The sequence below is a fragment of the Halichoerus grypus genome, chromosome 2 (genome assembly GCF_964656455.1).
Source record: "Halichoerus grypus chromosome 2, mHalGry1.hap1.1, whole genome shotgun sequence".
Lineage (NCBI taxonomy): Eukaryota > Metazoa > Chordata > Mammalia > Carnivora > Phocidae > Halichoerus > Halichoerus grypus.
The window spans coordinates 4,928,088-5,030,885 of NC_135713.1; the positions used below are offsets into that span (position 1 = coordinate 4,928,088).

The window sequence follows — 102,798 nt, forward strand, 5'->3', positions numbered from 1 at the left end:
AGCCCGCTGTCCTCCGGAAGGCACCAGATACACGGCTGGTTGTTGGCTGGCATCTGGGAACTGGGATTTTGGGAGTGTCCTCCGACCTAACTGATAAGGAGGGTTCACTGTGCCTGACCTGTTTATGCAAACAATACACTGAACACCTGCTTCCCTTGTGGAGATCTGGGACTTCGGATGGGCCTGTGTGACCTGGGTGCTGAGTGCCCTGTAAGCTCCCCGGGCAGACAACACTCACACACGCTGCCCCATCTTGCCAAATGAACCAGGTGCATGCTACGCACCTCCCCCAGGAGAGGGCTCTTGCAACCTCGAGCCTGGTTTCCTCCGGAAGTCACCCCGTGCGCCTTTCCCTCTGAGTCTGCAATCCTTCCCTGTAATCAATCAGGGCTGTGAGTCCAACGACAATCTGAATCCTCCTAGGGAACCATCGAATTTAGGGATGGTCTTGGGACTCCTGACTCCGCGAGAGAGTTGTATCAGGACAGAGAATTCACCATCTCTGGAACCTTATCTTAGAATATCTCTGCCTTGGGAGCCGCTCCTGAGAAGTGCTCTGAGGCTAGACTTGCATTTACCGTAATTATCAATGAATGCTTCCTCTAAGCCTCAGCCTAAAACCCCAGTGCCCACCTGAAACCCCGGATGCAAGCCACTGTCCTCGGTGCATCCCACACAGTCACGAGCTCAGTTCCCAGCACACCCCACCATGATGCCCATTTCACAGATGAGGAAATGGAGGCCCAGTGATGTCAAGAAACATGCCCAGGGTCACGCAGTTGGTGACCCACTGCATTTACTGATGTGAAACATGAACCACAGGTCACGGACGGCCGTCAAGAATTCTGCCCTCTGGACTCACATGTGCATGCACACTCCTGTATCACTTACATTCATTTTTTGAATGAGTCCAACGTTCAAACTCTCCATCATAACCTTGGCCTCGGCCCACCTAGATGCCCTCCCAAGGCAACCAGTCCTGCCCACCTCCTCTGTAGCCTCCCTCAGTTAGCTTGTGCACTTCCAAAAGTACGTGTTCCTCCCTGTTTGCACAAATGGCAGTGGGGTAAACACACTTCGCTGCACCTTGCCTTTCTCGCTTCCATTTCTGGGTGATCCCTAGGTTCTAGTCCACCAGGAGCTCATTTAGCTCACCAGAGCTCCTCGCGGTGGACCAGGGTCCTTCTGGTTTTCTGCCATTGTACTGGGTCAAGGTGATGTGCATTTGTCATTCTTTCTAGGAAATTTATTTTATTCGTCTCAATAGGTGTTTCAACGTTCAAAGGGCACGGAGGGTCTTAAGTGAAAAATGTGTCTCCCTTCTAGCCCACCTGCAACAAGCACCGTCTCCTGACCCACGGGTCCACTCCAGAGGTGGCCCAGGCACACACGAGCGTGTCCGTCTACGGACGAGAACCTTCTTCAGTCGGATCTGCCATTTGCAATGCCTTCTTTCTGGAGAAGCCCCTTGCCAAAATGTTGATTAAAACTGGAAGAAAAGCTTTCGGTGTAATTGTTCATGTTAGCAACACCCTCTTTTTTGGTTTGTAAGCGGTCTCATCAGGCTTTGTTTAGCTCATTTTTCAGCAACAGGGATTTTTGAAAACTTTTCTGCCACCTGTCTATGCTTCCTCCTGGCTGCGTGTCCCTGTTTGCTTTGGTCCCTGTCTTCGATGCTAACAGCTGTTGTCAGATGTCGCTAATCCTGGTGGCGGTCTGCTCCCGATTAAGCGCAAGGCCACACGGCATATGGGATGGGAAGCAGTGTGTTGGGGCATCCTGTCCTTTCCGAGGGGGATGTGACAGGCTCTAACTTGAGAGATGCAATAGTGAGGCCACGATCTTTAAGTCTTTTCTCTAGAACTGGGCAGGTTCCAGAAAAGCGTCCTCCGACGGTCTCCAGGAGACCAAGGTCTGGCTGCCCCACACATTCCGGGAGGCGAGGGAAGGGAGGTGCGCACACAGCCACTGTCCCCCCTGCCCTCCACTGTGCCCAGCACCCCCAGGAGAGAACCACCTGCTTCGTGAACCCAGCCAGGTCTGAGACTTCAGAATTCTGTGGGGCACGAGGACTGCTCCTCAGCCATTCCCACGGCGGGACGGGGCTTGGCTCTCTTCTCTGACGGCCCTTCCGTTTGCTCGTCAGCTTCCAGAGCCGGGCAGTGTCTGCACCCCCTGCCCTGTCTTTGTTAAAATGTTGTTACTGTAGCGTTACTCGGGTTTGGGAGGCAGTGGAATTGTAGGTGTGGATTCGATTCCCATCTCAACCCAGGAGGACCCTAATTAAGTCTCTGCTTTGATAACAGTTCAAGTTTCCATCTGACGAAAACAAAAAGCTTATTAGAGATTTTAAATAGCCTTAATCAAAAAAAAGGAAAAAATAGACACACTTAAACATGACCTTTGTCCTTCTGTAGGTTCATTCATTTCTGGCAATTTTGAAAAGCTGCTAAAATCTTCAAAGTAGATCACGACGAAGTGGCTGTTGTGCTCGTCCACGGAAGGGGACGCATCTGAGCCATGCTGCTCTGGTTGGTCAAGACATTTTTAAAAATTGGGCTCCTGGCTTTGTCACTTACTCTGTGACGGATTATTGACTTTCATATCTGTAAGCAGGGTGGGTAACAGCCCTCCCTCCGCCTCTATGAGGTTGTTGGATTAAATGAGTCACAGGTCAGTCATCAACCGATGGTCTCAGGCCTCCATATTCACCAGCCTTTACCCTCTCTCTCAACGGGTCTGGGCCCTTGAAATGCGTCCGGCCAGCTCGCACACGGGCGCTCTGGCTGCAGGAGCCCCGGGCACACACGGCAGGAAGCGGGCCTCCGGCTGCTTGGCCCTGGTGCTGCATCCCCGGGCTGCTCACGGCCCGTAGCTTCCTCAGTGCAGGGCAGCCGGCCGCCGTCCCGAGAACCACCCCGCTCTCCTAGCCCCGCGCCTCTGTTGAAAGCATTTCCCCAGTAGCCTAGGGGGCAGATTTCTAGCAAGTTCCGCTGATCCAGAACGGCAGCAACTTCTCCGCTATCCAGCCCTCCCACCAAACCCCAGGCAGAGAGGTGCTGTTAGCTGAGCACAATGGCAGTTCCTCCTGGCATTCCTATATTCCTCGGCATCCTGTTTTTACCAGCCAACCCCTCACCACTCCAGCCCCATTAGTTAGCGATGCTATTAAGTCTTCCCTGTGCAAGTGATTGTGTGGTTTCTCCACAAAGCAAATCACTTACACTGCGTTTGCGGGGCCAGGCATCGTCCTGTCAGACGGCTGTTACTGCCTAGGCCTCGTTTGCTTATGTGTCAAACTGGGAAGAGGTCTGTCCAAACACAAGGGTGCTCTCTGTCCAAAGGAGGCAGTGTGGACATAGCGGTTTTCAACCTTGACTGTCACGCAGCATTTGGTCCTGACAATCTAACCATGCCTGTGGCTTAGGACGGCACTTAAGAATGTTTCCAAAGCACCTCAACTAGACAAATGTTAGCCCTCTTACTGCAAAGAAGACAGCAATGGTCATAATTTGTCGTTACAGCGTCACATTGTTAGATGAGCTAGCTATTCAAACCAACGGTCCCTCGGTCCCTCGACCTGGCCACACAGCAGAACGATGTAGGGTTTAGAGTCCATGCCAGCCACATGCAACAGAATCTCTACGAAGTAGGGCCAGAGATCTCCATTGTAAAGAAGGTCTGGAGGAGAAACTGCAAGAGAACGCAGATTCCCCTTCCCTTTAGTTGGTGCTGAACGTCATGCTGGCCCTGACCAGGGACGGTCTCCAGGGAAGCAGCGGGAAGGATGGTCAAGTGTGGCCCTGACAGAACAGCTGGGTGCGGGAGGGTCTGGATCTGTGTTCCAGAGCCAGCCAAAGCAGGGGATTAGAACATGCAAAGGCCGAACAAATACGTAAATGCAGTGGGGAAAATCAGGGCCATGTGATACAGAGGGGGGTGATCCACACAGATGGAGCGCGGGCTGGGGTCAGACGGATTGCTGTGACGGGCTTTAAACAACCAGCAACTTGTTTAAACGACAAACTCACATGCACATGTTTCTATGCACGCTGTGTGTGTTCACAGAGACGTTTAATTCCCAGTTCTGTCTGGTCTGTGAGAAGTGACACCTCGTAGCAACGAACACACCTAATTCCAGGCCTCCGTTTCCAAGCACCGTGCTCCATTAAAGGGAGCCGGGGCTGCAAGTATTTCAGCTGGGGTACTGATAAAACGCAGCTGTCAACCACTGTGCCCGTTAGGGGACGGGGACACGCAGGCTCGCCATGCCACACTCTCCTGACGACGCTGAGACTGGCCGTGAGGGTGAGCCGGGTCACCAGGCCCCAGGACCCTGCCTGACACACAGCAGGGGCTTCCTAAGTGATGAAGGAAGGCGGCCCCACGGCACCTGCCTCATGAGCATCCCCTCCAGGTCCCCTAACAACAGTGCCCGAGGGAGCCCCGCTAGGGCTGCAGACGCTTCTCACCTTGACAAACCGAGCCCGCACCCCCCACCCCGACCCTCCCGGCAGTGGAGGTGTGAACGCTGCCCTCTATGGAACAAGAGGGGAGCCCACAGGAAAAGCTTCACGTCCTGTTGCGTCAAACTACTCCCTCGAGAGCAAACTTCGCATTAAAATTCCTTTCACAAGCTGAACGTTTCCATTTACCCAAAAATAAGTTTGTTCCTTCCACCTCACCGAGAGTAAAAACAACTCATACACACATACACGTCATCACTAATAATTTATTTCAATGTTCCAAGGATCCCAACCCCATTTAAAACCTAGACTTGCAAAACACTCCACTCAATAAAAAGACCTAAAACCTTCACAATGAATATCACGAGACTGCGTACTCTGAGAAAAAAGAGTTTATTATTTTACCTTTTGCTACAAAGGCACAGAAGTCATCTGAGACCTCAGATGTTAACCCACCATACATTAATGTCGCACTGCTAATGCGCAACTTGATACAATTATTAAAATTTACAGGATGGTTTTCCAATGACCCATGATGAGTTATAGATTCTTTCTATAAATAATAATTAAAAGAAACACCGGACCATAAGACCAACATAGGCACAACAAAGGCGACCTGAAAATTCCTGCAAGGGCAGTTTTGTTTCCTGGGAGGAGTAAGACTAATGGTGACAGTCTACCGTGGGCCACAGGCACAATGGACCCAGTTTTGCCAAAGAAACAGTAAAATGAGCAACTTCTAACAAAGCTAAAAAATAAATGAAAGCAGTACTGAGATCATTCACGACTGTTCTATGATTCCATCCGTCTCCAGTCTTCAAAAACCTGTACTTACAGGTCAGAAGTTCCGGACCTGGCCTTGAACACCGAGGCGGAGGCCCCTGCAGGCTGCCCATGCGGACAGTGCCAGGGACTCCTCACCGGGGCAGGATGGCTTCCGCCGGGGCAGGGTCCGAGGGACCCGAGGCGGCGTGCGTGCTGGCGTCCGCGCTGGCGTCCGCGCTGGCGTCCGGCTCCGCTCTGTGCTGCGCACTCACCTCGTCCTCCGGCGGCCCAGAGCTGCCTGCGTCCTCCTGAGCCAGAACAGTCCCTTCCTTCTTCTTTTCTGCCAACACCTCCAGCCCCATCATCCTGAGATAATGAAGCCGTTCGTTCTTGGGCACAAAAGTCCGAATGGAGGCCTTTCCCCGCCATCCACATAACACAATGGGACACTGAAGGGTGTCTGGTTTCCTACAAAAAAGTGGTTGTGTGTGAGTATCGTGTGTCCTCCTAATTGCACTGAAGGATTAAAAGGCAACCTTTCTGAAAACATGCCCAAAGCACTGGAGCATTTTTGTCTGTGATCTTACGGATGGTTTTCTCCAAGGAAGATCAGCTCCTGCTTCAAGTCCTAAATATTCTCAACATGCTCATGTTGGCCAGTTTTTCTTTCTAAAAGCTCCTAATGGCATAACCCCCACATCCAGAATTCACACACACTTCCAACGTTAGAATTCCCCAGTACTTCCATCTTCTCAAAGGTGAAGACCTACCCGCGAGGCCTCAGGTCTGCAGAGCCGGGCTGGGAGCCAGACGGCCCTTGCTGCCGACACTCCGTGCTTCCCCTACTTTGGGCTGGGTGACCCCAACTCCTCTCGGTTACCCACATGATAGGACGGGCCCCCAGCACACTCTGCTCGCCCGTTTCCAGCATGCAGTGTTATCGGGGCCCAAAGCACCCCCGCTTCCCCGAGTCTGCTCCATCCTGCCGCACAGACGTGCCCACCTGCTCGCCAGGCGGCTTCAAGTCCCCCTTCCTTGGCTGAGATGCCAGTTACCGTGTGACTCACGTGCCCCTTCCCGAGTACCATGCAAATCATCGTTTCCCTTCAGGTGTGACTCTGCTCTAGTATTTCGGCTCCTAGAGCCCCGTTCCATCAACCCTACGTCCTGCTCTACGCGATGCCAGGCATCAGGGTCGCAGGCAGAGGAAGGAACTAACACAGGAGGGTTCTGATGAGATTTAAAAAAAACACACACAGCAGAAGAGAAGGGGCTGAACCACCGAGAGACATAAACCACGACAAAAAGAGAGGGAAACTCCTCAGTACCTTTGCATACCTCCCCGGGGAAAGTCTGGACGATACACTGAGAAAACACGATGACAGGAGAAGACAAGAGGCCCCGACGCCCACCCCGTGCTGTCTTTCCACCTAGGGGCTCCGGCAGCTGCCTCACGCGCGCCGGCTCACAGACCTGGGGCGAGTGAGTGGGAGAGCACACGGTATCCGCGCCTTTCCAACCCATTTCCGGGTCCCTGTCCAAGCGCTTCTGCGACACCGCCCCTTGCTCCCGGAAACCCACAGCCTGTTTTCCTTTCCTTGGGTTTTCCACGAGCACAGAAGCCGGCCGAAGTGTCGCCCACGTAGACCTTCTCTGAGCCGGCCGCGCGCCCCGCAGATCCCCGCTCGCTGTCGCGTACCGCAGACGCCTGGCAAGCGTGGTCTGCGCCGGCTGCCACAGCTCGGTGTGCGCGTGGGGCACCGCCGTCTCCCCCTGCTCCTCCCTGCGTCTTCTCTCCTGCCTCGCGCCCCCCCAGCTGATCCCACCTCACGGGCCCGGACCCCGACACTGGCACGAGCGCCTGCAAAGCCCGGCTCCCACCTACACGGCCCTTCGGAGCTCCGGCATCAGGCCCGCGGCTGGCGCAGCACTGACACGCTCGAGAGCCCCGAAGATCCACACCTGGAATGACCTCTCCCCTTAACTCCCCAAACTTCCATGCAGCGGCCTGGCCGCCTCCTGCTGTCTATTCCAGCATTTTCAAATTCAGTATGTCCGTTCTCCCCCCGCTTTCCCATTCCTGGAGGACACCTGCGCAACTCAACCCGGAAGCCGACCCTGGGCACTCCTGCACCTTCGCCACCCACAGCCCACCTCGTGTGCGCGACGTCCTATACGCAGCCCCGCCGCACCCCACGTGCACCGCTCTTGCCAACCCTTGGGCCCAGGCACCTGCCCCAGCCCCAGCTGCCCCCCTCTTGCCCTGCACCCGCCTCCCACCGCACACTCAGGCCCACGCCCAGGCTACTGTCTTCACGGCAGATGGAGGCGGTGGAGACCACGCAGGGGGACTTGGGCCTGCCCTCCTCTGCCAGCTCCACGCAGGCTGCCTTCTAGCTCATCCCTTCCTCAGGGCTGGTGCTTCTCCACTTCCTTCTCACCAGAGTCTGGCCAAATACCACCTCCCAGAGAACTGTCCGCGGCTCCACCTAAGCTCTCCCCCAAATCCCTCTCCAGCCCTGTGCTGTTTTCTTTCCTCCCCTTGGAAGTGGTATTTTACTTTAGAAAGAGGCGCCTGTGACACGTGAAACCAGACCTGGGTACAAATCCCGACCAGCTCCCTAGCTCTTCAGCCGCTCTGGCCAGCGCTGACCCTCAGGGCCTACTCTCCGCAGACTCCTGAGGGCTGCGTGGGTACTTATGAGCACCCCAGGACAGCGGTCACGCAGGAGCAAACCCTCACCCCTGCCTTAGAACCCTGCCGCCTGACGCCTGCGAAACACGGAACCCACAGACCCGGGGTGAACCCACGGTAGAGACGGAAAGACACTCTCTCAACTTTCAACCTTTACTTCATTCTGTTTAAGACAAAAATCAGACTAGATTTCTCAGGCACAGAGAAGCAGTACTGCACGTTTTATTCTCTAAATGAAAATTTTGGCCTGAGCTGAATGTTCTGTAAGAGAGTATTCTAGTGATGATATATAATTATATATATATAACATATATATTAGTATATAATACATAATTACGTGTAATTATGTATACAATAATAATATTTGTTCTAAAATTTCTACAACACTGTCTTCACTAGAATGCTCATCAGAGGCTCCCACGACCATCCACAGTCCCCCCACTGGCAGGAGCACCCACACTTACGTAGGGTCTGGCTCGTACTTCAGGACGATGCTCCCCTTGGCTGGAAGAGAAACAGAAATGTGTTGGCGAAGCTGTTTGTGTGTCCAGCATTGCGGAGAGAGGGCAGCAAATAATCCGCACTCTTGGTCCTCAGGATCTCCATGGAGAAAAGAGGACTTTCTTTCTAAAAACACAGAGCCACTAGCAAGCCGAGCACCAAGCAGACCAGGCAATGTGGCAGGGGACTGCATCAGACCAGTAGGGTTTAGATGAAAATACTCAGAAAGTCTCTCTCAGCAGCAGGGAGCCCACAATTAACTACTGGTTAATTCTCAAAATTCAAGATTAAACAAATAATTGCTCCAACTTCCAGAAACAGTATGAAACACATAAAAAATGTCAAAAATTATACCCCAACCATCTAAATATGAGATTAGGACAAAGAAGAAAACAAATGCAAATGGTCCCTTTGTCCTTTAAAATAATCTCTACTTTAGATGCAGCTCCTGCCGGAGACACCAGGAGAGATTCCACACAGCATGTTTTGTATCTTTCAGTTTCGGACATAAAACATACAACCACAGAACTGCAGTAACTTGATTTGAGCAGTTTTTGGGCCAGCTGAGCCAGAAACAGTGAACAAAGTTATAAAAAATCAACAAGAATGAAAAGAAAAACAAAATTAGAATTCTTGGTGGAATTATTTTTGTTCTTAGATGAAAATATCACTAGAATAATTCTGAAGTGGAAGCTTATAAAACGTGAAAACACCGCGACCGAGTACCTCCTCTGCGGGGCCGGCCAGGCCGCGGGAGAACCCGGCAATGCCTGCCGCCTGCTCTAACCTGGCTGACGGGCTGCCAAGCAAACGCGGGAGCCCATGCTGGTTAGCACCCTGCGACTCAGGACGGGACGCACACAAGCCCGAGCACTGTGCCCTCGTCCCCGCGGGGCCCTGCCAGGCCGCGGGCACTCGGGGCTCTGGCTCGCGGGACGGCCAGGGCCCAACACCTGCAGACACCTGTGGGCTGGTGGGCGGCACAGGCCCCCACGTGGCCTGGGGAAGCAGGGCGACCTGAGGGATGCCTCTGGCCCTGGGTATGCTGAGATGTGCCTCTGTCCCCACAAAGCCCTCTGGAGGCTGACGAGAAGCAGTAGAGAGCAAGGCACGACAGATGAAAATCTAAGACTGAGAAAGCTCTAACAAGCTTGCACACCCATGTCTTCGTTGTCTTTACGAGGACAAGTCACGCCTCTATGCAAGTCCAACTGCTTACCCAAGTCCTTGGCTTGGCTGTAGGTCTCACTGCTAAGTTTTCTAAAAAATGGATTTTCCTGGGTTAATAAAATTTTAACATCTTCTATTGATACAGTGATAATTCTTGAATTAATAAACGGATACAGCGTGTATATTCCCTGTGGGAGTAAAGAGAGGCCACCATCATGAATGAGGACAATCACCCGCTGTCCCCGAGGCCTTTCCACACGCGTCCCCAGCCCCCACCTCCCCGCGTGGCACCCACGCCCGTGGGCTGACCACCGGCTGCTACCAAGTCTATGCCCCAAATTACCTCCTGTGCCAACCGGAAAGCACAATCAAACTCTTCACCACTGTTATTCCGACACCACACTTTTATCCCAGTGTTTATAACCTGCAAGTGAGACAGTGAGATGACACACACGTATAAATAAAAGCTGAATATTCAATGAAAATAACCCCTTGTGCCCCAAGGAGGCAGAGCTGCGAGCAGGGAAGGGAAGAAGAAAAGGAAGAGCTTACAAGTCTGACTAAGTCGGGGTTCTCATAGCCTCACTGATGCCCTCGGAGGAGGCTGGTCTAGTGTGGCTGCTGTGGACTACCGATCAGCACAGCAGACATGACACCGGGAAAGCCGGCGCCCGAGCCCACCTCCACCCCAGCTAGAGCAGAGGCCCCTGGGGCCCCGGCTGTGCGCGCACCTTCATCCGCTCGCTGTTGTTCACCAGCACATTCCTCAGCTCCTTGGAGACCATGTAGAGCTGCCTTTTCTTCCCTTCCGTAGTCCTAGTCAACAAATTCATCTTCGGGAACGAAGGATCCAACGCATAAAACTTCCTACGAACGAGACAGAGCTGCTTACGAGTTCGGTTCAAACGCGACAGGTGCCTCCAGCACGGTCTCTCTCCCGACAGAGCTCGGGTTCTCATCTGCGGCTCAGGGCACTCGCGCCCTGCCGCGCTCGCCCAACGTCCACACTTGATGGAGGTCACCGCAAACAACTAGAGCAGGGACCTTCACTGACAAGCACACCTTCCCTCTCCCACTGCTGCTCCAGAGACCTGGCAACAGCCCACAGAAAAAGGTCACGAGCCACAGGGCAGCACAAGTGCTCACCGCGGTGACTGGATACTGAGACTTAACTAAGCAGGAAGAGATGAACCAGAGCCCGTTATCCTAAGCACCTTTCCCCTCTGTTCCACCCAGAAGTTTCCAGTTGGGGTCCCCAACCTCCCACCCAGACCCAGTCTCCATGTCCCACACAGGACCTGGGCAGGCGACCATGGATCTGGAAGCTTCGCCGGGGGACTGACATTCAGGGCCGCAGTCCAGTCCCCCCGCCCCCCCGCCCCCATCCCAGCCACTTCACAGTCTCTGGTCGCTCACCGTACACTCTCTGAAGTGTCACCCAACTCTACCAAGCCGATACGAGGGAAAAAGGTGTTATACAGAACTAAATAAAAATATATAGCCAAATGTGACCAGTTACACATTTATAACAAGAATTTAGTAGGTTCAACTAATCCTTACTGGATAGGTGGAAATAATGGATCATCTTCAGGAATAAACACAAACGGATCTTCTTTAAATCCAAACAACTTCATTTTCTTAGATGGAGGAGGACTGAGGAGGGAATCGGGACAAGAAACATGCACTGTAATCAGTCCTAAGGTGACAGGCTAGCAGTGCACTCCCCCTGCCTGCTGGCCCTCCTCCTCAGCCCTGCGTGGCCCCGGGCTCTCCGCACGCACGCGACCCCCGGCCACACACAGTGGCACCCACCTGCTGCAGGACGGCCCCGCGCCCCTGCAAGCTAAGGGGCTGGAAGACACGAGGGTGCAGACAGGACCCCTTCTCTTACCCACACACTCCGTCCTTCTTACTTCCGCTGTTCTCTACATTCTCGGGTCTTTCCATTATGTCTGTGTCGTCCATCCCACTGATGATGGGTTTACTCTCCAGCTCAGCGGGGTCCGCAGCTGCTCCTTCCGTGGGGTATGCAGGGCTGGACCGCACAGGCTCTCTGGGCTCCACCGGCTCGCCCTGCAGCTTCAACAGGGGACAAGTGCGTCTACACTCCAAGGCAACCCACTTTACACTGCCGCAAAAAAATGAACACTCACAACACAAAACCCATCGTATATCTCTAAGGCATTTCACATTCAGAGGCAACAGAATGCTTTGGAAGTATCTTCACTCTACTTGCTGTTATACACAGAAGTCGTGGGCACGCTTTCCCCCCTAGTCCCACAAAGAGCACGTGCAGGCTATTTCCCAGTACAGGCCGAAGACGCAGCCAGCTCATCCGCATTCAGAGACGCTACTGGGCACCTGCCACGTGGCACGCTCAAGGGCAAAAACGGGCCAAACACGATCCCGGAGCAGCAGACAGGGCCAGGACACACATGTCAGTAAGTGCAGCCTGGGAAGGTCAGTGCCACCGCCCCGGACACACGGTGCCCGGGTGCAGGCCCAGGGCACCCCACGGAGCACAGAAGCAACTGTAGAACAACGAACGAACTTCGGAACTGGGGCCACAGTATCTGGCTTAAAAAATGAGCACAACGGTTCACTTACAGAAACTGCTTAATATGCATTTTAAACAAAATACTATATAAAAAGTTATTTAAAACGACACGTCCTAACAAGTCACAGGATTGATGAAATTAGAGGACACGTGGCCTCAGAAAAGTGGAACACACTCTCCAAGCTGACAAAGCTCTAAAGCAGACGAGCTGCTGGGACTCCATGCAATGCAACACCACCTCCCAGAAAAGAGCTTTTACTTAAAGGTAAAAGACAAAAGAGACAAAACGGTCACCCACACACCGTGCCCCAGTGGCGATGGCCTGGGCCCTGCCCCTCCAGCTCCTGAAAATGCTGATCCTCGCCCCTCCCCGCCCGGCTCCAGGGCCCCTTCCCCACCAGGCTGCTTCTGCGCTCTCTCTGTCGAAGACCAGCAGCTCGGCCTCCCCGGCTGGAATGCCAGCTCTGTGCTTACAGATCCCCTCCCTTCCACATCGGGGCGTCCTGAAGACAGGGAATCTACCTGGGCCGTGCGCCAGGTGTGCTTTCTCACTGCCGCCGCGTGACCAGCGCAAGGACGAGGAAGCTCAGACTGTAAATTCACACGGCTTTAAAAACTCAGTATGAAAGCACGGAAAATAACTCATTAAGAACTTCTTATATGATTACAACAAAAGAAAATTTTAAGTATACCGGAATGAATAAAATACTAAAATTTCGTTTTTCCTTGCACTTTTAGTTATCTTTATTTTTTAAAGATTTATTTATCTGAGATAGCACGAGCGTGCAGGAGCAGTAGGGACAGGGAGAAGCAGACCCCCCACTGAGCAGGGAGCCCAACATGGGGCTCGATCCCAGGACCCCAAGATCATGACCTGAGCCGAAGGCAGACCAACTGAGTCACCCAGGCGCCCCTGTGTGCACTTTTAAAAAAGTGGCTGCAAGACCGTGGAAGGTACACATGTAGCTGGCACTCCATGTCGATGACAGCGCTGCTCGGAGTTCCTGACCCAGGAGTCCAGGGCCAAGGAGAGTCCAGACACTCTCCAACCTCCCACAACCAGCACAGCGCCTGCCCGGACATGCCGGTTCCACTCCTGGGCCGGCGGTGGGGCCAGACACGCAAACGTTCATGCGGGTTAGCCATACCCCAGGACCACTCTCCTTTCTGCCTCTGCAAAGCCTAAGCATTCTTGTCCTCCTTTGTAAGCGTTCATCTGAAAGAAATACTGACTTTCAGACTGTGACCCCAGCCATGTTCTGACATTATGGAAAGGCTGAGGTATGAACTAGCGAGATAAATGTCATGTTGATAAAAGAGGAGGGCAGCAGACGTTTCATGGAAAGACTTGAAAGGCTGCCCTCCTACTCACCCTCCCTGCTTCAGGGCCTCCTACAACAACCCATTAGAATGGCTCGGGCCTTCTCTGTCTCCTTTTCGGCCAGGCCTGGACAAAGTCTCTGTCACTGTCCCCCACGGGAAGACAGGCTGGCCTGAGGCTGGCAGAGTTCTGTCATCTGCAATGGGCTCAACTGAACCAACCCCCAGGGACCAGAGCACAGAAGCCAGCTTGGGGGGCTCTAACTCTGAGCCACAGAGCAGTCATTATGTCTTTCAATTTTTATTAAATAACTGAATTTAAGATGCAGAAGGAATGTAATCCCCCAAGTATGCCTTTTTCATGGATCTATCCTTTAAGACATTGCTGCTTTCTTGGAAAACTCAAAATTTAAATGAATCCCTACCCCCACCACACACATGCTCATGCTCAGCTGCTCTCCACACCCAAAAACTGTTCCACTGACCACCGTCAGTGTCCTCCCGGAATGCACAGAAAGCTTACATGATATGCCACATGCTTACCTTTGGTGGACGTTTATTCCAGGGCATTGAAGACTTTTTCACTAATACTGCCACAAAGAACCCTCCAGTATTTTGATGATGTGGTAATATCCTAAGACTGGAAGGAAAAAAAAACCCCACAATGCACACTTTTTAACTGATTAAAAATATATTCTTTTAGTATTAAGACAAAAACTGCAAAGATGACCTGTGACAGAAAAGTTGTGTCTTCTGGTCAGTATTCCCGCAACCCGCACTCACGAGACGGCCGCGTGGGCTGCGTACACAGTTGAGGTAGTATGCGAAGTTCGAGCGTTTGGGCCCTCACGGCTGGCTGTACTTAGGGATGCTCAATGCCAACAGCTAACAGGAAATGCAAGCTTCTTTCTTGCTGGCACGTTCACACCCTGAGTCGACCACACGCATGGCCCAGGCCTTGCGGGAATGCCGGAGGGCCCCAACTCCCCACCTTCCCAAACCTCTGCAAGCCTTACAAACTCACCAACGCTCTAGATGCATCGCCTGTAACTTCTCGGGGTCCTTTGGTGGGAACATAGTGGGCCGGATCTGGGTATGTCTGCTGTGAGGAACATCTTCCCACTCCGTAAACCACTGTCCGTCTTTCGTCATTACCTGCAAAAGGAGAGAGACGGCAGGACTCCAAATCACAGCACTACCTAATAATACGGAGATCACAGGGTGCTAATGTAAATGCGCTCAAACATGATAAACGGCAACTCTCATCGCTCTCCAAAGCTGAGACTGTGTGGGAAGAGAAAAATGAGACGATCTTGTATTTCATCAAACAGAACAATCATTTTGTAAAAGAGCATTTTCCATGTAGGTTTTTTTTTATTTTGTTTTGTTTTCTTTTTTAACAAGCCTCAGGTAGTTTCTGGTTTAAAACTGAAAAGTAAATTGTTTCATATTGGAAACGAAGCTTGAATCCCAGCCAGTAATAAAAATACAGCAGAGCTACACTTATGGGGATGAGAATACACAACGCTGATTTCTAACTGCAGAATAAAGGCAGGGAAACTTCCCCATTGCCAGAAGAAAATATTTGTAGAACTGTACCATTTGTCATTCAATAGAATTTGAAAATTAACTCTAAAACAAATCTGACTGCACAACCAAAAGTAATATTTATGTGGCTGCTTTAATTTAAAACGTTCACGACTCTGACAAGCCGAGCAAGTTGTACCTGCTCTTAGGAGCCAGAGTCCTCCCAGAAAGATTACCTTCCAGTGTGTAATTCCAGGCATCCACTTTAGTCCTGGCAACTCAGAAGAGACATCAGCAAGCTCCAAAGCACCTACATACAAAGATAGTAATAATAATAATAATAATTTTCCACGTTATGCCTCATGAAAAAAACCAGATGCGAAAGATCACATTCCGTGTGGTTTTATTTCTACGGAATGTCCAGGGAGAGCAATTCCACAGGGACGGAAAGCAGCGCCTCGGCTCCGGGGGCGGGGGCGGCACAGGCAGGGAGCGCACACAGGCCCTCAGAGCACTCCGTGGGGGGGTCAGAACCGGCCGAAGCCTGGCCTGTGGGGATGGCTGTGCACAGACACCCACTGAAGGTCACTAGTCGTACCCTTAAAACGAGGGACACTGGTGGCACGTGAGTTACTGCCAGAAGCTGCGGAGACACGCGGCAGGTGCAGAGTCCCACGGAGTGCCCGACGTGAGCCCCGTGGCAGCCCCCCGCAATCACACCACGAGGCTAGGACTCTGAGCATTCGACCCACTCCTGGCTTCTAGACACACACCAGCTAGAGGACGTGGGTCTTCATGCCTTTACTTCTAGTAAACAACCCAGAACCAAAAAGTAACATTTAAAGTGAACCGTGAAAATTTGTAAACATTCTGTTCCAGGCCCAAGTTAGTTTTCGAAACTTGTGCAGCAGGGCAACAGCCCAGCTTTAAAAACAGGTGTGCACAGTAACAAGCTCAAAGGAAGCTGTAAGATGGGGCCACGATGGGAACCCTCTCAAACATACCTCCAGCCACAGATCACGGATACAGACTGGACAGCCTCACAGAAGAGGAAAATCCAACAAAGCTCCACAGAAGCTATGAAACGCTCAGACGATTATAAAAATAAAACAAAAGAGTCCTCAAGGCAGAGGTGTCCTCGTAAGAAATCTCTGACGAAAACATTGTGCTGACTTGTACTATTCTATCTGAATATTCTTACTTCTAAAAGCAAACACTAAATAACAGAGCAGGTTTGCAGGAATTAGCTTTGTCCCGCACACGCTGCCCAGGCAGGGCTCAACAGTGACCCCTGCCCCCGTGGGGGTCAGGAGAGCCGACGCTGGTCCAGTGTGTGCAGACTGAATGCTTATCAGCCGCTCTGCCTACAGCCAGGTCTGAGCTCCTTCGGGTGGGGACTTCACTCCTCCCAGATCCTCAGTCACTGTCAAGTGCAAGGCTCAGCAAAGAACCACTCTTCCACGAAGCCATGCCTACACACACGACGCCTGACAGACGATGGAGACGGAGACTACACTGCGGCCTGAAACCACCACATGCAAAAAGATGGCTGTCACAGCAAACCCAGAGTGGAACCCTGCCTGCCCAGTAAGAAAAAATGACGCAGCAAAGGACACCTGCGGTTACAGTCACCACTCAATGTCATCAGTCCTTCTCTTCATAAGCCTTTGAAATGAAGTCCCACCACAAACATGGAGACTATGACCCTACAAAGAACACCATTCAGAAATCACACCCTTACACAGGCCAACTTAAGCAGAGCCAAACAAAATCACAACATACTAAGTTCCGATCTCAAGGACTCCAAAGGCGAGAACAACTAGAGGGCAAACTACACGGCACAGGTCAGTCAGCCACTGCAAACAAGGTAACTGGAAGCCGAGACAGCTGTGGGTACTTGTCTCGGTATTTATGTTCCAACTTCCTTCAAACACGTGCGTAGCAAATGTGGACACATTCTATTCTGGAATCCTAGTCTGAAATCCCTCATTATTGGCTTTAAGGAGACTATGAAGGGAAAAATTAACATATCAGTAAAAACTTTAAGAAGAGATATTTTACATCAAACCATTATGGAAACTATCGTTTAAAAACATTTCATACCACCTGTCAGTTTCTCGTATAGAACAGTGTGCTAAGACCTCACGCCCATTAGAATGGCTACAATCAAGAAAGCAGAAAGTAACGAGAGCCGAGCCGGCAAGGCTGTGGAGAAGTGGGAACCCTTGTGCTCTGTCGGTGCGAATGTAAAACGGTGCAGCTGCTGTGGAAAACAGCATGGGGGAACCCCAAAAATGAAACAGAATCATATCATCCGGCAATTCCACACGATATACACCCCAAAACCTGAAAGCAGCATCCTAAAGAGCTATCTGTGCATCCATGTCGTCTCAGCACCAGTCGTAAGGACTGAAACAGCGAGCACCTCAAGTGTCCACGGACAGACGAGTGGGGAGACAGAATGTGGCGCATGCACACAGTGGGGCATCCTGAGCCTTCAGGGCTGAAGGAGGGAGATCCAGACACCAGCTACAACACGGAACACGGAGGAACCTTGAGGACAGTGCGCTAAGTGGAATAAGCCAGTCAACAAAAAGACAAGTATGATCTGATTCCACCCGTGAGATCCCTAGAGTGATCAAACTCAGAGACAGCAAAGAGGATAATGGGGTGGGAAAATGGGGAGTTGTGTAATGGGTCCATAATTTCAGCTTTGCAAGATAAAGAGCTCTAGAGATTGGCTACAGAACAACATGAGTGTTCTTAGCACTATCAAAACACACATTTAAAAATAGTTAAAACGACGGTAAACTTCAAGTTACAAGTGTTTTCCACAACTAAGATTTTTTCAAAAAACCTCTGTGATAAGGACTGGCCTAATTTTTCAAACTTAAGAGATAACAAATAGGTAATCGTCATAATTCATTAAATATGACAAAATCATTACATAAGCATGTTTGTAAGTAAGGGTAGCTTGCTTCAGGGTTTATAGGCTAATCATACTAGCAAATGCCCGAAAAGGTCTATGTGAATATATACTATGGCAATCAACAACGTTTTTGAAAATCTCATACAAAGATTTTCAATCTTTTGTCCTGCACACTTACCTTCACTTTTTTCCAGCAAAGATGCTATGACTGCTTCATCTTCAATGGGGTTTAGTGAACACGTAGAATACACCATCCTACCGCCTTCCACCAGCTGCTCAGCACCGCGTGTTGCGATCCGCAGCTGTAAGCTAAGGGTTGGATACTAGGTCACCGTGAGACCAAACCTATCCATGCAGCACACACAGCACCCATTATACCACATGTTTATTACACGTTTTTATGACAGACTTATAACAATATACAAAATAAACAATTCCCACAAAAAGAACTCTTTAAGATTCTAAACAAAGTTACAGTAAACCCATGAGGTGTTCCGTATCAAAAAAGCATCTCGATATATAAACAATGCATTTACTATTCTGTTAGCCCTTCCCGACAAGCAAAGCACAAAGCTGATTAGTGACTGAAGTCAATACATTATGTGAGTCTCATCATTAAAAAGCCTCCATATCTGTACATACATTTAACTTTTCTTTCTATGAACAACTTATGTCCCTTTGTACATTCTAATCCTAGTATCTATTTCACAAGAAAACAGAAAGTATTTAACAGAGGGCGCCTGGGTGGCTCAGTCGTTAAGTGTCTGCCTTCGGCTCAGGTCATGATCCCGGGGTCCTGGGATCGAGCCCCACATCGGGCTCCCTGCTCCGCGGGAAGCCTGCTTCTCCCTCTCCCACTCCCCCTGCTTGTGTTCCCTCTCTCGCTGTGTCTCTCACTGTCAAATAAATAAATAAAATCTTTAAAAAAAAAAAGTATTTAACAGAGAAACAAAATCTCCTGCTGGAGTTATTTACAGTGAATATTCATTAGTACACTGTAGACTACCCACAATTCTGTAATTAAGAATGCAGAATTCTAATGTTAAATGAAAAAAAGAATCCATAGCCCTGAAGATCATACCCTCAAGACTGGTATGCACAGAAAAACACTACAGCGCACTGGACATTACAGAAGTTATCTTTGAGTTACAAGATCTTCTCTTTCTTCTATTTTTAAGAATTTTCCAAATTGTCTTTAAAGACAGTAAGTATTTGAGATCAAAATGTTAAAATAATTCAACACAAAAAAACAGAAAACAGAACGAAGATGAGTGAGACAGTAAAAGGCAAGTGGTCATTTCAAGGAAAACAGGTCTTGAGATGTTACAGGAAATTGTCATAAAAGGCACTTTTGATAAATGTGTACCTGAAATGTATACATACAGTCTTCAGTTTACTACTCTGAAGAGATTCTGAAAACAACTACTTCTGATACGGACCCAAACTCTCTCAACAGTGACCATTAACAAGTCCAGCTCCAGATGCTGTCCCCAAATGCAGCGATAGCCCTCCCCTGCTCTGTGTGGGACAGCCCACCGGATACAGCCCTACTCACCCATGCAGCTGCAAGCTATTTAAGGTCGTCCACTTCTTCCAGACATCAATGTTTTTTCTCATAGTGCCATCTCCACTAGAAAGGAAAATATTTAAGAACTTAAAAACTCTGACCAGGTAGACCAATTAGAGTTTAACCATTATGTCATATCCAAGCTAATTACAAAATGGGTATTTTTATTATTATACACACCAATTAGAACACCATCTAAATTCTCACAAATTACCATCAACTTTCTATTTCTGCTCTAGGGACACTAATGACATTAAAACTTTTAAATTATACTTTAATTTTCAATTAGATGAGGAAATAACAGAATTGAACAGATAACCTCATTCAAGACTTCTAGATGTATCAATTTGCTTCCATTTGAGACAAATACTAGCAATACTAATTTTCAGACCTAAGACAGAACTGTGAAGACATTTGGATCCTGCTACTTAACAACTCGGTTAATCAATAGTGGCATTTTAATCAGATTTACGTGAGTAATGGTAAACTTATACTCATAAGGGATTTTCCACAGCAAATTCAATTAAGCCAATTTAACTTCTTTATCAAGATTTTTCTATGCATCAGTTAAACATTTTTGATTTTCTACTTCTACTTAATGGAAACTTATTTCCATGTAAATTTTATAATACAGACTTGATCAATTTATCTTTCTGTCCACATCTGACGTTAACTATCCATTTTTTTCTGGACCAGCTGGCTTTCTGTAGTTTCATCCCCCTCGGTGGTCTAGTTAACTGTCTTGAGGGGAAGGGTCTCCAGGAGAATGAAAATGCCCCATCAGACGTAACGGCTTTCAAACCACCACTTGCTGGTACATTGCTGGCTGAACATTCACCATAGTATTTAGGATTTCCTCAGCTTACAACGCGGTGCTCAGAAGGTCCCTGCATTCTCCAAGATGACACAAGAAGTGAGTTACAGGTTTCTGGTCAAAAGAGCACAGGAATGGGAAAACATCTGAGCTAAAGGAAAATCAGACAGCTGTGGCTCATGACCCATTTTAAGTTTTATTTCACAAGGCGTTCTTGCGAGAATTTTGAAGTGCCATCCTATCCATACTACCGACTGGCAGCTCTCACAATGAGTTCTGTCACAAGCAGGCGGTCTGCTGTGGTTTAAACGCGATGGAACGTGGTAGCGGGCGTCTCACGGAAGCACCGCATTCCATGCTAACAGAGTTCTGTGGTGATCTCTGCACTCCCAGCTCGACAAACTCGTGTGCTCACAAGGTGACCATGGCCTACGTCACTGCCTCTGGGAACTTAAGACAGATCTTTAGTTTTCTCCTTTTCTTTCTGGAAAAAGTCAGTTATTCCATAAAAACTCACCCATGCAGCTGCCCTTCCCCTGCTCTGTGTGGGACAGCCCACCGGATACAGCCCGACTCATAAAATTATCCATAAAACTCTCTTACAGGTAAACGCTAACAATCTAATACTTACACATAAAATTTGAAGAAATGTATGTGTACAAATACAGGCACAGTGAGTTTCTCAAAGGTCTGAACTCCTAAATCGCACCGTGCTGAGTAACAGAAGACTTGTCAAGAAAACCCAGTGTGATTCCGTATCCCTCCAGAATGAGGCAGAATCAGGAAAGGGAGGAACAATCATTCCTAACGATCATTTCCTGGATCGACAACAGAGCTTATGATGCTACTACCCCCTCAGGGATCTCCTCTGCCCCTGTGAGGACTACAGAACCGTTCCATCTTGTGTCTCTTCTTTCCGTACCCTCGTTCTGCTGTGCTGGGTGGCACTGAAATTCTGAGTGTCTGTCGTCTAATTTAGGGTCACAGGGTCTGTGTCTTCATACCAGCTGCCACGAGAACGTGTACAACTCCGTGTGTATTTGTGTGCAAATTCACATCAGTCTATATTTAATTTGATTTCCTTAGTGGATTTTAGGCTTTTTGGTTTCTTAATAACATAAATACCTGCAAGGGACGTCACATAAGATGCGATCGTAGAAGAGAATCTCTTTCCTCCCATTCACATCTATTTTGAGTCTAGGTATGCTGGACGCATCGTGGTTGACCACCATGATGCAGGGGCTGCTCAGCCTTTTGGCCTGATGAACGAGCAGATAGCAACGCTTGTTGTCCACATCATTCGCGATGACGAACCCCTCTGAGAACATAAAGTTATAGCGTCAGGTGAAATGCAACATAAGTAGAATAATTTTCTGAAATACATATGCTCCTGGTTGGCAGACTTCAAGAACCAGCAATCCACCAAACTTTAAGACCCAAGCATAAGATTTGCCAGAATAAGCTAAGTAGTCCAAAAAGATGGCTCAGGGGGCGCCTGGGTGGCTCAGTCGTTAAGCGTCTGCCTTCGGCTCAGGTCATGATCCCAGGGTCCTGGGATCGAGCCCCGCATCAGGCTCCCTGCTCGGCGGGAAGCCTGCTTCTCCCTCTCCCATTCCCCCTGCTTGTGTTCCCTCTCTCGCTGTGTCTCTCTCTGTCAAATAAATAAATAAAATCTTTAAAAAAAAAAGATGGCTCAGCATAGATTTTTATGATCATATAAAATTCTAAAACTGCAAGATCTATTTATTCAACTATTGAACAATTACTCACTTTGTAACAATTATTATGCCAAAAACATCTTTTCTATTACTTTTAATAACAATTAAAACAAAGAGAGCGGAGAGAGAAAGGGGTAGGAGACAACAGTATCCCCTGACAAGCGTTTAAAATACTGCACATGTATGCTGGGCCTCCATTCTCGACCCCGTGAATCAGGTTTCTGGGGTGGGGCCCAGGCTCCTCCTGAAGGCTGCCTGGGCGATTCTGGTCTGACCCCCTGGCTAAAACCCGGGTGCAGCCTCTTCTCATTTCCGGTTCCACCACCGGCAAAAAGGCACATACGCCTAAAAACATTTTATAGTCAAGATCGCTCTTAAGAAAATATGAAATGCAAAACACTGATAATAAAGAGGCTCTTTACCACTAATTTGGAAAAAATAATTAAAAACAAAAGAATAAAGAAGCCTTTTAAACAAAGTTATTTGTCACAGAAAAAAAACCACTTAGAACAAAAAAAGCTAAACAAGCATGCCCATTAGAACAGAAGGAGAGCAGGTGGCTTGAACAAAAGAAGGGGAAATAGAAGCAGATAAAACGTTTGAAGAGTAACACCACCACAGACAGGCGTCTTCAGAGAACCCCCAGAAAGGAGCACCAGTGACAGCGGATCACAGCCATGGTCTGAGCCCTCTGCAAGCTCGGAACACCCCCAAGTCCAGGATGCAACGTCCAGCACTGTCGCCTACCGCAGGGGGATGTGAAGCTGGCGGGCCTGACAGCAGCTCTTCCCGACACTCTACTGCCGCTCCCGTGGGCAGTGAGACACCACAAAACCAACCAACACAAAGACCCAACATGACAATGATACTACTGAAGATCCAAACTGAAATCGACCTACTATGGCTTAATATAGAAACACCATTTACTTTCACAGAAGACACACGTAATTCTAGAATGAAGCCACCCTCCCACCCCGATGTACAAACACGGTGGTTTGGGAACCAGTCACAGTGGCACGCGCAATGTCCAGTTCTACTTTCAGGGACAGAAACCCATCTGCTTGTCACAGAAGGCTTAAAGACCCAACCCACAAGCAGTGTTCCCATCTCTTCCTCATCTACACCCAGCCCAGTGGCACTCCGACCCCCCACAGAGCAGTCTAATCATACCTGGGAAAGGGACATTCATGTCGGCATGTAACATTTCAATTAACTGTGTGGTCTTTGATCCAGGCGCTGCACACATATCTAAGATCTGTTAAAAAGCAAGAAATGTTTGAGGTTTTATTTTAAGAATTCAAACATTCGACACTTAATTTAAAACAATTTTATGAGTCATTCTAATATTTTGATTTCTAAGACTTAAATACATTTCTTTACAGAAGAAATCTACAACGTGATATATTTAACTTCCAGGGATCTCAGGAGAAAGATACTCTCTCCACAAGAACAGAACGACCCTACAGACCAGTGGAAGCGCTCAATTCAGGGGAGGATGAGCAAGGACAGTAACTGTAAGCAGCCTGCTAAGGGACAGAACTCCCAGGCCTCAAACAGCCCAGCCACTTGCTGACCCCCAAACCCTGAGCTAGTTGCTTCTATTTTTCTTTGCCTCCTTTCCTTCATGTGGAAAAACAGGGACAGGGACAGCATCTACCCTCACGGGGATGTGTGGATAACCAAATGAATTAATGTATGAGAAGAGCACAAAGCAATGCTTGGCATGTAACAAGTTCTCAGGATGTGTTCATCACGATTTTCAATCTGACTGAGTCAGTCAAGACCGATGACGATAATCTGTGCAGTAAACACATTAGTGAGCAAACTTTAAAAGAGTAGAAACACAGTCATGGGTTGTAAAATTTAAGTAAGACAAAAATGCAAAAAAGAACCTAAAATAAAACACAGCATTCTCCATCAAAAGCATAAAAAAAAAAAAAGCAAACCCAAGAATTATATTAAAAAAAAAGGTGTCAACAAAGCCACTTTCTGTTTAATACACAGTACCTTATGGTGAGGGTGAGCATTGAGTAACAGTGGTGGAATCATGCTCACGGCTTCTTGACGACTGATATTTCCCTTAGAAAGTAAAATTTTAAAAAATCAGGAACAATATTTAAAAAGGCAGAAATTTTCAGTATTAGGCATTATTTCATATGCAACAGAAAAAGACCACATAATCCTCATATGTGCAATAAAACAGTTAATACTATCACACAGAACATTACATAAACAGGACAGGTTTTTATCCTAGTGGGTAAACGGCTGCTACCTAAAAGGCTAAGGAAGAATAACCATTAATGGCAAAACTTACTGTTAGAATATTAGAAATGCAGGTATAATCCTGGATTTTACAAAAGAAAGGGAAGTTTAAGCTTATGCTGCCCAGCTCGCCCTCTTGAGAAAGAGCGGAAGCTGGATGAGCAGCTCAGAGGTGGACACGGGCACCGCCATACCCTTGGCAGCAGGGAGCGGTCTGTGCTCGAGCCCCGAGCACAGGACAGAGAGCCACTCGCAGCAACTTGTCCCTCTCAGCTAAAACTGCAACTTCTATTTCAGACCTACCTGTTTGTAGGAAGAGCCCACGTCTGCTCTGTCCTCCCGAGAACTGCCCCTCAAGAAGATGAAGAGCCCAGCCAGCGCTCCCACATTCCACCATCCCCACTCAGCCACCAGCCCTCTAGGTCTTGGCCGGTGGGCAGGGCGTCTGTTAACACACACGCCTGTTCAGACACATGTTCTTGATGGGCTCCAGCACTGGCCTCTATCACTGATCTAGTTCACCCGCCCTAAGACTGGATGCCTTAGAAATCATCGTTTAAAGAGCAAGAGGCCGTCAGCTGCCGGGAGACCTCTGCCCCATGACAACCTGGCTCTCCTGAACCTGAACAGCCATCCGGGCAGCCGCCACTCACCTCACACCTGTGTGTCTGTCCAAACCGGACACAGACCCACAGCCAAACCTGCGGATGTTCACCTCGTGGGTTTCTGGCCAGCAAGGAGTCTGTGGAGACTATCTGAATCTCCATCGACTCACCAGGCACACTGATTCCAGGCTCCAGGTTAAACGTACGATCCTGATAAGCCTGCCTCCTGCGTTCATCCAAGTTTTCTATCAAAGCATCTGAGCCGTACGGGGACAGGGTCCCTGACTAGACAAGCCGGCCGTCAGTCACTTCCTTTCCACGCATGTTCTGAAGGGGCTCTGAATACCCCAAAGAGCATCTCACCCTACCAACGCCTGATCAAAAACCTGTACTGGTTCCCTGCAATCCAGGCTACCAACACTCACCTCCCATCTCCTCCACCTAAACGCGGCTCTCCAGTCTGCCCAACAACGGGGAACTCGCTCACCACAAACCCTCTGCTCTGCTGAAATTCAAACCTGAACTGTTCTCTTAGTTTACCTTCACCTGACCTTACATCTGGATGGAAAGTGCAGCCAGAGAACCCCTTCTTGTACTGACCCAAGGATAGAATCAGGAATGGGGCAGCACCTAGCTCTGTTTCTCCCTTATGGGATTGGGGGAGAGGGTGGAAAGCCCCGGTAAGCAGGAGGCCAGTTTACCAGATCACCTAAACGGACAGAGCGCCACTGTGGCAGGAGAGAACGGGGCAGGGCCAAGGGCCTCAAGGGGAGATGTGTGGGAACCACAGGGAGCCTACAAGCCCGCTCAGGAGCTCAGGATGAAAAGAAATGCACACCATCTAGGCAAACACAAAGGTTTCCTTGGCTAGAAAAAGGAGACTAGAGAATAGGAAGGGGGAACTCGAATTTTAAATGACAGAGTGACAATTCCAAAACACCGAAAAGTTCAACAGCGAAACACGCAGGTACCTGGTTTAACTGCGTAAGGCAGGAGGGAACGGCTACTCAGAGAGCAGTTGTGAGGCTAAAGCTGAGAAGTTCAGGGACCGAACCGAACCGAAGAATTCAGGATTGCAAAGAAGGTGAAAACAAGGTGTCGTGGGAGAACCAAAGTTGTCAAAATCAGATTTTGTTGGTTTTTTGTGGCAAAGGTGGAGCAGAGACAGGAGCCCGGAAAGAACAGACACAACAAAGTGGGAGCAGATGGAGTGGCCCATCTCCCAAGCGATGCCTCCCTGCGCAGTGCGCTGCTTGGCCCAGCGCCATGGCCGGCCAGACCCAGGAGGAGCAAGGAAACGATACATCAGGGGGACAACTGTGGCTGAGACCCTCCCCGAGTTCCACAACTGGACGGGCCAAAGAAGAGAGCAGCTGTACAATTGCACTACTGGGTATTTACCCCAAAGATACAAATGTAGGGATCCGAAGGGGTACATGCACCCCGATGTTTATAGCAACAATGTCCACAATAGCCAAACAGTGGAAAGAGCCAAGACGTCCATCAACAGATGAATGGATAAAGAAGATGTGGTATGTATATACAATGGGATATTATGCAGCCATCAAAAGGAATGAGAGCTTGCCATTTGCAACAATGTGGATGGAAGTGGAGGGTATTATGCTGAGCAAAATAAGTCAATCAGAGAAAGACATGTATCATATGACCTCACTGATATGAGGAATTCTTAATCTCAGGAAACAAACTGAGGGTTGCTGGAGTGGTGGGGGGTGGGAGGGATGGCGTGGCTGGATGATGGACACTGGGGAGGGTATGTGCTATGGTGAGCACTGTGAATTATGCAAGACTGTTGAATCACAGACCTGTACCTCTGAAACAAATAATACATTATACGTTTAAAAAAAGAAGAAGACAGCAGGAGGGGAAGAAAGAAGGGGGGGAAATCGGAGGGGGAGACGAACCATGAGAGACTATGGACTCTGAGAAACAAACTGAGGGTTCTAGAGGGGAGGGGGGTGGGAGGATGGGTTAGCCTGGTGATGGGTATTGAGGAGGGCACGTTCTGCATGGAGCACTGGGTGTTATGCACAAACAATGAATCATGGAACACTGTATCTAAAACTAATGATGTAATGTATGGTGATTAACATAACAATAAAAAATTTTTAAAAAAAAAGACGAGAGCAGCTTTAGGAGTCCTCAGAAATTAAAGGTGACAAGCACACTTTTCCATACGCCATATCTACCTCGTCGCTCCCAGTGACACGTGTGGACAAAATATAACCAAGATACTCATGCACATTTCAAGCTTCAAGGGAACCAACAAATCTAAAGAAATCTACTCACAGATTCGGTTTCGCTAACCAGAAACTGGTGAAACTTTTCCAATTGTGGAGACTTTCTCAAGATTTTTCGACTTAAATTTGTGTGCCAGGCAAGTTCTTCAGGATACCTGACCAAAAAGAAAATAAAGCATCCACGGATTATATATATTAAAGTGCTCTCTTAACAACTTCCTGCTTTTACAGATCATACACTAACTAGACACCCAATTCTGCTCTACTTCCTCACATCCATGATCCTCTTCATACAGTCGGCCAAGACTGCATGATGTCTAACTGTATCATAAACCAGGCAGAAACAGGAGAGCCGGGTGGCTTGAAGAGATATATATATATGACATTACCATAAAATTGCAATGATGAATGTTCAAGAACAGATGAGAAAATGGAGACTCCTCCGCTCTTCACCATGTATGCTAACAATGGTACAGAGACTATTAGGAAAAAAGTCAGTTAAGCATCTGACTCTTGATTTCAGCTCAGGTCATGATCTCAGGGTCCTGGGATCAAGCCCCAAGTTGGGCTCTGCGCTCAGAGGGAAGTCTGCTTGAGATTCTCCCTCTCCCTCCACCCCTCCCCACATTCTCTCTCTCTCAAATAAATCTTAAAGAAAAAAAGATATAACAAATTAAAGAAATGCAGATCACACAGTTGAAGAACTATCAAAATGTTTGATATTTAATTGTAATCTTTTTAATGATATCTTTCACGTCTAAAACAAAACAGCCCAATAATGTATTGAAATACTTTACACACCAAAAAACCCTGGGATCACTGCTGCATTGACCTGCACTCCTAGGCTGTTACTTGTATAGACCGAAGAATGAAGAAGCATCTCCTGCCATTTCTGTATTTAAACTTTCTAAAACAATGACATCACCAATTAGGAACAGGTCTCTTTAAATGTGGCTCACACAGATCACTGGGCCCCAAGGCTCCAGCTGGCGCACTGCTATGACCCAGGCCACTCCCCCAACCCAGCGCCAAGCTATGCACTACTTGGTACTCAGTGATAAGTCTCACTGCAGTTTTAGTACTTATTACTCAGTATTTCCAAGCGTCACATTGTAGCTAAGGTGACAGCCATGAAATTGAAACCAGAACACTTGCAAAACAATGTATTTGACTGCTTTGAAACAAAATGATTAGCTGAAACAAACTCAGGCCTTGAAATTTTAAGACACTACTCGACTATCATGCTATTATGAGATATATCTGGGAAGTACTTTCTCCCAAATAATGAAGATAAAACTGGCTGAATCTGTTCATGGCCACCCTCCCGCTATCCCAGCACTTTGTCTCTATTCCCTATGTCTGGAACCTTCAATATTTAACCTGCTTCAAAAATCTAAAACCAAAACACAACCATACTTATCAGGCCATTAAAAAAGAATTTAGTTTTAAATATTCCCTTTGGCCTCCTTAGAGGTGAAATGGTAGGAATACACTCAGATTTGCCTTCACCTGCAGTATTTGGCAAAATCTGCTGTTTCAGTGCAACCTTTGCAAGACTGGGGAGCCAGACACCTACTTTAACGAAATTTCTTACAACCCTGAACTGTAATGCAATGACTTTTATGAAATTTCTTGCAACCCTGAACTGTATGTGATCAATTACAGTGAATCATGCAAGTTATCACCTTGCCAGATCACCAAAACATCATGAAGTTGAATGTCACATGCATTCAATCAACCATGAATTGTTCAATCTAGCTATTAATCATTAATAGCTGAGTTTTCATTTTCAAATAAAAATAAAGCAGATAAAATCTGAGCAAATATTTCCTTATGTACCTTTCAGACTGAATTTCCATTTAAAAAATATAATTTTACTAGGATGAAAATTCCATGGCAAGTAATTAAGATTGTGAAAGCTATTAATCTTTTGAAAAAAATACTTAAGAACTTTAAAATCATTAAATACAAAAACTGACCGTTAAAATGAAAAAGTATGCATCTTATACAGTTTTAGGAACCATTTTTTTTTGGACCAACAAATGTTTACTAAAATCTTTGTAACTTTTAACATCAAATAAGATAAGATATCTTAAAGAACTAAATTTAATTTTTAGTTACATAATTCGAATGTAGCTCCTGAGTCTTTAAAGTCCTACTTGGAAACTTGTCATGTCTTCTGAGGATGAATTAAAAGCATCACTGTCATCTTTATACCCAAAAATTCTTACAGGAAAAAAATCTCTATTAAAATATACATTTATGACAAGTCATCTTCAATCCGTATGTTAAAAAGAACATAAACAGAGGGGCGCCTGGGTGGCTCAGTCGTTAAGCGTCTGCCTTCAGCTCAGGTCATGATCCCAGGGTCCTGGGATCGAGCCCCGCATCGGGCTCCCTGCTCCGCGGGAAGCCTGCTTCTCCCTCTCCCACTCCCCCTGCTTGTGTTCCCTCTCTCACTATGTCTCTCTCTGTCAAATAAATAAATAAAATCTTTAAAAAAAAAAAAAAAGAACATAAACAGAATGACAATAAGGTATACTCTCAACAACCAATTGTCAAAACGAGGCTTTTATAAGAATGCTTTGGGATAATGCCTTAGAGTTCTGAGTCCACTAAAAGGAAAAAAAAGAAACCTGCCCAAACTATGAGTCCCACACTTAATAGCCCTTCTAGAAAACATGGTTCCCAAAAACACTTTCCTAAATTTAATTCCACTATGTACCAAAAGCTTAAAATATTATACAATTTATTTCTATTTTTTGAAGAACATAGAAAACCACCTGAAATTTTGGTAAGTTTCTGCTTTGCTTGCTTACCAAGAGACTTATGGGTAGCCCACAACTGACCAGCAAATTTGCTTGTACAATAGAACTTGTTATTCAACTGTCACTGATAATAGAAAAGCTGAGTGTTAGGAACCCAAATCACACAGTATGTTGTTCACACCCTTTAGTTGGTGTTCTCAGAAGATTTCAGCAAAGAGCAATGTGAGGAGAATCACCAGTAATTACGAGAGAGTGATTCCTGTTCGTTCTTCAACCAGAGAACCCACAGATGTTGGAGAACTGCCTATTCTCAGATGTTGGAGAATTGCATATTCATGGACCCCTTGCAGCTGTTCAACAATCAAGATGGAAAAGCACCTGTTAAATATTATAAGGGCTAACAAAAGTTGAACTGCAGTTTGCAGAGAACAATAAAAATAGCAAGCGTAATTCTCATGTATCTGTTGGAACCTGCAGAAGAAAATGCCCACAATGACCCATCCATAGGCACCTCTTTCCTACAGGAGCATGCTTTTCAGCTCCTCCTACTGACCTGTCAGACTTCCTCATCTGAAAAGCTGCATTTCTAAACACAAGGTTTAAGGAACAAAGGTTTTCCGGTAACTATATGAAGCAGCCAATATGCAAAGACAATTAGAAATGTGCACAAAGGCAACCTTAAACCCACTTCTTTTGAAAAGTATCAGATGGTCCCTGCTTCAAACAACAGTACCATCAGTCAAATCTCCAAACCAAGGCACTGGTTAAGTGTATAACGTAGCTACTAGGAGAGGGGAAGAAGCTCGTGGATGTGAAGGCTAGCTCACTCAGCAATGTCATAGGTCCAGCAGCTAGAAAATCATTTTCCTTTTTTAATGACTTCAGTACAGTGGGCATGCAATCAGTAACCACCTGAGTCCTTTCCCTGTATCAGAACGTGCAAGCTTTTAAAATTTGACTATCACAAATCTGTGATATGGCCACTGAAAATCCGTATGACTGATGGAAGAAAGAAAAGCAAGCAAATCTATAACCCAGGATTAATGAAAAAACGTGATCTTGGTTTGTGACCACTGAAGGGCATCCAAAAAGGAGAGAAAATATCATACACGTGAATAACCAAAATCTCAAAAGTTGTCAGAAAGTGCGGGTTAAATTCACCTTTTTATAGCGATCATTTAAAATCATTGTGCTGTGAGAACTCTCAATGCCTCAAAGTTGATAATCTGAATGTGGAACTATTAACAGTTTACTTTAATGATTTTTATGTTTATAAATTAACCCAGGGCTTGGCGCCTCTATGGTTTGTGCTTGAGTATCCCAGGCATTTGACAAGACACATGGGACTGCCTTCACTGGAATGAAACTTGAACTGGGCCATGAGAAGCAAATAACCCAGGACAAGTAGTGAAAGGGTTAGCATGACGGGCAAAAGTCTACTCGAGCACTGTGGAAATACAGAATCTGGGGCACCTGGGTGGCTCGCTTAAGTGTCTGACTCTTGGTTTCGGCTCAGGTCATGATCTTGGGTTGTGAGATTGAGCCTTGCGTAGGGCTCCCTGCTGAGTGCAGAGTCTGCTTCAGATTCTTTCCCCCTCTCTCTTCTTCCCTCTCTCTGTTCCTTGTGTGCAATCTCTCTCTCTAAAATAAAATCTTAAAAAAAAAAAAAAGAAAAGAAATACAGAATCAGCTGGAGCAGTCTGTGGCAACCTTTGTCAGGTCGAATCTGTCCTTTTGCTGAAGGTAGGAGAGCCACGCGACAACAGTTTCAACGTGAGGAAACAAGGGGTTTAAATGGAAATGGGTAGAAGTGGTACCATCGCAGAAAGAAACAGGTTGATCAACTTGCAAAAATTAACTGAACCAAATAACTCTTACCCGCAAATCGTTCATTAAAAGCTGCACACTAGTGTAAAGTAAAGTAATATGGGTAAAAAGCACTGGGTAAAAGCACACAAGAATGTCTGTAAAGTACATTCAGATTCTCTCAGCTAGTAGAAAACATGTTGCCAAAAAACATGCCGTCAGCTGACAAAGATTAAAATCCAAAAAAAACCTCCATCAGGTTGAAGACTTGTTTTACCTACCAGCTCAGGGGCTGTGGAACTTCAACTTTCTGACCATCCACCTCCAGGTCTTCCAATTCCTTGAAATACTTGTTCTTTAAGCAATGGAGAATCTCCTTTGCGTGGCTATTAAAAAATAAGTAAGTTTTGATCCGATCTGAAAGGCTAATATACATTTTATCTTCTGTGAACCTAAGGTGACAAGTGTCTTAAAACTAAAACCACCTCTGCGCTGAAAGCAGACCTTTCACCATGCCTTTCTACCCTATCCCTTCAAAGTTTAAACAACTCTCATTTATTTCATCACTAAAGGATAAGCTAAAAGGACTCCTACAGCATTCCTTCCGCCCTACATATTCCTAGGGTTCATATTTACTTGCAACTCATCTCGGAAAGATGGAACCACAGAGATTTAAAAAGACAAGAGAACCGGAGTTTCGCACAAACTGTGTAATATCATAAATTCTCACGTGTTCCAAAGGGGAGGCATCCTCAGCTCCCGAATGCCCAGGCGTCCTTTTCTCAGACTGCATTTTCGTGACTTCTAGCCTCCCGAACTGCAACACCTCCCGGCCTATTCCGTTTGACCCGTGCTCCCTCCTCGATGCGTGCAGACGCTGGAATCCACAGCGCCGGTAAGCAGCAGCTCTCCAGCCCCGCAACACTCGCCGGGGGCCTGGCGGGGCGAGGGGGGCACCTCATCCTGAACTGACCCCAACTCCAGGAAATCAAGGCTCCGCAAGGTCCCTTACCTTTTGTAGCCAGTAATTCGCAAAGTGGCCGGAAGGGGCTCCCTGAGCGCTTCCATGAACAGGTCCCACTCGCCCTCCGGCACGATCTTGAGTTCCTGATAGTAGTGCTCGAAGAGCTTGTTCTCCTTGACGATCTCGGGGTACCCGCCTTCCCAGCCCTGAGGAACGAGAGACGCGTCTACCCAGGGCCGGAGAAGCCTCCCCGCTCCGTCCCGCAGGCCGCGGCCGCCGGAAGACGGACGGGGCCCCTGCCGGCCCGCGCCCCGGGTCCTACCGCCTCTTGACGCTTGCCGCCGCCCTCGGCGCCGTTCTCCGCGCGCGTCGGCCGCTGCTGCTGCTGCTGCTGGAGCCGCCGGCCCCGCGCCCGCCGCCCCATGGCCCACGCGGCCGCGCACGCCGCCCGCACAGCTCCCGCCACCGTCGGCCGCGCGGACTTCCGGGCTGGCACGCAAGGCCCCCGGGCTCCGCGCCTGCGCCGCTCCCGGGCCCGCGGGCGCTGCGAGGAAGACGCCCAAAGCCCCGCAACCCGTGCTCCCGCAGAGCAGCGAGCGACGGGAAGCACTGGCAGCCCTGAGCAAGAAGGGAACCCCAGGAGAGCAGCCCCGAGGTAGCCCGCGCGGGCTCAGGCAGCTCCGCGGACAGCCCGCGGTCGCGCGTGCGCAGAGCGGCGGGGGCGGGGCTCCGGCCGCGGGGGTGGGGCCTGCCCGCCTCCCGCCGCGCCGTACCGCGTCCAGTCCAACCAGCGGGACCGGTGCGCCCGCGCCTCCGGCGCTGCGGGAGGGGAGGGGTGCGGCTCAGGGGCCCGGCGTCAGCAGCGGGCGCTGGCCTCAGCTAACCGCACCCCCCGCCCCTCACCAGCGCCGCCACCGCCCTATAAGTGGCCCGCCGCGGTCGCAGGGCCATGGGGCTCATCAGCGCTCTCCCACCATGGAGCCGGTCGAGAGGTTCCAGCTGGACGCGCTTGCCTACCTGCAGTGCGTCCTGGGCCTCCTGGGCTCCGTGGCGCTCAGGCGGATGGACTCGGTCTACGGGCGCTACGCGTCGCCGGGCCCCGCCTTTCGGGTGCCAGCGCGGGCCGCCTGGGCGCTGCAGGAGCTGCCCTCGCTGGCCGTGCCGCTGTGGGTGTGCGCCGGCACGGCGGCCGAGCGCCTCCGCCGCGCGCCCAACCGCATCCTCCTGGCCATGTTCCTCGTCCACTACGCACAACGGTAACGGCCGGCCGCCTCGCGCCTCCCCGCGCACCCCTGCCCCCCGCACCCTTCCTGCGACCGCCGCGGCGCCCTCGCCTCGCACCTCTGGCTCCCTCTCCAGGGTCCTCTCCTCACCAGTCCCCGTCCCTTCCTTCCTCCCCCTGCTCCCATGCCTACTCCCTGCAGCCTCTTTTTCCCTGACCTTCCCAGCTGCACCACTCTGCACATCCTCCCTCGCGCCCTGTCTCTGCTGACCCCTCCCTGGTGTCCTCTCCCAGCGCCTGGCTCCCTCAGTCCATGCTGTTCTCGCCCAATACCTGGCACTTTCCCCTTCCTCCCCTGGTGCGGACAGTTTGGCTTAGGAGAGTCTGGGGAAGTGGGGGGAGAGGGTGGGTGGGAGAGGGTTAGAGAGGGCTGGAAAGATAGTCATAGAGAAGTTAAGTGTATAACGTAGCTACTAGGAGAGGGGAGGAAGCTTGAGGATGTGAAGGCTAGCTCACTCAGCAGTGTCATAGGTCCAGCAGCTAGAAAATCATTTTCCTTTTTTAATGACTTCAGTACAGTGGGCATGCAATCACTAACCACCTGAGTCCTTTCCCTGTATCAGAACGTGCAAGCTTTTAAAATTTGACTAAAATGTCTGATAAAAAAAACCGCTATGCAATTTTTCTTCGGCTTAAAATTGTGGATTTATCCTTGTATCCCAGAAATGTGTTTTCCAATGGTGACATCTGCTTTTGAGCTCAGCTGAATACAGAGTTTAGCATTTGGCCATTCAGACTCTACTCAAAATGTGTATGCTATGCACATCTGTGATATGGCCACTGAAAATCCATATGACTGATGGAGGAAAGAAAAGCAAGCAAATCTATAACCCAGGATTAATGAAAAAACGTGATCTTGGTTTGTGACCACTGAAGGGCATCCAAAAAGGAGAGAAAATATCATACACGTGAATAACCAGAATCTCAAAAGTTGTCAGAAAGTGTGGGTTAAATTCACCTTTTTATAGCGATCATTTAAAATCATTGTGTTGTGAGAACTCTCAATGCCTCAAAGTTGATAATCTGAAATGTGGAACTATTAATAGTTTACTTTAATGATTTTTATGTTTATAAATTAACCCAGGGCTTGGCGCCTCTATGGTTTGTGCTTGAGTATCCCAGGCATTTGACAAGACACATGGGACTGCCTTCACTGGAATGAAACTTGAACTGGGCCATGAGAAGCAAATAACCCAGGACAAGTAGTGAAAGGGTTAGCATGAGGGGCAAAAGTCTACTCGAGCATTGGGGATACTGGAAATACAGAATCTGGGGCACCTGGGTGGCTCGCTTAAGTGTCTGACGCTTGGTTTCGACTCAGGTCATGATCTTGGGTTGTGAGATTGAGCCTTGCGTAGGGCTCCCTGCTGAGTGCAGAGTCTGTTTCAGATTCTTTCCCCCTCTCTCTTCCTTCCCCTCTGCTCCTTGTGCTCTTTCTCTCTTTCTAAAATAAAATCTTATAAAATAAAATACAGAATCAGCTATGGTATGCAGGCACTTTAAACAGGCACAAACGTTCAACAAAGGTTTTCCAAGTCCTGTATTCCTGACTCTTTAAGATTATTCCAGTGAGCAAAATTATTGTCAGGCTGCTAGGGTTTTGTTGTTGTTTTTTGTTATGTGTTCAAGCCTTACTGCAATCTGAATGTCAGTAGAGTTGTCATGTCCATGTACATTTCTCCATAAATGTGCTAGAACCTGTGTCTCTCTGTTTCTCTAATGGCCAAAAGTGAGCTCTGGAGTCAGACTGCTAGGTGTCATCCCAGCCACATACTAGGGACATGGGATAAGTTACTAAGCTGCTCTGCAGCACATTTCCCCGTCAGTGGAATGGGCACAGTGATGGCACCAGCCCATGGGTTTAGCATGCATTTAAATAAAGACAAATCCAGGGATTCCTGGGTGGCTCAGTTGGTTAAGTGTCTGCTTTTGGCTCAGGTCATGATCCCAGAGTCCTGGGATCGAGTCCCGCCTCAGCCTCCTTGCTCAGCGGGCAGCCTGCTTCTCCCTCTGCTGTGCTGTTCTCCCTGCTTTGTGCGTGCTCTCTCTCTCTCTGACAAGTAAATAAATAAAATCTTAAAAAAGAAATAAAGACAACTCCATAAAATGCTTGCACAGTGCTGGCAAATCCAAATGCTCAATAGGCGATTAATAAGACCATTCCATATCGTGCAGACGGCACAGCCACGTGTGTACCCTGCGGGGTGTTCACGCGCACTGCTGCCAGTCTCAGGTGCTAGTAAGAACCTTCTGAAGACGGGGCGTTGGAAATGTGGAAAGGGAACAATTTGCAGAGTTGTGAAAGCCTGAGCGGAGCCTTCTAACTTAAAACATTCTGTTTCATTGTATCCCGCCGGGCCAGTCACCTGTGGAGTGCCAGAACTTGACCCTTCATTTGGGGGAGGCCACTGAGACACAGAATTCAGGTTTTACCCAAGGTCATTGGACAAGGGGTGGTTGGGACTTATCCCCTGATTCCAAGAGCAGTGGCTTTAGAACCGTACTCCAGGGGATTTGCTAGGTCAGGTGTAGCTTTTCAGCCTGCTGGGCTATTCTGTTTCAGGTTGTACATGTGACAGCACATATTGCCTGTGTGGTTTGGGGACATTTACGTTTTCCAAATAGAAAAGATAAACATTTTCCATCCTACCCAAGTAGCTAATTTATTAAACAGTCACTGAGCACTTGTAAGGGAACAGAAGCTCAAACAGCATGTAGCACTTGCTGTAAACCATCCAGCCAACCCAGTGAATATTTATGCAGCCCTACCATTTATCGAGGGTCCTGCAGATGACACAGGACTGAGGGAGATGGGGGGCTATATTAGGACAAGCCTGAGTCGGGCTGGTGGCGGGACAGACTCACACCAGGGGACATGCTGGGGAGATGCTGACGTGGTGCCTTGTAGAACCAGGACATGTCTGCAGGGGCTCTTTGCTGAGCTTCCAGGTTACCTGGGAGTGAGGCAGGGCCCTGCCCTAGGGGAGTTCTAGCTGCCTGAAGTAGTGGTGAGGACCAAAGTCAGGTGGGGGGGGGGGGGCTTGCCACAGTCAATGGGAAGGCGGGGTTTGCTTACAGAAGAGGGGGAAGCTGTGTCTTTATGTGTTCATTCTGCACACATTTCTGAAGATTAATTTACATAACTGGTCCTGTACTCATTACTGGGGATATAGGGACAAGACAGTGAGCCTGGGTGGCACGGTCAGTTAAGCATCTAACTTTTGGTTTCAGCTCAGGTCGTGATCCTCAGGGTTGTGGGGCTGAGCCCCGCATCAGGCTCTGTGCTCAGCTCAGAGTCCGCTTGAGTTTCTCTCTCTCCCTCTGCCCCTCCCCACTGCGTTCTGTCTCTCTGAAGTAAATAAATAAAAATCTTTAAAAAATAAAAAAAAGATACTCCCTTTAAGGAGTGCAGGAATGCAAGACAGAAAAATCTATAGGATCTTTTCAGAAGAAGAGTTGGAGAAAGAAGGGAAGGCCGTCCTGGCCAGGAAGAGGGGATAGCTATGGGAAAGAATATCCCAGGGCCCTGGGCGGCTCCCCCTTGGGTGGCGAAGGACATTTGTAGGGACGTTTGCAAGCCATGACAAACAACATAGTCTTCCCACAGCCCTTGATGGTTACAATATTTGCCTGAATCCTGTCTGCACTGAGGTGTCTCATGCTGATCACAGGGCTTCTGAGTTCTGGAGGGCTCGGGGGGTGTCTTCTCACGCCATCCTTGGTTTTGCTGTGCGTGGAGCAGCGTCTGCCCCCCCCCCCCACAGACGAGTGCACACTAGCCGTGGGCAGTGGCTTCCTGTGGTCCCCCACATCAGTGCAGAGCGGCTCTGCATGTGTCACAGGCCCTCCTGATGGGCCCCTAAACTGCAGTCGGACCTCCTGTTCTGCTGCTTCCTCTCCTGCCAAGCAGGTTTTTTTCAGTATTCACTGAGCTCAGGCTGCCTTTGCTCATGAATTTTCTCTTGCCACTCGGTGAGTTAGCAAATGAGTCACTGGGCTTATTCGCTCGCTTGTCCATTTAACAATTGTTATGAAGTCCCACTTGAGCACATGGCGCCAATTACCACCGAGGCCCCAGGGACCACCTTTACCGTGAAGCAGAGGGAGAGTGCTGAATGCAGACTTTCACATGCCCACCAGGCCTCCTCTTCCTAACACCCTCCCCAAGGTTGGTGCTCAGCCAGTTCTCTGAGCTTGCAGGATCTCAATTCTGTTGTTACCCCGATGGTGATCCTCAAAGAATCATACCTGCCTGGATTCATCTTTTCTCCTGGTGGCCCTGTGGGGAGAACCTGGCCCTTGCCTCACTTTTAAATGTGCCATATGGCACGTTTAATATTAAAACACGTCAGGGAACGGAGAAGCTGAAGGATACACTGAACCCTTGGCCCTTGCCTTGTGGATTCAAATAATTTGAAAAAAACAAATAAACTTTTATTCAAAAGTAGAATGACAGGTAGTGAAATATTCATTGCATTCGTAACCTTGCCTTAAAAGCACACAGAGCTTATCTAAGTGTGTGGCTTTATAGGAATCTGTGCTTTTGTTGCAAAAGAGCAGTTCAGAAGGGAAAAAGAAGTAACAGGAACTGATCTGTAGATTTCAAAGATGTCAAATTGTTGAGAAAAAGTAATATAGTTATTAAAATTATAACAACCACTTTCAGTTTTAAACATTTAAAAATGATTAAATCTACTGTTAGAATAGCTGGCAAATCACCAAATTGGATGTTTCATTGTACCTGGGACACAATGTCCGATTGCTTTTGAGAGTCAAATCATTTGTTGAATGAATACATAGTTTCTCATTGCAAAATAACTGCATGTTATTATTCCAGTTTGTTGGGAGAACATGTGGGAAGGGGACATGGCCTTGGAACTGCCACTTATGAGTCTCTACCACCAGGCTCCTCTGAGCCTCCAGGTCCTGATTTGTTACATAGGTTAATAGTAACAGTTGTGAAGTGTTAAAAAAAAAAAAAAAAAAGGCATTTTGTATAGGACTAGGAATTATTAGACACTTTGCATCAGGAACTGTGAGAAACACTTCCACTCTCCCCAAGCTTGTAAACTCACCCACGCAGGAGACAGACAGCATGCTGCCTGGCCATCGAAGGTCCACAGAGATTCAGGTTCTGAAAGCTCCCAGTTCAACCCCTCATCAAACGTGTCCTCTGTCCTGGTTGACTCACAACCACAGAGATGTGCAAGTTTCCATGGGTAATAACAACTTGATGAAAAAGTAAGTACTGTTTCTTTACGTGGAACAGAAGGGGAAAAATGGTATATTGTAACATGATAGAAAACAAAGTGTCAAATTCAATCCCACACTCCATCTGATGAGGTAGAAAACAGAATCTCTTTGTAGCTCTTTGTAGCTCCCTGGGATCTGACAGTTTTATGTCCCTTAGCTCATTATCGGAACAGAGTATAGATTTATATAACACATTACCTAAATAAGGTACTTTTAAGTGCAAGCTCTTCACGGTTTATCTTACAGATGATTTCCACATTAAGGGATTTTCAACTTCCGACTTCATACATTTTCTCAAAGAGGGGTAATACCAGTTTCCCACAGTTCCTATGTGGAAGGGTGCTTGTCAGTGCAGATGAGACACTACTTGAGAAAGGCTTTTGAACTGAGATGGCCTGGGCCCCCGATCACCGGGGCGGGGCAAGTGCTGTGTGGGTCCAGCAGCCATGTCTACCTTCCTCACGGAGCCTGGTGTCACGTCTTGAAGTAAATCCTTCACCATGATAAGCAGCCTGGGGTCCACTGCAATCCTCGGTTGCCCTTGTCCCTCTAGTGTCGAGATGAAGGCTCAGATAAAAGTCATGCCCAGAAGCCCCCCTGCCCCATTTTGGTCCCTAATTGGCCCAATTCAAAGGAAACCCTTTCCAACAACTGTTGCATGGACTTCCAAGGAAAAGAAGTAAAGCCGAAGGGTATAACCTAAAAGGAGAAAAACAATCCCCAAAATAGCAAGAGGGAGCAGAGTGCTCCCCTCTGGGAGGTGCGTTGCATCCGGCCATCTAGCTTGCTGAAGACCCCAGAGCCAGGAGTGCTTGGTTCATGTCAGTGCACTCAGCCTGTGGGAAGGGGAGGCTGGGCGAGGAGATGTTAGCTCCCCCCTCAGGGTCTGAAGGCATAGGTGGCATTGAGCCAGCTCGTTCTCCCGACCCCTGATTTTATGGCCAGGCCAATGGACGTCAGGGGCATTGCTGTCCCTTCAAGGGTAGAGATAAGAGAGGAACAGAAGAGATCTGCATCAACCTTTCTAAAGCCCTGTTTCCAGTCCTTGCTGTGCTTCTGACATTCATATGAGACCAGAGAGAAGTGAATCTTGTCCCAGGTCCTCTAGGCATGTCTTTTCCAAGCTCCCCCAGGGCACACCCTGGAGCCGATCACTGTGACTCTCTGTCCTATTGCGTAACTGAGGACTGAGATGCACAGACCCCATCTCGCAGACCAGGTGGACCCCAAACCAAAGAGGCTGCCTGCAATCTAGGTACTGGGGCCTTGAGCAAGAGCATTCACTAAGAAAGTCACAATGAGGTTTCCAGAGTGTAACTCCTGTTTTAATCTAGGTCAAGGGTCAAAACTTTTTGGAAAGGGCCATATAGTGCTTTTTTTAAGCTTTGTGGACCAAGGGACAAAATTAGGGATGTTGTGAAAGAGATATTTCAAAAGATTTCTATTGAGAAAATTCTCAGTAGAAATATATAACAAGAAGAGTAGAATTCTTTATTTGGTGGGGATAGCATTCACTTAATTGGGCTTCAGAGTTAGCATTCCCCATGATCAACATCCATGGCAAGTGTTCACCCCTTAATGCTGATTGATGGGCAATGAGATTTTCTCTTTTTTAAAAAATTTTTATAAGATTTTATTTATTTGAGAGAGAGAACACAAGCAGGGGGGAGGGAGGGGCAGAGGGAGGAGAAGCAGACTCTCCCGCTGAGCAGGGAGCCCGATGTGGGGCTGATTCCGCATGACCTGAGCTGAAGCCTGAGCCACCCAGGAACCTCGAGATTTTCTCTTTGAAAATGCCTTTTCACATGCATTGGTACTGCCAAATTTTGATTTCAGTCCACAAGTTTCTGATTGTAATTTAACATGTCCATTGCTTGGAATACATTTATGGAATTCTATTCCATTCTTCTGTTGATATTTGTCCTTTAGCATGTCACTACAATGTAGATGAATGTCTTCTGGTTGGCAGGTGGCAGTTCCTCAATTACAGTTAAATAGGTTTTGAAATCTTCAAAAACCACTGGTGGAACTCTACCTGGGGCTTAGAAATCATATCCGTTGCAAATTTATGTGAGAATCCACCTCTTGCGGTACAGACGTTTGCAGTGGGCCTGCATCCGGGATGCCAGCTCACTGTCCCAACTCTGCTAAGGTGTGAACCGTGCTTCCACAATGCAGAGAGAAATGGCTGAGATCCCCTGTTCTTTTTGAGGTGCTTCTCGACACTGGTTTCCAGGCAAACAACTAACCTCACTGATGACATTGTGGCCAGACGCATGTTTCCATGCAACTAGTGCTTTGCCCTAAACCCATATGAAGTCTGCTTCGGGGGAGCTGGCCTGAGCAAGATGAGAACCTTGAAGCCTGCCTTTGATGGCAAGAAAGTCCTTCGCAGGACCTGAGTGAGCATGTCACAAGAGAATGCCTTGAGGACACGTAGCCAGCGTCATGCTATCAGGCTGTTACTACTGCTGCTAAGAATCTGTTCTATTTTCGCCCTGGAGTGGACGGTCGGAATAGAAACAAATAATCAGGTTTTATGTTTTCCCCGTTTTAAGATATAACTTACATAGGATGAAATTCACTCATTTTACGTCTGTGGTTTGGTCAGTTTTGATGATCGCATACAGCACGTAATCATCAGCACAATAAGATGCAGAGCAGTTGCATCCCCTGAATTGTCCCTGGGCCTCTGTGCAGCTAACTAGTCCCTTCCCCCGACTCTAGTTGCGCCTTTTCTAGAACTTCACAAGTCACTTCAATTTCTTTCATTCATAGAGGACTATTCGAGTTGTCGATTTCTTCTGGGGTCAGTTTTGGTCAGCTGTGTCATTGAAGGATTTTGTTTGTGTTGTCCAGATGGTCACATTTATTGGCGTGAAGTTGTAGATGGTTGTTCCTTACTATCCCCTTAAGGTCCCTAGGCTATGTAGTGATAGCCCTCTCTCAGCATATTACATACTGATTTTACAGAGGAAGTTCAGAGTACAATATTGTGTCCTTTTTCCTTCATAAGGTCCGCTTTCTTGTCCGTCTATTTTCTCTCCCTAAACTTTCACTAGTGTGGTGGAATAGAAAAATGTGACCCTTGAGCTACCTGGGTGCATACCGAAGCTTAACCCCTCGCTAGCTCTGTGACCGTGAGTTGACAGCATACCCACTCTGAGTCCATCCCGTGCTCTGTCCTGCGTGTGTCACGGCGTTTCCTGTGTGGGCGTCTCCAGGTGCCACGAGTGGGGTGGAGAAGGCTCGGCCAGTACGGGCACCGTGCTGATGGATGGCGTGATGGTGTCCTCCACGTCGTGTTGCTCAGACGAGAGCGACGGAGGATAATGCAAATGTTGAGAGCCTCTTGAAGCTTTTAGTTTGCTCTCCATATGTCTGTCTCACATTCAATATGATTAGAATCCTGAGTTTGTGCACTATGGTGAACATTACTGAACATTACTGAAACATGGTTAATTCTTTAGAAATTCTGCTTTGAACAGCATATATCAGTCTGAGCATTACTGAGAATGACTTCTACACAAGGAAGCAAGATTAAAAACCCAAGACTTGAAATAGAATTGCAGAAATGAGATTCCTTATCATTGGTCTGTTTTATTTAAATGTGTTTCTGTTTCATGTTTCCTAAGGTCCTTGATTTTCCCATTTCTGATCCGAGGAGGAAAGCCCATGCCCTTGTATACATTTGTATTGGCCTTCATGTTCTGTATCTATAATGGCTACTTGCAAAGCAGATACTTGAGCCAGTATGCTGTGTATGCCGACGACTGGGTCACGGATCCCCGATTTCTAGTAGGTAAGTGTCCCCCCAGGGATGCACTCCGTTGTTCTCATCAGAACTTGGGTTTTCATGATCCCGCAGTTCCTGGTTAGAAAACCCACGCTCCTCGAGAGAGAGAGGGGTCTGTGATGGTCCATGACCTAGTGGCGGGGAGGCTGAGTGCGGAGGGAGAGGCAGGTGGCCCCAGCAGCAGCAGATGATGCAGGTGCCCAGCACCATGGCCAACTTGGCACAGAAAGCATAAATACCTGTTCCTAACGCAGACCTAAAAATAGCAACAGGCTCCAGCAGAGTGAGCAGCAGATGAAGACTGAGGAGCTCCGTCACTAACTGGCCGTGTAATCTAAGATGGTCATTAAGCCTCCCACAGTTCCTTCCAGAATATGAGAAAAAGTCCGACTGAGTCACCTTCCAACAAGGCAGTCAGGGTTTCCTGATTATGCTAACTTGAATAAGCTTTTAGGTGTGTGAAGTTTCTGATTTTTTAAAATCTTTATCATTTTTGAGTTCTAATTAAAGCCTTGTAAGCTCTGAGTAAAAATGAAAATAAAACATCAGCAGTCAAAAATACATGCCAGAGTTAAAAAATGCATCCCCTTGAGGCTCTTGTTGATGAGGAAGTTTTCTTGTAAGTTTCAGAGAGTCCCGCAGCTCTTGGCTTTAGCGCCCTGACGTGGCCTCCCGTTTGGCCTGGCATCTCTCTGTGGGTGGGCGTGTGACCATGAGAGCCTAACGCTGGAGGAGTGCTCTGTTGTTGACGAGGCATGTTCACGTTTCTCGGTCATCTGTTTCCATGTATTAAAATTCTCTTCCCAGGGCCATGTGCTCACGTGTCATAGCAGGGCGCCGTGGCAGCGGGGTACGTGCGCCCACAGCCACCAGGTGGGGGATGGGTGAGAGGGTCCCAAGGGCCTCGGCAGCTCCCCCAAGCCCACGCCTCCACCAGACGCCAGACCCAAGTGATTTTGTTGGGGCAGGGCCTACAAATACCTTCTTGACTTACCCGCTTTTTGACTACCTGATTTTCTTCCACCCCAGCCAGCAGGAGGAGAAAGCAGGCTGCGGGGGCCCTGCGGAGAAGGCCTCGTTCTCTGCCAGGAGCCCCGCATGAGCTTTCTGCCCCCCCAAGTTCCTGAGAGGACAGAAATTAGGGACCTTTCACAGGAGCAAGGGAGACCGATGGCTAAACACCTGGCCCAAGGTCTGCACTGAGGAAATAGCAGAACCGCAGTGCTGGTGCCCCGAGAGCAGGTGGCCAGGGGCAAGGGGAAGGGGATTGTTAACTCAAGGATGTAGGCTTTGCATGTTCATTTGAGTTCCCGCCACAAATCATTTCTATGATGAATTGTTTGGATACGTTTGATGAACAACAACAAAGAGTCCTTTGTGAATTTAATGTGAAAGTGAATTTAAATGGGATTAGAAGTAGGTCTGCTGATAAACCACTTCACCTGCACATGTCTTTGAAGCTGTTCTAACATTAAAGACACTACTAAATTGTATACTGACCTCTCAGCTTCTCTACAAGTGAGCAGGAGGAATCAAAAATGAAAAAAAAAAATGCCAACAGGGAAACAAACTAGGTTACTTTTCTGTTATGCTTATTACATAAAGTTTATAGTTTTTGTACGGAAATAAACATGAAATAACATGAATAATTAATTGCATTTATGCTACTTACCATGAAGAGCTAAGCAAGTAGTAATAATAATATCCTAACAAAAAGTTTTCCAGAGCAGTAAGAGTGGTTAATCTAAAAGATTTTAACTTTAAGATCCCCCAAAACAGGATTAAATGATTAGCTGAGATGAGCACAAATACCAGTTTTCTTACCAATCGGGACAATAAAGGGAGCTTGTCTCCTAGAAGAGAAATAAGGAAAAAATGGTATTTTGAGAATATGATTCTTTCTGGAACCTCACATTGGGGGCCAAATCACCTAGAGGCGACATACCACAATGCACAAAAAGGTCTCAAATCAACTATACATTTATGGATCTAATAAGTGACTTATAAAATATTACAAGCTTTGGCGGGAACCATTTAGAAAGAAAACTGCCTACAGTGGTGAAATCAGAAGGAAGAAGCCTTGAAACCCTTGCTGCGGGCCAGAATGCATCATCTCCTATCCCTGTCGTAGCTGGAAGAGGAGTCCATGCCGCTGGGGGACTGAGGAGACAGGGATGATAGTGTTACTCCACTTGGACGTTTCCTTGATCCTGAATCGAGTGCCACCAATCAGCACTGTCGGACCCTCCCAGTTTTCTAATACCACAGGATGATCAAATTAACTCTTTTTATCAAATCAAGGTATTCCTTTTATAAAACACTGGGTATTTTCCGTCTTCTTGTTGGAATTAATTTACGTGATACTAATAAGTCTCCCTTTAAGTGATGAAAAACCTCCGAAGACTTTTAGGAACGGGGGAGAGAACATCTGGGATGCCACAGGACGTGTAGGGGGAGGCGAGTAGCCAGCGGCTGGGGATTCTGTCCGGAGCTGAGGCAAAGGAGCAGACCCAGGAGCGCGACTGGCCACGAGCAGGAAGGGACTCGCGGGCGAAGCCGTGGATGGGCGGGAACCTGTGCGAACGAGGCTCTAACGAAAGAAGAGCGGAGCACCAGGGCTGACTACGAGGACCAACGGCTGCAGAGGCCCCTGCGCGGCTAGCCAGGCTTGTGTGTGCCCTGGGGAGGGCCCGGCCACCCACACACAGTTTTCCTGAGGGGTCGACCCGCAGATGCTGGTGCCGCCCACTTTCGCAGACCTGAGTGCAGCACTTATCTTTCTAAGTGAAGCGTATTTATTATAATGATTTTCACCATCAACTGTGGCTAATATGGCTTGCTTATAATGATAATAGGACGGATTACAGTCAGACCGTTCATTCAGGCTCGGGCTTGGGAGTTTCCTAGTTTATTGACCGTAATACTCTTCTGTATTTTCTTTTCTGCAGGTTTCTGCTTGTGGTTAATAGGCATGCTGATAAACATCCATTCAGACCATATCCTGAGGAATCTCCGGAAACCAGGGGAGACTGGATATAAGATACCAAGGGGTACGTACTGAAAACGGGAGACTTGATCCCAGATTGCTCTGCAGGATGCCTTGCTGTTTCAGTTTTGTCGGATCCAATAACTAACGATGACCGATCGCAATCACTATGATTATTGTTTTCTTAGAATGATAGAAGAGCCCATTCTGGTTCACTGAGTGGCTATTAAGCAAAAAGGAAACCAGTTGTATCTCTTTGGAAAGAGAATATGAGGAAGAATTTATGGTTTACCAGGGGTGCCCAATACCTCATTTCTGGTAATAGCAGGAATAGACAACTGTCCCTTGTCTGAAAATAGTTAAAAATGTTGGGTAAATGTTTTTTGTTTTTGTTTTTTAATCTTTTAAAATGCATCCATGTGGTGTCAAGAGAGGAAGTCATGATCATCAGAGGGCAAAAGCTGGGTAAATGCTTGAGTCTAGGACCCAACTCGTGGGAGTCCGTAACCAGTAGCTGTTCTCATGCAGCTTTGTGGCCCAAATGTGCGCCAACTGTGGACAATCCGAAAACCTCAAGCCACGAGTTAGGATCCGTGTGCTCCGAGGGAGGGGGTGCCTTCACGCATCCGGCCTGCACAAACCCAGATCCCCAAAGAGACCTGTCTTCAACTCAGGCCTCAGAGAGCCCGGCAGACCACAAATGACGGGAAAAACCCTACAAATCTCAGGTCGTTTGAAGTATGGCCCTGAGGTGGTCCTTGGAGCTTGCCACTCTGCTCTCCGGCCTCTGAGCCTTTGCTGCCCAGAGTGTCCAGAGCGTCCCAGCCCCAACCACTGTGGCCCCAAACCTCACCTGCCAGCAAGGCCCCTTCCCAGCCACCGGCCACGACCAGACCTCCCTGCGCCCCCAGCCTGACTTCTGGGCCCCTCTCCTGCTCTGCAGCACTCCCCACCATGTGCTGGGCTCCGTGCTTTCCTCATGGGCTACACTGGGGATTAGTGTTCTGGAAGGGGGGGTGGTCTTGTCCACGGTGCACTCCCAGTGCCTAGAGCAGGGCCTGGCCTGGCCTGTGGACTTGAGGGATCTGTGAAAATGGATGACTGAATGAATGAATCTGCCCTTGAAAATTATTATTTTCTTCTGTTTTGGGTCCAGGCCTCTGTGTAGGTCCGTCTGATCAAACTAGTTCCGCAATTGTTATTCTGTGGTCTCCGTCCTTACTTAGGTTTTATCCATGTGATTCATTGACTAGTCAAGTGACATTTTAAAGTACGTGAAACCTGTCGCATTTTACATTCAGATGAACGGTGTAGGTATTGATCTAGGTACGTAGTTACTACCAGAAATCATGATGTGAGGTGGTAGAACTAGTAATGTTGGGTGTGTTTCATGGATTACCATTCTGGAGCAGTCGTGCCCCCCCGGGTTGAATTCATGCTGTCTGGTCGGTCAGGGTCTTCCTGGGCACCGTTTTGTAGGAAGCGCCCCCCTTGCCTGTGTTTCCTTACAGGAGGCTTCTTCGAGTACGTGACGGCAGCCAACTACTTCGGGGAGGTGGTTGAGTGGTGTGGTTACAGCCTGGCCAGCTGGTCCCTCCAAGGCGGGGCCTTCGCGCTCTTCACCTTCTGCATTTTATGCACCCGGGCCCAGCAGCATCACCAGTAAGTTCGCAAACACTTTCAGCATGTTGAATTTGTGCTCTGGCCTTATTATAACAATTGGCAGGGTCGATGCTCGAAATGTTCACATTCGTTTGAACTGCCGAATCCCAGGGTGTACCTGGCGTTAGCTAGCCAAGTGCAAAACCACGCAGACGTCCAGAGAACCTGCTCTAGGGAATCAGGTACACGTCAGCATCATCACTGGCTGCACCCGACTCTGAGCCCCTTTGAATGTTTGCTGCTGGAGCTGGTGGTCAAGTGAAAGGTCAGGCAGGGGACTTGGGGTCTGGCCAGGAGCATGCAGTCTGCAGTATGGAAGGCCGAGCACCCGCAACCGGGCCCGGAGGAAGCCCCCTCGGCCCTCACACAGCTCCTGCATGTGAGCGCCCTGCACCCCAGCGACCCGTGGTCGCTGTCGGGCTCCCGGGCTCTGCGCACCCTCGAAATCACATTGTTTTCCAAGGTGCGGGGCCACAGCCTTTATCAGATCCCCCCAAATGGCCTGTGATCTCCGGGACCCATATAAACTCATAAAAACCGATCCAAGGCTTCAAAGCTGAAGTGAACCTAGGGAGTGCCCTCCCAGTCTGACCCATGAAGGGACTGAGGCTCAGGGGACAAAGTCCAGGCTTCTCAGAAGGGAGAGGTCTCGGCCGTCCCCCGAGGCCACAGCGATGATGGAAATAGGGCGCAGGCGGCTCATGCTGGCTTGTGCCCCCCGAGCTAGAAAGGGCACTGCCCCCCTTTCCTGGCTTCATTCCCCTCAAATACATTTCACGAAGATCTCTGGTTCTGCTGATGCCCCAGGAGGCATGTGCAGACACAGTGTCCTCGGACTCCAGGCCGTCTGCCATCTCGGGAATGGGGCAGAGAGAAGCCCCCAGAAGAACAGACTGATGTCATGGCATAGTGGAACGCATACAGACTTTTCAGAGTCAGAATTCCTAGGTTTCTTTCCAGGCTCACCATGTATTTAAAGATGTAGAGGATTATTACCAGAGCTACTGAAGAGAACGGGCAGAGTGGAAGGTCTCTTCAGCTAATATTTGTAGACATTATTCCAAAAGCCTGAGGTTATTGAGATCAGAGGAGAAGCACCCCCCAGCCCTCCATGTTTTGAGGTGCCCCACTATGCTCCAGACAGTGGGGGATCTGAGAGCCAGGACCTGTCTCTATGCCAGAGCTGCGGGGGAGGACAGAGGTAGGAAAAGCTCACACCAGGGAGGGCTCGGGAAAGTGGTTACAGCGTCAAAGGTGACAGAAAACGAAACGATTTGCTATGATGGGCTGAATTGTGTCTTCCCCCCACGCCCCCCAAAATACGTTGCAGTCCTAACTAACCCCGCGAATGTGACCTTATTTGGCAATAGGGGTCATCACAGATGTAGTCAGTTAGGGTGAGGTCATGCTGGAGTAAGCGGGTCCCTGGTGCCTCTATTAGGAGGGAAATTGCAGACGTGCACACAGGGACGAGAAGGCCACGCGAAGACACACACGAAGACGGCCGTGTGAAGCGTGGATGCAGAGCACACGGAGACGCTGTCACACACTCCTGAGGCTGCCAGAAGCTGAGAGAGGCAGAGAAGGATCCTCCCTGAGAGCCTGGGAGGCAGCATGCTCAGACCTCTGGCTCCAGAACTGGGAGAGAATAAATTCCTGCTGTTCGAAGCCCCCGAGCGTGTGGTCCTTTGTTGCAGAAGCCCCAGGAAACCAAGACACCCGCCTTTGAGCCATCCAAACTCCACTGGGCCATAAGGAAAGAGAAAGGCAAGGTGTGTGAGTTCTGGAGCCCTCCGTTTCCTCCTACCAGATGACACCACATGGCCTGTCCCCAGAGCTCATGCTGTTGCAGAATGCATCTTCCCAGGTGTGAACAAAGCATTTCGGAGAAAAATAACAGTGACAGCAATACCAGTGAATCTTGGTCCAGCCCGACCGTCCTGTGTTCCTGGGGACCCCTCCTTCCCTCCTTCCCTCTGTCTTCCCCTCCTTTTCCCATTCCTCCCCTCCTCCTTTCTTCCCTCCCCACCCAGTCTTCTTCCTCCCCTCCATCCTCCCCTCTCTCCTCCTCCCCAGGCCCCCCCCGCCCCCCGAGACCACCTTCTCATCCCTGGCATCGCCTCTGGAGGAACATGCTATTCTGGTACATTAGTTACACTAGAGAATAGAAAGCGAATGTTGGCTGGTTTCTAATTATAGAAAAAATGAGATGATACTGATATTTTAAGAAATTGGATCAGAGGAAGATTGAACAAGACCATGCCAAGTCAGTGGTAATGACGTTTTCTCAAATGAAAATGGGAAAATCTCCCTCAACATTTGAGTAGGAAATATTCAAATTTCTAATAGGAAATATTCAAATTCTATAATTTGAATAGGAAATAGAAATAAATAATTTCATTTTCCAAATGAAAGTCTCTGTTAATAAAAACCCAAAGGTATTCTTTGCAGAAAGTTCATGAGTTGAAAGGATTCTTTTTCATCCATTTGCTATTTATGCTGATGTCAGTGCAAAACCAATTTTAACTGCTGAAAATTAATGAATTCAGTTTAGTGGAAGTATGCTCAGAAATGTTGGATTTACAAGCGGAAGACAAAATAAAAGCTATCCTTTTTTTTTTTTAAATAATCCAGCGAACCCAGCTAATTACTCTAAAAGAAAACAATCCATGGGGCTATTCCTAGCTCTGTATTTTATTTATTATAATGTTCTCAAAGCAATATTTTATTACACTGAGTTTATTTCTATAATTGGATGTGAAATATTTAAATTCATAGAGAATTATACTGGTAATTAAGCTCTAGGTCAGAAACATTGGGTCAGCTGTGCCCAGTTGCTAACAGATACTGTGGTTTGAGGGCAAAATGGGAGTTGGGAAAGAGGAATGGGAAGGAGGAATGTTTTCGGACTGTTCTCTTCCCTGCCAGCCTCGAGCAGCGCACTCACATAAGGGAGCCGCCCTGGCCTGGACACGCTCCTGCAGCACCAGGCCAAGCGGTAGTTGGAGCGCAGGTGCATGCTTGTCCACACCAAAATCCCGCAGGTGGAGGCCAGCCATCGAGGGCAGCTTGGAGAAGGGGCTCTGTTGAAATAAAAGAGTATGTGTAATGTCACTTAGAAAAATGAAGTCCGTGTGTCTTCAAGACACAATGACAGATGGCGTCATGACCTAAACAGATAAGGACCCACCAGAAGTTTGTGAAGGACTTCCTTGTTCTCACCGCAGAGCGCAGGGTCTGCGAGTGCTCGGAAGGAGCAGGACTTCCAGGAGACGAACACGGGGGCACTGAAGCTGCTTGTGAGCCAGAAAGTCCACTGATGCTTTAAAGAAGAATTCGAAGACCTCTCTCCGATTTAGCATAAGCCAAATGTGATGACATGGGCATCCCTCGGTGAGGGCTTATCTTCGTTTCAACCTTAGTTCGGGCTCCACAATAATAAAATCAAGACAAAAAATCTGTATCCAGCTCTGGGCAGTATCACATAAATGACAGCTTTGATTCCAGGGATAGAACCACACGTGAGAAAAATATGCTGCTTGCCCTTTTAAAAATATGTGTGTGTGTGTATATAAAATACACACACATATTTATAAATTTTAAGATATGATTTCTTGAGGTGGATCCATAAATCTCATGATGTACATGAATGAGAAAAGTTTAATCATTTTAACCAAGTAAATTTTATTCTTATAGAATGGTTTCTGTGAAAGGAATTTAACGTATTTGACAAACCCCTGTATTGGTGAGAACATTCCGATCTAATACAGGCTCTCTCTGACACGAGGAACCAGCCGTGCAGCCCAGTGCTGCTTCTGACGATCCCAGAGGCGTGCGGGGAGCATCGCCGTCCCGGTTTTGCTGGTTTGAAGCTGTCAATTGCCTTCCGTGCACAGCGCCTGGTGCTCCGAGAAACCTGCTCGCGGTCCAGGTCCTCGGTCCCTGCCCGCTGAGTGTGTTCCGGTGACTGTAACAGAAACACCATAGACTGGGGGCTTAGGAGCAGTGGACTTTTATTCGTCACAGATCAAGGGGCCAGAAGTCTGAGGTCAGGGGCCAGTGCGGTGGAGCTCCGGTGAAGGCCCCTGGTGGGCACAGACAGTCCGGTCCCCTCCCGCACTGCCCTCAGCGATGAAGGGCCTGGATCTCGCTCTCGGGGACTCTCTTATCAGGACAAGATCCCATTCCTGAAGGCTCCACCCCCCCATGACCTAAGCACCTCCCAGAGGCCCCGCCTCCTCACACCCCGACCTCAGGCATTAGGTTTTTAGCATAGGCATCTGGGGGGGTTACCCAGGTGGAAAGTAGCACCAGCCTTCAAGAACTTTCTGTGAGCAGAGAGGAGCTGTGTATGGCATGCTTGCTGATCTCCTCCACGCTGATGGCGCGGCAGCCACCTCGGAGATGAGCACCCCGGTCTCTGGGCGCATCGCAGTGTGGAAGAGAGAGGCGTCGCGTCAGAAGAGACTCTGGATCCAGAGGCCCGCGGACCAGCTTCCAAGCACGTGGCTTCCCCGGGGTTGCAGGAAGCATGGTGGCTTCCCGGGGGAGGCAGGACAGCGCGTGGCTTCCCCGAGGGCACAGGACAGCGCGTGCCTTCCCGGGGGCGCAGGACAGCGTGTGGCTTCCCGGGGGCGCAGGACAGCGCGTGGCTTCCCGGGGGCGCAGGACAGCGCGTTCAAGCGCCCGTGGCCGTCTGATGGGCTGCAGTTCCCATCCATCCGCCGACCACGGTGTGAAACGTGGCGGAAACCAGCAGATTTCGCCGACTCCCTGTCAGGTTGCTGCTGTCATGCATTTCTGCCATACGAGCTCATAGTCGCTTCCCATCATGATGTTTCGTCTGTTTATCTGTTGTGCTGAAAGAAACTCCTTGTTTTCTGGCTATTTCTCCATCTTGCAGGTTATTTTAAGTGTTCACCCCATCCCCTTAGCTGCCGCCCTCCCCAACTAGCCACCACCCCAAAACGAGCGGGGCTGCCTTATTGATGTCATGTATAGCAACCCCGAAAATGCGTGTTTGTTCCGTGTGCCGGCCCCCCTGCACCTTCCCAGATTTGTCTGAGAGCCCCCTGGCACGCAGCTGGGTGCCCGCTCCACAGACCCCGGGGCTGGACCTGTAGCTCTCTCCTGGGGACTGAGGACAACCGTCGGGAGTCACCAGAGACAACGTTGGAGACACTCCTCCTGAGTGACTTACATGGGCTACTTCTTATGAATCATGCTTTAGAATCAAATATATTTAATTATTCCTCATAGAGACAAAATCAAGCTACATCTCTGAAATGCCACAGTTTTTAGTGTTACTCCTAAAAATCTCCATATTCCTGCACAATGAAAAGTGTCCCTTTTGCCAGCATCCATTAAATGTATAAGCGACAAAATTATATCCTTTTCTTACTGTTCCTTTTTTGTCTTATTTTAGGTGGTACCTTGAAAAATTTGAAGATTATCCAAAATTCAGAAAAATTATAATCCCATTTTGGTTTTAAGTCCATTGTCAATGGAATAATCTTGGACTTGAAGCATTTCATGATTATATAAATGAATTTTGTCTCTGCCATTTTCCTGCTACTTCATCTTTTTCAAGATTTGCTGTAGGAATTTTTTCCTATGAATTTGTAGGCTACCTAATAACAAACTAATCAGACTGAAATGCAGGTTGACGCATTGGGCTGCATACCGGGTCAAGAATCTGGAACTCTGGGTCCTTCCAGCTGACCGTTTCTCTGCTTTCGGCGTCTCCTGCTCTGACCGTGTACAGCTAAGTGTGCTCAAGACCAGAATGACAAGCCATCTCTGGTGGCCTCTGTGGGCTGAACCGTCCCTGCCCCTCATACAACGCATTCCAGCCACCAGTCCAAGGCCAGGGCCATGTTGCTCCCTCCCCTGATAAAGGCAGGACCGCCCCTCTGGTTCCTCTGGTCCTGCTGGGTCAGAGGGCAGGGGTACCCACGGTGTGGTCACAGCCCCAGGGAAATGCCTGGGCTCTCCTGTGGGTGCTGTGGGGCAGAGAACTTGAGGCACAGGAAGGAGACAGTCCAGCTGAGGCCCGGACAAAAGGCATCTGGCACTTTCTACAGCCTGGCTCCCCAGGTGACTCCAACTGCAGGGCAGGGTGCTGGGTGTGCTCCTAACGGGTAAACCGCTCTGTCTCCCACTGAAAGGACTTAGAGCCCCCAAGGCAGCGGGGAGCCTCCTCATGCTGATTGCCAGAGGCATTGGTAGTCTCTGGTTCAAGATGATTTTTTCTTCCTTCTAGATAGAACTAGGGTGTTGGAAGGTACTTTTTTTTAAGTACCTTCAGTATTGCAAAACAATATCTTGAAACACAATTTCTTACTCTAGATGCTCTTGAGAGGTCCACGGAGATAAATGGCAGTAGTAAAATTTACTGCCTATTGCCAGATATTTAAAAGCAATCTCCAACTAGAAGGCTGTTCAATCTCTGGGCCACTCCGTGAAGCTCTGATGGACACACGGTCCCCTCCTGGCCTGGGACGGCACTCCCTGGATGGCCACCACCTCCACAGAGTGAGAAACCACGGGAGCGGGGGAAGGAAGGAGCAGACTCTGTTCACTCCGGCCCGCTGACACTGCTCTGTAGGTGGTGCGGGGCGTCCAGAGCACCCAGCCGGCCCCCTGCACCCTCTCCTGGCTGGCCTTCCCAACCAGGGTCGGTGTCCCTCACAAGGTTTTATGTAGAAACCGTGTTCTCAGGGTTAGTGATTTTTAGAGTCTCTTGTGGTTTCAGAACTCACCAAAAACTTGTCCGGTGCAGCTATGCTTCATTTTAACTGGAAACAGCACATTTTTTAACAGAAATCTCGTTATTGAATGAACATTGTTCCTTTTCCTGGCCATTTTCCAATTACGTGAAAACAGGAAGCGATAAGTATTCTGGATCGCCTCAGGAACACTCAAAATGCCAAGCACGTCAGGAGAGATTGAGGCCACCGTGTTCTGCAAGGTGCACCAGGCAGGAGCAGCATGCTGGTCTGAGAGCTGGGAAGCTTCCGTGCATGTTCCTTCTTCATGTGAGCGGCCCGGGCCACCAGACCTTTGCGTTCACCCAGGCTTTGATGCGCCCTTACTGGATTCGCTGGCCCGCACCGGGTGCACGATTAATAGGAAAAATCCCTGTTCTATCTTGGCTCCCTGCCCTCCCATTTCCTAAAAACTGTAACTTAGTAAACAGTCATCAATTGCTGTGTTAATTACAATAAGGAGATTAATAAAATTACATAAAGTCCAGGCATTTTGTCTTCAGTGTGACTCCATTCTATCCACGTGTCTTCACTCTGCAAGTTCAGACAGCATCTGGACCCCTGAAACCTGCTTCCCACCAATGTTAACAATTTCACAGTGTCACACACTCTCGGGTCTCGGCCGAGCCGTGCAACAGACACTCACCGTGTGAATCTCATTCCTGGGTATTTGATGCTTTGTTCACTGTGGCTGAGAATGCGTCCCCAATACATTCTATCACTGGGATAAATCAAAGCTATTGATGTTTGCCATACTGCTGGGAGGATTTTATGAATTCCTACGATTTTCTCTGTTTATTCTCCAGTCCCATCGCTTCGCAGTCATGTCACTTGCAAACATGTCACATTCTTGTGTGGCGGTATTTGAAGCTGTCACTTTTGTTGTTTGCTTCTTAGAGTAGCAAGAAATGTGAAGACAATCCTGAATAAAAGAGGTGATTGTCCGGACTCTTGTGTGATTTTAACGGGAATGCCTTTCTTTGAGATTACTGTTTGGAGCATTATTTTATTTTCTTGCATACTTACTGGTCTGTTTTCTACTTTAGCCAATGGGATCATTTCTTTGCTTTAAAAAAAAAAATCTGTGGTATTTCTCTTGAGATTTTCACAGATACTCTGTACAGATCAGAAGTGAGGAGGAGGATTAGCCAGCGGGTGCGAGGGGGCAGGACCTGAGAACACGCCCACGTGGACGTGGACGCTCTGATCTGGTGGGTTGCTTTCTTCATCAGATATTCTCAGTTTATCTTGTTTTACTCTAAACTAACTTTTGTTATGGTGATTTCCCCTGTATCTCCTAACTTCATATCTGCTTTTATCTTATTTTCACTGTTCTAATTGAGGGAAGATCTTTTCCTTGTGTTCACGACTGCTTAAGAGGAGTGCCTCATTCAGCTGCTTTCTCAGCAGGTGTATTTTCAGCTTTTAAGCCTGTGTGTTTCTGCAAAGTGACACTGATGACATTTTCCTAGAATTATGATCCTAAATGGTCTCCAGCTGTACTTCTTAGGTTTGCTTTGATCTCAATATTTCTAGGAAATTAATTTTTATTGGACATGATGCTTTTTTCTTTTCAACGATTTGGGAGATTTCATGGAAAGGCTTTTGTTCTTTTTCACACGTGTGGATATAGTAGAGATTGTTTGCTGTGAAACAGTCTCCCCTTTGCGGATTTTGACTTTTTTCTTTTGCAGCCTCGAGCCTTTTATAACAATAACAAGGCCATTCTCTATAGTTGATGCTATTTGCTCTGTAGCTTGTTAATTCAGGGATATTGATCATGTTGTTAAAATTCTCTGCAACCGTATTTTTCTTCCGTGTCAAATTTTCCTTGTACTTCTAAGAGGTTTTGCTTTGTGTTTTTTTTTAATATAAATTCACTTAGCCAGCATACAGTACCTCCTTAGTTTCCGATGCAGTGTTCCACAATTCCTCAGTTGCATCTAACACCCAGTGCTTTGTGTTTTGTTGCTGGCATTCTGCTAAACTTCCTGTCCATCCCTGCTAACAGTTTAAGGTGATCTTCCTGCTGGAGCTGCTCCCCTGGGATCTGGCTTTCATGAAGGAATTATCATTCTGCTGCTTTTATTGGCAAATTCATCCAGCATTTCCTGGCCTTTCCAAGCCTTCAAATGTCATTTGTTTGGTTATCTTTAACAACATGATAAACAGACTTTGCCATTGAATATGTTGGCTCAAACTCTCCCACTAACTGCTATACTAAGATGCTTTTTATCATGTTTTCTATTTTTGTTTGCAACTTCCTTTTTTTTACATTTTCTATAGTGATTTAGAAAGGTATTTAATTAAAAAAAAAAAGGCAACGTTAGGAATGGTTTTTATGTTTTTTAGAAGTACACTTAAAATTTCCCAATTCAATATGATGAACCGAACACATGCTTTTACTCCCCCTCCTGATCCTGACCTGCTATAGTCACTGCAAGGGAACTGAAGGGCACAGGGCTGGGCTGATAAGGCAGGGCAGGGGGCTATGGCTATGGAGAGCCCACAGTGTGCCCTGGGGAAATAGCAGGTCGTAATGCCACGGCTGACAGAAGGGAGAGGTGAAACTCGCACCTCGAAATGAAAGCCAACCGAACTTTATACTCAGAGCAGACAATAGTAACCCCTCCATTCCTGCACCTCACAAACAGCAATAAAACCCAGAAGCTATATATACACCCATTTCTGGGAAAAACACAGTGGGAGCGGGGTCGGGGAAGGAGCAAGGGAGGGGGGTCCTTTCATAAATAAACATTAGCTATTTGGGGAGAAGCAGAGTAACTAGGTGTTGACATCCCAGAGAAGAACATTCCCCACATTTTGGTTCTTAGGGATCCACCAGTGTAGTAGCTGGTCAGCTTCTGCCTTGTGTCCCACGAGAGCCCAGGCAGGTGTGGTCTCCTCAGGTACAGGCTCCCGCTCAGCTTTTCTGGAGCCTTTGCAGCAATATTCACTGATGACCAAGGATCACCAGATACTTAGTGAAGTCTACATCATGAAAGAAAAGCAAACGCCTCTGGAGAAACATCACTCCAGAAGCAAAAGGGAAATGTTTTAGAAAAAAAAATATAACATCGGGGAGATTAGGCATCAGCAGGTGCGTGGACAGAGGGTCATGGGGCCCACAATATGACCCAGCAATGTCCAGGAATGGACCACTGGTGTGATTGATAAATTGCTTACCCGATAAGAATTCTGCATCCAAATACATAAAGAACTCTCAAATTCCAACAGTAAAAATTTTAAAACAATCTTCTTAACGGGCAAAAGATTTGAACAGACCCTTCACCACAGAATACATACAAGTGGCAAGTAAACACATGCAAAGATGTTTACCATCTTTGGTCATGAGGGAAACGCCAATCAAACCACAATGAGACATGACTACCTATCTCTCAGAATAACTAGAATTGAAGAAAATGACCAACAGAGGCTTGGCAAGGAGGTAGAGGTTCTGAAACTCACACACATTGCTAGTGGGAGCATGCAATGGTGAAAGCATTCTGGCAGTTTCTTGAAAAGTTAAACATGCACTTGCTATATGATACAAATATTTCTCTCCTAGGTAATTACCCCAGAGAAGTGAAAGCATATATCTAATCAAAGACTTTTACATGAATGTACGAAGCAGCTTTATTTGCAACAGCCAAAAACTGGAAACAATCCAGTTGTCCATCAGCAGGTGAATGACTAACCATCTGGTGGTTATGTCCATACAGTGGAATACTACTGCGCCATAAGAGAGGAATACACTCAACAGCAACAACAAAATGATGGTATCTCAGAATCACCATGCTGACTGAAAGAAGCGAGACAAAAAAGAGCACAGACTGTATTGTGTAAGGTAAGTATTTGCCTGTGGATGGGAGCGGGGTGGGCAGGGAGGCTTACAGAAGGGCAAGAGGAAACATTTGGGGTTGATGCTCATTATCTTGTTTGTGTGATGGTTTCCCATCTGTATGCATCAAATTATACTGTAAATATATGCAGTTCATTGAATGTCTGTTATGCCTCAATGTTTTGAAGACATAAGTTTATTATACCCATATGACAACAGGATGCAATGAAAACAAAATGGTCTGAGAACAGTGAGTCTAGGAAATTAGAAAACAAAAATGTGGTAGAAAAGGTAGAGGGTAAAATGAAGCTGATCCTAGAAAATATAACAAAAGGCCAAGAACCAAGAGACACAAGATCAATTAAGAGGTCCAACATCTGACCTGTGGGTGTTACAGAAAACCATTCTCCACACGTGTGTGATGGGGATGATTTTGGACACTTTCTCCACAAAAGCTGATCAGGGGTTTGCTTCACGGTTACCCGTTGAGACAAAGTGGGCTCACTAGAACCGCCAGACCTGGTTACCTTTCCGGTGAAGGAAGGCGGCAAGGGGCAGAGTGATTCACTGGAGAATAATACAGTGTTTGCAATTTGAGAGGAAGCACAAACAATATTTACTATCTGTGGAGAGCACATGTGTAGTAAAAGAGTGAAAATGTGGACTGGAGACACATTAAGCCCAAGACTGTGGCTATCTTTGAAGACAAGGGGGACGGAGGAGGGAGTCTAGGTGTTGTCAGTGTTCTGTGATGGGCATTTCTTCCTGCTGGTTTGAGAAATCTGAAGCAAATATATCAAATCTGTTTTTTCAGATATGACTACACTAGACGGTTATGTTATACTTTGCAGTTTTATGTATTGTTTATTTCTTAATTTAAAAAAAGAAAGAATGTAGAGAGGGACTATGGAACCTAGACTGAGGAGAGTGAAGCCAGGATATGTAACTCGGAAGGGAGACATGAGGCAACAAGGCAGGCGGGACCCTGGAGAGCCCCCCACACGCACCTGTGGCCTGCCCCTGTATTCCTAGGACAGAGAGTCTTCAACATGTCTCTGTTGTCTTAGTTGTTGTGATTCGGGGCCCAAGGCAGCACAAGGAGTTCTTGAACCCCTCTGCAGCCTGGCGGGGGGTGGGTTGGGGGGAGTTTCACGGGCTAAATATACAGCCCCTGAGACCTGGGGCCCAACGGAGAACTGCAGGGGCAGGTCACTCTGTCAGTGCGTCTCCAGAACGCCTGTGGCCCACTGCACTCAGTCTCTCCAGGAGACACGGTGGATCAAAGGCAAATACAGGTTGGTCCTCAGGAGATCTGTGGGCTGGTGTGGAGACAGATGTACCATGAAAATACAACCTGATGTTTGCATTATGGAAAAGTAAAAGGACAGAGCGCCCCCACGTCTGCTCAGGGAGGAGAGAGTATTTCTGTATGATTCGGGGAGAAACATCTGGGCACAAGTCATACCTGTAGGGGCCAGAAGTGTGGAAGAGCAAGGAGGCTCAACATTTAGTCCCATGTTGGTGAAAATAAAGTGAGAAGGGGGCGTGGTGGGGGGGAGACCAGGATGAAGCGGACAGGTGAGGAGCAGAGCAAGAAGGTGCCCACGTGGCAGCTGAAGGATGACAGAAAGACCCCGTCACTCTGGGGTAGCAATGTGGAGAAGTAATGCGGGGGGTGGCGGGGGGCAGCTACGAGACAGGCAGTGAATCCAGAGAAGAGGAAATGAGGACCAGAACTAACGAAGTGTTGGAGGAGGTGAATATGAACCGCATTTGGGAGTGAGAGTGGAAGGCTGTATTTTTCAGCAAGCATAAGATTTGAACAGACCCGTCACTAAAGAAGATACGCCTGTGAAGATAAGCACTTAGAAAAATGTTTAACATTTTTAGTCACAAGGGAAATGAAAATTAAAACCGTAACATACACCACACAGGTGATAGAAAGGCTGAAATTAAAAGGCCTGACTGTACTAAGTGCAGACAAGGACATCCAGCACCAGGAACTGTCACCCTGCTTTGCTGGGGTGGGGGTTTGTTGGGGGGGGGGGTGAAGCAGTGAGGCCGCTTGGGGAAATCTCCAAATTCCAACTTCCTTCTTTTTTCTTCTCTCTCTCTTTTTCTCTTTCCCTTCCTTTCCTTCTCTCATTCTTTCTCTCTCCCTCCCTTTCACTTTTTTTTTTTTCATTGTCAGGTATTTAATGCTAATCAAAGCCCCAGTAATTCATGATCTTACAGTTTTACCATCACTTGATCATGAACCGCAAACGCTGTTGGTCTCCAAAGGGTCATCTACCTACACCCAAGAACATAACATTTTCTTAATCTTTTAACTGTGAGCTTCAAAGGTTAGCTGAATTTCTCTTGAAACTTAGGAAGTTTTAGCCATAAACAATCATTGCATTTAAAAAAATTTTTTTTCATGTTCTTTGAAGAACATTCAATGTGAATTTAGTAAGTGCACCATTGCAAATTTTAGGAATTACAGAATTACATTTCAGATACTCATCATCCCTGGACTTAAAATTACTGAAAGCTTTGCTTTATTGTCAAAACTCACAAGTATTTATCCCATGGACTGAATTACAAGTGTGTTATTGGAGGATTTGGAGACGGTTTATCCCACGCTAAGTATAGACTGTAATACCGTAAGAAATTCCAGTTCAAGTTGGCAGGCAAAACATAATTCAGGCTTAAGAGTTCTGTATTTAAAAAGAAAGTAAAATTCAATTTGAATAAATAATAATAATTTCATTAATGAATAAGTATTTTCATTCATAATATAATATTTTATGAATATCATATTTATGAGTAATATTTTTGAGATATATTTGAAAATATTTTTGAAATGTATTTGAAATACATTTGAAAATATGAATATTTTCATTCATAAATTTCATTTATGAAAACATAATAATTTCGTTCATGAAATAATGATTTCATTTTCAAAGGCTTCGCCCTGCAAAGAACAGAATGCACCCATGAGAACAATTCCTACACTGTTGTCCCACTTGGCTCTTTCTAGAGATGTCAAGCCATGAAGACATTTAATGATTCATAACCCAAGAGATCACAGGCTCCTACATCAGCCAGCTTTGCACAAAGCTCTTTGATGTGAAAAGTTGAAACCTATAAAATTTCATTCAAAATACGGTAGTCACCAAAATATGAACATTTCCCAGTAACACTCAAAATTCATGAAATTGTATTACTCTCCTATGTATATGGCATATATGTACTCTGTATACTAAGTTGTACTTCTGTACTCTGTATATATACTGTAGGTATGCATGTGATTCTAAGTTATAATACTTCATTACATATTGTCACATTTACATCCAACATTTAAGAACTACAGGTTTGCTCAAAGTGGAGGTTCTCCAGGTACAGTGCGAACTGGTTGGACCAAAAAAAAGCGAATATTAATAACTAAAAATACCATTTTTATTCACAAAATTTTAACCCAATTTTTTTCATTAAAAAAAAAAAAGAACTAGTCCAAAAGTGGCCTCATCCTATAAAGATGCACCTTTGCTCGACCACAGTGAGAGACGTGATTTCCTCTTTTATTTCCTACGGCCTGCCTCAGGATTCCTCACACCATCGCTCTGACACACCAGCCCCACGTCTTGGGACACGTTACAGGGACGACACCATGCGGGACTATCAGACACATACTCAACACAAGCAGGAGGTTGATTGTTAACATGTTCAGTTGTTCAGATGTTGAATGGTTCTCTGCTAATTATTTATCTAAAACATTGCCATTTCCCCGAGCTATTGCTAGCGGCTGTCCTGAATGGCAGATGCCCCAGAGTGTTGCGTTCAAGAGGGTTGGTCAGTGCCCAGGAGCTGGGCGCCAAGGATCCGAGGTGAGTGCCACATGACCTTGGTGGTTCACACTTCATCCCACTGTCCACCGCAGTCCACCTGAAGACTTAGCAGGGAGCCTGGAATAACGGGCAGGGCGCATGAAACACTTGTTAAATACAGAAAACGACTTCCACTTTGCTTCTCAATGGAGTGAGAAGGCCAAGGTAGAACAGCCCCGTGCTTCGGTGGAAGCCGGGACAGGGCACCAAAGCCCGAGGGTCTGGATCCCGAAGGAGACGTCCTGCAGGGGGTGGTGGCTTTCAGGAGGAGGGCCTGGAGCGCCTCTGGCTAGAGGCCCTCCAGTCTGCTGCCAAATACCACTCGCCGGTGTATTTTCAAACGCGTCACAGTCTTGGAACCCTGTCTCCTTGGTAGCAAGTTAGTGGTGCCTGTGGGCAGTGGCCGTCTCGGGGCAGAAGCAACTTCCAGAAGCTACAGCCCCTCCCTAGGCCAGTGTGAGCCCCTACATCTGCCTCTCGGCTGTTACTTGACCCCATTCTCAAAGCTCTGGCTCAACCCTGACTAGCTTCACTGAGGATGAGATTTAGGGAATCCTCAGGCTATCATGGAGTCCAAGATTGCCAAACAAATCATGACTTTAGAACCTGTAGTTAAGTGTGAGTCAGCGGTTGCTGGTCCCTCCAGCCTCCTTCTACGCCCATGGGGAGGGCCCACTGCCTTTGTTTTTTCCCATGTGTGAACATGCATCCCCCACTCCACTGTGAGCAGCTCTTAGCTAGGATTCAGCATGGGACCCCGGCCCTGTCCACCATTGCCCGCCCCGCAGGAGGCTGCTCTGCAGGGAAACAGCTCTGCTGCTGGGCCGCGGCCTCTCTTCGGGGAACCTGTGTTCCAGCCTTAAATGGTCAGGGTGGTGACCCCTGGCCCTCTCCGCCCGGCCGCAGCCCTCCCTTGTTGTTGGGGATCCTCGGGGAAACAGGCACATCCAGGCACCCTGCTCACTGCTCTGCTCCCTTCAGAGCCACCCCTTCGAGTCTGGAGGCCCTTGTGAGCTCCTACGTCCCCATCCCGGCCTCCCTTGGCTGAAATTGCCCAGTTGTGGCTGCCCCTGGGCTGGGGGCAGAGGCAAAGCCCTTTCCTACAGTGCTCTCCTGGCTCGTGTGCCCCTCTCCCCACTTGGAGCCAGGGTTTGAGAGCCCCTCCTTCCCCACTTCAGTGTCCCCAGTGTTGGAAGAGGCGGGCTCCCATGTTTGTCCCCTGCAGCCCGGCCTGTCTCCGACCTCAGCCTTGGGATTTGGATGACACCCAGGCTGCAGGGCAGAGGGAGGGGCTGGCCTGGCAGGAAGGGGTTGAAGTCAGGGGGCATTCCGCTGTCTAAACAACCACCACAGGAGCCTGCCTCTTCCAACTGGGCTTTTGCCCAGTTTTCCCATCTGGCCCTATAGCCTATCCTCCACTGACTCAGAATCCCCTCCGACATCCCTAGGGCTCACTTCTGAAGCCTCTCCGCACTTGACTTCGTGGCGTCTGGCACTCTTCCTGGCAGGGACTTCCCTCCCACCTTTTACCTGCTTTTCTCCTAAACCATCGGTGTCCCAGCTGCTCCCTCAGCAAGGCCGCCAGGCACAGCCTCCATCACACACGATCTGGGAACGCTCGGTGGCTGCCAGCTGTGGGAAGACTGTACCCCCGGCCATCTTGCTCAAATTGGAAATGCACCGAGGCAGAGAACTTCTTGTACCCTCCTCAAAGGACGCTTCGCAGGGTCAGGCGTGCCTTCCACAGTTAAATGAGCGCGGACGGCGCCAAGCACGGTCAGAGGTGCTTCGGCTGCACCCGCCCAGGTGCCAAGAAAGGCAGGAAACAGGTAAGTAACTAAAATAACAGTGACAAAAATACACACAAGGCCATGTGAAGGGATTAGGACCCTCGGGGTGGCCGAGCCTCCATCCCGAGCCATCGCGGTGGCCAAACCCTGATCAGCGTGCTCCAGCCCTCTCCCGCTGTTGCCCTCCTGGGGACACCGTTCCCTGTGCCCTGCCGCAGCGAGCACAGGCTTCGTCCCGGTGCAGTTCTTTTTAAAATCCCCCAGCACCTTCCATCTCTACTGGCTCCAGGGACATTTTCTGCTCTGGGTTCCAAGGCACTGCAGTTTGGATGACTCTGCCGCACTGATTCCATCTGGGAATCAGGACCCTACACGACAGCACAGAGGAGAGAAATGCAGGAGGGGCTCAGCTCCTACAGGGAAGCCTCACCCTCCCCTGGCCAGCCTGGAGGGGACGCAGCCCAGTGGATGGAGCCCACCTCCCGGGCACACTTGCAACCTGTGCTCAGACTTGCAGTCACTGCTAGAAGTCGGGAAAAGCACTTTTAGCTCTAAAAGACTCAATTGAGTCACATTTTTATACAATTCAGATTCAAACCCATGGTTGAGAAGTCCAATTATATTTTAGAACAATTGGAGGGAAAAAAGACATGCAATATGATGCAAAGAGATGGAGAATTCATAAGAGCTTCTAACACGGGTCGTACCTCTTTCTGCCGTTCCTCACTCGGGCTCAGCTGCCTCTCTCCCTGCCCTGATGTCAGCCCTCCCCTTCCCCCGGATCCCTGCCTCGACTTCCACCATGGTCTGACCTGCCGGGTGAGTATGAATCTTAGGGGGCATGAATGAGCTGATCACTAGAGGACACCTCTCCCCAGGCCAGGCCCCAGCTCCAACTTAGTAGAGGACACACAGAGCAGTAGAAATCACTGGGCTGATTGCTGGCTCCACAGTTTCCTACCCCTGTGACCTTGAACAAGTCACCCAAATTTTGTGCCTCCACTTCCTCATTTGCAAAACAAGGATGATAATAGCATTGGGCACCCGGCACAGGTGTGAGCATGAAGTGAAATAACATTTGGAAAGCTCTCAGACACTGTCTGGCACATGGATGTATTTAAAAATATTAAAAAATAATGTTGGCTTTATTGGAAGGTATCAGTATGGTGCCTTCAACTCTGCACCCAAATACTATTGAAATCACCCATTTATGAGAAAGATGCTCTGCTGCCCCATGGTCTTAACTACATTCCTTAAATCCATGAGCACCGTCACCCCCTTGTCTTGTGCTCTGAAAGTGACAATTTTCTATACAGACGTACAATATTTAATAACTTCAGAAGATGTATTATTGTAGCAGAATGCATCTACAGGGGTCCCCGTGGTCCCTCCTTCCTGGGGCTCACAGTCTCATAGGATCATAGGTATATAATTTATTACATGGAATTGGCTTATGCAGTTATGAAGGCTGAGAAGTCCCACGACCAGCCTCTGCCAAACTGGGACTCAGAAAGTCAGAGGTGTAGTTTGAGTCCAAAGGCCTGAGAGCCAGGCAAGCCAATAGCAGGAGAGCCTGTCCAAGGGCAGGAGAAGACCCACGTCCCAGCTTGAAAACGGCAGAGAGAAAGACTTCCTTACTCTGCCTTTTGTTCTGCTCTGACCTCTGCCTGATTGGATGAGGCCCACCTGCACTGGGGAGGACAGTCTGGTTTGCTCCGTCCTTCGTTCAAATACTGTCTCACCCAGACACACCCTCATAGACATGCCCAGAATCATATTTAACCAGATATCTGGGTACACCATGTCCTAGTCCAGTTACCACAGGGAATTAACAATGACATCTCCAGGCAAAGGTTGCAGGAAGGTTGTGATTACATGTTTGTTGTTATGATATGCAAGATTGCAACACTCACCCAGCTGGTGCTTCCCAGCTGGCTTCTTCCAAGCCACGAATGGAAACCCCCAGTCCCACGCCCACCAGTACTGAGCGCTGCCAACAACCGCATGAGCTTAGAAGCAGATCCTTCCCAGTGGAGCCTCTGATGGGACCCCAGCCCCACTGACACCTTGTCTGCAGCCTGGAGAGACCCGTGCAGGGGCCCCTGCTCAGCTGTGCCCAGACTCCTGGGCCCCAGAAGCCCTGAGGTCACAAATGTGCCTGGTTTTTCCACCTCTGCGTTTGTGGTCCCACCACGAGGCAGCAACAGATACCTAATGCGATTGTAAAGCATATGACGGTTCGCTTTTTTCAGAAACCACAATTGACCGGGGTCGGGAAACTCAAAATGGCTAAGACAAATACACGTGTCGGGATGTCAGTTTTACCTAGCAAGGAACCAAACCTTTCCTATTAGAAGAGGCCCTTTGGTCTGTCTGTCTGTCCTAACCCCACCGAGGGTAGAATGCCCTGGTCACCCTGCTCTAGCTGTTCTGGGTCATTTCTTTTTTTTTTTTTTTTTAAGATTTTATTTATTTATTTGACAGAGAGAGACACAGCGAGAGAGAGAACACAAGCAGGGGAAGCAGGAGAGGGAGAAGCAGGCTTCCGGCTGAGCAGGGAGCCCGATGTGGGGCTCGATCCCAGGACCCTGGGACCATGACCTGAGCTGAAAAGGCAGATGCTTAACCGACTGAGCCACCCAGGTGCCCCTTTGTTTTGGGTCATTTCAACACCCAATGTGTCAGAAGAAAATGAACAGAATGCTAAGTCAGCAGAACCGCTTCCCTGCACTCCCGGGGCCTCACCGCGGGGTGCTAGGATCTAATGAACACCGTCAGTCAACTGCTCCAGCAGAGACATTGCTGGAAGTAGACCGCTTTCCTGGGGCTTTTTTTTTTTTTTTTTAATGACATTCTCTCCTTTTCCTTGAAGAAAATGGGGCTGGAAAGTCATATTTTTATCCCTGCTGACTAAAGGAATTCAAAGATACTATTTCAGTGTTCACCTTTCATTTATAAAAGCCTCAACACAGTCAAATATATAAACAAAATATTATACTGTTATTTCTTCAATGCCTGGTTCTGCTAAAGCAGTCAGTTTTTCTATAAAATGAACAGATATCTAATGGAGCAGTACAACAATCCCTCCGCAGGGGTGTGTCTAGACATCTGCGGGCAAAAAGACAGTATCCGTCTGTGGGGCAGAGCATGAAGGCTTAGACACCTTTCACCTGCATTCTGGAAGGATGGTGGGCCTCCTTCTCCCACTAGGGAGGAGACGAGACTGCCCACCTGGCCTGGAGCATAGATGCTTGAGGAAGGGTCTCAGGGAGACCAGATGTCCACATCATCCATGCACTAGTCCTGTGATGAGCATTGTTTCTGCCCCGAGTGGGCAGAAGGGGAAGGTGGAACCCACATCCTCCGAAGCCTGACGCAGGCCTCCCAGTAGGAGAAGAGTCCTGCCATTGGTCGACCCTTTGCCAGAGTACCTCTCTAACTTGACATTTCGTTTAGGAGGATGCTGGAAACCGGGTTGCTCTCTGGATCACACTGGAAGAATGGCTTCTTCAGTATCTACAAAAGAGCTGGTGAAGAAAGAATGACTGAGATTGTTGAAACTCTATGCTCTGAAGAGAATATTTGAGAAAACTTTGTGTGATGCTCAGAGCTGATTGAAAAGCACCATCAGTGAAGGGTCCTTGGGTCAGACATGAACCCCAGACGACGTGAAAAGACGTGTCACTTCCCCATCTTGCTTCTCAGAGCGATGCTCATCAGAGCTTGGCCAGGATGGGGCTGAGGAGCAAGAAGCTCATGGTCAAGCTGCACAAGTCCAGGTGCACTAGGAAGAGTCGGGCCTGGATTCCTGGGCATAATGAATTAAAGAGAAATTTCAGAAAGCTAAGGGTTCATTAATTCCCAGTGCTTAAGGAGGAAAATAATCGAAGTCTCTAGGACCAGTGCTGCCTGCACACTGACTGTTGTGGGATCCCATTAAGGATGGTGGACTAACAGCCACTCAGCTGTCAGGCTGTCCCACGTCAGGGGGTGCACCTGAGAGCACACAGTGTCAACGACCAATGTCCAACTAGAGATTGCACCAGCCAAGTGTCATAGTCAAGCTGGACACCGATACTCCCGGCTGTCACGTTCTTATCTGTAGACGTTCGCTATCCCTGCTGATGTCTGCATGTTATTACTGTCCCCCATGACGGTGAGGACAGGGCCACCCCTCTGTGCATCCCTCACTGTAGCTGATAGGGTGGTCTTCAGTGTTGCTGTCCTAGGAAGTAGCGGCCTATGGAGAATATGCGGGAGCAAGCTCAGACACTAAACTTCTTCTGTTTGATAGAATTAAAAGCAAGCTGGTTCTGTCAGAGAGATAATGCTTTTCTTTCTCTCTTAAAATCCAGCTGGCCTGGCCTAAATTACATATGTAGGAGGCAGGAATGTAGAAACATCTCAAATCTATTAGTATCTTACTCTTTGCCAAGTATTCAACAGTCTGGATTGGTTACTTTCCTTCCATTGCAAAGCAGCAAAATCTGTTCCCCAAGGATCCATGTGGCTGAGAAAGCTCCATCCCCAACCAGGACCCCCTAAGGAGGGCCCCAATTATTCCCTATTTTAGCGCTGATTGTCTAATTTGAAAGCATCTAAAAAAGGAAATGATACTTGGTACTAGTATCCTTCTCCATCACTTTCGAAGATGTGTTAAGGGAATGTTTAGCCCAACCAGTCTAGAAACGTATTTCCCTCATAACGATAAACCAGTTCTTTCTGCTTGGAGGAAGAAATGTCTGCATTAAGCCCATGAAGGAAAAAACACCTGGTAACAGGCATATGAAAAAATGCTCCATATCATATGTCATCAGGGAATCGCCAATTAAAACCACCACGAGATGCCACTACACCCCTATTAGAATAGTCAAGTCTAGAACACTGACGACTCCAAATGCTGGCAAGGATGTGGAGCAGAAGGAACCTCGTACATTGCTGGGGGGAAGGCAACGTGATCACTTTGGGAGGCAGCGTGACAGTTTCTTACAGAATTAAACTCACTTTGAACCAAACGATCCGACGTGTACTCACCTGATTGAAATGAGTTGAACATTTATTTATGTCCACACGAAAGCCTGCACACGAATGTCCATAGCAGCTTTACTTACAATTGCCAAAACTTAGACGCAACCAAGATGTCTTCCAGTAGGCAAGTGGATAAAGAAACTGTGGCCCATCCAGACAGTGTGGTATTATTCCGAGCTAAAAAGAAATGAGCGATGAAGCCGCAAACAGACCAGGAAGAAACTTGAAGGCATATCGCTCAGTGAAAGGAGCCAATCCGAAAAGGCCACATGCTATATGATTCCAACTACATGACATTCTGGATGAGGCAGAACTATGAAGACAGTAAAAAGATCAGAGATTGCCAGGGGTTGGGGTCAGGGGAAGGGATAAACAGGTGGAGCACAAAGGATTTTTAGGACAGGGAAACTACTCTGTATGGGACTAGAATGATGGATACACATCATTATGCATTTGTCAAACCCATACAGGGTACAACACCAAGAGTGACCACTAATGTAAACCATGGACCTCAGTTAAGAATAATGTACTATTATAATAATATTATTATTTCATTATAATCATTTTTTTATTTGTCATTTAAATATTAATCTATTTTAGTTATTCAATTTAAATGCTATTTACATTTTACTCTATTTGAATTATTACTGTATTATTAAAATCTCCAATTATTACAAATGTAGCATGCTAACGGAACATGTTAATATTAGGGAAACCATGTCCGGGGAGAGAAAGGTAGATGGGAACCCTACTGTCCACTCAATTTCTGATGCTCTGATTTTCATGGGGCTGTGTTCCAGTGCCCTTCTGTTGAAGGCGGCCAGGAAAGCGGCCAGGTGACTCCGTGAGCTCTTCAGAGAGCCCTCGTGCTGGACAGACTTCTCAAAGGCAGGTGTGTGGACTCCAGCCAGGGGCCAGCTTCCCAGGAGTCGATTCCAGGACAAGTGTGCCACCCATTTGCACAGCTAGTCCCTTCTGCAAACCAGACACTGTGGAGGGAGAGTTAAGGGGAGGTGGGACGTCCCACGTGGCCGCAGCTAGCTCAGGTGGCACTTTGGGGCAAGTTATAAAAAGGGGCCCTTCTTCAAGACACTTCACATCTACCTGTCAGAGAATTGTCACCACGTGCTGATTGTTCCAGAACAAGACACTTGCGTCTGCTAGAAAACTGTTTAGAGAAATGCAGGCCCGTACAGTTCACACTCTGAGGGCATCCCCTAAATGTCGTGCCCCGACACAGCCACCACCCGTCAGCTCCTGGCACGTTCTTCCTGGTGCTGGGCTCCCTGGATGACAGACCAGGACCCTGAGAAGCTTCCTTCTCCTCATTCACACACCCCAGCTTAGGAGCAAGAGACATTTCAGATGATGGTCAGAATCCCTTTGTGCAGTCTCATCAGGGGCCCTTTGTTTCTTAGATTAAAGCAAACAAATGGGCTATTCTTCCGTATTTCTGTGTATTTCAGTCAGTTAATTGGACTCAGTTCTGCCTGACTAGGAAGGTTTTCTACCTTGAGCTCCTTAAATAGAGAAGTCTTGAGGCACAGTCCTAAATCTCCAGGGGACAGACTCCCCTCCAATACTGAGTGGCAACTTGAATCCTGAGAACGTCCAGTAGTGTATCTTATGGGCTTTATTTTTTTTTTTTTCCATATTATAAGTAACAATTTAGTTCAGGACAAGAGATACTATTCAAAGAAATATAAATAATAGCCTCTACTGGGAGCTTTCATTGTGTTGAGACTAATCCGTTGGGAAATGCAAAATTACCAAGTGAATGCCAAGAAAGAGAAGGGGAAACAAGTTGCCCACTTAAATAAATAAAAAAGAACATGATATTACATTCATTTTTATTAGAAAATATGTCTTATGATAGCCTCCAATTTTTCCCATTACATTCATTTTTATTAGAAAATATGTCTTATGATAGCCTCCAATTTTTCCCTTTCTACTAGAGAAACCCCATCCTGCTCTACAAGGAGGAACAGCCTCTCGACATTTTCTCCTAGCCTGGCCTCCCTCTGGTCTCCTCGTTCTCTTGACAAGCACTCAGCACCTGCGTGTGCCAGGCTCAGGTGCTACGGAGATGTATACAGGACAGTGCTTTCTTTCTTTCTTTTTTTTTAACACGGAACGCTTCACGAATTTGCATGTCATCCTCGCATGGGGCCTCGCTCATCTTCTCTGTGTCATTCCTGTTTTAGTACGTGCGCTGCCGAAGCGAGCACTACGGGACAGTTCTTAACCTCAAGGCACTCCTTACCTGGCGGGTCTACAGACAATAAAATAATTTTTAATCAAAGTGGCAGGTGCAAATTATGTACAAGACAGTGTCAGTGGAAGGGAAATGCCTGATTCTGCAGAGATATCAGGTGACGTTTCGGACCAGTCTTTGTGCCAGAAATAATTCTAATTATTTTCAACCATTTAATTATCTTCCTGGACACCCAGGTGGATGACCTTAACCATCCCTTTGTACCTGAGGCCATAAAACTAATTCCAACTGACGGAATGCAGGCAGATGTGATGTATGACACATCCAGGCTGGCACATAAAATATCTTGGACACCTGATCCTTTCCTCTCTTCTCCTGTGGCAAGTTGGAGCCCCATACTGGAAACAGCAGCATCCCAAGATGGAAGGCTCTGGATCACTGAGTCATTGTCTGAAGGAGGGTGCCCTACCTGGAAAATCCTCAGTGGATATGGGGAAGGTAGGAAATGAATTTATTTTGTGGAGCCACTGGAATTGGGGGTTGTTTGCAACAACTAGCATGATTTATTGAATGCTATGGAAAGTGGTATCTTGCAGGAAGTTGCTACTGTAACAAAACTATGTGGCCATTTTCTTAGCAGTGGGGCAGGAGGCAAGGAAGACACATGGCTCGCTGGTGGCTGAACATCGATGCTATATATTGACAATACATGGCAAGATGGCTGTCTGTGGGGACTTGGAAGGCAGACCCCATCACTGCAGGCTCATAGGAGGAGTCCTTGGAAAATGGAATATTAGAAAGGTGTTTTAACTGGAAGTGGATCTGTTTGGAAAGGCAATACAAGAAAGAGATGAGCTCAGGAAGTAATTGGCTATTTTGCAAGCAGATAATGAAAGGTAATAGGGTCCAGAAATTCAGGGCCTTGTAGGGTTGCAAAAGGTAACCTGCTTCTAGTCCCCAACCAGTAAGTATGGGAATAAAAAATAATTTGAACTCGTTAAGTGCTGGTGAACTTTCTAAGTCCATAAAGTGACCCAGGGCCAACGTGTGAGTAAGCGCACGGACCTCTCACTCATCCCGGTGGCCTCAGACAGCTGCTGTTAAGTTGAGAGACAGATTCACAGCAGTGAGGAGGCAGGGAAATGAAGTAGGTTCCAGAATGACATCCAAGAAAGGGGTATGGTTACTGGTACAAATAGATCAGAAGTCACTATGTTTTTGAGATGACTGCACTGCCCAGAATACCATGAGTCGGGACCCAAAAAATCCTTCAATTGTTTGGGACTTAATAAACTTTGAGTCCCCAGTCTTTGCTAAACAGGAAGTGAGCTCCCAAAGGTGTGTTGCCAATAGGAGAATGCACTCCCCAAAGCCCATTCTTACGTGGCCTTGCAAAATAAGGAGCAAGGAGGAGCCCCCAGAAGGTGAGGTCTGTCACTGTGGGGTCTCAGCATCCAGAGCAGAGAAAGTCACCACACCCGTCCTGCAGGACTAAAGTACATCTATGGGCTAGTGATGGGTGTGAGACTTCCCTACTTCCTTTTTCCAAGAGGGAGGGGTCCATGCAGTTCCCCGGCCCCGATCCACCACTATTGATTGGAAATCAGGAAAACCAGTGACAAATCAAGTATCCCTCAGGTCACAGGAGACCAGACCAAAAGCGCTGCCCCTGTTCTTCACGGAGAGGCCAGATCCTGGGCCCGGAGTTGGCTACTGTTACTGAACGGGTGTGCACGTTCTCTCTCGGGAAGAGTGTGAGCAAGCTGTAGCATGTGGGAAGAAAAAGAAAGCTGTTTGATGACCAGAAGGGTGGCCAGCAGCGGAGACAATGGTCTAACTTGAATACCCTGCCTCATTTCCCTCCTGGGATACGGTAAACGGCATTTCCCTTTCTCCTGCATCTGGATTCGCTCTGACCAATGTAACATGGGCAGCAATGATGCAAGCCTGTGTGGCTTGTGCTATTTAAAGAAACAACGAAAGCTTCCACACATACTTCTCCTCTTCCGTCCTTCTGTGCTGATCTTTAGAGGCCACGAGGTGGGGACAGCAGTGTCCTAAGATGTCCCTACCACGTGGAGGAGAGCTCAGGAGAGCCACCCAACCGGGAACATCCACACACGACTCGAGTAAGTGAGAGTGAATTACTATTATGTTGAGGCACTGAGGCTTAGCATTACGTGCCTAAATAATATTATCTGGAGTACTGATTAGGAGTTCACATGGTAGATAAGGGGAAGGAAACAGGGTATTCAGCTATAGTGAGGACAGAGGCTGAAGCGTGTTCACCGGAGGGGGCCTGGGTTGGAGGTCATGAAAGACAAGACTGAGGATCTGTCATAGGCTGGAGGAGACGAAGGACACAACAAATTAAACACAATATGGGATCCTGGACAGTAAAAGGACGTTCGAGGAAAAACTGGTATAATTTCATAAGATCTATAGTTTAGTGTTGATTTCCTGGTTTGACAATTGCATGAAGGGCATATGGGAACTCTTCACAATTTTGCAACTTTTCTATGATCATCTAAACCTATGACAAAGAATTAAAAAATACATTGCAGGACATGGCATCAGATTGAACAGCTAAGCAGGAATTCAGGAGTTCTGTCAAAAGGGCCTCTGGCAAGAGGTGGTGGGGGTGGGACAGCTGGTAAGATAAGTAAGGCAGGCAGAGGAGGCAAATGGAACCCCCAGCCATCCACACAGACATTCTGTCAACGGCTCAGACCCAGATACCAGACGCCCATGAACGTGGATGCGTCCTGACTCAAATGGATGTCAAGGGTGACTTGATAGTCAGTCTCAGAGATTGAGCTGTTGCTTCATCCATCTTTTTCTGTTCAGCCAAGATTCATCCTTGGCGCTGAGGCATGGGTATGCCTGGAGGTGGAGAACAGCGGAACAGGTAGGGAAAAGAGGTTATCTCCAGCCCAAAAAAAAGAGGCTATTTCCAGTTGAGAGACACTCAAGATTCAGTATTCTAATGCCTAGAACCCAAACTTTCCATTATGGACATGGTGCTGCCTGACCCAGCAAGTTGGGGTGAGTGTATCTGCTTCGTCATCAGGTGGGGGTGCGTCTGTATCTCTGGCCCCAGCAGGTACAGGACGCACCAGCGAGCTGCACAAGCACGTGGTGCAGAGGCTGACACGTGCGCTGGCTCTGTGGCCTCTTTTTCCTTGTGGGGAGTTCTTCGTGTCTCGTTGACCGGGGGCGAAAACCCTTGTGTGCTTTATGGATGGTCTTGCACAACACGGAAGAGCCAACTGGGGGTGGTTTACTGCAGCATATCAACCCCATCAGGAAAGTTCCAGGAAGACCATACTGGAGGGAGAACTCCCCAAAAGCCAGAGGGCCAAGCAGTTCATTAGCTCTTCCACTCTGTCGGGACTGAGAATGACCAGGACAGACCTACACTCAGTGATGGGGGGCAGCTACTGATTTTCGGTTGCTCAGAGACTTACAAGGTGCTGGACTGGGAGATCGGTAACAAGGAGGTGGGAGGGAGAGGTACATGCACGGTCCTCTCAGCATTTTATGTGAAATCTTTGGATTTCCAAATGTAACCAATTTAGAAGTTTCATAAACACTGCACAGCCCAAACAATGCATGCCCTTGGGCTTAACGTCAGCCTTGGGACACTTGTAAATTATAAAAACAAAATTGAACAAAACAAGTGTTAAGAGACCTGCCATGTTCCTGCACTTCCCAACAAATCGGGACAAACAAAGAATCAGAGATGAAAGGAGAAATGTGTAAGTCTCTTCATTTTGGGCTCCAGAGATTGAGGTTGGGAATTCAGGTGAGCAGAGGATGCTGTGCAATGTCCTTCATTATCACTGGAGCAGGGCCACCACGCCCGACTATATCGAGGACACGATACATGTCGGATTTCTGTGACGTCAGATGCAGCCCAAACTCGCTATTCACGTTATGTCTACAAAGCTGCACCACACACCAAATTAGCAAATCCTGAACCGTGGCTCCTAAAGAAGATGCAGGGTTAGTTTCCTCTGAGTCTCTCGTCATAACATTTTCATCAACCAATCGATATATAATTCTGTTTTATTGTTAATTAATGAATTATTGAAGACACCTTATTTAATATAATTGATCAATTAACATTGGATTCGCTGTCAATAGCACTACAGCGTATGCCTGAACCCGCACCTTCTCTGTAGGGGACATCACAGCCTTCTTGCCCTCAGGATCACTAGACAGCACGTGGGCACTGTTTGAGCCACTTGAAATCGGGAAATCGACAAAAGGCCCCCAAGTGAGGAAAACATGGTACTATGTAGACTTGCATAAAGGACACTTGTTTGCGGTAGGGGGTGTTGAAACAAGAAGGCAGAGTCTGGCTTTGTTCTCTCTCAGCTGGAAATGAGCACATTGGGTGACATTCTTTCCTCACTCTACACATGCCCTTGATTGACCATGGCAGTGTTACAAGTGCTGATTTGGGGGGGGGGGGGGGGAGAGATATAAATTCTGGCAAGCAGGTGAATCAGGAATATGGAGTCCCTGAGTAAGGAGGATCGACTCTGTATGTGTATGTCCACATATGTGAAAATTCCCTGCATGTGAGATGGTGGGGGGGTCAGGAGGGCAGCACAGACCGGTAGCCAGAGTGGGGCGACAGACATCTACCCTCCACGCCAGCTCCAGCACACCCATTACCCCAGCGGTGTCTGCAGACAGGGCTGGGAGGGCACAAGGTGTCACTGAAGTCAGGGACCACAAATCTCGGAAGCTTCCATCTTGTGACAATCCCAGGGGCTCCATGTGGTGGTGTGTAGAACGTCCCAGGGGGAAACTGCTGGCAGACGGGAGATGGGTGACAGGTCCTGAGGAGCCAGGACAGCAGGTGTTTTTCCTTGTAGGGAGTTCTTCGTGTCTCGTTGACTGGGGGAGAAAAGCCCTCATGTGTGCTTTATGGATGGTCTTGCACAACACGGAAGAGCCAACTGGAGGTGGTTTCCAGTTGGCTCGGAGCAGGGCCACCACGCTGCCCGCCCTGGCTCAGCTCTGCGGCTACCTTCACCAACACTCCGGGTGGGTTCCTACCACTCAGCGCAGGACCTGTGAAAGTAAGGATTTGATTTTGAAGGTCAGATGGTGTTTCATTTGTCAATGATCACTAAAGACAAACACTTTTAAGCATAAAAGTAAATAATGAAGTTTTTTGTTATTTTGTTTCCACTTTTTGAAAAGAACAAATCAATGTCTTCAATGAATAGAAAGCAGTGAAAAACAACCTCACCACGCCCCCCCCCCCCCCCCAGGAAGAGTAATTCAGAAAAAGTACAAAGGTTCATGCAATACATGTTTCTATTCAGAGTGAAAAACAGTTTAAGTCCCCCAGGAGTAAAATGCAGATTCCTGCAAATATGTTGCCTATTCAGTGAATGTAAGAATATCACTGACCAAACAGCCAGTCCATTTTAACTACAATGTTTCTTGTTTAAGCACAATCGAGAAGTCACCAGAAAGAAGCAGGGTTCTAGGTTTTTGCCCTCCTGTTTGTCCTGTGTTTTATACACTATCTGGTGTATGCACTATGCTTGGAGGTGTGCATGAGCTCAGTCTTGAACAGTGTGCCTCTGTATTTCAAACCTAGAAACCCACCAGAACTGAGCCTTAAATAAACTTTCTTCTCTTCTTTTTCTTCAAACCTCAGCAATATTTATGTAACTGAGAACACTGCATTTTAGATGTGATAATTAAATATTAAAATATTATGCATAATATTAAGACTATCTTAGGATGAGTAATTCATGATAATAGTGAGAGCTTTCCCTGAAAATTAAATATAAAGAGAGGTTTGGAGTAATTATGATGAAAGAAGATGAAATGGAGGGAAAAGAGGAAAACTCCGTCTGACCACCCACAGCAGGGTTTGGCAAGCTTTTTCTAGCAAGAGAGTAAATATTTTCCGCTTTGTGGGTCATAGGGTCTCAGTCACGATGACTCAACTCTGACGTGATAGCGCAAAAGCAGCCACAAACAGTATGGACCAAATAGACATGGACGTGTCCCAATAAAACTTTATTTATAAAGAGAGAGAGCTAGAACTGACAAGGGCCAAAGTTTTTGACCCCCAATCTGTGGTAGACAGACTATGAAATTAATGATGAATAAGATGACTCACTGGCCATCACAGACCCTCCATAACCGCTCAGAGACTATTGAAAACCCCTTTGGGATGTAATAATATGCTTGAGGCATTTATTTGCTATGAATTATTTCATACCTGCACTTAAAAGGAAAACTTCAATTTACTTTTCATTTCTAAAAGGACTTTAAAAGACACGGCAGATATATTTTATTATAAGGTAAATTAGTATGCAGGATACTCACAGTAAATTAAACAGTGATTGTTCTCAAGGAATAGGTAATTCTGTGCTTTCCAAAAGAAATTGCTTTTGAATTTCTTTTAAATATTTATATCCCTTGTTGAATTTACTGTGTTGGATCTAGAAACTGGAATTTCCAATGAAGGTGATAAGTGGTGGGGGAACATTTTTAACCTGATGAGACATTAGAGCTAATTTGTTTTAAAATAGTGAAAGGAGAGGACCAACCAGTGGAACTGGGCGTGCTTGGCCCTGGAGTTGTGTGTGCTTGTGTGCACGTCTGCGTGTGGGTTCACTCTTCCTCCCCCTGCGTGTGTGGGGCCACGCACCAAAGGGCCACAGGCCACTCCCCGTCCTGGATCTGGCCTTGGGGGCTGCCACAGGCCATGCGGTGGGCCGCAGACCCCTCTCCTGGGGAGGGGCAGCCACTAGTTAGAGCATCTGTGCTCCAGGCCGGGTTCTAACCCCGGCTCATTCCCCTGCCCTCCCCTGGGGGCCTGTGTCTGCTGCAGAAAGAGCTAGAGCTCTGGACGGACTCCCAACCACCCCTCACCGGCTGTGTGACTCCTCCTGTCCCTTACTGCTCCAAGCCTCAGTTTCCTTACCTGCAAGGTGGGAACAATTGTTCCCTTGCAGAGGTGTTGCTCTGATTAAATGAGACCGTGTTTAAGCCCCCAAGATGGGGCCCCCAGGCAAGGCTTGCTCTTGGCCCAGCTCAAGGTCTGCGTCATGCATTCATTCCGCCTTCTTCAGGGAACAGGAGCTCGGGTCAACTTGCCTTCGTTAACACAACAGCACCTGTCCTTATACAGGAACGCTTGTTTTGGTACCAGCATCACGTTTTAAATATGTACCTTGTCGGTCAGAGTTTTCCAGAGAAATAGGACCAATAGGATGGATAGATGGATGGATGGATCAATGATAGATATAAAAAGATATATTTTAAGTAATTAGCACACATGGTTGTGAGGCTGGCAAGTCTACAGTCTGTAGGGCAGACCCCCTGACACAATCAGCTAGAAGGCTGGAGACTCAGGCAGGAGTTGATCCTGCCACCTTGAGGCAGAATTCCTTGTTCTCTGGGAAACTTTAGTGTTTGCTCTGAAGGCCTTCATCTGATTAGATGAGGCCCACCCACATTATCAAGCGTTCTCTCTTTGACTTAAAGTCAATTGACGATAAACGTTCGTGATATATACAAAATATTTTCACAGGAACACCAGCATTAGTGTTTGCCCAAATCTCTGGGCACCATGGCTTAGCCAGGTTAACCCATAAAGCCAACCATCCCTTTACCGTTTACAGGCAAGTGGTCAACTCTTTTCAGGAAATTCCACCCTTGAAAATATCACCATGCATGCAAAAGAAAAAAAATTACTAAGTTTTATTCAAGAGGGATCCACTAGAAGAGCTGATAACACTCTGGGGCAGGTTAAGGCCTCGGGCTGTTGGAGGCTGCCTGGGGAGACAGGCACAGTTCCTCAAGCAGAGGAAAGTGTAGAAGGCGCAGGCCTGCTCTGCTGTGTTCACCCCAGAGCCCCCAGGCTGCCGTCAAGCACACAGGCTTTCCTGGGCTCCCACCTGCTGCCATGTGCTTGGGTCAGATCCCAGGGGAGCCAGGATGGCAGGCTCTTGCCCTCAAAACCCCCGCCTGTGCTGCCCCGCCTTTCACAGGGGATTTGTTCCAACCTTCATAGTGATCGAGGGCCCGCTGGTCCTGCAGGACCAGGAAGCCACAACCCAGTCAGAAGGGGGAGGCTGCCAGGCTGACGGTGGAGGGGATAGGTTCACTGTGGGGCTGTCATGGGACCTCAAGGTTGGGGGGAGGTAGGAGGGATGTTTCTACATCTTGAGAAAGTCAGGGAAGGATTCTTGGAAGAGGTGACCCTGAGCAGTCTTGAAAATCCTGTAGCAATTTTGTAAAGATTGAAACCCAAACAACCTGAGCCCGTTTGTTAGGATCAAAATGAAAGGGCAATGTCTTGAGAGAGACTTAAAACTTTCTCTATGACATGAATTATATAAATGGTCTGAGCCGAGTGTCACAAATTCCGTATCCCCACTGCGTACTCTTCTCCCATTCCTGTATGTCTGAATTGGGCTTATCAGAAGTTATCCCCGGGAATTTCATACAAATCTCTTCAAAACAACTTAAGCTCATTTATATGCAGTGTATAAGGCAGCTTAAACCAGAGCAAAGTGGGGGAAAGTGACCGAAAACCAAACAAGCAACAACGGCCTTGAACGTTTCCAAAAAGGTTGACGATCCATTATAGGCGTAAAGCCGGTTGGAGGCCACCTAAATGAGCTGAGTGCCTTTGAAAAATCAATCCGGACAAGTTCAGGAACCAGAGAACTACCAAACCCACGGGGACATATGAGTGTCCCTTTACGGTTTGAGCCTTTCTGCTTGCTGGAGAATTAATGACTCATTAATACGCAACAGTGATTTATTGAGGGACTTCTTCGCAGCAGTGGCCCCTATTCAGTGGAGTTCTTGGAGGGCAAAGTGAGCACAGAACCAAATGTGTGCTTAGAAGTCTAATTTATACGTTAATGAAAGTCAGGGGCTCAGGGGCAGGAAGAGCAAGGGTGACTGCCTGTGAGCTTGGCTCCCGGAACAGTGCGCCCCAGGCAGGACTCATGGGCACTTACGGATGCGGAGCTGGTGAGCAAACGGTCAAGAAAGACTGCTTGAGACAGTTTTGTTGCAAAAAAAGTGCCTTTATTCTAGCACAGGGGCTGGAGCGTGGGTAGGAAGAGCTGCACTGGGATTGAGAGGAGTGGCTGATTCTGTACTTTGTAGTTAGTGGACGTCAGGGATAGCGAAGTCTCTAAGGAATTTGTGTCTGTGAAAGTGAGGCTTGTAGGACCTGAGAGGGTTAGCTCTTGTCAAGATAGGTTACCCTTCGTAGTAAAACTTTAGCCATGAGACCCTTTAGCAATGCCACATCTGTATGTCTCAGATGTGCATCAGTGACCCACATGTAACATGATTTTTTCTTTTTCTTTTTTTGGTTACGTTTCTCTTGCCTTTATTCTCCTCATTTCCCCCTGAACAATTTTGACCCTTAAACCTTTAGGGTTGCTGAGGGTGGAAGGTTTCATCTTCTCTAACCTCTTCTTGCTGAATGAGGAGGGTAGAGACATCCTTTCTTATGGGTCAATGTTGGTCAGTTGGGAATTTTTATGTAGGAATTTTGAAAGAAAGAGGCAGCTGAATCCAAGGTAGACAACATATATGAATCTCCTTGAGTAGAAAGGATCATCCATCCACTTGAAGTTATGGCAATGAAGGAGTCTAGGCACCAGGTGGAGAGATGTCGGAAAAAACAGCAAAACATGATTACAATTATTATGCAAAAGAAGTCCCAATAAGAGTCCTTTGATGACCAAAATCCCCCTCCAGTCCAGGAGTGTAATTATGAAAGGAGTGGGAGGGATCGTTTGAAGCGCCAATTTGAGTATTCATATCTTTTAGCAACACTGTTACATTTTTGTGACAATCTGGAATATGTACACAACATTCCATTTTGATAATGGCACAGGTACCCCCTTTGCCACTGTCAAAACATCGAATGCCATTCTGTTTTGTAGGATGGCTTTATGCGTCTGTGTTACTTCAGTATCTAAGAGGGCAATGCTATTTGGGGAGTCATTTAGGGTTTTGACCGTGTACTTATTAAGGGCTTCCATGTGCCAAGTGACATCCCCCAGTCCTAAAGAGGGAACAAAGGTGGACGTTAGGTGGTCATACCAATGAAACATGGGACGTGTCCACGGTTGTTTTGAATTTGGAAGGTTGGCCATGTTAGTAATGGTTTTCATAGTGCGTTGGTGCATCCAGGCAAAACCCAGAGTGCAGTGACCTAGCCAGCCTGGGGGAAGCCATGGCCGTAGGTTAGAGCCGAGTAGCCATTGGGTCCCATTAGGAGCCAGCTGCCTCGTTCTGGGCCTCCCTGTCTAATCAGTAGCAGACTAATCGGTGGCCTGAAGAACCATGATTTGTGAACCTATTTCTGATGACAGGCATCTTAACTGCCCTGTGCAGTTGCCCATGTATCATAAGTATGGTTTCTCGGTTCCCAGCATAGAATTGTTTTCTGACTCAGCCATCCTATTGTGGGGGTGAGCCATACATATCCGTCCCAGATCTGATATATTCCATCCTGTGTATACTGATAAGGTGGGGTTTATCATTTAGGCATTCTCTGGTGTGTATTCATTTGTGGACGAGTAGATTCAGTCAGAACTTTACTGGTTTGGGATCTGATTATGGCCTGGATGATTCCGGGTGGCACTGATCATAGGCCAGAGGGTAACATTTTGCTCTGTGATAGAGCTATCACGAAATATAGTAGTACTTGGGTCACAGGTCATATTTGAGACATAAATACACAAGGAATGCCCCATGATGGGGAGACCCACCAAGGCAGACCAGATGTGCCGAATACAGGCAGAATCCCATGTATCCAGCACGCTGTTTGATTTTGAAGTTCAGCATAATGCTGTGCCCATGTTAAGAAGGAATTATCAGTATAAATTGGAAAAAAGAGAATGAGAAAGAGAGGTACAATGTTCGCTGTCATTTGAAGGGAAGCCTGAGGTTTTCTACATGATCACGGAAGTAAGAAAGCATGTAAGCTGGCACCCTGGGGTCCTGTGAGGAAGATACAGTTTGAATTCTTGATATATGAATCCACGAGGAATGGCCTTCTAATTGTGGTGGTGATACATGATATGACCTGTAGGGGCCCTTCCGTTTTGGAGTCAATCCCCCACTGTATTAGACTTGCAATCCTTTACATAAACCACATCTCCTGGGTCTATATGAGGTGGGTTATTAGTAAATGTCAGATCAGGTTTAGGGAGGATATGGTCTGCATATTGGTGTAGAGATTTATGGATTAACCCAGCCTCAAGTGAATAATTCAACAAAGCATTATAGTCTCCATCTCTTGACAGGTCTACAGTGAGAACAAGCATCCAGATAGTTATTCAAAGGGGCTTACCCCTATTCGTTGCTCTGGGGCAATTCTCATTCTGAGAAGTCCTACTGCTAAATGAGTAACCCAGTTTTCTTGAGTGGCAATGCTTACTTTTGGCAAGATGTCATTTTAAGGTGTGGTTGGCCTTTTCCACCTTTCTGGAACATTGTGGATGCCAGGCCGAATGCAAATAGTTAATTTTTAAGTCCAGAGCTATTTGCTCAGTTATTTGTACAATAAAAGATGGTCCAATGTCACTTTGTGTGGACCGAGGGAATCCAGTTCTAGGGGTAATTTCCCTTAATAAACTTTTTGTCACTTCAGTGGCCTTTTCTGTTTCACAAGGGAAGGCTTTTATCCATCCAGGAAAGGTGTCTACATAGACCAGTAAGTATTTGTATCCTTTATAAGATGACATTTGTAAAATCCATCTTATGGAGTTGCCAGTCCTCCCCAGGATATGTCCCCCCACTTTGGACTGGTTTTAAAGGGGGCGATAATTGCGCCCTCTGCATTTACTTGGGTGCAAACAGCACATGATTGGTAATGGTTAAGTTAACCCCATCAAAAGTGTTCCTAATCATCTGTTCCAGGGCCTTTTTACCCAAATGAGTAGCCTGAGGTATACCCTGTGTTAGTTTCCATTGGTTGCCTTTGGGTGTAAAGACTTTTCCTCTGTCATTTATAAACCAGTCTTGTGCATTTTTGGAAAACCCCCATTCTGGGGCTACCTGGATGTCTTGGTCCGAGTAGACCGGGGCTGTATTTGTTCCTGGTGTCAGCACGTACAGGACCTGCGGGCTCTGCGCAGCTTGCTTGGCAGCACGCTCCGCCGGGTCGTTCTCTTTAGAGTCTCTAGACGTGTCCTTCTGACGTCCCCTGCGGTGAATTACAGCCTCCGTCTTAGGTTTGTGTGCAGCCTCTAAAAGGGCTATTATTTCAGGTCCATATTTAATGGGAGAGTTGTGACTTGTTAATAACCCTCTCTCTTTCCAAATTGCCCCGTGCATGTAGGACTAGGAAAGCGTATTTAGAGTCAGTATAGATATTTATCCCAAGACCTGTTGCCAATTGTAAAGCACAAAGGAGCGCTATTAGCTCTGCTGTCTGGGCAGATGTTTTTGCTGGGAGGGCTGTGACCTCGATAGTCTGTGTTAGATGGGCCATAGCACACCTTTCACCATCTGCATTACCAACAGGAGAATCTTCCGAGTCTGATCTGCTAGAATAAACAAGATCGATAACTTCTGAACAATTATGTTCTATAGGAGTGCGATGGTCAAGTCCGGGCATAAGGGCAGCTGGGTTTGAAGTCTGGCAGGTCTCAAGGACCTCTTCAGGTATGTCTAAAAGCCCGGCCTGGTACTTAGTAAGTTGGCACTCCCATCATCCATCGGTGGCCTTTAGTTTCTAAAACACGTGGACCTGATGTGATGTCATCACAGGAGACTGTCCCATAGGAAATTCTGAGGTCCTTTCCCAGGAGGGCAATCCCAGCCACCACTCGAAGACAAGCCAGCCACCCTTGTGCTACATTGTCAAGTGCCTTTGAAAAATAGCCCACCAGTCTCATTTTATTTCCTCATTTTTGGGTCAGAACTCCCAAAACTTGACCCTGTTTTTTTGCCACACGTAAAGCAAAAGGGTTTTTTCTAAGTTAGGTAGAGCCAAAGCTGGGGCTGATAAAAGCTTAGCTTTTAATGCTTTGAAGGTGTCTGCTGGGCTTTAGTCCAGAGTAAAGGCTCTTGCCTTTAATTGAATCATACAATCGCTTGGCTAAGAGCCCAAGTCCAAGAATCCACAGGCAGCAAAAGCCCGCCATGCCTAGGAAAGTGTGGAGTTCTTTGCAGTTGGGGGCTCAAGATCGAATAGAATCTTTTTTCTAACAGTAGATAGAGTTCCATGACCTGGTGTTAGTTCATACCCCAAATATTATACTTTCTGTTTAGATATTTGTGCCTTTTTAGCGGAGATGTGATAACCTCTGTCTGCCGAGAAATTAAGTGAGGTTATAGAATTGCTATCAGACATTTCCTCTGTGGGACTACGGATTAAAATATCATCCACATATTGAATTATAGTCCCTTGAGGCAAGGATCCCTCATGGAGGTCTTTACTAAGGTCAGCCCCAAATAAGTGAGGATGGTCTCTAAAACCCTATGGCAAGACTGTCCAAGTTATTTGGCAGCCTGTGGGCTTGAAGGTGAGGCCCATTCAAAAGCAAACAGTGGCTGTGTTTCCTCACTTAGAGGGATGCAAAGGAAGGCGTCTTTTAAATCAAGTAGTGTTATACTCAACTAATGAATCACTGAACACTACATCAAAAACTAATGATGTATGTTGGCTAGTTGGATTTAAATTAAAAAAAAGAAATCACGTACTCTAAACCACTTGTCATCCCCAGGAACCTGGGTGAGAAAACTATATGGATTTGGTACCTTGGGATGAATAGGGCCCACTGCCTCATTTACAGCTCTTAAATCTTATGCCTTTTGATATTTCCCATTTGGCTTCTTTACTGGTAAAATTGAAGTGTTATAAGGAAATTGACAAGGCCCTAAAATACCATGTTTGAGAGACTTGTCTATAAGTGGTTGTAACCCAGCTTTTATTTTGCCTCTGGTTTTAAGGGATAATGTCTCTTATGAGGTACAGTGATTGGGTGTTTTAAGGTCACTTTAACTGGTTGGGCTTTAAGAGTCAATCCTGGGACATCGCAATCCCAGACCTGTGGGTTTACTACCTTCCAGATATTAAAAGGGATATCAGGGTAAGGGTCTGGTTCTCCAGGTGCTAAAGAGGACAACCTATAGTCTTCTTTAGTAAGAGCAAACCTACTCCCTAGTTTATATATTAAGTCTCATCCAAGGAATGGAGTGGAACAAGACGGAAGGACCAGAAAAACTAAATTTCAGCAGATGTCAGATGCCGACTGATTTATAAAGTGCATGTTTAAAATAGTTATTCCCTCCTGTGTCTTAGGTCCAGGTTTGTGTATTTACAAATAGCTTCTATTAAGCCACCCTGAAACAGAGCCGGGTTGTCATCAGCAATTTGAGGGACTTTCTGTATTTTGTTCAAATTTACAGGTTTGAAAGATCCTTTTTTCATTCCTTCTATCAGGCAAGTGATCATAGGATCCCGTCTCTCTCTTCCTCCATTTTCCTGATAGTTTCAGTGTGGCTCAGTCATTGGGACAGCAGTGCCCCCACCAGATAACGTTCTCTATCTCTCGTGGCCAGTTGGACAGCAAACTCTGGAGCCCCTGTCCAGATACGGTTCCTTTCCTCCAGGGTGCAACAAAGATAGCATGATATATGTAATATCATCCATATATATATATGTGTGTGTGTGTGTGTGTGTGTGTGTGTGTATACACACACACATATATATATATGTGTATATATTATCTTGTCAGGTCAAATCAAACATAATGGCTACTTGTTGAAAACTCTCAATAAATTGAGAAAGGTTCTCAGAATATCGACCTAAGATTGTTTTATGGAGAACGGGACATGGACTCTGATAGTGCCTATTTCTCCATTAGCAACCTCCCTAAGGGGATATTTAGGGGGAACTCCCAGGAGACAGGGAGTTCTGCTCCTGGTATGTCCAGCTGGGCTGGGAGCAGAGGGGTCTTGAGGCTTGTAAGGAGGAGGGCTAGTGAGAGCATCAATGTCCTCTTTATGCGGAGAGGCTTGCGATTCCTCTGTTAGCCTAGGTTTATTAGGAGGAATGGGCCTATTTAGATAATCATCATCCAATATATCAGGAGGGGGTTTATCAGCCTGGCTAGTGGCCAAACACATTCTGCAAGAGACCCTTAGGTTGGGATCCTGATTTAGGGCCATGAAGATACCTCTATCCATTTGCCCTGTTTCCTGCAGAAGAGATCTAACTGATAGATCATATTCAAGTTTAATGTCCCATTAATGGGCCATTTTTCCTCATCTCCTAGGGAGTACCAAGGCGATGCAGTGTTACAGAAGATCAGGCTTTTCTTTCTTAAATCTTGCCATCTGAATTGATTCTGGTGGGTTAAAAAGCATCCCAAGAGAGAATCCTTGGGGACTGAAGAAGAACCCATGTTCCTAGAAAAGTAGAGAAGGTCCATTACCAAGGAAATCCCCCCTCCCGGCTTCTGGGGGGAGTCCCATGCAGGATATGTCAGAGGTTCCTAGTGTCAAAGCAACTGGAGACATCCTCCAATGAAATTGCTATGAACACAGCTTTTCTGTGCCAGGATCCCTCCACTTCTCCTTTACGTCCTATACTACAAACGGGGGCCAGTGAATGGACCTAAATAAGGTGCTGTGCTGAGAAGAACCCACTGTTTTTAACCCAGGAAAACACTAGAAAAGTTTTACAAGGGGAAATTACCCAATACTGTAAGCAGCTAGTAGAGGAAAGCAGTAAAGATAGAAATCCATCATGATCTAAGCGATATTCCAACACATGTGGTCTTTCACAGCCAGCTTCCCTTGGAAGCAGGTTCCTGCTTGGGTTTTAATTCAATCGGATATTGGTTTTGGCTGGCTCCATGCGGAGGTCCCATGGCCAGAAGAGGCTAGACCAGGGATGTGAAGGGGATCACATTAGACCAATGAGGAGGAAACCTCATCCGGGAGTCTTAAGATTGGCAGCCGTCCTGGTGACTTAGGTGACTGTCTCTTGCCCTTAGATGGACAACTTTGTAATAAGGATGGGAATAAAGAGAGGGCATCAAGTTTCTGGGTCTCATTACCATTCTGGCCAGGGCACTAATTTCCAGCCAAAAGGTAGGCTCTTGTTCCTCCCTGTAGAGTAGCCCGGGCTAGAGGATTGCAGCCTGAGCAATCCACGTGAACATGTTCCACTAAGACCACACTCCTTGAAGAGCCCCTGGAATGAGAGTAAAGGAGAGGGAGTCACTGACCAAGTTTAAACCGTGGCTCGGGGTCCAGATGAGAAGATAGGCCCAACATTGGGAGCCAAAATATGATGTGGGGTAGTGAGCGAATGGTCAAGAAAGAATTCTGGAGACATTTTCGGTGCAAAAAGTGCCTTTATTTAGGCACAGGGGCTGGAGCGTGGGTAGGAAGAGCTGCGCTGGGATTGAGAGGAGTGGCTGACTCTGTACTTTGTAGTTAGTGGACGTCAGGGATAGCAAAGTCTCTAAGGAATTTGTGTCTGTTGAAAGTGAGGCTTGTAGGACCTGAGAGGGTTAGCTCTTGTCAAGATAGGTTACCCTTTATTACCTAGTAAAACATTAGTCATGAGACCCTTTAGCAATGCCACATCTGTATGTCTCAGATGTGCATCAGTGGGCCACACGTAAGATGGTTCCGTTTTGGTTACATTTCTCCGGCTTGTGTTCTCCTCCTCGTTTATGTCTCCCAGTTCTGGAGACTCGAAGTCCAAGATCAAGATGTGGGCAGGTTCAGTTTCTCCTGAGGCCTCTGTCCGTGGTCTGCACAGAGCCCCTTTGCACTGTGGCCACCCATGGTCTTTTCTCTGTGGCGACATGCCATGTGTGTCCTAATCTCTTATAAGGACACCAGTCCTGTTGGACTAGGGCCACTCCAATGGCCTCATTTTAGCTGAATCCCCTCTTTCAAGGCCCTACTTCCAAATATAGTCACATTCTGAGGTTCTGGGATTAGGGTTCAATGTAGGAATCTAGAGGGACACCATTCATCCCACAGCACTTCTTTAGATGGTGGGGAAATGCAGGGGGCGATATCCACCACCATCTCTCCAAGAAAGTGATATTGTGAAGGCGGGACAGGTGAGGAGTCAGCCATGGGGGGGGGGGGGGCTTCCAGACACAGGAACTGGCCAGGCACTCCAAGCATGGCCAGGAGGCCAAAGTGGCTGCAGTTGGGTAGAGTGGAGTCAAAGGGGCTGGATGGGCTGGAGAGGGACCCAGGCTAGACCTGCAGGACCCAGGAAGGGCTTGGGCTTGATAGAAATGTAGAGACACTCTGGTATAATTTTAACCTGCAAGTTGTCTTTACCTTCCTGGTAGCTAGTTGTCAGAGCTGGAGACCTGGAATGTTTTCTTGGTCAAGCAGTTTGGATAGGAACTCCTCTCTGTCCTCAGGGTCAGCTTCTATGCTCCTTCCTCCATCTCCCCCAAGGCCAGATCAGCCTGACAAGTGCATTCAACTACTTGGCCCAACTATTTCCACCAAATTAAATTTCCGATTTGCAAAGGCCTCACTCTGTCTTTCTGGCGGTTCTCTCTGAGCGGGCAGCCCAGTGGGTATATCACGCCTGTGTCCTGATGGAGGGAGGAAAGCGGCTATGAGGGCTCAGGGGTTCCTGACAGGAGGTGTGTGTTAGAATCCCGATGGACATTAAGATGTTTGTATAAAGGGCCAGGACCACATGCAAACCTCCTTCCTGGGCTGTCTTGTCCCCAGCTGCCCTGCTCAAGCCCTGGTGTGTATAAAGAGAAGGGCCAAGGTCAACCGACATTGTATACCAACAGATGGCCAGATTTCTTCTAGGATACTAGACAGTTTCTTTTTTTTTTTTTTTCTGGGAGTCTCAAATTATAAGCTGGAAGTTGTTCCGTGCTGTTCCCACACAGCCATTCTGAGAAGCAGAACTGTCTCAAGTGTCCAGCGAGGTGCTCTGACACATGGGCAGTGAGGCTGGGTCTGTGACCGGGAAAGGCCACCCGATAAAACTGCAGGACAGACTCTACGAAGCGTTCAGTGGGACGGGATCAGAAGAACCAAGTTCAAGAGCATTGCTATTACATGTGCCTACACTTAAGAACAGACCACACAGAGTAACGACTCAAGTGCAGGGAACGGATGAAAGGGTGACCTTCACTTTTAAGTGCCACCCTCTGTGGCATTCATCCGCACACTCAGCACAGCTGAACAGCGCACAGCGAGCAAGGGCCGCGCCTGGGGCAGGGTGGCCGGGGCCCCGGCGCAGGAAACACACAGCCCACGCGGAGGCCACGCCACAGGGGGCAAGGAGTAGGCTTTGGGCTCAGACCGCCCAAGACTGGAATCTTGGGAAGGATATTTAAACCCTGAACCTCACTTTCTTACCTGTGAAATGGGGACGTTCCCATCATGGAGTTAGAGGTGACCAGGGACGCTGCATGTAAAGGCCTTTGCAGATCGGCCCCTGCGGCATCTGATCTTCCCTTCGCCACTTCTGTTCCCGCTTTCTAAAAATAAAATGCTTCTCAAAAGGCGGTTTCCTACGCTCCACAGACAGCTGCATCCCCCAATACACACACACACACACACACACTTACACACCACACCCCCCCACACATTCATTCACATACATACACACACCACATTCGCTCACACACATTCACACACACTCATACACATTCACTCACACACCACACACTCACACACATTCACTCACACACACACACTCGCTCACACACACATATTCGCTCACACACATTCACACACTCACACACATTCGCTCACACACCCACACATATTCGCTCACACACCACACACACACATTAGCTCACACACTCACACACATTCGCTCACACACCCACACACATTCACTCACACACCCACACATATTCGCTCACACACATTTGCTCACACACATTCACTCACACACACATTCACTCACACACCACACACTCACACACATTTGCTCGCACACTCACACATACACACCACACACTCACACACATTTGCTCACACACTCATACACATTCGCTCACACACATTCGCTCACACACCACACACTCACACACACTCGCTCACACACACACATATTCGCTCACACACCACACACATTCGCTCACACACCCACACATATTCACTCACACACATTTACTCACACACTCACACACATTCACTCACACACTCACACACATTCGCTCACACACCACACACTCACACACATTCACTCACACACTCACACACATTCGCTCACACACCCACACATATTCGCTCACACACATTTGCTCACACACATTCACTCACACACACATACACACCGCACACTCACACACATTCACTCACACACTCACACATACTCACACACCGCACACACACCACACGTTCCCTCACACACACATTCCCACCACCACAGACACACGCACAGTCTTGCACATGCGCCCACGCCACCACAGGCTCAGATAAGTGTCAACTGTGACTCAAACGCACCTGCTTCTCAGGGACCAAACACAGAGCCGCCTGCGTTGATGTTTCTGAAATCTGAGAACTCTCTGCTTCAAAGCCACATTTTTATCTTTTTTTTTCCCTAAGAAAAGCCAATGCTTCGTCTTTTCCTCAGGCATTTGAAATACCACATCTTTTCATTCACTAGACTCTCCATCTGCCTGGGTCTGTTTTGGTGTTCGCTATTTTGCTTATTAATTTATTAGACACAAGATACTATATTGTTGGAATATATTATACTATTCAATATACTATATGTGTGTGAATACTATACTCTTACATTATTGTTTGATATCTGGGAGGACAAGTTTCCTCCAATTGTTTTTCTTTCAAAATGTTTCTCTTTTAAAAAATGTTAATGCTTTCAGACATTTTCTTCCTATTATTTCATGTCATTTTTACTTTATCCCACTTGAACTTTTAGTCAGTGGAAGTGGCCAAAACAACCCAAAATACACCTCGTCAAAAGATAGAAAAGACTCAAGTTTTCCTAGCTCAAAACCCTGGAGTGCATTAGGTGAAGATGTGTTCCTCCCAGCTAAGATGTAAGGCAAAAGCTGGGCCTGAAAAGAAAAGTTACCACATGGCTGAGAGTGAGCACAGGACTCTTAGAACGTAAATAATGCATGTATTCATAAAAAAGAGGGTTTAGAATATAAAAAACAGTGAAATTAAATGAGTGGATATAAGATGCCAGATTATATTTAAAATGTGGAAAAGCGGATAGAAGATAGTACTGCAATCACTGTGGGGTGTGTGTATGTGAGTGTGTGTACTTGGAGGCTTGGGTGAGATACGACAATAGATGATAAATCAAAAAGTAACATGTAGGGGCGCCTGGGTGGTTCAGTCGGTTAAGCATCTGACTTTGGCTCAGGTCATGATCTCAGGGTCCTGGGATAGAGCCGAGCTGTTGGGGCTCCATGCTTAGTGGGGTGTTTATTTCTTCTCTCTCTGCCCTTCCCCTGATTGTGCTCTATTTTTCTCAAATAAATAAATAAAATCTTTAAAAAAAAAGTGACATTCAAACCTTCATCCTGAGAATTAGAAAAGGCTAGCACATAAGCTTGTATTAAAAATAATCAATGTAATCATTGCTAGAGCTAAAAAATAGGATATGTAACTTTCAAAGACCAGAGAATATTATAAAGCACCTCCTCCATACCAGCCAAAAAATTAAGTTAAAGTAAATTAAATTTAAAAAACTAAAAGGAAGAAACAACAAAGAAGTGGAAGATAAATCCAAAGAACAAGATAAGAGAAGTAAGCAGAAATGTAGCAACCAGAATAAAAAAATATAAATGATGTAATACCCCAGAGTGAGAAAGAAAACTTTCAGAAAGTTCCTTAAAACAAAATACAAGCATGTGCTCTTTGTGAGTCGTGCCTACAAAAAGCTGATGTGCTTAGGTTAGACATTGAAGGAAGTGTCAGAGCAGAAGGAAGCCAACTTCGTTCTAATTCAAGATTCTCTCGGCTATTTTAGCATTTTGCATTTCCACTTTTGGAATCAGCTTGCCAAGCTTCAGGATGCTGGAATTTTGCTTAGGATTGGGTTCAACCCACAGATCAATCTGAGAAAATTGGCATCCTTACAATGCTGGCAATCTATGGAGATGAAAAGCCCTCCACTCACAGAGCGCTTTTTTCTCCCAAGGATGCTTTGTAGCTTTCATGTAAAGGTCTTGCACATATTTTGATGTATCTATTTCTAGGTATTTGATTTTTACACTATTGTAAATGATGCGTTTTTGAAATTTCTTGTTCTCCTTGTTTATTGCTGGCATTTAGAAATACAATGGATTTTTTGGTGTTTTGGTTTTATATTCAGTAACCTCTCTAAATTTACTAATGTGAATACCTTATGTAGATCTCATTGGCTTATCCAGGTACACAATCATGTCCTCGGCAAATAATGAGTTTTATACCTTTCTTTATAATTCTTCTGCCTTTTTTCCCCTTGGCTTGTCACACACATAGGACCTACAATATAATGGTGAATTGTGTGATATCATTGACTCATTCCTGATCTATGGGGAAAGCTTCAATATTCCATCATTAAGAGGTTTACTTAAAGATTTGTTTATGTTTTGTATTAGATCAAAGATGGGACATTCTATTCCAGGTTTTCAAGAGTTTTGGTGTTTTTTAAAATGCATTAAATCTCGGGGTGCCTGGGTGGCTCAGTTGGTTAAGCGACTGCCTTCAGCTCAGGTCATGATCCTGGAGTCCCAGGATCGAGTCCCACATCGGGCTCCCTGCTCAGCGGGGAGTCTGCTTCTCCCTCTGACCCTCCCCCCTCTCATGCTCTCTCTCTTTCTCATTCTCTCTCTCTCTCTCAAATAAATAAAAATCTTTAAAAAAAAAATAAAATAAAATGCATTAAATCTCATAAAATGTTTTACTTTTCTGCATCTATCTAGATGATATGGTTTTTATACTCTTGATGTTAACGTGGCAAATTACATAGACTTTTAAGTGTTAAATCAATCTTACATTGTAATAAACCCAAATTTGACCTGATGTATTATGATTTTCATATGTTGTTAAATTTCACTTATGTTTTATCTAGGATTTTTGCATCTGCATTCGAAAGAAAGACTGGCCTACCATTTTCCTTTCTGTGACGTCCTTGATGGGTTTTGGTAATAATGTTAATGCTGGCCTCAAATCTGAGTGGGAAGTCATCTCTTCTTTTTCATTCTTTGAAAGAGTGTGTAAAATGGATGGCTATGTGATGTGTAGTCATTTCCCTTTCTCCATTTATAATATTGGTTATACATATAGTCTTTCTTTTTTCTTTCTTTTTCCTTTTTTTAGTTAAAATTTTTTGGTTTTATTTAAATTCAAGTTAGTTAACATATACTGTATTATTAATTTCGGGATAGTCTTTTTCCTTTTTCTTGATCAATTTTATTGAGGTCTTCAAAGAAAGAGCTTTTTGCTTTTTCCCTATTGTAAATTTGTTTTCTATTTCGTGGATCTCTGCCCTTGTTTTTATTCATTCTTTCTTCTACATTTTAGATTTGTTATTCTTTTCCCAGTTTCTTGAGAGACTGACTTTCAGCATGTCTTCTTTGTAAATAATTTCAGGCTTTGAATTTTTCTCTCACACTCAGCTTTAGCTTTCCAGCACAGATTTTAATAGGTCATATCTTCATTATCCCTTACTTCCAGATATTCTCTAATGTATTTTCTGATTTCTTCTTTTACCCATGGGTTATTTAGAATTGTATAGTTTAATTTTCAAACAGTTGGGGGATTTTCTAGATTCCCCCCCCCCCACTTTACTTCCACTGTAGGAAGAATATTCTCTTTATTATTTTAACTTTGAAAAGTTTTTGGAGACTGGCTTTATTGCCCAGCCATGATCAGTTTTGGTAAATGCTTCATGTATGATTCAAAACAATGTCCATATTGTGGGTTTAGAGGGCAGTACTCTATATATGTCAATTAAGTCATTTGCTAATTGTATTATTCAACTTTTTTTGCTTTTAATCATTTTGTAACACATTTGAAATGTGTTAAAATCTACCATTATAATCGTGAATTCATCTATCCTCTACGTCTTGTCAATTTTGCTTACATATATTTTAAAGCTCTGTTATCAGATGCATAGATTAAGATTTGTGATATCTTCTTAGTGAATTGACCCCTTTATCACGTTCAGATGTTTATATCTGGTAACCCTCTTGCCTTAACGTTGACTTTGTCTCGCATCAGTGTAGGTATATCAACTTCTTTTGGTTTGGTTACCTAGCATATCATTTTCCATCCTTTTACATTCAACCGTCCTGTGTCTTGATGTTTAAAGTCTGTTTTTTGTAAATGGTGTATAGTTGGGTTTTAAAAGCTATGAGTCACAGTCTTCATCTTTTTTCATGGAGTATCTAGGCTGTTTACACTTAATGTAATTGCTGATAGAGTTGTGTTTGTATCTACCATTTCACTGTTTGCCTTTTATTCCATCCCTCTGCTTTATGTTCCTTTTTTCTCTTTTCATGACTTCTTATGAATTAATCAGTATTTGCATCATTTTATTTTCCCCACATTAATATCGGTCATACATTCTTGCAATATTCTTATAGTGGTTACCTAGAGAACTTTTTATTTTAAAATCAGGAAAAAAATCTATTTAAACAAGTATCAAAGTATGCTTCAGAGCATATTGGGAAAATATATCAAAATGAAAATAGCAATTATAAATTAATGCCAGATAAACTATAACTCAATGTATGTTGGTTTGTATTATATAAACTGGGTGAAAACTAATGAAACTACATATCCCAGAACCCCCTTTTCTGTATGGTTCTGTTTAGAGTTGAAAGGAGAAATGCACAAAACTTGGAAGGTGGGAATGCTCAGCCTTAGCAGCAGAAGTCACTAATCATAGAAGGTTGTCATGGTCAGCTATAGTGACAGGCAAGTGCAAAGACAACTGGTAGACCCTCGCTGTCTTTACTTTCCCCTGCTCTGGGTCCAACTCATCCTCCTGACTGCTGGCCCTGCTAACCAACCATGTCCCCAGGCCACCACCAGGCACCTATAAGATAGGTGGCAGTTACTCAGAGGCAGTATCTCCCTTGAGGCAGAAGTTTTCCTAGATTTTGCCATGGGCACCACCCTTTGTGGTCCCACTATGGAGGCTAGACCTGCAAACTACCTTATGTCCACTAGCTCTGGGGCTTCAGTGAGCTGGTGAATAGCTTCTCTGATCCTCCCCTTCCCTTTCTAGACCTTCATTCGATGAGCTCCTCCCACACCTGTAAGCCCTAATTCCTAGGATAAGTCCCTTATTCTCCTATTCTCATAGTACTAACAGTGGCTCTGTTTTTCTGATAGAATGCTGACTTCCATACAAGACAAAGAGGATTGACTAGAGACAGGTGGCCATTTTATACTGTTAGATTGTACAGTTCAGAAAGATTACATAACTTTAACGAATCTTCAATTACCAAACAACAATACTTAAAAACAAAAGGCAAAACTATTCAGAAATACAAAAAAGAAATTGCTAGAAACATGGCTTCATGCTATATCAACTTGAAAACACTGATGTTTTGCTAGAAAGATGCAAATAACTCAAGAGGACTTGATAAATAGGAAACCAGGAAAGAGCTCTTGAAATTTTAGAAGTTATAAAAAATCTGTCTTCAGTAATGTTGCTGTGGTCGGATAATTTTACAAATCATTATCATGAAATCTTTAGGGAACAAATGCCAATATTTAAACTACATAAGACTCACAGATGCAAAAACTTTAAAAAAATATTAATGCGGGGCGCCTGGGTGGCTCAGCCGTTAAGCGTCTGCCTTCGGCTCAGGTCATGATCTCAGGGTCCTGGGATCGAGCCCCGCATCGGGCTCCCTGCTCCGCGGGAAGCCTGCTTCTCCCTCTCCCACTCCCCCTGCTTGTGTTCCCTCTCTCGCTGTGTCTCTGTCAAATAAATAAATAAAATCTTTAAAAAAAAAAAAAAAATATTAATGCATATTGTCTAGTAGTCTATTCCAGTAATAATCCCCCCGGTCTAAGTATATCTTGTTGCTGGAATGTAAAAATAATTTAACATAAATGAAGCCATTTTATAATTCTTGAATGAATAACTAGGTCAAGGGGAAAAGGCTATAGCATTCTTGATAAATATAAAATATAATATATATTTAATATAAATACATAAAATATTTGATAATATTCATTTCTGAATTTAAAAAAAACTTCCAGAACTAGGAATATAATGCAATTTTCTTGTAATCTAATAACCTATTTGAAACCATCAATTAAAGTATATTTAGCAATTTAAAAATATGGGCACTCCCCTTAAAATCAAGAATACAAAAAACCTTCAATCACTGGTATGGTTCATCATTGATTTGAAATTTTAGACAATGAGATAAGATGAGAAAAACATGAAGCTGCATATTGCAAAGTAGTAAGCAGCATTATCTGTCTTTACAGACAATTTGATTGTTTACCTGAAGAGCCCAAGGGAATCAACTTCTTAAAACTGCTTTAATTAATAACAAACTCAGATGGAGTGGCCGGTTAACAATCCAACATACAGAAATCAGTATCTTTCTGATATAGTAGCAATAACAAGGAAAGTTTAAAAAATCATCTCTATATTTTTAATAAAAAAAAATTCCAGTAATAAACTTAAAGAGAATATGCGGAGTCTCTGTAAAGTCACTAATAACATTTTATTCAGAGACACAAATTTCTGAATAAGTGAAGTTGACAAATATCCTTCTGGGTAGGAAGACGTATTAATTTTTATATATATTTAATATAATTTAGTAGAACTAATTCATAGAATCTAAAAATGTAATAGTTAATACATTTGAATCTATAGAATTCTATTTTTTAACCTTGAAAAATTATTCTAAGATTTACCTAGAACAACACATTTACTGGAATACAACGGTAATTTGTTTCTTGTAAAATAACATTTGCTTTTGGAGGAGGGAAACCAGCCCCCCTTACCAGACGTTAAACAGATCAGTTTACAATCTAATAATTAAAATGGTATTTTTCTGGTCATGGAATGGATAGACCATTAATGATCAGAGCAGAAATAACCTTTAGAAACACACAAGTGTTTGTAAGAATTTAGTATGTCATAATCTCAATAATCAGAGAAATAGTAATTGGACTGAATGATTGTTTGAAAAAAGTAAATTAGATTTCCTACCTCACATTTTATAGGAAAATCAATTCAAAATGCACTAAAGTTTTAAATGTAGGATATAAAGGCAGATGGTGGAAATATATGTATTTGACTGGGGGAGGAAATGCTAAGCATGACTCACAAAAAAAGCATCCTATAAATAGCTCTTCTCTTTGCTTTGGTTGATCGTTATTCTTAAAGTTTGGGCTATATTTTATTCTATATTTATTTATTTATTTTTAAGGAATTTCTACACCCAACATGGGGCTCGAACTCATGACCCTGATATCAAAAGTCGCATGCTCCATAGACTGAGCCAGCCCTGTGCCCTCAATCATCATTCTTAAAATATTATACTAACCCATCAAACTGTCATTTTATGTTTCATGACCCACTAGTTGAAAATAGTATATATGTTTTTCTCTCAAATAATTCTCACATCAAAAAAAAAACAAACCAAACCAAACCTCACAGAAGTAGAAAATATTTTCCAGTGCTGAGCTTAAATTGACCATAAATATTTTTTCTCCCATGAAATTATGTGTCACGTTTTAGACATCAGGAGACTGGGTCCTAAGCTGTCCCAATTTGAATTTTAACTTTTCTACCTTTTAAAAACTAACCAGTAGACCGTAAGGAATGCACCAGTGCTGGCAATCATAGTTCACAGCTAGCTTCACATCTCGGATTCTGGAAACGCCTTTGCCTGGCTGGCATGTTTTGTTTGCTTTGGGCATTCTGCAAATAAGATACTTTGGGAACACCACTTTCTATCTCTCCCAAAATAATTTGAAAACACTCTTGACTTGCTCAATGGTCACCAAACTGGTTTGTCATTTCATTGTTTAGACATGAAATGGATTCATCTGTCCATCACCAATCAAGCCTTTATTAACCTCCAACATAATTACAGCGATTATTTCCTATGACACTTCAAATTTCACTAACTCGCTCTTAGAAATCAGTGGTAAAAGAACGCGACGAAAGTTCCTCCCATCCCTCTCCAACAGCTGTGTCTTGTGGAGAACATGAACTATGTTCTCTGTCTCTAAAATCGGCTGAGTGCATTGTCCTAAAAAGAGCCAGCTTCTCTGGGGAAGAAGCTTAGCCGACTCCAACTCTATGATAAAATGTAGTGTTCCAATTAATAAAGCACACCTTCCATTACAAAAAGAATGGAAGCGAATTTTAGAAATACTATTTGATGGAGCCAGAGAGGAAGACAAAATAAATTGCATATTTCCTTTTACCGTGAGTGACATTTTCTTTGCAAGTCGAAGCACCCAGATGATCCAAGGTGTCAGCAGTTGTGTTGAGTTCCTAAATATCACTTGACGAATTACGCAACGCGCCTCAGTCTTACAGTGTTTACTTAGGAAGTGCTTCTGCTTCCAGACCAGTGCCAAAACCTGTGTCTCATCCCCTTACTTGGGTCTCCCGGACAGTGGCCGGCTCAGAGGTCGGCGGGCACCCCGGGCGTGGAGGGGAGACTCCTGAAATGTTGACAGGTCCCAATGCGGTTCTGTCCCCAGACTTCTCCGTCCTGTCCTCGGTCCGGGGCATTGGGAAGTGCATAGTGCGGGATTTTCCTGGTTCTTTTAAAAGCCCTACGCGCAATCGCCGCGGGCCGGCGCGGAGCGGGGGTCCCAGGACGCCCCCTGTCCCTCCGTGAATCACACAGGCCGGCGCGGAGGGTGCGGGCGGCTCTGAGGGAGTCACCCACGGGCGCAGAGCGCCTCCCGCCGGCGGGCCTCGGGCTGGGGCGGGCCAAGGGCTCCGGTTCCCCGGAGGTGAGGCTGGAATGAAAACACTCCTTCACTTCAAGGACATCGGTGAGTGGACAAGGGCAGAGAAGAGCGTCTCCGCCCGGACCGTGTTCTTGGACATCAGTACCTGCCATTTCTTCGCTGCTGGGGAACCGCACGCCCTTTTCACAACCAGTGATCTGTTTACGGAGGAGGATTGTAGCCTCTTTGACGGATTCGCAGCCTCAGACATGGATGCCCTTGATCACGGGCACATCCTCAGGGTGCCGCCCTGGGTTTCTGCGGACTGTGGCCATTCCCTGCTTCTGCCCCCACCCACCCCGGCCACCGCACTGCACCGCCACCTCCGGTGTGCTGTGCCCCGCCCCCTTTGCGGAGGCTTGGGGGGGCGCTCTGGCCACCGTCCTGCTGTGGCTCACATTCAGAAGGAAGGAGGCATTCCGATGAGCACTTTTTCTCAACACACAGCCGATTGGTGGGCTGGAGACAGCCCAGGCATCACCTCCATCTGTTTTTCTGGCGGCACGGAATTCGCTGGAAAGCTCTCTGCCAGCAGGTCTCCGGGTCCACCCTCCCACTGTGCTTGTAAAGGGGGCCCGCGCCTCCCCCCGCTGCCTGGCTGGGCCCTGGAGGCCTCGCTGTCATGAGAAAAGAATCCACCGGTCCCGAAACTCGCTATTTTTAGGTCTTGGTGGATTTGAGCCAGTTTCCTGAGTGTAGTAATTACCCAGATATTTTTTTGAATAGGGCCTTGTAAAATAACAACACACATCTTAACTCTACTAGGAAATTCAAAGAGGTTTAAAATGTCATGCAGCTAACTCACGAAGACAAGTGACAGGCGTCTTTGCGCTGCTCTCGGGCTGGCCCCGCTCCCCTCCTCTGCTCCTGTCCAGGCGCACCCCTGATTCCTCAGCAGTGCCAGGTTCGCACCCAGGCACGCCTTTCCAGACCAGCTTCTCTACTAGATGCAGGACTTGTGTGTCCCACAGCTTCCTGGACATCTTCTCAGACCTGACCTTTCCAAAAGGGAATGCTTCCTGCTCCCCCCAAGGTGCTCCTCTGGGGAGAAGACTTGGTCGATGGCTCCTGCCACCAAACTGGGACCCGCCCTTTGCCCTTCCCTTTGCCTCACTCCCCACTGACCTTGATGATGCTACTTTCAGACTCTATGATGAATCTGCCTCTGGGTCCCCTCTACCCCCACCAGCCTGGTCTCACTGTGTCTCTTCCCGTGGAACCAGTGCGTCGACTGGCCCCCCAGCCTAGGTACCTCTTCACATAAACACAGACTGATCTGTTAGAGAACGTACATCCCATTTCGATAGCTCGCCTCGGAGCCCCGCAGGTCTCTACCTCTCCACCTGGCCTGTGACAGTCGAGTCACGTACCCGTGTGTCCTGAGGCGGATCCTATCTCTGGTTGTAATGTCAGGTGCAGAAGCTCCTGACACCAGTGATGCTTTAGCAACGATTGCAAAGAGAGATGCCTCCAGCCAACCCACCCCCAAGTTCGCGCAACGGAACAAAACACTCACCCCAAAGTTCGGCTGGGAATGGAGAACGGTCAGAGAAACCGAAAAATTAATGAGGTCATTAGAGTGGGGGGCAGTGAGCGGTTGCCTTCCATCAACAGGGAAGTTGGAGCCTGCCTACGAGCAGAAAGCAGGGAGCAGTGCTCCCTAGGCCGCATCGTCCCCTCATTAGAGAACGGAGCCCCAAGAGACAAAATTGCAAAGGAAATTCCAGCTTCTCTAAGAACCTCAGAGGGATGACATCATGAGCACACACCGGGCAGGTCCAACATACAGGTCGCTCTGGCAAGCACTTCACGTGTGCTGATCCTTTTAATCTTCGCAGTCTGAAGCCTAAGTTACAACTCTCATCCCCATTCTGCAGGTGAGCAAATTGAGGCCGCTGAGGTTAATCAGCTTGCCGGAGACCGCACAGTCAGGAAATGGCAGAGCCGTTGCACAGAAAACTGGCTCCTCAGTCCCCGTTCCTAACCAGAGAAACAGATCTGAGTTTGGGAGTGGGCTGTACGCCCGCTTCAAGTCCTAAAACAGGGAAATGTCAGCAGATTCCATAGGCTGGCCTGTCAGACTCATGTACCCAGAATGGCTGCCCCGTACAGAGCCACCGCTTCCGGCCACGGCAGTACGTTTCGGACAAGACTGGCCCTGACCTCAGCCGGAGGGGCGCACGGCAGCCGAGGGGCGACTCAGCTGCAGGTGTCCGGGATGGAGGAGGCAAGGATCTGGAGTATAACAGACACAGGAAGTGCTTCTTGTTGTAAAGGTTATAGCCAGGGAGCAAGGGAACCAGGAAGGGGAGGGGCCTGCAGGAGGTAGGAATGATACACAGAAACGGGAACATTCCTGTTTCACATTCCGGTTGTCTTCTTACACCCCAGTTTCGTACCCATTTATATGTACGTACGTATATACATATACATACACAAGGAAGCACTGGTCCTATAAATGGAACGCAGGTCCCACAGTGAGACACGTGCAGCGTGTGAAGTGTCCCGAGGTGCCTTTACAATAGACCCACTGTGTCACTTGCTGAGGCAGTGGCCTCCGTGGGCCGCACCGAAGCATCCAGCCCAAGCTCCTTGGTGGGAACCCGGAAGCTCTCCCCTCCTCCATATGGGATCAATTACGGGGCCCGATGATGAGTCTACCTCTGAAACATTCTGTGGCAGAGTCAGTACTGTCTGTTGGCCAGACCCGTTTCCTTTCTGCTCTGGGCTCAGCTCGACTACACTTTGGAGACTCCCTCATATGCGCTGGGACCACACGCCCGAGTTCTGACAGCCGGGACGTGGGCAGGAGCCCCGTGTGGCCACCGCAGGCCTGGCCCCCAACCTCCCGCAGGATCTCCCGTCCTCTATGACCCCTCTCCGGCCGCACTCTGCAGAGGACAGCCAGCCCCAGGGGAATGGACGGAGGGAGGCTGGGTCCCTGAATGACTACATGGCGTGGACCCTCCCTGCCCCAGCCAGGCCCCCTCGCAGACCCACACTGGGCTGCGGTGTGAATAAGAAATAAACTCTGACTCTTCCACGCACTGAGGTTTGAGGTTGCTTCCTACAGCAACGACAGCTACTTGACTGATCTCTCTTCTCCTAGGTGATCCTTCCGGAGCTGAGGCTGTACCCATCACTGCCTTTCTGCCTCTCCCCATGCCCTCCCCACCGCTGCCCCGCCTTCAGCCAGGCTCTCAATCACCATCCCAGCTGCTAAGGCAGAGTGAGCCTCCGAAAGCCCGAGTCTGCTCCTTGGTGCACGCCTGACAATGACGCCTCCAAATGCAGCCTTTGAGGGGCTCTGATGTGCCAGGTGGTCCTCCCAGGCCTGCTTTTGTCTACAGCGCCCGCCTCAGGTTAGCTCTCTGAGGGAGTCACCCAGGGGCGCAGAGCGCCTCCCGCCGGCGGGCCTTGGGCTGGGGCGGGCCAAGGGCTCCCGATCGCGGGGAGGTGAGGCTGGAATGAAAACACTCCTTCACTTCAAGGACATCGGTGAGTGGACAAGGGCAGAGAAGAGCGTCTCCGCCCAGACTGTGTTCTTCATCAGTACCTGCCATTTCTTCGCTGCTGGGGAACCGCACGCCCTTTTCACAACCAGTGAACCCCCACAGGGCCTGGCCACAGGAGCTCTGGGCTCTTCTGTCCTCTGGG

At 47.1% G+C, this 102,798-nt stretch overlaps 2 protein-coding genes, 2 long non-coding RNA genes and 1 other non-coding gene across 7 annotated transcripts; 2 read left to right on the forward strand and 3 right to left on the reverse strand.

Moving 5' to 3' along the window:
* Positions 1 to 4,843: 4,843 nt before the first annotated feature.
* On the reverse strand, positions 4,844 to 33,351 carry NSUN2 (NOP2/Sun RNA methyltransferase 2). 3 transcript variants are annotated; one of them, XM_078066543.1, is made up of 19 exons: positions 33,015 to 33,351; positions 32,741 to 32,898; positions 32,010 to 32,114; positions 27,204 to 27,309; positions 24,037 to 24,108; positions 23,200 to 23,284; positions 21,437 to 21,629; positions 19,486 to 19,560; positions 18,109 to 18,239; positions 15,238 to 15,311; positions 14,499 to 14,629; positions 14,018 to 14,114; positions 11,489 to 11,670; positions 11,158 to 11,250; positions 10,329 to 10,464; positions 9,941 to 10,021; positions 9,647 to 9,785; positions 8,391 to 8,430; positions 4,844 to 5,699 (listed from the first exon to the last, which is right to left on the reverse strand). In XM_078066543.1, the coding sequence occupies exons 1-19, from the start codon at positions 33,114 to 33,116 to the stop codon at positions 5,384 to 5,386; spliced, it is 2,316 nt and encodes a 771-aa protein (XP_077922669.1). In that variant the 5' UTR covers positions 33,117 to 33,351; the 3' UTR covers positions 4,844 to 5,383. The 3 variants fall into 3 exon arrangements, with proteins under 3 accessions (XP_077922669.1, XP_035960124.2, XP_077922670.1); XM_036104231.2 differs by having other exon boundaries at positions 11,489 to 11,676; positions 33,015 to 33,348; XM_078066544.1 differs by lacking the exon at positions 33,015 to 33,351 and adding an exon at positions 32,459 to 32,605 and having other exon boundaries at positions 11,489 to 11,676; positions 32,741 to 32,876.
* A 94-nt stretch (positions 33,352 to 33,445) lies between these two features.
* SRD5A1 (steroid 5 alpha-reductase 1) lies at positions 33,446 to 54,929 on the forward strand. The gene is made up of 5 exons (XM_036104241.2): positions 33,446 to 33,948; positions 42,863 to 43,029; positions 45,972 to 46,073; positions 47,521 to 47,671; positions 53,097 to 54,929. The coding sequence occupies exons 1-5, from the start codon at positions 33,668 to 33,670 to the stop codon at positions 53,161 to 53,163; spliced, it is 768 nt and encodes a 255-aa protein (XP_035960134.1). The 5' UTR covers positions 33,446 to 33,667; the 3' UTR covers positions 53,164 to 54,929.
* Positions 54,930 to 58,301: 3,372 nt separating this feature from the next.
* Positions 58,302 to 69,644, forward strand: LOC144381057 (uncharacterized). The gene is made up of 4 exons (XR_013445472.1): positions 58,302 to 62,148; positions 63,597 to 63,977; positions 64,676 to 64,757; positions 66,423 to 69,644. It is a non-coding gene; the product is annotated as an uncharacterized LOC144381057 (long non-coding RNA).
* Positions 69,645 to 71,088: 1,444 nt separating this feature from the next.
* On the reverse strand, positions 71,089 to 71,194 carry LOC118543639 (U6 spliceosomal RNA). Its single transcript, XR_004921185.1, has one exon. It is a non-coding gene; the product is annotated as a U6 spliceosomal RNA (small nuclear RNA).
* A 4,037-nt stretch (positions 71,195 to 75,231) lies between these two features.
* LOC144381058 (uncharacterized) lies at positions 75,232 to 99,523 on the reverse strand. The gene is made up of 2 exons (XR_013445473.1): positions 98,605 to 99,523; positions 75,232 to 76,266 (listed from the first exon to the last, which is right to left on the reverse strand). It is a non-coding gene; the product is annotated as an uncharacterized LOC144381058 (long non-coding RNA).
* Positions 99,524 to 102,798: the final 3,275 nt, after the last annotated feature.

Coding starts and splice junctions, on each gene's coding strand:
- NSUN2 (XM_036104231.2), bottom strand. CDS start 33,116: ATGGGGCGGCGGGCGCGGGGCCGGCGGCTCCAGCAGCAGCAGCAGCAG. Junction 19,561..21,436: donor TTATGTGACGTCCCTTGCAG/GTATTTATGTTA, acceptor TTTCCTTTCTAG/TGGAGATGGCACTATGAGAA. Junction 10,022..10,328: donor ACAACAGCGAGCGGATGAAG/GTGCGCGCACAG, acceptor TCTCACTTGCAG/GTTATAAACACTGGGATAAA.
- SRD5A1 (XM_036104241.2), top strand. CDS start 33,668: ATGGAGCCGGTCGAGAGGTTCCAGCTGGACGCGCTTGCCTACCTGCAG. Junction 33,949..42,862: donor CTCGTCCACTACGCACAACG/GTAACGGCCGGC, acceptor ATGTTTCCTAAG/GTCCTTGATTTTCCCATTTC. Junction 47,672..53,096: donor CGGGCCCAGCAGCATCACCA/GTAAGTTCGCAA, acceptor GTCTTATTTTAG/GTGGTACCTTGAAAAATTTG.